Source organism: Geotrypetes seraphini, chromosome 1, assembly GCF_902459505.1.
Source record: "Geotrypetes seraphini chromosome 1, aGeoSer1.1, whole genome shotgun sequence".
Taxonomy (NCBI): domain Eukaryota; kingdom Metazoa; phylum Chordata; class Amphibia; order Gymnophiona; family Dermophiidae; genus Geotrypetes; species Geotrypetes seraphini.
Window position 1 is genome coordinate 512424075 of NC_047084.1, and position 121896 is coordinate 512545970.

The 121896-nt window shown below is 43.4% G+C and overlaps 1 protein-coding gene across 1 annotated transcript; it reads right to left on the bottom strand.

Annotated features, from left to right (window-relative positions):
* Positions 1 to 18929: 18929 nt before the first annotated feature.
* On the bottom strand, positions 18930 to 121374 carry LOC117352249 (hippocampus abundant transcript-like protein 1). Its single transcript, XM_033928591.1, has 12 exons — positions 121075 to 121374; positions 111677 to 111772; positions 94236 to 94298; positions 88650 to 88777; positions 81806 to 81920; positions 79050 to 79268; positions 75842 to 75955; positions 68095 to 68166; positions 50878 to 50990; positions 36646 to 36743; positions 23594 to 23751; positions 18930 to 21340 (listed from the first exon to the last, which is right to left on the bottom strand). Exons 1-12 carry the CDS (start codon positions 121090 to 121092, stop codon positions 21125 to 21127), a joined length of 1410 nt encoding a protein of 469 aa, XP_033784482.1. The 5' UTR covers positions 121093 to 121374; the 3' UTR covers positions 18930 to 21124.
* Between the last annotated feature and the right edge of the window lie 522 nt (positions 121375 to 121896).

Consider the following 121896-nt stretch of genomic DNA (forward strand, 5'->3'; position numbering starts at 1 on the left):
TAGTAAAAATGAGCACAGGGCAAGTAACAGTGAAGTAATATTTCAGAAAATCCGCAGATAGAAATAACTCAAGTCACAGAATGTAGTTTTACACAGCTCCAATGCATATGAAAACAGATATTCTGTTTTCCAACATGTAATAAAAAGAAAGCACCTGCAAACCCAAGAATTGCAGAGCAGTTCCTTTGGAAAGCTTTTGTTCCTACTCTTTACACCTCACATGCCTTTGTTATACCACCCAAGCGCCTGAATACTAAAATATTCAATACTTCCCAGACCCATGGAAATCCAATTTCTTTTCCATTTTTATAATCAAAGGTCTCAAGTTAAGCAGTAATATACGATGCAATGAAACTGCTGTCATACTGTTCATCTGTCTAACACTGCCAGCTAGTGGTGAGCTGACAGTAAAACACCCAAGTAGCAAATCAAACACTTTTTTTTCAAATGTAATAACATTTTTAAAAAATAGTACAAACATTTCCATTCAATCTTTCAATAAGAGCAAATAGGTAAGCTCTAAAAACAATCCCTGTTATAGCTTAATAGATATATTATTTATTTTCATAAAGTAGCTATGATGTTGGAAATAGCACTTTAAGATATATGCAGTCATATTGCTTAACATATCAAGATCACTATTTTAATTTGTTTTTGAAGAAAGTTATAGGGCTTCTTTTACGAAGATGTGCTAACGTTTTTAGCAAATGCACAAAAATAGCATGCGTTATAGCGTGCGCTAGCTGAAAAACTACTGCCTGCTTAAAAGGAGGTGGTAGCGGCTAGTGCGCACTAAAACCACTAGCGCATCTTTGTAAAAGGAGCCCATAGTATCTCAACAATGTGTTTTGTGCAAATTGGGGGTTTTTTCTTTAAATATTTTTAAAATCTTTTTGAATATCATAGTTATATATTTCTAGAAATAATCGTTACACACCACATAGTGCATAAAAGGGGACGAGCCAACGGCGCGCAGCCATTCGGCGAGCGGCGAAGGCGAGCGGCAAAGGCACTCGCCTTAGCGAGAGCACCTTTGCAAAGAGCCTTAAGAAGAGCCAAACTACATAAGACAACGATACCTTAGGGCAACAAGCGGACCTCTCAAACACACTATCCCTTCACCCTAATCGTACAGGTTCTCATACTCACAGACAGCAACCCTCTCAGACATCTCAAACTTTCAGTCTCTCAGACACCCTTATCTTTCAAGCACTAGATACCCCAATCTTCCAACTCTGACACCCTAACTTTCAAAATCTCACACCTGCTCACAGACAGATTTTTCTAATTTTCCTAATTCTCTTCCTTACTGACAGGCAGACCTCAATTACAACTCAGCAATGGCAGGGAGGACAAGAAGCGCGAAGTCTACAATCAAGACCAGTATTCCAGTCGCTATGGGGATACAGGAAGCGACCACGGACTGCGTGCAGAAGGAGGAAGACCCAGGACGGTGGACAGAGGACTCTGTGCAGATCGAGACCATCCCCCAGCGCTACACTACAGTCTCTACACAGACAGAGGAGGCTGCGCAGCTGGATGGAGATCTCATGCAGGAACTAAGGAGCCTCAGGGAGGAGGTAATACGCCTGAGAAGCATCCGAGAGGAAGGAGCCGTCCAGGAGCTGTTCCAAATCACCGAGCAGGCCCATGACAAGTCCATCCTCGAGACACCCAAATCATCAGCTTTGAAACCAACAATTGGGATACAGGAAATGGCTAGCGGCACTGACTCCTGGCAGCTGGTGACCTCCTCCACGGGCAAACATAGGAGACCCCCCCCCTTTTTCAATCTCTTCATCTTCTCCTTCTTCTTACAAACAGGGCAGCTATACATCAACCCCTCAACTCGCCCTACGGAACAGATTCCAGATTCTTCAGGAAGGAACTGCCGATGAGGAACAGGAGCAGGCCCAACACACAGCTCCATCTCCAGGGACAACTGACTGGCTCCCCCCAAAGAAGAGCAGAGTAATAGTCATCGGGGATTCCATGCTGAGGGGCACCGAGGGACCAATTTGCAGACCGGATATGCAATCTAGGGAGGTCTGCTGTCTGCCTGGAGCCAGGATATGAGATGTCACCGCCAGTCTGGATAGACTACTCACGCCCCGAGACCACTTTCCTATGCTTCGACACTGGAACTTTCCTATGCTTCGAACCAACGACACTGCCAGGAACACACCAGAGACCATCACCAGAGACTTTGGAGCACTGGGTGAGAGGCTGAAGCGGACAGGAGCGCAGGTGGTTTTCTCATTGATCCTCCCAGTTAGAGGCAAGGGAAGAGCCAGAGATGAACGTATCCTGAAGACGAACGAGTGGCTACAGGGATGGTGCCGGGATATGAACTTCGGATTCCTAAACCATGGGGAAGCGCTACAAGGACTTCAGGGACCAGACGGACTCCATCTGACCAGTAGGGGTAAGAACGTCTTCGGACACCGACTAGCCCGCCTGCTTCACAGGGCTTTAAACTAGGTAAGTCGGGGGAGGGTACCCATTCACATATTAGTGCAGAAAGGAATTATCCTGATGAGGTGAGTCGAAACTCCGCTTCCATGTCCAAGGTAAGTACCCACATTGCAAACAGTTCTTTGGGAGTCACACCGACTCGGGTAGGATACGCCTCACAGGGACTTAGCAAACACAAGATATGGAGGGCCATGTATGTCAATGCACACAGTTTAGGTAACAAAATTCTAGAATTGGAGGCTGAAATAAGGAATGCCGACCTAGATGTGGTGGCAATATCTGAAACTTGGTTCACGGACTCACATGGGTGGGATATGGCTATACCGAGCTACAATCTACTTTGTCAGGACAGAGAGGGCAGGTTAGGAGGGGGGGTAGCTCTATACATTAAAGAGGACATCAAAACCACTAGGATCACAGATGTCAAGTACACCGGGGAGTCCCTCTGGGTAAACCTGGTAAGAGGCAGAGAAAAATGCCTGTATCTAGGTGTGGTATACAGACCCCCAAGACAACTGGAAGACATGGACGCAGAATTAATTGAAGACATAGAGAATATCACTCTACGAGGAGAAGCTGTACTGCTAGGGGACTTCAATATGCCTGATGCAGACTGGAACTCATTTTCAGCGACAACCAGCGGTAGCAGGAGGCTCTTAACCTCCATAAAGGGAGCACGTTTCAAACAAATGGTAACGGAGCCCACTAGGGCACAGGCGATCCTCGACCTGGTACTCACCAACGGGGAAAGCGTCTCAGAGGTCTCAGTAGGAGATACGCTAGCCTCCAGCGACCACAACATAGTATGGTTCAACCTTAGGAAAGGCTTCCCTAGATCAAACACAAAAACAAAGGTACTCAATTTCCAGGGCACAGACTTCGCACGCATAGGAGATTTCGTCCATCAGACGCTGCAGGACCAAGCGGAGACTGATGATGTAGAAGCTAAGTGGTTAACACTGAAATCAACCATACATGAAGCAACTAGCCGCTTCATATAATCAGTAAATAAACGACAAAGAAACAATAAACCCCAATGGTTCACCGCGGAGATCTCGCACCTCATTAAGGAGAAGAAAAAAGCGTTTCTCTCCTACAAGCGCACGGAGAAAAGAGAGGCAAAAGTAGAATATAGGACCAGGTCTACAGTGGTCAAAATGGCAGTTAGGGAGGCAAAACTTCGAGTGGAAGAAATTCTGGCAAAAAACATTAAAAAGGGGGACAAATCCTTCTTCAGGTATATTAGTGACAGAAAAAGGAACACAGGCGGGATAATACGCCTTAGAAGACCGGACGGAAGTTACGTGGAAGCAGATTCCGATAAAGCCGAACTACTGAATGAATACTTCTGCTCAGTCTTCACCTGTGAGGCACCGGGACACGGTCCCCAGTTGAAGGCAACACAAAGCACAGAAGACCCGTTTCAGAATTTTGAGTTCACACCAGGTGAAGTTTACAGTGAACTGGCAAGACTCAAGGTGAACAAAGCCATGGGACCAGACAATTTGCACCCAAGAATGCTCAGAGAATTGAGCGATGTCCTGGCGAAAACGTTGGCTGAGCTATTCAATCTCTCCCTAAGTAAGGGGAAAGTTCCCCTGGACTGGAAATTAGCTAATGTCGTGCATAAAAAGGGTTGCATAAAAAGGGTTGCAGGGCAGAGGCTGCGAATTATAGACCGGTGAGTCTCACATCAATAGTGTGCAAACTCATGGAAACACTAATTAAAAGCAAATTGGACACGATCTTGAATGAAGGGAATCTTCGGGATCCCAGTCAGCATGGATTCACCAAGGGTAGGTCCTGCCAATCCAATCTCATCAGCTTCTTTGACTGGGTAACAAGAAAGTTGGACTTGGGAGAGTCTTTGGACGTCGTGTACCTGGACTTCAGTAAAGCTTTTGACAGTGTCCCACACCGCAGGCTGCTAAGCAAGATGGAATCGATGGGGTTAGGAGAGACACTAACTGCATGGGTCAATGATTGGCTGAGTGGCAGACTTCAGAGGGTGGTGGTTAATGGTACCCTCTCTAAAACATCGGAGGTGACCAGTGGAGTGCCGCAGGGCTCGGTCCTGGGTCCACTCCTTTTCAACATATTCATAGGGGATCTGACTCAAGGGCTTCAAGGTAAAATAACACTATTCGCCGATGACGCCAAACTATGTAATATAGTAAGTGAATGCAGTTTACAGAATTATATGGCGCAGGACCTGCTTACATTGGAAAGTTGGTCCTCAACCTGGCAGCTAGGCTTCAATGCTAAGAAATGTAAGGTCATGCACCTCGGAAGCGGAAATCCATGCAGGACGTATTTCTTGAACGGAGAAACTTTAACTAGGACTTCAGCAGAACGAGATTTAGGAGTAATCATCAGTGCAGACATGAAAACTGCCAATCAAGTGGAGAAGGCTTCATCTAAGGCAAGGCAGATATTGGGTTATATCAATAGAAGTTTTGTCAGCCGAAAGCCTGAAGTCATAATGCCGTTGTACAGGGCCATGGTGAGACCTCATCTGGAGTACTGTGTGCAATTCTGGAGGCCACATTACAGTAAAGATGTGCGCAGAATTGAATCGGTTCAACGGACAGCCACCAGGATGATCTCGGGGCTCAAGAGTCTCTCGTACGAAGAGAGACTGAACAAATTGCAGCTCTACACTCTTGAGGAACGTAGAGAGAGGGGAGACATGATCGAAACATTTAAGTACCTCACGGGACGTGTCGAAGTGGAAGATGATATTTTCTTTCTCAAGGGACCCTCGGCCACAAGAGGGCACCCGCTCAAACTCAGGGGCGGAAAATTTCATGGCGACACCAGAAAATATTTCTTCACAGAGAGAGTGGTTGATCATTGGAACAAGCTTCCAGTGCAGGTGATCGAGGCAGACAGCGTGCCAGACTTTAAGAATAAATGGGATACCCATGTGGGATCCCTACGAGGATCAAGATAAAGAAATTGGGTCATTAGGGCATAGACAGGGGGTGGGTAAGCAGAGTGGGCAGACTTGATGGGCTGTAGCCCTTTTCTGCCGTCATCTTCTATGTTTCATCTTCTATGTTTCTATATAATATCCACTTCCATACTTAAGAACATAAGAATAGCCTTACTGGGTCAGACCAATGGTCCATCAAGCCCAGTAGCCCATTCTCATGGTGGCCAATTCAGGTCCCTAGTACCTGGCTAAAACCCAAGTAGTAGCAACATTCCATTCAACCGATCCAGGGCAAGCAGTGGCTACCCCATGTCTTTCTCAACAACAGACTATGGACTTTTCCTCCAGTAAATTGTCCAAACCTTTCTTAAAACCAGCTAAGCTATCTGCTCTTGCCACAACCTCTGGCAATTTGATCCAGAGCTTAACTATTCTCCGAGTGAAAAAACTTTTCCTCCTATAGGTTTTAAAAGTATTTCCCTGTAGCTTCCCCTAGTCTTTGTAATTTTTGACAGAGTGAAAAATCGATCCACTTGTACTAATTCTACTCTACTCAGGATTTTGTGGACTTCAATCTAATATGTGGCCTCTCAGCCATCTCTTTTCCAAGGTCTCCGCTCAAAAGGCATATCCTCTATAATAAAACCCTAAGAGTGCATGCGCACTTAGGGTTTTGTGATCCCTGCCATCGTGCTGTGTCCGTCCTTTCCGAATTCAATTTCTGGCATGTGGGATGGCTTGCAGCGTGTGGGGAGGCTTGCGATGGCTTGCGGCACGACGTAGAGGGAGGGAGGCAACAAAAACCCATCAACACCAGAGATGCAAGAAAGGGGGAAGAGATGGCAAATCGCTCCAGCTGCGAAGACACCGCTTCATGCAGCTGCGCTGCCACTCCGTGGACATGGTTTCATCGCTCCTCTGGCACTGGAACAGAAGCCGGAGGAATAAGGGAAGCCGCAAGGAGCCGGGGATCCATGGGCAACCAGCTAACCAATAACCCAGCAGGTTGTTCCGAAGTCCCTCTCTCCGGTGGTTTACTCATGATCACTTGGTGCTGTTGCTGCTTCCGAGTCCCAATGGACTCCCACGTCCTGATCACCGACCGCTCAGAGCTCCATGATTGCTTTATTATCACCACTGCTCCTGTCCTCGCTCTCCCCCTCCTCCCCCCATTGCTGGTGCCCGACTGCCCAGAGGTCTGAGCTACAGATGTTTGCCTCTGAGTAGCGCGGGGACAACGGGACAGGCGATCACTTCCTGTCCCTCCCTGTAGTGCAAAAAACAAAAAAATGCCACCCTCCAGTGCCCGATTTATTAAAAACCTGGCCCGCCGCCGCTGCTTACCTCCCTGATGCTGCTGCTAATCGCGGCCCAGAAGCCTTCTTCTCGATATCAATTCTGACGTCAGAGAGGACGTTCCGGGCCAGCCAGGCAGCGATTGGCTGGCCCGGAATGTCCTCTCCGACGTCAGAATTGACGTCAGGAAGAAGGCTTTTGGGCCGCGATTAGCAGCAGCATCAGGGAAGTAAGCAGCGGCAGCGGACCAGGGTTTTTTTGGGTTTTTTAATGACAAGAGCTTTTTATTTAGTAAATTGTATACAGAAAAATAATTAATTGCATTTATCAGTGCTTTGATACTTGCTATAATGCCATAACCCCATATCAGGCAGAGTTGGCATACTGTACAGAATTTTTACAGTACTATTTCATTAGAAAAAAGATTTTAAAAAAAGTAAAGCCTTGGATAAGAGAAGCAAACAAAAATAGGCATTTTTCCAGTTGTGCAACTTTTCTACCATGCAATTCTCCATTCTGCAGAACAGAAATTCTTTCAAAGTGCAAAGATAAAGTTTCTGGCAATCACTAGAGAAACAACAGCAGCAAAGGTGAATACAGACTCTGGCTAGCAGCAGATTTATGCATTCATATTGCAATCAAATGGACCAAATTCCTTTAAAAAGCATCTTCACACAGCTTCAAAGTAATGGAAACTTGAATACTGCACGAGAAAGTAAGTATACCAAAATCTGCATGTGCGATATGCTTCTGCAGTTTTTTTTTTAAATCGGGCACTGGAGGGAGGCTTTTTTTTTGCGTTGCAGGAAGGGAAGGAGGTAGGCAGGCAGGCAGGCATCAGGGATGGGGGTGGGACAAAGTTTGGAAGGCAGTGAGGGGGACATGGGAAGGAGGCACTGGGGGCACTAAGGACACAGGAAGGGGCACTAAGGACATAGGAAGGAGGCACTGAGGGCACTAAGGACATAAAAGGAAGGAGGGAGAAAATAGAAAGGGATAGTTGTTGGGCCTGACTGCAGAAAGAAAGGATACACTGTCAGAAGGAAATGCATACATAAGAACATAAGAACTGCCATCTCCGGATCAGACCTTCGGTCCATCAAGTCTGGCGATCCGCACACGAGGAGGCCCAGCCAGGTGTACACCTGGCGTAATTTTAGTCACACATATCCCTCTATGCCTCTCATAAGGAGATGTGCATCTAGTTTGCTTTTAAATCCTAGAACGGTGAATTCCACAATAACCTCTGGGAGAGTATTCCAGGTGTCCACCACTCGTTGCGTGAAGCAGAACTTCCTGATATTTGTCCTGGACTTGTCCCCCCTTAGTTTCAGTCCATGTCCTCTTGTCCGTGTCACATTGGACATTATAAATTATTTTTTTTTTCCTGCTCTATTTGGCCAATTCCTTTCAGTATTTTGAAAGTCTCGATCATATCCCCTCGCAGTCTCCTTTTCTCAAGGGAGAACAATCCCAGTCTCTTAAGTCGTTCCTTGTATTCCAAGTTCTCCTATTATTAGCTTCGTTGCTCATCTCTGCACCCTCTCCAGTAGTTTTATATTCTTCTTTAGGTTGGGAGACCAATGTTGGACACAGTATTCCAAGTGTGGTCTGACCAGTGCCCTATAAAGCGGCATTATAACTTTCTCCGATCTACTGCAACCAGAGACTCATGAAATCACTAGACAGCAAAGGTAGGAAAAATGATTTTATTTTCAATTTAGTGATCAAAATGTGTCAGTTTTGAGAATTTATAAATGCTGTCTATATTTTGCATCCTCCCTCCTCTAATCCCTCTATCTTGGAACTCCCCGAGTCCCGACAATACCAAGCCCACCCAAAAACTTAAACTTTCCTTCCCATCACTAAAAGGTATGCTCTATGCGGGAAAATTGGGAAAAACTCTCTTTTTCAGAATTACAGGGCTTTGGAATAACCTTACTACCCCACTGCGGACTCAGGTCTCCTTCCAACTATTCCGTAAGCATCTGAAAACCAGTCTTTTCACAAAAACATAACGCTCTCCTTCCCCCTTTTCTCAATCCACCAAACTCAATGTGCTATTCTCTTCCTTTATTAAACTTTTGTAAACCTTGCCGAGCTCTATATTCATGGAGAGGATGCAGTATATAAACTTAAGGTTTAGTTTAGGGAGTGGAAAATGGGATAAGTACTAGAAATGTGGGGTGCTTTACTTATTTCTTTGCCCTCAATGATGTGGGTTTTGAATCCAGGTCTTCTTGGGGGGTGGTGGGGAGAGATTATGGGGGGGGGGGGTAAGGGAGGGTGTGTTTTGTTTGAATTGTTAGACATATATATGTTAAAGGGAGTATTTTTCTTCAGATTATTGTATTGAGATTTAATTTTTTGGAAATGTTATAACTGGCATGCACCTAACATTTTATTTTGATATGGGATGACCATTGCTGTATGTTATGTTCAAAATAAACAATTAAAAAAAAGAAACAAATTACCGAGCTCCCTCTGGAAGAACTTATTGAGTTTGTACCTGAAAGTATGCACTGGTACCGATGGCTCAACAGCCGGTACCAACGCAGCAGCAGGTTGTCTCAGAGTGAGTGACCTCAATGAGGATGCACACCGTGAAGGACAATCTTCAAAGCTGGAGAACAATGATGTCGCTTTTGGCCTGCATCAAGGGACTCGATGTTGTTGAGACCTGCAATGGTTGCAGGCGGCACACTGCACCGATGGCATCGAGGCATTCATCATGAGACTCAATGCAAGAATGCCCATGACGCTCAATTTCGATGAGAGAAGTTGATGTCAATGCACCAGTACCGCTAGTAAGCAGTACCAACGAAATCCAACTGACTGGGTACCTGACTCCAGGCCTAATATCTTCCTACAGAAATAAAATGCAGGAACAAAAACAATAAAAACATTTGTTTGGTAAGGCATTTATTCTTCTTGTTCAGCTGTTGGTTGTTGTTGTTTTTTTATTTTTATATATTTATATATAGTACTGGAAAATTGATGAGATCCAGCAGGCAAGACTAACAGTATGGGTCGAGTGATAAGAAGACTGAAAAGCCGTCGACACCTTAGCTTCAGTCCATGTCCTCTTGTCCGTGTCACAAAAACACCTAAAGGCTCTGAAAATGAAGAAATTTACTTGAAATCATAAAGATGAAAAACAAGTAACAGAATTATGAAATTAAGGAAAAATATGAAGCAGGAAGGCAAACTTGACTAGACAATGTTTATATACATGTTCTTCACTCTGTGGAAAATGAAACACTGATGACTTTAGGAGCCAGCATCGGGCAAGAAGGCACTTACGCATGCGCAGTGCAAGCAGTCTTAAAGCTTTTAAAGCTTAAAGTAACAGTACACTTTTACACTGTCCATACCAAGCTCCGTGGATAACATCACCCACAAGTGAGAATATGTTGCCTGCTTGTCCTGGTATAATGGTATAAAACAAACTAAGGCCGGTACCAGGCATCCCATATATGGTGATTTGGTTTAGTATGAGCTGGGGAGGGCTTTGATAGAAGCTCTAGTGACCGGATGGTTAGGATAGGCTGGAGTGGGCTTCAATGGCAAATCCAGCAGTGGGATCCTAAAGGCAGTACCAGGCAGACTTCTATGGTCTAGTGCCCAGAAATATTAAAGAAAAGACAATTTAAACATGAATGTATAATGAGTATGCATAATGGGCAGACTAGATGGACCATTTACAATGTTACTTACCTGTTTCTCATGTATTAGGTGATGTCACCTACGGAGCCCAGTACAGATAGTGCAAAAGTGTACTGTCACATTTAAAAATCTCAAACTGCCCGTACCATGCTGGCTTGCAGGACCATCAGTTCTGTTATAAAGCTAAGCTAAACAGGGGAGTTGTGAGAATATCTGCACGTTGTCCTCAGACAACACCCGCTACAAGTAAGTAACCTCGCTTTATCCAAGGACAAGCAGGCAACATATTAACACTAGAGCTGCCTTGATTCTCGATTCAGATTGATTCACCACTTCACTCAGGCTTTGATCTTAAAAAAAATCCCAAAAAAACCCAGCCTCATCAATTCAGTGGTCAGATCTCAGCCCCGGCTCTCCCACAGCAGCAACAGTGCAGAGGAGGTAGATGTAAGAGCAGAGCTTCCTCCTGTTAGAGAGCCACAGGAGCCACTTCGAGCGGCCGATCGCTAGCTCCTACAGTTGATGCCTCACTAATCTGAGGCGAGTGATTATGAGCTGCACCACAGAGACAAGGCCCAGGCAGAGCTGCACAAGCATAGCACAAGGGGGCCTGCAGCTGCACGCACAGGTATTGGAACAGGAGGTCATGGTCCCACCCAAAGTTGTGTCCTTCAGTCTCTCCTCCTTCCCTCCCCATGACCCCCCCTCCTGCACTCCTATCTTCCCAGCCAGCAGTGCTTTGCCTTACATGCTAACACTGCCAGTTGGCCATTTCAAGTCTCCTCCCTATGGCAGACTGCTATAAAGCCAGCTGTGCTAGAATGTAAAGGCAAAGCACTGTCAACTGGGAAGGTAGGAGTGTGTGTGTGTGGGGGGGGGGGGGGGGCACAGGAGGGAAGATAGGAGAGAAAAGAGAGACTCCACAAAGGAGGGAGAGAGACTCACAGAGAGGGAGGGAGGAAGACCCAACCAAGGAGGGAAGGAGGCAGAGACCCATATGGAGAGAGGGATAGACAGACTCATGGAGCAAAAGGGAGGAAGACTGATGTTAGACAGTGGAAAAAAATAGAAATGTTGGATTTAGCAGTGGAAGGGATGGTACAGAGATGAAAGTTGGATGGTGAGTACAGAGAAAGAAAATGTCAAATGGGCAGAAGAACCTGGCAAGTGAGTTAACGGAAGCTAAATAAAAACTAGAGCCTGAGACCAACATGATTTGAATAATAAGACCAGACAACAAAAGGTAGAAAACAATTTTAATTTATATTTTGTTATTACTATATGTCAGATTTGAAATGTGTGTCCTGCCAGAGCAGGTGTTAGACAGCGAGCATGAGCTAGGACTTAACAGAGGAAAAGACTTTGTATACACCATAGCACTGGTAAGGGATTGGAGAGGCTACAAAATAAATCTGCCAGGACATCTGAAACAAACAAACAAAAAAAAAGCCCGAATAGGCAGGAAAAGCAAATTGAATCAAAAATTTTATTCAATAGGCCAAAAAACAACAGGGTCTGAGGGAAGTTGACTTCTACAAGGGCCGCTAAAAAGTTCTCAGCCCAACCATGAAGAGAATATAGTACAATAGTGTACTATATACCACAATTCTCTACAAGGAATTTATGCAGTTTACAATAAGAATTAAATCAATTTCTTGACATTACATTTTTAAGCCCAATTTTGTGGTTGATAGAGGAAAGAGGTAAAGGATAGGAGGTTGGCAATAGAGAGGAGAGAGATGTCTTAAGTTCCTTGGTATTCGAAGGTAGCCTCAAACATCGTCTGTCGCTGAACTTGTTGAGGTGATGGGAAGGATTGTTTGAAGCGGAGTGTGGGACTTTAATATCAGAAGTTAGTCCATCTGAGTTTTCTCCATTGATCGCTTTGTGAACCATACAGTTGTTCTATTAGTGGACTTGCCCTCTTGTACAAATTCATTTTGAAAATTAGGCTGGCGGCAGTGTTTTGTAGTAGTAAAAGTCTCTTGAGTTTTCTCTGTAATGCAACAATATAATGAGTTATAATAGTCCAGGTATGTATTAGGACAGACAGCGATACTGACCTGGGTTAGGGCTAGTTTTATTGTCCTCAGTTGTCTCAAATTATCTTAAAGAATAATTTTTTCCACTAGAAAGGTGATGTGTATTAAAGGCTAAGTTTGAGTCTAGTGCAACTCCCAGTACTTTGGAGGAATTTTCTATCTTTAGTTTCTCACCTATGGACAGTTCTAGTTCTGTGCTAAGTACAGAGTTATAGTCTCCAAACCACAATATTCTTGTCTATTATTTGTTTAGCTTGATGAATCTTCTCATTGTCCAGGCACTTATGTCGTCAATATCGTAAATTACTTGAAAAATACTATCAAAAGAGTCTTTGGATATACACAGAATGAAGATATCATTTGAGTAAGAGAGGATGTGATCCTAGGTTGAGGGCAGATTATTTCCCAGAGCTCTCAGGTGATAGTGGAGAGCCTTGTGGTCCATTGCATCAAAAGTTGCTGAGATGTCAAATTGTAGTAGTATAGATTGCTTGCCTTTGCTGAGTTATTTACTTTAGATGTTTGTTCAATAGAGATTCTGTGCTGTACCATGGCCTGAAGCCATGTTGTGATTTTTGGAATCCATCCGTTTAGTCTATGAATTTAGATAGTTACGTACTAACAGAATTCTAGTAGGTTGGCTAGGACGCACTGGAAGATAGCGCAGGAGAAGCACACTGAAAAGCCGTATTGAAAGGCCACACAACCCAGACTCGGTGATTTTGAGTAGTTTACTACCATACCTTATCTCTCTCAGTGTACAATGGGGAAGAGGAGAGGAAAAGTGCAGGAGCCTCCCCCGGTGGCACCTTCCAATCCAGGAATGAGACAGATGACTCTCAATTCTTTCCGAGCTCTGGTGGCTTCCTCTTCTTCAGTTTTGCCTGGAACTTTTTATCTCAGGCAGCAGTTTGAATGGGGCGTCTTTGAGCCCCGTGGAATGACCTCCAGAGGTCCAGTCCTCGACAGGGGAATCCGAGCAGGAAGATATCCCCTGCGAGCAAGGGGGGCAGACCTCTGGAAGTTTGTAGTTTTCTCCAAAAGAAGATCTTTAGATACAAGCTGCTTCCAATTCCTGGGTCAGGAAACAGTAATCTTTTGAAAACTATGACATGAGGAAATCTTGATTTAGAGCAGCAAGAAATGATAAGACCTGCCGTTGTGACATTAGATTCACTATGGGAAGCCATTAATGGCATAAAATCCTCGCTAATAAAAGAAGTAAAACAAAATACATTGGATTTGAAAAATATTTCCCATGCAGTCTTGACTCAAGCTCAGGTCACTAATCAGCAAGTTCAAGAAGTCGACTCATTAAAGTCCAGAGTCCAGGCAGTAGAATCTATTGAAGCCTTGATGATGAAAAATTATATTGCAAGGAGATTCGAATACCTTGAAAATCAATCAAGGCGTCTTAATTTACGAGTTCTGAATTTTCCTAAGTCCCCACTGACTTCAGCTGTAGACATGTTCAAGAAATATCTGGTGGAGTTTGAAGATGCCATCAGGGGCACTGCTGCCTATTACCCACACACAATATCTCCAGACTCGGAGTACTTCAGCTAATCTGGAGCCCACAGCTGAAAAAGAACAACTCCTGGGACATGCAGCCTAGTTGGAGGATTACCACTAAAACCACATTAGTGACTTTTGTGTTCGAACTTGACCGCATAAATGCACTAAAGCTTTCATTTAGAAACTTGGACTCACAGTTTCTAGGATCTAAAATTAGTTTGCACAGGACAGACAGAAAAAGCGTAAAAGCCTTACTGGCCTTTTGGGGTTGGGTTCAGGCAATATCTGCTAATTTTTTGTTAAAAATTTCCTTATGATTGCTATATAGTTCTTGAGAGTAAACAATATCAATTCTTTGAACCTAGGCAACTTGAGGAATGTTTATTTGCTAAGGATGGAATCAATGTCCTAATGTAAATCCTGTATGTTCGCTGCTGGGACTGGCAGGGAGGGAGGTCTCGGTGCGTCATTTCAAACTGAGTCCTTTAAATATTATTGAGATCTATTTTCTTTTTCCTAAATGTTGGATCATAATTACTTTGATATTGTGGACGTAAATATAGAAATGTTTTTTTGGATTGTTTGATTGATGTTTAAGATATTGCTGTAATTTCTGTTAAATCTCCATTGTTTTTGGTGATATAAATTTGAAAATTAATAAAGTAAGTTTTAAAAAAATTAGATCTCTTGTGTGTTGACTGAGGTGAGTTTTTACCAGCATCTGTCAGCTGGAATCTCTTCATTCTCGTTATATTCGGCAGGATATAGATCTGCATTATCTTCTGGGTTGTGTGTGAATGATGCTCAAGGTTCTGATTTTTTCTTGAAAGTAATGTGACAAATTGTCTGCATCTGGTGGTTATGAGGTTGGACCTACTCTTAAATCCTTGGTGGAGATCAGTAAATTGTAAATGCTAAAGAGATATTTGGAGGAGTTTTTAGAGCAGGTATCAATAGTATGATTTTTTTTTTTTTTTTTGCTTCTGTTACTGCTAGTTTGTATTATTTTATTTCTTTCCTCCAGTTAATATAGTATTCTACATTTCCTTCAGATAATGTAATGTTCTAGTCTTTGTTCTTTTCTCCATATCCTTTCTGCTCTCCTTACTTCTTTCATTGTGGCATTTAGCTGTTCTGTGAACCATGGGTTATTTTGATGCTTCAGCTTTCTTGTTTTTATTGGTGTACAGTGGTGCCTCGCATAACGGACGCCTCGCACAGCGAACGCTGCGCACAACGAACTTTATGTCTTGATCCGTACAACGAACTTCGTTTCACACAACGAAGTCGCCCGAGCTGCATCCTTCCGCGCAGGCACTGCGCTTAACTGCCCTCTCTCCGCCTGGTTCCCTCTTGCCCCCCCCCGACTCCCCGACACGATCGGGGCAAAAAGGAGCCCAAGCCCTCTTGCCCCGCCGATTCCCCAACTCCCCACACAATATCGGGCCAGGAGGGAGCCCAAGTCCTCTTGGCCACGGCGACCCCCTAACCCCACCCTGCACTACATTACGGGCAGGAGGGATCCCAGGCCCTCCTGCCCTCGACGCAAACCCCCCCTCCCCCCAACGACCGCCCCCCCCAAGAACCTCCGACCGCCCCCCCAGCCGACCCGCGACCCCCCTGGCCGACCCCCACAACCCCCTTCCCCGTACCTTTCTGTAGTTGGCCGGACAGATGGGAGCCAAACCCGCCTGTCCGGCAGGCAGCCAACGACGGAATGAGGCCGGATTGGCCCATCCGTCCCAAAGCTCCGCCTACTGGTGGGGCCTAAGGCGCCTGGGCCAATCAGAATAGGCCCGGGAGCCTTAGGTCCCTCCTGGGGGCAGGGCCTGAGGCACATGGTCGGGTTGGGCCCATGTGCCTCAGGCCCCGCCCCCAGGAGGGACCTAAGGCTCCCGGGCCTATTCTGATTGGCCCAGGCGCCTTAGGCCCCACCAGTAGGCGGAGCTTTGGGACGGATGGGCCAATCCGGCCTCATTCCGTCGATGGCTGCCTGCCGGACAGGCGGGTTTGGCTCCCGTCTGTCCGGCCAACTACAGAAAGGTACGGGGAAGGGGGTTGGGGGTGTCGTGGGGGTCGGCCAGGGGGGTCACGGGTCGGCTGGGGGGGCGGTCGGAGGTTCTTGGGGGGGGCGGTCGTTGGGGGGAGGGGGGGTTTGCGTCGAGGGCAGGAGGGCCTGGGATCCCTCCTGCCCGTAATGTAGTGCAGGGTGGGGTTAGGGGGTCGCCGTGGCCAGGAGGACTTGGGCTCCCTCCTGGCCCGATATTGTCGGGGAGTTGGGGAATCGGCGGGGCAAGAGGGCTTGGGCTCCCTTTTGCCCCGATCGTGTCGGGGAGTCGGGGGGGGCAAGAGGGCTTGAGCTCCCTTTTGCCCCGATCGTGTCGGGGGTGCCAGGGACCACACGGAGTCACCCACCGTACCACCCGATTCGGGTAAGCGCAGGTATCGGTGGGTGGCTTATTTGCGGGGGGGTGCCTTATTTTACATTTTTTTCTAAAAAGGGGGGGCTGTCTTATTTGATGGCCCTGCCTTATCATCGGGGAAACACGGTAGAAAAAAAAAAAAAATGAACAGTTAAGTCCCAGTTTTTGCCGCTGAGACTCTGCCCTCTCACTGTAAAATTAGACTCTACTTAGTCTGTCTTTAAATTTAAAAAATGTGTGTTGTTTTAAAAAACAATTATGTTTTTAGATGTATCTAAATAAAAATAATAACCAAAAATTTATCTTTTTTTATGTCATCTTAGCATATTTTATGCTACAGAACGAATTATTTTTTTTAACATGTATTGTTATGGGAAAACGCGTTTCACACAACGAACGTTTCACATAACAAACTTGCTCCTGGAACGGATTAAGTTCGTTGTGTGAGGCACCACTGTAATTCTATCTTGAACCGTTTGCTAGATTTTGCCTGGTTGTAATGCCTTCATCTAAATCTTTGTTCATTGGCTCTAGTTTTTTAGTAATTTCTTTCCAGAATTCCTCTGTGGGAATTTTACTACATTTTAAAATATATTTTGTTTCTTTTGTTGTCTGTACTGTTGTTCTGGGTACTTTTAAATAATAGTTCAGGAGATGATGATCTGACCAGATAACTGACTCCCACTCTATGTGGTTAATCAGCTTGTAATTTGGTCTATTTGTTGAGTGTGAGATAAAATCTAGACTGTCTGCCTTTATAAGTAGAGACTTGTGGGGAACTGGTGAGTTCTAGTTGTTCCATTAAGCTTTGAAAGGTATATACTTTTGGATCATCTTGTACTTCCAAATGAAGGTTTAGGTCTCCTATGATTAGCAGATTAGGGTTGTTAGTGGCGTAAAGAGAGATCAGACTAGTGATTTTATCTTCTACCATCTTCTACCTGGTGGTCTATATATTAATAGCAGTTTTATGTCTTTCCCTCCTTCTTGGTTTTTTAGGTTGCAGACCATCTATTCCAGTCCTTGGTTGTTGCAGTTGTCTAGTTTTTGTAAAGAAAAAAATGATTTGTGCATTAGGAGGCAGCCCACTCCTCTTCTGTTTTTTTTTGTTCTGGGTGATTGGATTATTTTGTAACCTGGCAGGCAAAGATCAGCTAATACTGGGGAGTCGTCGTCCTATATCCACATCTCTACTATACATATTATCCCCACTTGGCTATTTTGTCATCAGGTCCTGTATTATTAAGGTTTTGTTGCAAACTGAGTATACCTTCATATACTCTATTGGTACACAGTCTTCTTCTGGTAATGATTCTGTAGTATAGAATTTGTTTTAGGTTCTTACAATCTCTGCTCTTGTATTGGTGGAGAATTTTACATTTAGGATCCCTAGTGCAGTGTTTCCCCAACTCCGTCCTGGAGTACCCCCCTTGTCAGTCAGGTTTTCAAGATATTCACAATGAATATGTATGAAAGACATTTGCATATAATGGAGTACATGCAAATAAAGTTTATGCAAATTCAATGTGGATATCCTGAAAACCTGACTGGCAAGGAGGTACTCCAGGATCGAGTTGAGAAACACTGCCCTAGTGTACCTATTCCTGATGGTATCAATATAGCTGGGTTTCTTGACTCAAATGGGTGCTGTTTGTTTTTAAAATTGGTGTGCTTTATTGAACGGTATTTTATTGCCTGTGAAATGGCATAAGTCAGGTTGTAGTTCTTTTGGTAGGCCCTATCAGTTAGTCCTACTTTAAGATTATGCTTACTAGTGTCAGGCTTCCTATCTGTATCCAGCTCATCTTAAATCTTTTTCCATGGGCTATGACTGTATGATTAAAGGCTTTAAATGAACATAATTCTGACAAACATCTCTAGCATGCACAGCATCTTTAGGATAAGGCCTTTAAGTCAACATACTTCTGATAATGCTTCTAGTATATACAATAATATCTCTATCACACTTTAAAACTTTAAAGTTAAAGCTTTTAAATCAGCATGTTTCTAGTAACTGTTTTAGTAAATGAACTACAAGATTAGTCTTTAAAACAGAATACTTCAATGAATCATCTTTAATATACTCTACTGTGATATTGTTTTGAATCAGCATTTCATGTCTTTTTCTTTTACTTACTGTCCTCTTGGTCAACATGAAGGGCCACAGAAAGGCCCCTTTGGTGTGGCCCATCTGCGGGGCCCTCCAGTAGACTGGCCTATCTGTCAACTGGCCCTTTAAAGGGCCATTGAGGAGGCCCAAAGATGATAGGCAGGGCCTCAACTCAGGCCGCGTGGTGTCCTGTTCCAGTGGGGAGAGGATCCCAAAGATCCCCCACACTTAGATGTACTATTTCGATAGCACTATATAGTTCAGAAAAGGCTCCATATTTACCAAGTCTTGCTGAAAATACAAGGGGGCTTTTTTAAATGAACTGATCTAAATACCTACACTCTTATCTAGACATCCCATACAAAGTTATCATCAATATGTGCTGAAAAACAGAACATTCACCTCTGCATTTCAAAGAGGAAATGACACTATTAGTGATTTTTACAAACACACAGTCCACACGCAGACTGAGAAGGAATAATTTGCCAGTTTTATTATGTATCATGAAGCTTGTTAACTTAAAAAAATTAACAGCATTTATAAAAGGTGGTTCTCACTGTTATGAATAGAATGTTTCAAAATATATATATATATATAATATATATGTTAAAAAAACATTTTGGTCAATTCGTAATTCTTTATAAAAGATTATATTTCTCTCTGAGAATAATTTCATACATAAATACAAAATTTACATAGTACTCCTAGGTATTATATATAAATGTATATCTGTATATTATAGAATACATATCACAATGGCAGAGCATATTTATTTTAGAGAAAGAGAATGTGAAACTATAACAAAGACTGGCTTGCATTTTTCTATATTAAAAACGCTCTCTGAATTCACATCTTTACATATATAGAAAAATATAGCTAACTACTGGCCCAAGACTAAGCAAAAAAAAAAAAAAAAAAAGGTCAATCTGCTTTTTCCATGTCTTAATATGCCATATCATCTTTCTTGGCGAGAGGGGTTCATGCTTCTCTATCTAATTTGACTGCAAACACATACATGCTCTTATAAAGAAAACATCAAAACATTATAGTTTGAAATATATCACTAGGTAGGAAAATAAACAGTAAAACATTTTTGTTTTAATGTTGTCCGTTTATGAGCATGATCTAGTTTTATTTTTACTTTCTATTGCTTAGTGGTATATGTATATGAAAATATGTCTTCTGATGTATATATTAAATATATCCAGGCTTCTCCCCAATTTGATCACAGGAGAAAGCACTTTCACATTATTAGTATCATTTATACACATATATACAAACCCAATCATTGTTAGGGAATATTTTGATAAGCTGCATTCCTCATGGCACAAAAATAAAATGCTTCTATACTACATAGTTTCTAGGTATTTGGTTTATAGAAAAGTAGCAACCATTTACAAATATCTGGATCTAATCCTTTCCCAAATTAACTTGACATAGTGACTTCAGAGAGAGGTAATGAGGCTTGAGCTATGGTATATAGCATTAATCAAATCCACAGTGATTCAGTTTTGGATAAATGGATATCATCTGAGGTCACGTGTCTTAAAATACCTTTCTGAAAATAATTTAGAGAGAGCCTATGAAACCAAGAAAAGTGCAGCTCATTTATATTTTTCTTGGGAGTTGTATTTTTTTCTAATGGTTCATGGATGTTGTAGCTAATTTGACATTTACAGCACATTTTAAAAATTCTGGATTAGGAAAATATCTTCAAGATATGTTCACAAAATATTTTCTTAAATTGGAATTCAGCACATCAGGATGCACCACCTGATATACAAACTAATTAAGATTTCTGAATTTCTAAACTGAAGGTAGGGCCGATGTGCAACAACTGAGGTGATAAGGCATTTCAAGTATAAGAAAAGTACTAGACGATAAGAGTGCAAATCTGAATGTGATTATTTAGTCCACAGTAATTAGAGATGTCTCTAATTACTCAAGTATGTAGGCTCTTCACTCCTTCAAAATTTACGTTTATTCCTAGAAAATAACCAAACTAGTTACTATCTGTGGTGCCTACTGATTTACCACTTCAGAGCAGAAACTATTTAAGAAGTTCGTTGACCATCATTCTCTGGTACAGCTTCTGCATAGACTCAAAAGTTATAGTAAAGTCCTTGGTTATCTACCAGACTTCAGTTTCTAATGGCCAGAATCTGGATGCAAATATGGATCTAGGATTTCTATGTACCCTACAACACTCGGACATTGTCATTAAACTATGTGTAACCCAGTCTAAAATCAGACGTATAAGAGATATACATCTAACCAAACTAAATGAAAACAATGCAATCCCCAAAATCTAAAAATATCCAATGACAATACAATAGCTCCTCACCTAACGATCCACTATGTAGTTTACATTAACATGTGGAGTTGAAACGGTCTCCTTTGGGAACTGCAAGAGTGGTGTATTATGAATATTTTACTGCTGGTACTTCAATATCAAAACTTGAGATAGCATTTGAAACTGTATCCCAGTTAAAAGTTAAACTCAAGCCTTAAAACTCTAAATGTACCAAAACTCTAAGAGAAAAAAGTAACAGATCTATAGATTATGCTCGAGTTTCTGCTAGCCATTAATCCATTAAACTCTTTCTGTTCTGCTTTGTTTCCTCTGCACAATGTGCGAACAGTCATTTGGAAGCACTAGTCCTCACACACTGCTGTCCTGCAGCAGTGGTTCTGTATCTTCACCATTGCTTCGATCCAGATTGTCATCTGGGGTACTGATGACCACGTCAAAATGCTGTCCTGTACTGCTACTCTTTGATAAGGTGCCTCTGCGTTCAGGGATAAATAAAGCAACCAGGAAAGCAAAGAGAACTGCACATGCTCCAAACAGGAATGGTGGTCCAGGAATAACAGCTTTCTGCAAATCAATACAAGTATAAAGAAATTACAAACTGTTTTTACCACACACAATTGATGAAATTATAAAATCCAATTTGACTTTTTGAAGTACAGCAGTAAATTTCAATTGTCATATCATTGTGCTGACTGGAGCACTTGTGATATTAATGATCCTTTATCTATTAGGAACCAGAACCTCATACAGTGAATATACGACAATCAAGCTATTCAAATATTTTTAAAATTCAGTTCTACCCCTTTTACTCTCTAAAAGCATAAAGACTGTTTAAAAAACAACTGTCATCAATTATAAACTGCTTGCACCTTTTGGTAGCATGCCACAGGTAAGGGGTGTGTGGCACAGTAGTTAGAGCTACAGCCTCAACACCCTGAAGTTGTGGGTTAAAATCCCATGCTGCTCCTTGTGACCCTGGGCAAGTCACTTAATCCCCCATTGCCCCAGGTACATTAGGCAGAGTGTGAACCCACTAGGACAGATAGGGAAAAATGCTCGAGTACCTGAATGTAAACCACTTAGGCTTTAAGTGGTATATAAATTCTAAAAATAAATAAATAAGCAAACATCTTTTGAAGTAAGATCTAGGAAAGGGGGTGGGGTGCCACTAGACCGCCAGTGAATTATAAGGTTTTTTTAAGTTTAGGGAGGGGGTGGGAATGCTAGGTTTCTATGGATTTTTTTTTTTTGAGCTGGAGGAAGGGAAGGAGGATCACATCAAGTAGTGGTGGGAGGAGCCGATTAACACCAATAATTATTGATTTGGCTAAGGGAGCAAGGATGGGAGTGGTGCTGCTGGATATCAGGGAGCTTTTTTCCTTCCCCCCACCCCAAGGAGCAGGATGAGGGGTAGGGTGGTTGGGTCAAAGAACCAATGTGGAAAGCTATCAGGACACAGTGGTCAGATCGGACTATGCTTCCAGGACCAAAAAATTCTCAAATCTGCATCAACAGTTTCCTTTTCTGCATCGCCACAGAATGCTCTATGATGCCACCATATGCATTCATTTTAATATAATGAACAGTCATGTATTCCCCACAAGTTAACACTTGCTCTCAATTTTTTTTCTATGTTGCTCAGAATGAACAACTCACATACATTAAAACCTTGGATTGCAAGTGTTTTCCAAGACAAGCAAAACATTTGATTAAATTTTAACTTGATATATAAGCAACGTCTTGCAATACAAGTACATAAAGTATACACACATCTGAGCCAATGGTTCTTCTCTCTCTGATACTGCAGGAGTGTAATGACTGTTCTAAATGAGCGAGGTCTTGCAATACAAGTACGTATAGTATTTTGTATTAAAGTTTTTGGGTTGTGGAACGAATCATCTGAGTTTCCATTATTTCCTAAAGGGAAATTCGCTTTGATATACGAGTGTTTTGGATTACAAGCATGCTTCTGAACAAATTATGCTCGCAAACCAAGGTTTTACTGTATAAGCCAATGATAACCACCTGCTTAGACTCACAATATCTTTCTGAATCAACCCTTGAGTCAATCCCCATAAGAAAGCAGTAGGCAGAAGTAACCCATATGTGCAGTGGGGCTTCTGAAACTGGTGAAGCTGTTCCTGCACAAGAATATAATCGGTGACATCACCATCTGTGAAGATTTGCTATCCTGTTGTCCTCAAAGAAAGCATGATACAATTTGCAAACACAATTATATGCATCATTTGATATGTTGATACAAAAACACATTTAGGAAATAATTCACAGCTCGGAACAATGGCTCCTTGAGGCAGGGATTTAATGTACCTAAAAAAAAAAATCTAATAATGCATTGAACTACAGTGAGCATCATTTTGAAAGATACTAAAAATAAGAAATCATTTAATTTTATCCTTTCTTTTCACGTGTCCTTAAATTGGTAAATCTAAGCAGGACATAGATATTTACCTTTTGGACTAGTATATTTGGTTGCAGATGACATGCATGAAAATATTTTGCAGTGCTGTTTTTAATTTATGCCTTTTTAGTAGTAAATCAAAGTGAGTTAATTCAGATATAGAAGGTACTGTAATAGTTTCTATGTGTGTGTGTCAAATACTGTACATTAAGAAAAAAATTCCCCAATTATTTTCCCTGTATTAATCTCCCTGACTAGTTTGATTTTAAATCATTCCTCCTCTACAACTTATCCAAATAGTTAGATTTATTAGACTAAACCAATCCAATTCAATACAGTTTTGCCACAAGAACTGAATGGAAAACCTAAAGTTATTTCCTATATTTTTTTTCATTTACCGCATATATTGGATCATGTATGGTGGTGCTATCAGAGTTCGAGTCTGGTGGCAGTCCATCGAGTTCCATGTGAAACAGAAAGAAAACAAATCCATACAGAGCAGGCCCCAGACCGTTGCACAAGCCTCTAATTCCAGTTATCATTCCCTGTACAACGCCTGTATGAAAAAAAAATCCACACACATTGTTTTCTGACTTATTCATTTGAAAATACTACTTAAGAAATTACATTTATATTAAATATTTTCATGAATGGAATTGGATTAAGTGGGGTAGATGTGCTGTGAAATGTACTTTTTTGTCTAACAGATCTCTAAGTGTTGTAACAGAAGACTTCTTTACTGTCAGAACCATTTCAGTGTAGAACATCTCACAAAGGTTTGTGAGATGTTCTTGAATCTTTTTCAGTCTTTATTTTCATCCACTTCTGGATTTAATTCATAATTATCTTTTGCTATGCTTTTATACAGTTATATTAGACAATCATACATACTGGGTATAAAGTTACAACTCACTGACATCAGAGAACTTAAGCAATATCTCAACAATGATCCAACCAAAGCTTCCATTTGTCAGCTTTACATTACTATGTAAAGGTGACACCAATAAGGCTCAAATGGAAGCTTGGCTTGACCCAACCAAATGAGTTGGCAATCTCACCAAGTAGACATTACACCCACAGTTTTTCTGTTTAGCATAGACAAGTGTCGCAACAATTTTTATTCACAACTAAGACACTTATCTTCAAGAAACGCTTGAAACAGCCTAATATTTAGCTATCAGGATGTCTGCGAATGATTTAGCACTGGGTTCCCCACAAATGTGCAGTGCAATAAAGGAGAGAGGTGGCTCCCTTCTGTCTGCACTCCAGTCCTGAGATGTGTGACTCTGCTCATCTGCCATAAATCCCTGGCCAGCCCTTGTTGAAGTCCTCCGACATCAGCGAGTTGTAATTTTATAGCCAGTGTATATGATTGTCTAATATAGGTTTGGAATTTGGATGGGCATACATGTGGGGTTTAATGCTTAAGCAGAGAATATTCAGCTTTGTGCATTAGCAGTTTTTAAAGTGGGATTAATGTCTAATTGAACTGCACTCTTAACCGCCGGACATGCTAGCCGCTACCGCCTCCTCTTGAGCAGGGGGTAGTTTATTGGCTAGCGTGGGGGTTAGCACGTGATGAAAAGTTGCGCGCACTGAAGCCGCTACTGCAGCATCGTAAAAGGAGCCCTTAGTCCATTTTTTGTCAGTTTTGCGTAATATAATTAATTGTGTTCATCAAGGTAAGATTCATTTACTTTAATTTATTTCTCTGCTTTTATTGGCTCTGTTGGCTGTTCTATGTTACTGCGGAGGCTGAAATCCTCTCTCTTCCATTCCAAAACTCACTAAGTCCATCATATTGTATTGATTTTGTGTTGAATACTCTATGCAAAACTCATTCAGTCCAAAAGCCGCTACAGTGGTACCTTGGATTACGAGCATAATCCGTTCCAGGAGCATGCTCGTAATCCAAAATGCTCGTTTATCAAAGCGAGTTTCTCCATAGGAAATAATGGAAACTCACTTTGATAGGTTCCCACCCTCCACCCCCTCCCCCGAGGCCAGCAGTGCTGCTCCCCCCCACGAGAACCGGCATTGCTCTCTCGAAGGCCCCCCCCGCGAACCGGCACCCTCCCCCCGCAATCCGGCACCCCCCCGCCGCGACCTGAGGTCCCCCAACCCACCCGAACCCTCTTCTTACTTCAGTGTAGCCTCCACACCGGCACCGGCACCAGCATGTCCTGCCGGTGCCAGTTGATCTGCTTCCTGTGCTGGGCCTTGAGCATGTGCGCATGCTCAAGGCCTGAGAGTTCACGTTCTCTCGAGGGAACGTGAACTCTCTGGCCTTGAGCATGCGCACATGCTCAAGGCCCAGCACAGGAAGCAGATCTTCGGGCACCGGTAGGACATGCTGGTGCCGGTGTAGAGGCTACACTGAAGTAAGAAGAGGGTTCGGATGGGTTGGGGGGACCTCAAGTCGCGGCGGGGGGGGGGGGGGTGCCCGATGGCGGTGGGGGGGGGTGCTGGATTGCCGGCGGGGGGGGGGGGGGGTGCCGGATTGCGGGTGGGGGAATGCTCGCAAATCGAGGCGCGCTAGGTTTCCGAGGTGCCGATTTTGCGAATGTTTTGCTCGTCTTGCAAAACACTTGCAAACCGGTGCACTCGTAAACCGAGGTACCGCTGTACCTATTTTTTTTTTTTCAAAACTGCTGTTGATGGACTGAATTTTGGAAAAGTACTCTTCCAGTAAATTAGACTACATTGTCTTTACGAAATTTGTTGCTGTCCAGCCAAATCAGTTCCTCTGGATTAGTATAAGAGAAAGCTCAAACAATCACACCTGAATTTCTAGAAATAAAGAATACTGAAACACGTTCAAGCATTAGTTGTCATCATTTTAGATTCTTCCCTCTTATGACATTCATATTTTAATTATAGCTAAATTCAGCTGCTCCTTGACCTGAAGAGGTGCTAAGTGCAGACCTACTGCAGGGAAGAAAAGCTTCATTGAAATATCTTATCTGTTGGCATTCAGACTTGGGAAAAGATAAACTTGGGCTTCAGTAGATTACATCTTTTTCCTTTTTTAGTCAATTGCATTGCTTTTTTTTTTTAGTCAAGTCAGTTTAGACAATAGTGTAGCTTTTAAAGTCTCTGTTAGGGTTTTATATAAAAAGTGTTTCAGTCATTATTATAAATATAATAAATTAAATCCAATCCAATTTGGCTGCATTTCAGAGCATAAGATAATATCACTTTAGAGCACAGATAGTAGTTGAGAAAAGTCTTTGTTTAGTGTTCAATTCTCTCCCTTCCACCCCTAGGCTGATCTTTTGATATATACAGTAGTTTCTAAATTTAATTGTTTCTTGTTATACTGTTCATCACGAGTATCTAGACGGTTTACAATTTAAATACAGTAAAAGTTAAAAGAAAAAAACAATTTAAAATATTTAAGGGGAGATAACAGACTTGACAGACAAACATATAAGGAAAGAGGGGAAGTAAGTTACAAATAAATAAATAAGAGGAATCGAGGGGTGAAAGGAGTCTCATCAAGATTTTTCATAAGGAGTTAACCTTCACAGAATGCATCTTGAAATAAGAAGGTCTTGAGTTTGGAGTTGAATAAAGATAAGGATACTACTTGTCTGAGTTTGGTTGGCATTGCATTCCATAGTGCTGGAGCCTAACAGAGAACATTGATTTACGTGTGGTGTCATAAAAGATTTCGCAGATGGAAGGGGTTGGAAGAAGATTTTGAGAGTTAGATTGCAAATTTCTAGAGGAGGAATAAAGAATTATAATAATAATAACTTTATTTTTCTATACCGCCATAGTCAAACTGACTTCTAGGCGGTTCACATAGAAAGAAGGCTGGACAATCAGCAAATTACACAATGTAAGAAGAAGGAAGTTACATAATAATTAGGGAAGCATAGGGAAGGAATACATGAGAGAAAGAAATTACATAATACATTGGGGTTATAAGGGGAAAGAATATCTGAGAGAGGTCATCTGATTAGGCAAGGAATTTGTCAAATAAAGTGGTTTTAATTGATTTTCGGAATGTGTTATAGGTCTGTCTGGCTTTATTTATGTGGTTTCCCAGCCAGGATTGCTGTCTGTTTGCTTGGAACATGAAGGTTCTGTCTAGGAAGGATTTGTATTTGCAGCCTGTGATTTTTGGGTATGCAAAGATGTTTTTGTTTCTGGCTGTACGTGTGGGGTTGTGTAGAGTGAAGTGTGTTTGCAGGTAGGAAGGTGCTAGGCCCCCATACTTGTTTGTAACAGATGCATGCAAATTTGAACAGTAGCCGCGCCTCCATTGATAGCCAGTGTAATTTTTTGTAATAGGGGCTGATGTGGTCTTTTTTCTTCAGTCCGAAGATCAAGCGAACTGCAGTGTTTTGCACTAATCTTAATTTTTGTACTGTTTTTTTGGGGATACCCAGGTAGGCGATGTTGCAGTAATCTAGGGTAGATAGGATCAGCGATTGCACCAGTAATCTAAAGGATGTTGTGTCAAAGTATTTTTGATAGTCCTTAGCTTCCACATCGTGTAAAAGCATTTCTTCACCAGTAGGTTTGTGTGGTCAGCCATGGTTAGGTGAGTATCTAGAGTGATACCCAGTATTTTTATGGTTTTGGAGATTGGGCATTCATGGTCGTTTATTTTTAACGATGTTTTCGTTATTTTGTCTTTGGGGCTTGCCAAGAAGATTTTTGTTTTCTCTGGGTTTAGTTTTAGTTTGAAGCTGGTGGTCCATTTTTCGATTTCTATCATAGTATGTGAGAGTTTATCTATAGTTTCATTTGTGATGTCAGTTATGGGGATTAGGATGGTTATATCGTCTGCATATATGTAGTGCTTTAAGTTTAGTTTTTGTAGTAGGTGACCTAAGGATGCGAGGTAGATGTTGAATAATGTGGGTGATAGAGGGGAGCCTTGAGGTACCCCTGAAGGGTTTTTCCATGAGTTGGAGTAATTTCCGTTGCTAGTTACTTGGTAGGATCTGTTTGTTAGGAATTATTGGAACCATTTCATTACCTTTCCCGAGATTCCTATTGCGTCAAGGCACAGTAGCATGATTTTGTGGTCTACTAGGTCGAACGCACTGCTAAGGTCTAGTTGCAGAATCAGTGCGCTCTTGCCTTTGCTGAAAAGATCATAGAGGTGGTTTAATATGGAAGCTATGACAGTTTCTGTACTGTATCTTTTCCTGAAGCCTGATTGGTGTTCACTGAGAGTGTTAAATTTGTCTATGTAGTCTGTTAGTTGTAGGTTGACCAATCCTTCCTGTAGCTTTGTGAAAAGGGGAATGCTTGCTATGGGTCTGTTAGTGCTGTTGAGGCTTTTTGATTTTTGGGGATAGGAGTAATCAGTATGTGTCCCATATCCTTCTTTAAGGTTCTGTTTGTAAGGGCAGTTGTTAACCAATTGAATAGTTCCATTTTGAATTCAGGGGGGGCAACTGTCATGAGTTTAGGGGAACATTCGTCGAGTAGGCAGTTAGATTTGGTATATTTGCTGAATAAACTTAGGAACTGGTGCCAGTTTGGGAGTTAAAAGTGATCCCAATTCATGTTTGCTCTGGGAACCTGATTATGGGGTTCTAGGTATTGAAGTGTATTGGTTGTGGGTGTGGGTAGAGTAGTTCTTAGGTCAGTGATTTTATTTTAAAAAAAAAAAAAAGTTAGCTAGGATTTGAGCGGATGGGGGGCTCTCATTGTCCTTTTTCAGGATTCGTGTTGTGTCTGTTAACGTTTTTACCAGTTTGAATAATTCTTTACTGTTTATTTTTTTTTAACCAATTTTTTGTGCATAGTGCATTGTGCGTTTTTCTTTGATCAGAGTTTGTCGATGAAAGTCAGAGAATGTGCAAGTTTTGTTTTAAAGGTAAGGAGAAGCAATTTGTAGATGATCCGATGAGAGATGGATAACCAGTGTGCTTTTCAGAGTAGAGGGGTCACATGGTCTTTTTTTTTGCTTTATGGATTAGCTTAATGGCCTTGTTTTGGAGAATTTGAAGTTTGCAGATTTCTTTTTGTGTTGAACCTTGGTATAGGGAGTTGCAGTAGTCTGTGAAATAACAAGGGAATGAAGAAGGATGTTTAGAGAAGGGGCGTCTAGAAGCATGGATATAGAGCGGATCATTAAGTTTATAGAAGGATTTCTTGACAAAAGAACTGATCTGGTTGTGATAAGAAAGTTTATTGTCAAGAATGACTCAGAGTAGTTTTATGTTAGAATCCATTTTGATAGGTTTGTTCTTAATGCAGATTGGAGAGGTAAGATCTTCCTTGTCGGTACAGGGGAACAGAACGACTGGTTTTTTTCAATATTTAGTGCGAGCATATTTTGACTTAATCATTGACTGATTTTGTTGAGTTTACTATTTAAATCTTGGATCCCCCCTGGGTTTTCTAGATTCAGAGGGTGCAATATAGGCTCTTCAGTCAATTAGTAAGAGGACATTGCTTTGATAGGGCTTTTTCTGCTTTCTCTTCTCTTTTCTTTCATTAGGTGCAAGAACTTCTGCAACCACAGAATGACTGGGAAACACTGTAACCAAAGCTGTTGTCCAGGTTACACTTTCTGTCTCTGTGCAGCCAGAAAATGCACCCAAGGAGAAGGGATGGTTCCATATGCAAGATGTCTTCAGCTTGAATCACTCATGAAGTAAAAGAACTAAGAGTGGAGGTGGCAAGACTGAAGCATCCACTTCAAAGATTTCATTCAATGGGGAAGAAGAGTCTGTGCTAATAGAGGACAGCTGGATTCAGATTATGGGACCCTGCAGGACTGATACTGTGGACTCCATCTGTCAGTATACAGCCCTGGAAGTGAATGACATGAGCATGCCAGGGAGAGGAAGAACTACAGTTTTAAGTCTATTAAAAATTTGGATGAATCGTGCGAGAATCCGCCCACGACACAGCCATACTTCCAGTCGAGTGGGCATTAAGCAAAATCAGTGGCTGCATGCCACAGGCGATGTAAGTTGTGAAAATGGCCATTCAAATCCATTGAGCAATCGATGCCTTGGCCACCGGCCGACCACAGCGAGGCGCAGCAGTCAGAACAAATAGGCAAAGATACAGCCAAAAATCATTAGTCTTCTCCAAACAGTGGAGCAAGACACTCCTGACAGGCAACTTGCACAAGATCCAATCTTTCACTCTAAGCCTGTGGAAGGAAAAGCAGACAAACAAGACAATGGCAACCAGAAAGACAGTCTTGACTGTCAGATCCAGAAGAGAAGCATTCTTCAGTGGTTTGAATGGGGCCTCTTCAAGGCCTTGCAGGACGATGTTAAGATTCCATGAAAGGAAAAGAAGACGCAAGGAAGGTCATAAACAAAGTGCCCCTCCCAGAAACCTGGACACAGCTGGATGAGCAGTTAGCGAATTACCGCCTCTGCGCGCTTTAAAACATGAAAGTCCTGCAACCCGAATTTTAAGGAAGGCCACTGCTAAACCTGTTTCTAGGCCTGCCTGAAGAAAAACAAAGGACCACCGAAAATAATTCTTAGCACACCACTGTTGGAAAGCCTTCCAGGCTTTGGCATAAGACGCCATAATAGAGGGTTTTATCAAGCACAAAAAAGTCGAGATAATTACATACGAAAAACCATGCTTCATCAAAGCTGAGCGCTCAAGAGCCATGCCGTAAGACCAAAACACCGTGGGTTCTTCATGGCCGTTGGCCCCTGACTTAGAAGATATCAAAGAAGAAGGAGCCTGAGTTTCTCACCCCATGGAAGGAGGACAAAATCCGCATACCATGGGCAACGAGGCCAATCTAAAGCTACTAGAATCACCAGGTCTAGATGTGTTGCTATCCAGCGGAGGACCCAACCGATCAGAGGTCATGGAGGGATCATCATACAGGAGCTCATGAGCTGGCCAGGGGTGAATCAAGGCATCCAGCCCTAGCTTCCTCACCGTTTGTTGACTGAAGAAGCACCTGGTCGAGTTCTCTGCTGAAGCCAACAAGTCCATCTGGAGCTGACTCCAGCACTGTATGATCAGACGGAACGCCTCCTGCGAGAGGGATCATGCTTGGGTCCAGGATCTATCGACCGAGGATGTCTGTCTGAACGTCAACTCTGGCCAAATGGCCCACTGAGGAAGACAGAAGATGAGCTTCTGCCCAGCGGAACCACATGCGAGCCTCCTGGTCCAAGAAAGTGCTTCTCGGACCCCCTTGATGAAGTACGTATGCCTCTGCTATGTCTTTTTCGGAGAAACTCAAACCACTGTCCTTTCAGAAGGGGCTGGAGAGCGAGTAGCGCCAAATTGCCCGAAGCTCCAGACGATTGATCAACCAACATTTCAGATGAGGAGTCCATTGCCCCTGAATGGAGCGGTCCCTGCAGTGAGCCCCCAACCCAACAAGTTGGTATCCGTCATAAGGAGTCATTCACTCTGAAATCCAAAGGGGCCAGCCCAGCCCCTGAAGTCACCAGCTCAAGCTACTGCTGGCTGGCACCATCCAGAGGAGCAGCATCTGAAGAGGAAAACGCCGTGGAGACCACCGAGAGAGGGACTGCTGTAAAGGGTGCATGTGCACTCTGACCTAGGGGACTGCCTCCAAGGAGGCTGACAGAGACCCCAGAACCTGCAGATAATGCTAGGCCGAGGGAGCCGGATGGTCTAGGAGAATTCTGATCTATTGTTGAAGTTTCTGTCTGCATGCCTCGGGAAGAAATATACAACCCTGTCTGGAGACGAAGAGAAGGACCAGATACTCCATGGACTGGGAGGACATCTAGTGGCTCTTCCTGTACTTGACAATGCCTTCAGCATAGACACTACTTTCTCCACTGCACTTTCACACTCCTGACGAGACAGAGCCCGGATCAACCAGTTGCCCAAGGAAGGATGGATTTGGACTCCCTGCTGGCGGAAAGCCACCAGAACTACCACCTTGGCAAAAGTGTGGGGCGCCATCGCGAGGCCAAAGGGCAGAGCTGCAAACAGGAAATGCTGTTGCAGAACATGAAAATGCAGAAACTGACGATGCTCCAGGTAGATCAAAATATGTAGGTAAGCGAGATCCACAGACACCAGAAACTCTCCAGGAGAGACAGCAGCTATCACCATGCACTCTGATTCCATCCCAAAAAGAGGAATCCGCAAGTAGCGGTTGATCGACTTAGATTCAGAAAGAGTCTCCAATCCTCCGAGACTTTCTGTGGCACGATGAAGTATAAGGAGTATCTGCCTATGCCCGATTTGTGTTCTGGAACAGGTTACAGAGCCCAGATGTCTAAGAGGCGTTGCAGAGTTTTGCGAACCCTGGACTCCATTCTGGTCGACTTGTCGGAGTCCAGAAACAAATTCAGAGGCAGGCAAAGGAGGTCTAACTTGTGCCCCTTCTGAATGATGGCCAGCACCCATCGATCCACAGAAAATCAAGTCCACTCCTGATAAAACTGAAAAAAGTCAGCCTCCAATATGAGGAAACCACTTCTGGTGGCATGACTTCTGGTGTCATTAGGGCTTTTTAGGCGCAGCCACAGCATAGGAACCTGAGGTCATCTGGAATTGGGACTGGGAAGAAGAACCTGTGGATCCCTGATGAGACCTGTGGGAGGAATGAAGAGCACTATGATCCCTTCCTGACGTCCAGCGAAACTTGTTAACAGGAGTAGACTTAGGGCGGCGCTTGGCAACACCTGTGTAGAGGCCATCCAGATCTGTACCAACAAGAAGCTGGCCCTTGAAAGGATGTCCGCTTAAGGAGGTCATTGAGGCAGCGTCCCCATCCCAAACATGGATCCAAAGAGTCTGATGCACAGACACCGCACAAACAGGGAATGTATCAAGAACTCAAATGATCATAAAGGGCATCCTACATATAATACACACTAACCATCACCAGCAGAGCACAGGCATGCACCTCAACAGAGGAAGCACTGCGCAGGCTGGAATGACAGACATGTGCCATAAAGTAAGCAGCCGCTTGGATACCTAAAGATGAAACTCTAACATAATATCCACCCTGCGATCCTGAGAGTCCGTAAACCTCACTCCCCTATCACTAGGGAAGGCTGTGAACTGATTAATCTGCACCACTACATCAAGCTATTCAAAAACCTGCTGAAAATCAGGATCCATTGGATAAAGCTTAGGCATAGCATTAGAAGGTGGGAAAGAGCTTTCTGTGGTATCATTGTTCTGAAACCAGTCCAGGAAGCTGTGGATGGAATGGAAAAAAGGCACAGGAAAATGGTCCATGATATAAGCCTGAGAAGTGGAAGGTGGCGAATCCAAATGGAGCTCTTTCAGAGCAGCAACAGTAAAAAGGCAGACAAAAGCCCACTGAAAATCTGCGACAGAAGAGTCATCACCCAAATCTGGATGCTCAGGGCGGCTGAGGTGACCAGTCCCAACAAGGGTATCAGCCAGATCCAATACAGAAGCAGTGTCAGCAGATAGAAGAGTCATGATATCTACATGGCAGCTACTGCAATTGAGGTCTGCTACAACCAGACGAGAGGGTTCCCGAACAGGAAGCTCCACTTCAGGTGCAACAGACTGAGACAAAATGAGCAGGGTCTTAATAATACACCTTTCAGAGAAACCGAATAAAATCCAGAGAAAAGGCCCTTCCAACAACCATGGCAGGGCTCTTTTGAGGTACATGTGCAGCACCAAAGAAGTCCCCAGACTCATAATGCAGGCGTTTTGCGCCAGACATCAGGACGGCTTCTAGGTGAGATTTTCTGCCAGAGGCATGGACCCAGGCTGGCTCCCCAGCCCGAGTACTTGGAGGAGAAGCTCCTTCCCCCAGCATGCTAGGGCACATGGTACATGGTCGCTGCTTCAGCGCAATCAATGTCCACATTCAACAGATTAGGGGCTGGGAAGTCCTCAGAAACTTCTTCAAATGACCAGAGTGGAAGATCTTTGGACTGCCAGCCGGCCAGACAAAGACTACGAACGCCGCCCCCACACATCCTCGCCACGCAGTCGGGGGCAGGAAAAGGCAGCATGCACCTTGAAACCCAGGTGGGTTTCTCTCCAGATGCATACAGCCTGTATTTGAAACCCATGACAAAGTCAGCGGGCAAGCAAACGCCCAGGGAAATGAACCCTGAGTTTAGGAATGGTAACACACAGCAGGCTGGCTCCACAGATCACCAAAATTTCACTTTGAAGCAGCAGTCCTGCACTGCAGGACTACGTCCTTTCCTCCGACAGGGGACCACCGGGAAGGCCACTGAAGCCACTAAGAAAATGAACCTTATGTGAAAAAATAAAAGCAGAGCAACTGCAAAAGACTTCTGCACGGATTGCTTGCAGAAATTGTAACTGGACATGTTTGCTAACTTTCAGGCTAGTGTTGAATTTCTACAACTCCTGGATTGCGGGTTGAGACTAAACATATGGAATCCAGAAGGGACATAATAAAATGAGATGTTGAAGAAATATATCACTGATTCTGTGACTGATCCCTTCTCTTCATCCAGTCATTTCTATAGCTTTTTATATAGGTAGCTTGCTTAAAAGGCTGTGACTGATCCCTTCTCTTCATCCAGTCATTTCTATAGCTTTTTATATAGTTAGCTTGCTTAAAAGGCTAAGACCAAAGAAGGATGAGAAACAATATGAAACTTCAACAGAAGAACTGTTATGTTAACCTTAGATCATCTTTAAATTTTCATTTGGCCTAAGTTATATATTTTTCCTGATGTATCAACTTGAACACAACAGATTAGGCATAAGTTTCTTCACTTCCTTGCAGGGAAGTTACACTAGGTATGGCTTTATTCTTGAAATTTCCAAGGAAATGTTTTCTTAAGCATAAAATAAGGAATTGTGATGGTGAATCTGAACACCCAGAAGATTTTGTTGAGATTCAAGAGTAGAATTTAGATGTGGGTCAAGGGTAAGATATACTGGAAGATCAATCTGTTGATTGAGTGGAGTGTATTAAGAGTACAGGCTAGTAAACATTGTTTATCTTTTTCCTAGTGAGAAGGGGGAGGGGAAAGTCCTGTAAGCTCAGGTGAAGACCCCCGAGAATTTCCCTGTCACAGTAGTAGCAGGCCAAATCAAGGCCAGTACAGCTAAGACCTAAAATGGTTGCTGAAAAAGCAAATAGGCTCTCTGACTAGAAATTGTCAACTCTGAGAGCAGCCATGAACTCTGAAAGACATTTCTGCTTTTTCCTAAAAAACAAAAGATGTGGTTATAAAGAAAAATAATTCTGATGAAAAACATAAGCAACATAACTTTCACTAGAGGAAACATTCGCAACATGATAACTTTCACCAGAGGAAAGACGAACCACGGACATAAGTATACAAAAAGGCTAACCACAGAGCTGGAAAACCGTTAGGCCCAGGTGCTCAAAAGAGGAACTTGGTATATTAACGGGACATTTACGGGGAAATGAGGGAGAAGCACATGGAAAAAGGCGTGACACAGAATCACTCAATTTATGTTAACCAACCCATAGCTTTAAATATGAGATAATGAATATGATTAACCAATGAAAATGTGAAATGTAACATGCACCAATGTGGGCCAGAGCTGCCAGAATCATACAAAAGAAAGCTCCCTGAACCATGGTTTCAGAACTCGTCGGAGGTTCTCCATCGGCATGGCCAGCCTGATGTATGCTCTATCACTCTGTATGCTGTGTGTGATTTGTTCCTGTAAGCTATTACTATTTGATTATTAAACCTCATATTATTTGTATCAGCATAAGGAGAGTTGAGTGGTCTATCTGTGAAGGCCTAGGGTCTTCACTAGGGAGCCAGCAGAAACGACAGCAAGTGAATAAAGACTATTGCTCCCGAACGGCCTTAGGTTGTATTGCCACTGCAGCTGATGGTCTGGTGTTTTTAAAAAATATTTGTAAAATGAACTGGAATTGAATGTATACAAGTGGTAAGTGGCATGCATAAGGAAAAATAATCCCATTTGTGGCTACCAGCTAAGATTCTTTATTAGCAATCATTACCCAGGTAAAGGATGTAGGCACCATCTTTGACAATACACTTCTTCCTCCAAATCCACGGTTCCAGTATCCGTGGATTCGGTTATTCGCGATTTTTTTGGGGGAAAAGAAACGCTGCATCCCGGACCTCCCTGGATCTTACCTGGAGGTCTAGCAGGCTTTCAGGGCAGGAGCGATCTTCCTACGCTCCTGCCCCATGTAGATCACTCATACAAAATGGCTGCGGGGAGTTCCTGTCGTAGTCTCGAGAGGCTACGGGAACTCATGGCAGCCATTTTGTATGAGTGATCTGCACGGGGCAGGAGCGTAGGAAGATCGCTCCTGCCCCAAAAGCCCACTAGACCACCAGGTAAGGTCTATGATGCCGGGAGGAAGGCGGGGGTGGGTCAGAGCCGGCCCAAAAGTTATTTGCAAATTTTCAATATTCGCGAGCCGGCTCTGCCCCTAACCTCCTATTGAGGGAGGAGTGTACGTTGAAATCATTGGTCCCATGCATATAGCTAGCTAGCAAGCAAGAAAACTTGTACTTACCCTGCTGATCTGCCTCAGCATTGTGTGAAATAAGAACACTGATTGCTGGAAATGTAATACTGGACATAGCTGCCACAGCTCCTGCTGCCCACATCATCCTATAAAACAAGCATCAATCCTCCTTAATTAGAATCAAAACTGAAATATGCATATGAAGTTTTAGCTGATTTAGCTTTAGAGACAACCAGAAAATTAGTTGCAATAGTTAGTACTATAACAAAAACATCTCAGAACTGACAGCAACCATTCAGGGAGTGGCGCAGTATCGTGAAAAGCTCGCTCCTTGTGCACCACTCTGCCACAACAAATGAGGACTCGGAGGTAGCGCAGAAAGCTCCTGCCGATACAGCGCTGGCCCGCCGGAATTTTTAAAAAAAGTACCCGGGGGGAGTGAGGGGGGCTGCCTGCCAGCCACTAGGCCTGCCTGCCCTGTCCCAGCCTGCCACTAGACCTGCCCTGTCCTACCACTAGACCACCAGAAGGGGGACAGGGTACAAGGCAGGGCAGTGGGACAAGGTACACCATTTGGTTCAGAATTTTTTTTCTTTGTTTTTCCTTTTCTAGAGCAGGGATAGGGAACTCCGGTCCTTGAGAGCCGTATTCCAGTCGGGTTTTCAGGATTTCCCCAATGAATATGCATGAGATGTATTTGCATGCACTGCTTTCAATGCATATTCATTGGGGAAATCCTGAAAACCCGACTGGGATACGGCTCTTGAGGACCGGAGTTCCCTACTCCTGCTCTAGAGATAGGTGCGTCTTATTGTCGGGTACGTCTTATAGAGTGAAAAATACGGTATATATAGCAATGTTACTTACCGTAACAGTTGTTATCCAGGGACAGCAGGCAGCTATTCTCACTAGTGGGTGATGTCATCAGACAGAGCCCCGGTACGGACGTCTCACAAGCACGTGTTGCTTGTAGAAACTTAAAGTTTCTAGATGCCCGCACCGCGCATGCGCCGGTGCCTTCCTACCCGGAGATCCGGGCGTGTCTCCTCAGTTCAGGTAGCTAGCCTGAGAAGCCAACCCAGGGGAGGTGGGTGGGACGTGAGAATAGCTGCCTGCTGTCCCTGGATAACAACTGTTACGGTAAGTAACATTGCTTTATCCCAGGACAAGCAGGCAGGTATTCTCACTAGTGGGTGACCTCCAAGCTAACCTCAGTGGGATGGAGGGGGAGTTGGCGACTTAAGAGAATAAATTTTTCAATACTGTTTGGCCAAACTGTCCATCCCGTCTGGAGAGGGTATCCAGACAATAATGTGAGGTGAATGTGTGAACCGAGGACCAGGTGGCAGCCTTGCAAATTTCCTCGATTGGTGTTGATCTGAGGAATGCTACTGAGGCTGCTATTGCTCTGACCTTATGGGCTGTGACCTTACAAGGGAGTGATAATCCAGCCTGGGCATAGCAGAAAGAGATACAAGCCGCCATCCAGTTAGAGATGGTGCGCTTTGATACGGGTCTTCCCAACTTGTTAGGATCGAAGGAGACAAAAAGTTGAGGAGTGGTTCTGTGTGGCTTGGTGCGATCCAGGTAGAAAGCCAAGGCACGTTTACAGTCTAGAGTGTGAAGGGCCGATTCTCCGTGGTGAGAATGAGGCTTAGGGAAGAATACTGGAAGTACAATGGATTGGTTGAGATGAAATTCGGAGACCACCTTAGGCAGGAATTTCGGGTGAGTGCGGAGGACCACCTTGTCATGGTGGAATACTGTGAATGGTGGGTCCGCCATCAATGCCTGGAGTTCGCTGACTCTGCGAGCGGACGTAAGGGCTACAAGGAAAAGCACTTTCCAGGTGAGATACTTCAGAGGGGCCCTGTTGAGTGGTTCAAACGGGGGCTTCATGAGGTGGGAAAGGACTACATTGAGGTCCCAAACCACTGGGGGTGGTTTGAGAGGAGGGTTAACATGGAAGAGTCCTTTCATAAATCTGGCGACCACCGGATGGGCCGAGAGGGGTTTCCCTTGTAGAGGCTGGTGGAACGCCGCAATAGCGCTCAGGTGGACTCGTATGGATGTGGACTTGAGCCCAGATTGAGATAGGTGCAGGAGATAGTCCAGCACGGAGGATAAGGAAGCTCGCTGAGGTTCCTTTGACTTAGAAACGCACCATGAGGAGAATCTGGTCCATTTCTGGGAGTAGCATTGTCGAGTGGCGGGCTTCCTGGAAGCTTCCAAGACTTCCCTCACTTCTTGTGAGAATTGGTGAGGGGTTACGTTGAGAGGAACCAAGCTGTCAGGTGGAGAGACTGCAGGTTGGGATGAAGTAGTGATCCTTGATGTTGAGTAAGTAGTGAAGGAAACACTGGAAGTGGTACTGGTTCCCTGCTGCTGAGTTGAAGTAGGAGGGAGAACCAAGGTTGTCTGGGCCACCGAGGGGCTATTAGAATCATGGTGGCCCGTTCGAGTTTCAGCTTGACCAGAGTCTTCTGGATCAGCGGGAATGGTGGGAACGCATATAGAAATCGTTTCCCCCAGTTCAGTAGAAAAGCATCTGCCTCGAGGCGATGAGGAGTGTAGATCCTGGAGCAAAACTGAGGCAGTTTGGCGTTGTGGGGAGCCGCAAAGAGGTCTATCTGAGGCGTCCCCCATTGCGTGAAGATTTGGTGAAGGGGGTTGGAATGGAGAGTCCATTCGTGCGGTTGTAGCAGACGGCTTAGTTTGTCTGCTAGGACGTTGTTCTCCCCCTGGATGTATACTGCTCTGAGTAGGGCGTTGTGGCGCACCGCCCAGTCCCAGACTCGTAGAGCTTCCTGGCAAAGGAGGGACGAGCCCGTGCCCCCTTGCTTGTTGATGTAATACATGGCAGCCTGATTGTCTGTGCGAATGAGGATTACCATGTCGTGAAGTAGATGTTGGAAAGCTTGGAGCGCATTGAAGATGGCTCTGAGTTCCAATAGATTGATTTGGTGTAGTCTTTCCGCACTGGTCCAGAATCCTTGGGTGCGGAGACCCTCCAGGTGGGCCCCCCATGCGTAATTCGACGAATCGGTTGTGAGAACTTTCTGATGGGGGGGAGAGTGCATCAGCAAACCTCTGGATAGATTCGAAGAGGTCATCCACCAAAGTAGAGACTGCCGAAGAGCAGGTGTGACTACGATGCGTTTGGATAGTGGATCGGATGTCTGATTCCACTGTGATGCCAGGGTCCACTGGGGGATCCTGAGGTGGAGTCTGGCAAAGGGTGTCACGTGTACTGTGGAGGCCATATGGCCCAGGAGCACCATCAGTTGTCTCGCCGGTATGGTTTGGTGAGTGATCACCGACTGGCAGAGATGAAGAAGAGACTCCATGCGTTGCCGGGGCAGGAATGCTCGGAGTCGGGTGGTGTCCAGGACCGCTCCGATGAAGGGGAGGGACTGGGTGGGTTGTAGATGGGACTTGGAGAAGTTGATCTCGAAGCCCAAATTCTGGAGGAAGTAGGTTGTAGCCAAGGCCGCCGAAGTGACCTCTGGGGCTGACGGGGCCTTGATGAGCCAGTCGTCGAGGTATGGAAAGACCTGTAGACCCCTGTCCCTGAGTGCTGCGGCCACTACCACCAGGCACTTTGTGAAGACTCTGGGGGACGAAGATAGGCCGAATGGTAGCACTCGATACTGTAGGTGCAGATTTCCCACCCGAAATCTGAGGAACTTTCGGGAGGCCGGGTGAATGGGGATGTGAGTGTAGGCCTCTTTGAGATCCAGGGAGCATAACCAGTCGTTCTGCTCGAGGAGGGGGTATAGAGAAGCCAAAGTCAACATGCGAAACTTCTCTTTGACCAGGAACTTGTTGAGGGCCCGAAGGTCTAAAATGGGTCGCAGGTCGCCCGTTTTTTTCGGGACGAGGAAGTACCGGGAGTAAAACCCTCGGTTCAATTGGTCTGCCGGGACCGTCTCGACCGCCTGAAGCTGAAGTAAGTTTTGGACTTCCTGAAGAAGAAGGGCGGTCTGCGTCGAGCTTGAAGGATACTCTCTTGAAGGATGGTCCGGGGGGACCCGGTGGAATTGAAGAGAGTATCCTTCTCTTATGATGGAGAGGACCCATAGGTCCGTGGTTATGGCCTCCCATCTGTGGTAAAAAAGATGGAGGCGGCCCCCTATGGGAGAGGCCGAGGTTATGCTCCCGGGAGGGGCGTCAAAAGGGCTGGGGAGCCTTAGGTACAGCGGGTGGCTGGACTTTTTGCTGAGACTTCTGGGGGGGTTGTCTCTTCGCAGGCTGTCTCGCCGCGGGCGTTTGTCTGGGCATGTAACGCCGCTGGTAAATCAGGGGTGGCCTGGAAGGTCGAGACTGTTGAGGTTTGGGTTTGGGCCGTAGGATGGATTGAAAGGATTTTTCATGATCCGACAGCTTCTTGGTAACAGTTTCGATAGACTCATCGAACAGGTCGGCTCCAGCACATGGTACGTTGGCGAGTCTGTCCTGTAGGTTGGGATCCATATCGATAGTACGGAGCCATGCCAGGCGACGCATAGCTACCGCGCTTGCGGCGGCGCGTGCCGAGAGTTCGAATGCATCGAAGGAGGATTGCATCAGCTGGAGTCGTAATTGGGAGAGGGAGGCTACCACTTCCTCGAACTCGAATCGAGCTTGGTTGTCTATGAACGGAGTGAACTTGCGGAGTACCGGCAAGAAGAACTCCAGATAGGAAGAGAAAAAGAAGTTGTAGTTTAGCACCCGTGACGCCATCATGGAGTTTTGGTAGAATTTTCTACCAAATTTGTCCATCGTTCTTCCCTCTCGGCCCGGCGGTACAGAAGCGTAGACCTGGGAGGGATGAGAGCGTTTGAGGGAGGACTCGACCAGTAGGGATTGGTGGGAGAGTTGGGGGCCCTCGAACCCTTTATGGTGCACGATGCGGTATCGAGCATCGAGTTTGCTGGGGATCGCCGGTATGGAATACGGCGTTTCGAAGCACTGCATGAAGGTCTGGTCCAGTAATTTATGCAAGGGGAGCCGAAGCGACTCCGTTGGAGGGTTAGGTAAGTGCATGGTGTCCAGATACTCTTTGGAGTATCTGGAGCCCGTGTCAAGGGTCACATCCAGATCATCCGCCATTTGTCGGAGGAATGATGAGAAGGACAATTGTTCCGCCAGCGTCGGTCTGTGGGACGGGCTGGAGGAGGATGAGGCCTCCAGGTCTGTGGACATCGGGGAGTGACAAGGAGAATCGGGTACCGGTGTCTCCTCGTACTCCGGGCCCCTCGGAGGGGACACCTCTGTTGAGGAGTATCCCCTACGTTGCAGTTTTTTCTGCGGTGACACCTCCGAATGGCGTGAGGAGTGCCAGGATGAGTGTCTCGATCGGTGCCCGTCTCGGTGGCGGGACGGGGATCGGGATCGTCTGTGCATCGCATGGTCTCCCGAGGCCCCCAAGTGGATAGGGCTGGAAGCGGTGGATCGCAACTGGGTTTGCGATGCGGGTTCTTGCGATGCTACCCAAGTCTGGTAAGGAGTGCGGAAGAACTCTTCCTGACTATGCCCAGGGCTTCGAGTATCGAGCGGGGGTCTGGTCCCATGTTGGCGCGGAGGCGTAATGGGTTCTAATGGCGGCATATCGGTAAGCGAGGCTTGCCGCGTGGGCATCGCCGCCCTCCCCCGTTCGTCCTCGTCGGTTGTCGAGGTCGAACGGTGTGGGGGAGGGGGAGGGGGCGGACCGCCCCTTTGGATCGGTACCGGGAGGTCACCCTGTATGGCAGCGATGAGCCCGGGTCCGATGGTCTGCATGAGCTCAACGAATTGAGCTTCCAGCACGGACCGTAGCGAAGCCGATAGGGAGGGATCCGCACCGAAAGGGGGTCCTCCTGCACGGACATCGCGCTCCTTCGAGGTCGAGTGCTTCTGCTTAGTAGCTTTCGGCACTTTGATGACCATTGGTGGCACTGTGGAAGGAAGAGGTACCTGAACCGAGGAGACCGGGGCAGGCACCGACGTCGAGCTCGTGGATGGTGTCGGTGCGAGCGATGCCGGTTTCACCACACTCGATGCAGGGGTGGTCGATGCCGGTTTCGCCCGAACCGGGGAGGTATCAGATGAAGTGGAGGCTGTGGGATCCTTAGCTGCGTCCATCTTGAACATCGATTCCCACAATAGGCAACGCCGCTTGAATGAGCGTGCCGTAAGGGTAGAGCAAGGCCCGCACGATTTCGGGATGTGGTCAGGGCCCAAACACTGCAAACAGCGCCAGTGAGGGTCCGTGAGTGAAATCGCGCGTTGGCACTTGCTGCACTTTTTAAACCCGGTGATTGGCCGGGACATAGGCCGGAAAATCTCCGCCGCGAGGTCGAAGCCAGTGGGCCTGAGCCACGTGGCCGGCCCGTTCGACCCGCCGGAGGAAATAATCTTCTTCTTTTTTTTTTTTTTTTACGAAAATAAAAGAACTGTTAACTGTAATTAAAAGAAAAGCGAAAACGCGGACAAGGAAGGCAAATTTAACTGAATTCAGCTAGCGCATGATGAAGTTGAACTTCTCAGCTCCGCGGAAAAGAAAGAACTGAGGAGACACGCCCGGATCTCCGGGTAGGAAGGCACCGGCGCATGCGCGGTGCGGGCATCTAGAAACTTTAAGTTTCTACAAGCAACACGTGCTTGTGAGACGTCCGTACCGGGGCTCTGTCTGATGACATCACCCACTAGTGAGAATACCTGCCTGCTTGTCCTGGGATAAAATATCAATTTGTATTTAGAAAATATAAAACCAAGGAAAATATATAAATGGAGATAAAAAATGAATTCAGATAAAAAGGCAAAAGTAAATGAAAACTAGCCGACACAGGCAGACGTGTGTAGATGATGTCATGCTGTCAGTGAAAAAAAATGTTAAAACAATAAAGTAAATTAGAGGATAATGTGCACAAGAAAAACCGCACAGATGGGAATGAAAAAAATGAACAAACAGGTGGGGAAAAAAAAGAAAAGGGTGAACAAAGGCAAAGGTAAGGGCAAACAAGTAAGGACAAGACTAGCAAATGGTAAGGTTGAGCATATGAAACACAAAAATAAAAGGCTAAACAAGAGATTTAAAATTGGAGGAAGCAAGGAGAATAAGGAACAAGCATGGGAATAACACACTTTGTTTGGTATGATATATACGGACTTATGATCTAATTAGAAGACAAAATATAAAAATAGGGTAAGCATGAAAATGCAATGGTCACTTATGTGCAAAAACAGTCATTTCTTGTATACAACCTCATGATTATTGCTTGGATTGCGCGGCAATACAACTACTGTATAATAAAACGTGCTTATACAAAACACCTTACAGGCATCCAGTATAAAGGCACATTGAAGTATTTTGTTTTATTAATTTTTTTTTTCATATAACAAGTGTATCATAAAAATTCATACAATTATCTTAAGTATACACTTAATATCTCCATAACATACTGTACATACAACATATCTTATATAATTCTTACTACAATTTTAGACATCATATAAAATTTAATAATTTTATCAACTATTATTCAATTATGATCCCTTTCCCTCCCCTTATTTTGTTAGTTGCACACAATATAACAACTATTATGATAATTTATTTATATTTTATGATAAAGAGAATAAACCTACCCCCCCTCCTTTATCAAGTATCTTATTATGGGAAAAAATTATATCAATCATTACAAAAATCTGTTAATGGTCCCCAAATCTTAACTTATCGATATATCCTTTTTGTGTTGCAAATGTAAGCTCCATCTTATGTATATGGCAAACTGAATTCCACCAAAAGTTGTAATTTAATCTGTCATAATTCTTCCAATTGTATGTTATTTGTTGAACTGCTACTCCAGTCAATATAAATAAAAGTTTGTTATTATTTGACGAGATTTGACTCCGAGTTCTCATTGCAGTACCAAACAAAATCGTATCATATGTCAAGGCTATCGGATTTTCCAACATCCTATTTATTTGAGGCCACATTGATTTCCAAAATAGTAATATGAATGGACAATAAAATAAAAGATGATCTAATGTCCCAACTTCTAGATGACAGTGCCAGTATCTATTAGACTTAGAGCTATCAATTCTATGTAAACGAACAGGGGTCCAAAAGGCTCTATGTAAAAGAAAAAACCATGTTTGTCTCATAGATGCTGATATTGTACACCTTAACCTCCAAGACCAAAGTCGTGGCCATTGAGATGCATTAATCTGATGCTTAATCTCAATGCTCCAAATGTCTCTTAGACCATTTTTTTTTTTTTATTTACAAATCCAGATATCAATTTATACCACATTGCGGCCTGGTGACCCATGGAATCTATCTGAAAACATAAAAATTCCATCCTATGATAATTATTAAGGTTTTTCCATTCAGGGAACCCCACCTGAATGGCCTGCTTCAATTGCAACCATCTGAAATATTGTGATTTATTTAAACCAAATCTTAACTAGATATATTACTTGCCCTCCATGGAACCAAAATCTTATATTAAAAAGCGATCTGTGATTTCAAAAGTACTCTAAATAAAAAGTTATTTAGAATGATCTTTTGAAATCACAGATCGCTTTTTAATATAAGATTTTGGTTCCATGGAGGGCAAGTAATATATCTAGTTAAGATTCTGACACACTTTACATGTTATGTGCAGCAATTGAGTATTGAACAAACAGTTTGACTTACCAGCACATTGCAATTTAATAGTTAACCAGTTGGCCAGTCAGTGCTTCTTGTAGTTATTTCAACTTTAAATATTATTACAAAGATTTGTCTAGTAAAACATTGATATAATGTTCTTTTTTCTTCTTTCATTTAAGAGCAATGAGCACAATGAGCAATTTTGAATTTCTACTGGTGAATTATTAAGCTCTATCATCACCCTTGAAGAAGCCTCACGGTGCGAAACGGACCTGGCCTTTGTCGGGTTATTAAGATAAGTGCTTATTGATATTCCTTGGATAAGCCAGTTAAAAAATTTCGAATATATAATTGCTGGTTTTTTGAATGCTCATTGGCAAGAAGAAAGTAGACAAACATTTAATTGTAACAATAGAGAGTAGACAGAATAAACAGTTAATTATGAAAATAATATAAAACAAACACATAAAATTAAGATTATAAATTAAACATTCAAGGGTTTTTGACCTATGATGATACCCAACCCCAATATGATTGTGACTTATTGATTGCATTCGTGGGGTATTTTGAGGTCTTTTCTCCCTTGATTTAAATTACATTATATACACTATTGGTGTTCCACTTTAATTTTGAAGTCTCTAGGTTTGGCCACCACTATTGTGGAAAATAGCTTTAAAGTTCTACTGCAATGTCATTATACCCCCAGTTCGATTCGCACAGTGAGGCTGGGGGGATGGCCTGTGTTAGAGGGGCTATGAGGAGCAGGCGACATACTTTCATATGTGGTGGACCTGTCCTGTTATCCAGCGGTATTGGCATAAGATCTTTTATTTATTGCCTTTAATTTTGGGGAAATTGGTGATATTTCAACCTGCCTTGGCCCTTTTGCACCACTATCCTTCCACTTTTATGGAGGAAGAGATTGCATTTTGTAAACTCTGGTTTACGGCGGGTAGACTGGTGCTGGCCTCTTTGTGGAGGCTTCCCCAGACTCCAGACTGTACTAGAGTGGTAGCAAAGATGGACGATTGGTATGTTCTGTATCAACTAACTTCTCGCAAATGTCACCACAATTTGCCTGCTTATGGCATTGTTATGAGACTTGGAAACGCAAATCTGGTCTCTGATGGGCTGGAACAGTTTTTCTGTTTTGGGGGCGGGGGAATGAGGAGGGATATACTTGTTTACTGTAGCGATTGTTTTTCTCATTTGTACTTGTGGCGGGGAGTGCTGAAGAGAAACTGCACTCCTATATTGTTGTTTGTTCTGCTTTTCTTTTAAAAAAAAAATCTTAAAAAAAAAAAAAATCTAACAACTACAACTCCAGAGGGAAGGCTTCCAGGTTAGCAGCAGGCCGAATGCAGGAGCCGTTGCTTGCAGCTGTGCAAAGAGATGTGCGGCTGGGAGGGGGAAGCCGACCAGCGGAGGTAAACAGCAGCGGGAGGCACAAATTTGGGAAGCAGAATGGAGGGAAGGATAACAAGAGGTGCGTTAGAACATGGAAGGTAGGAGGAGGGTCACATTTAGACAGAAAGGAAGCGGCAGCACATTAGCACAGGAAGGGAGAGGCAGAACCCTGGTTCATAAGTATGAGCCCGGCGTAAGTCGGCCATTCTTAACCCGGGGACTACTTGTATATCTACTAAAAAATATTTTAAAATAGTGTGGACCAGGTGCTGAACTTGACCCAAATGGGGAAGAGAAAGGGTGCAACCCGGCCAACACCTCCGGCGACTGGAACCGCCAAGGCTCTAGTGCAGACGACGCTGGATGGAAAACTTGCTCCCCAGCTGGAGACGCCCCAACTCTGGGAGGAGCGCCGACTTTGGCGAACCTCAGTGATAATCAGGTTTCCCTTAGCCCGATCAAGGGGCGAAGTCCTGCCTAACCCGAAGAAGCCCTGCAGAGAATGTGGCTAATCAGCTTATCCAGGAAGGTGGTTTGCTTTCTAGCTCCAGAGGAACAGTAGGAGGAGGAGTGGTGGAAGAATACCCCACTGGAGCCCAGACATCGGCTTTCGAAACAGAGGCACTGGAGCCCAGACATCGGCTTTCGAAACAGAGGCAGGAAAAAATTCAACTTCTGTGAGTAACATTCAGTTGGACAGTTGACAAAGCCAGCAGTAGTGAATTTAGATGAACTGTGGAGGGCTATTGAAATCATGTACTCTAACCTCCAAAAGGTGATGACTAAGGTACAGGCGGATTGTGTCTCTGTCAGTTCTCAGGTAGGGGCCCATGAGAAAATGTTAAAAGAACAGGGAGATGAATTAAAAAAATCATGAAGAATTAATTGTTCAAATAAAAAAAGGTAGGAATGGAGATTATTAAAGAAAGATCTTTTATTTTAAAAAACTTGAACATATGGAAAACAAACAGAGAAGAAACAACTTAAGATTATTAAATTTTCCTAAATCTCCAGCATTATCTCCACTTGAGATGGTGCAAATCTCCAGTATTATCACCACTTGAGATGGTGTAGATTTACAAGAAGATTAGCAGAGGTAAGAACCTAATCTTTCGTTCTTGTACAATGCCACTTTATTCAAGGGCCAGTGGTATGTAACGGAGAAGTCCCAAAAATTCAGGGTGGGACTGATACTTGAGGGATATCTTAATGATTTAGGAAGATAAATTACCACCTATCACCGCGGCTCAATCTATATCTTCAGGGAAGAAACAGGACAGTTCAACTCCTGTTGATACGGAAAGAATGAACTTAACAGACTTTTTGGAGAATTCCCTGGAAGTAGTCACATAAAGGATTACTCTCTTGGTGACATTTGCCTTGGAGCATGACAGAGATTTAGTTTTTAGACTTTACTTCAGACATATGAATGATATGTTCCTTGGCTCGGCAATTCGGGTTTTTCCAGATATTGTTCAAGTGACACAGAAGAGGCAAAAATAATTTTTGCTTTACAAGCCCAGAGCTTTGGCCCTGGGTGTATGTTTTATATTGAAACTAGTCTTATAGCCCGTTACTTTAACGGGTGCTAGATTATATGTGTATGTGTCTGTCTTTATTTTTTTTTTTCTCTCTGCTTAGCCGCTTTCTGTATTTCTGTCTTTCTTTCTTTTTTTTTCCCCTTGGCTATCCACCAGCACCCCTTGCCTGCTCCCCTGTCCATTCTCCCATCCTTTTACCTCCCCTGTGTCCTCCACCACCCCATCACTGCTCACCTTATCCAGCAGCAGCCCTTCTCCCTTTGTTTTACCTCCCCCCTGTCCATCTTCACCTCCTTCCTGCTCCCCTTGTCCAGCAGTAGGCCTGCCTTCATTTTTCTGCCCCCTGTCCATCAGCACCTCTTCCCCTGTCCATCAACCCCTTTTTCATGCTCCCCCTGCCCAGCAGTACGCCTCCGTTCCTTTTTCTACCCCTCCATTTCCCTGTGCTGCAGCATTTCCCTCCCACCCCACCTCCCTTTGACTAAGAAGGTAAGGGGGAAAAGAAAGAGACACCCTGGACCATGTGTGCGTGAGGTTTATGTGTGTGTATGTGCGTATGTCTGTGTGTGTGTTGGATATTATTAGGCTTTGCGGAAGAGCTTTTCAGTGTAATGTAAAAAAAAAAAAAAAAGTCGGATAAGTCAGTCTTTGTATAAACAGAAGGTGGTGAAAGGAAGCTTGTGTGCTGGGGCCTTGGGATCGACCCTCTGGCTCCACTTGCAGCCGCCGACAGCCGCCGCAGCTGACAACCGCCTTGGGCTGCCTATAGCCGCCGCAGCCGACATCCACCTCGGGGGGGGGGGGGGGGAGAGAGTGGGAGAGAGTGAGAGGAAGAGAGAGCGGCGGCCTGCAACCGCCGACAGCCGCTGCGGCCGACAACCGCCTCGGGCGGCCGACAGCCGCCGCGGCTGACATCCGCCTCGGGGGGGGAGGGAGAGAGAGAGCGTGAGCTTCGCGCGCATGCGCACTCCTACCTGAGGTGCCCTACATCTCACGGAAAACGGACGCACACAGTGGGAGTGCGCATGTGCGGCTTAGCATTTTATTATATTAGATTTCTGGCCAAATGTGTTTTACTTCAAGGGAAAAACTTTCTATTTTTCGAACCAAAGCAATTGTTGGAATTTATATTGTCCAAGGAAGGGGAAGAGGGGAGTGGTGATTGGTCCGATATCTCTTCCTGCAGTTTAAAGTACAGGCTGTTGGGGGTTTTACATCATCTCCTGGGCTGTTCGTATAATTGATATATTTCTTTATACTTATTCAAATGCTTGGATCTTTATTTCTTAGGGCTCCTTTTACAAAGCTGTGCTACAAGCAAACACCTCCACAGAGCTGGCGTTAGTATTTTCCATGTAGCGTAGGAATTAGCACGCGCTAATCTTCACCACACGCTAAAAATGCCAGCGCACCTTAGTAAAAGGAGCCCTTAATTTTGTGGACTAAATAACATATATTCCTTTTGTTTTTTTCCTTACATTACTGCTGTGAGTAGTGTAAGGTTAATTTTCTTGGAATTATTGCAAATCTGTATTCAAGTATTAATGTGCCTGTTTAAAATTTTGAAAGTAAATAAAAAAATAGTGTTTTTTTTAAAGTTTAATATGTTTATTAATGTTTTCAACAAAATATAATATCCAATACAGCATTCAAGCAGATTTATATTCAGTAATGAGAAACAGTTGTTGAGCAGATACAAGCAATTATAACAAAGCAACATATAACAATATAGTATATATGAATACAGGCTGTTGTCTGTTGTGTTTTCTTCTTGTTATATGTTGCTTTGTTATAATTGCTTGTATCTGCTCAAAAAAAATTATCCCCAACATGGATTCTTTCTCAATTTGGGGGGAGCTGTTAGAAACATGACGGCAGATAAAGGCCAAATGGCACATCTAGTCTGCCCATCCATAGTAACCATTATCTCTTTCTCTCTCTGAGAGATCCCACGTGCCATACATCTATCACCCTTTCCATAAAAAAGTATTTCCACAGATTACTCCGGAGCCTATCACCTCTTAACCTCATCATATGCCCTCTCATTGCAGAGTTTCCTTTCAAATTAAAGAGACTTGACTCATGCACATTTATATTACGTAGATATTTAAAAGATTATTATATCTCCCCTCTCCCGCTTTTCCTCCAAAAACAAAAGCACAATCCAAATATGGCTGCAGCAAAGCACAATCGACACAAACAAAGAACAAACTGCTTACCACAGAAGACAGACTTACCGGCCTGTAATTCCCTACTTCTTCCTTACTTCCACTTTTGTGCAGAGGGACCACATCCGCCCTTCTCCAGTCCTCTGGTACCACTCCCAACTCTAGAGACTCATTGAAAAGCTCAATCAGCGGAGCTACCAGAACTTCCCTAAGTTCCTTCAGCACCCTCGGATGTACACCATCCAGCCCCATCGCTTTGTCAACCTTTATTTTAGCTAGCTCCTCAAGAACACAACCCTCTGAAAATCAATCAGGGTCTATTACTCCACCATCCCTATTCATGTTTGTCTTCTGCGGTCCCCTCTCCTGGCACTTCAGCCATGAACACAGAACAGAAATATTTGTTAAGCTTTTGTTGTTAATGAGCTTCTCTGATGAAGAAAAATTATAGAATTTGTCCTACACTGCAACAGGGTGTCTAAAATTTTACTGGGTAGGAAGAAACAAATGCTGTTTTATTCTTTTTTAAAGTCAAATTAAATGTACTTACCAAGCCTGAGAACCAAAGCCATACCAAGCCAGTTGGAACATCTGGAAACCAAGGCCAAGAAGGACGGTATTTTTACTCCCTATTGACCTCATGAGGATACTGAGAAATAAAGTCTGCAAGGATGAAAAACACACACAACCAGTCCAGCTACAATGGTTAAGAACATGTTTCTGCTCCTGTTAAAATACAGGTCTTTTGTGAAGTTATACAAAAAACATTCTCTCATTTCTTACCTATCCAACTACAAACTGTAATATTTTTACTATTTTCCTACACATGATCAAGTGGATTTGGATTTAGTTGCCTTTTCAAATCTAAGTTCAATGGTCCAAAGGTCAAATGATGCAAAATTTACACCTTAACCTTATATGTGTATTACTGTAACACTTTGTTTCACATACATAAAATATGCCAGATTTAACAGGTCATTACATTCAAAATGGCAAGCAGTAAAACAAATCAAAATGTTTCCTGCCTCACATACAGGAGTGAAAACTAGCCCAACATTTTTCAAGTATTTTCAGTGGTATTATTCAGTATTAAAGTAAAAGTTCACAAAGAAAGATTAGGTTCTTACCTCTGCTAATCTTCTTTCTTGTAAATTCACACTTTATTCCAGGACTAGTGGATTATTTCCCTCCACCCGCCAGGGTATGTAGGAAGCCTCAAAACTTCAGAGGCTTTTTCCCCCTCCCTTACATACCTCATCTGAGGCATGCTCACCAGTCAGTTTGAAAGCAGCCAGGAACGTCTGTAGAGGATAAGAACAAGAGAGAGGGATACGGGAACACTCCCCAACAAGTAAGTATATTCTGCTCACAATTATAAATGCAATACAGCAACAAGGGAACATAATCAAATCAAGATAAACATCAATAACCTGAATAGCAGTGCTACCGTAGAAGTAGAAACAAAATGCACTGACAGAAGAGAGCGCCCTCACTGGGGACCCGCCAAACTGAGTGCTAACCCCATTTCGATGGCACTTTAATAAAAACTGGACAGACGTGCAACTTACTAGTATTTGTAAAGGCAGACAATCGGCGAATCAGCAAGTATAGGGCAGGTTCCCGAAATAAAGTGTGGATTTAGCAGAGGTAAGAACCTAATCTTTCGTTTTTGTACAATGCCACTTTATTCAAGGGCCAGTGGTATGTAACGGAGCAGTCCCAAAAATTCAGGGTGGGACTGATGAGCCTGCTGCCAACACAGAGGCACCAAAAGCAGCATCCTGATTGGCGACCGCATCGATCCTGTAAAATTTGGTGAATGTATGGAAGGAGGACCGGGTAACGGCTCTTCAAATCTCATCCAGATAAACAGCAGACGACTCTGCCCAAGAGGAGGAAAACCCCTCTGGTTGAAGGAGTCTGGACACCAAGGGGGGGCCTCTTTCCGACCACCGCAGAAATGGCCATGTGAATCCACCTGGAAATGGTATCCATAGAAGCTGGCTTTCCTCTATGGGCAAGACCCACCCAGATAAGACAAACAGGTGGTCAGAGAGGCAAAACTTGTTGGTGACCTCCAGATTCTGCAATAAACTTCTGCACATGTCCAAGGACCGCAACACCTAGTCCTGCTCCCGCAAAACAGAGGAAGCAAAAGTGGGAAGCTGGACTTCCTGATTCACATGGAAAGCAGAGACCACTTTCGGAAGAAAGGAAGGAACAGTAAGCGGCATCACCACATAATCCACAATCCGCAGAAAAGGAACCCTGCAGGAGAGGGCCTGCCACTCCAAAACCTTGCAGCCTGAGGTAACAGCCACCAAGAAGACAGTCTTGAGCATGAGATCCATCAGACACACCTGCTCTAGAGGCACATATGGAGGGAGAGCAAAAGAGTGAAGAACCAGATTAAGGTTCCAGGTTGGACAGGGAAGGTGCAAGGGAGGCCTGCTTTCTGTGAAATAATGTGGCGATCACTGCTGAAGAATAGCCTCGGCTAGTCAGGGCCGCACACTCAAGAGCCATGCTGTAAGACCAAAGCGGTCCAGATCTTGCATTGCAATCGGACCCTGTTTGAGAATGCGAGAATGACAAGGGAGCCTAAGCCCCCAAACCTGCTAGAGCCAAACCAAGTCGGCATACCACAGCCGCCTCGGATAATCGGGTGCCACCAGTATCACCAGACCCTGGTGGGACGCTATGTATCTCAACAGATGCCCTATCATGGGCCATGGAGGGAAGACATAAAGACCCTCCCGGGGCAAGTGCTGAACCAGAGCATCCAGGCCTTCGCTTCCAACCTCTCAATGACTGAAGAAATGATTGGCTTTCTTGTTGGCCGCTGTTGCCATGAGATTGAACGTGGGACACCCTCAATGATCCACTATGCAAACGAATGCTCTTTGAGAGATTGACCACTCTCCGGGATCCAGTGTCTGACGAATGAGAAATTCTACTTGGACGTTGTCCACTCCTGCCATGTGCACCGCAGACAGCGCCACAAGGAGCCTCTCTGCTCAGAGAGAGACCCTTCGTGCCCCCCTGACGATTGACATAAGCCACCACCATGGCAATGTCCGAGAACACATGGACGGCTCGATGATGGAGATGACTCTTGAAGAGAAGGGCCAGCCAAATCGCCCACAGCTCCAGGCAATTGATCGACCACTTGCGCTCTGAGGGGGCCCACTGGCCCTGAACAGGGACAGACATGCATACTGCTCCCCATCCTTTGAGACTTGCATCTGTCGACAAGATCACCTAGTCTGAGACCCAGAGTGGAAGACACTGGGACAATGAGAGAGGACACAACCACCATGCTAGGCTGTTGTGCGCCTCCGTCATCCAGGGCAGGGGTGCATATAACAGGTCCCGTTGTGGATTCCAGCACGAAAGAAGTGCATCCTGCAGTGGACCCAGGTGCGCTCTGGCCCAAGATACCACATAGATTGATGCACCATGGTCCCCAGAACCTGGAGATACTGCCAAGCCGTTGGGACCGGAGTGGCCAGAAGGTCCCTGATAACCTGCTGTGGCCTCTCCTGATGGGACATGGGCAGATACACTTTGTTCTGACTCGTGTGAAACCAAACTCCCAGGTACTCCAAATCCTGGATGGGCTCAAGGTGACTCTTTCTGAAGTTGAACACCCAACCCGGATGTTGCAGCAACTGTACTACCTGATGGACATCCTGATGCCCCTTGAACAGGGAGAGCACTCTGATCAACCAGTCGTCCAGATACCGGTGATCCAGGACACCCATGGAATGCAGATTGGCCGTCACCACCATCATCACTTTGGTGAATGTCCGGGAAGATGTCGCCAACCCAAAGGCAGTGCCGCAAACTAGAAATGTCGCCCCAGAATATGGAATCGCAGGTACTTCCAGTGGTCTGGGAAAATGGGAATGTGGAGATCCACCTTGTCAGATCCAAGGATGCTTGAAACTCCCCTGGCGCCACTGATGCGATCACCGAGCACACCATCTCCATGCAGAATCGAGGGACTTTCAGGGCTGCATTGACTGCCTTGAGGTCCAGAATTGGTCTCCAATCATTGGATCCTTTCTTTGTAACAATAAAGTATATAGAATATCTCCCAGACCCCGAGTCTTGCTCCGGCATGGGCTCATATGGCCACAATATCCAAAAGTCTGCAGACTGTGGCCTGCACCCGAACCACCTTCTTGGGGAGGCTGGCAGGGGAATCCAGAAAATACTTGGTCAGAGGACAGAGAAACTCCAACTTGTAACCATCTCGGAGAACCTTCAGAACCCAGCGTTCGGAGATGATGGCCTCCCATTCTGTCAAAAAGGCTAATAATTGGCCATCGATGCGAGAAGAAGGAGACAGAGGCCTGGCATTGGAACTGTTTCTTGGTGGCAACCGCCGGTTGACTTGCCGCAGACTGCTGATGGCGAGATCCGCCAAAGTGCAGTCTGGCAGACAATGAAGCACAATGAGGTATTGATGGTAAAACCTCATTTAGAATATTGTGTACAATTCTGGAGACCGCACCTTCAAAATGATATAAAAAGGATGGAGTTGGTCCAGAGGAAGGCTACTAAAATGGTGCCTGGTCTTTGTCATAAGGCATATCGGGACAGAGTTAAAGATCTCAATCTGCATACTTTGGATGCAAGGTGGGAGAGGGAAGATATGATAGACACATTTAAATACCTATGTAATGTAAATGCGCACGAGTCGAGTCTCTTTCATTTGAAAGGAAACTCTGCAATGGATGGCACAGGATGAAGTTAAGTGGTGATAGGCTCTGGAGTATTCTAAGGAAATACTTTTTTTTACAGAAAGGGTGGTATATGCGTGGAACAGTCTCCCCGAAGAGGTGGTAGAGACAGACTGTGTCTGAATTCAAGAGGACATGGGATCTCAGAGAGAGAAAGAGATAATGGTTATTTCGGATGGGCAGACTAAATGAGCCATATGGCCTTTATCTGCCATCATGTTTCTATGATGCCGTCATGTTTCTATGATGTGTAAGTGCCCGAGTACAGTCGAGAACGCCAAAAGGGATGAAAATTAGAACACCCAGAAGGGTGGGACCTGCTCCCAGGCAATGCCTTGTGTTTACGATCCTAAACACTGGCCATGTCACCAAGACCCTGACCAAACAGGAGCTGATCTTTGAAGGGAGGGCCAGGGATAGGCACATGGGTATCTCTCAGAGAGAGAAAGAGATAATGGTTACTGTGGATGGGCTGACTAGATGGGCCATTTAGCCTTTATCTGCTGTCATGTTTCTATGATGACCTGTGGAAGGGCCCAAGTACGGGCGAGAACGCTGAAAGAGACAAAAATTAGAACGCCCACAAGGGTGGGACCTGCTCCCAGGTAATGCTTTGTGTTTACGATCCTGAACACTGGCCATAAGGTGACCCAGACCCTGACCGAACAGGAGCTGATCCTTGAAGGGCAACTAGCTCAATGTAGTTTTAGAAGATGAATCACCAAATTGTTGCCGGATCCAGAGCATCCTATAAACCGAAACAGAATAGGCGCCAAGCTTGGAGAAAATGTTCAAGATGTTGTACAGGGCATCAGCCATATAATCTACTCCAGAGATGAGAAATTCTAAATCCCGAAGCATCAGTTTCAGAATCATGGCGCAGATTGGAGTGGCATGCCCGAGCAATGAAAGAGACCATCGCCACTTTGACCCCAGCCGCAGCCAAATCACACAGACACTTAAGGATAAAATCCACGCATTGGTCCTAGACATCCTTCAGGACCAGGCCACCACCCCCCCACCCCCATAGAGATGTGCGCTTGATGATATGTGCCACCAAAGAATCCACCTTCAGAGAAGTAAAGCGCTCGTTAAAGCCATCTGCCATGGGATAAAGCCGTGCCAAGGCTCAAGGACATTTCAAGGGACCCTCATAAGTTTCTCAGATATCTGTAAGAATCCAGACATCATGATGATCAGGAAAAGCAGTAGATTGTGGCCTCTGGTCACTCATAAGGGAACATTTAGCAGACTGGCTGTTCCGTCTGTAGAGTCAATTCCTGAAGAGAATCAGAGATTAAATCCACAAGGTGTGTGGGTTTGAAGAACATGCACACAGTGTGGTCCTCCTCCAAATCACAGGCTCTACACCAGTCCGGATCCTGGAGATCTGCCAGATTCACCATGTCCATGGCTACTGCAGAGCTGCCCTGTGAAAGCAGAAGAATGGAAAGTGTGTTTGGCACAACTGCGGACACAGTCAACTTACTCCCCAGTACACTCGCAGGAATATGAGAAGAAAGACTCTGATCCCTTGGAGCAGGGGTTCCTGTGACTGGCACAGAAGTCGGTGGAAGGAAAATAGGCAGAGACTTTTTGACTAAATATGCCTAATAAAGCATGTGCACAAATTCCAGGGGAAACCCATTCTCTGCAGTGGGAGCCGACCTCTGCACCTCAGATTTGGAATGTTTGAAAGATTTATGAGGTTTTTCACTGGAGCCACACTTAAGGTTCATTGAAATGCTGCCAGCGCACTCCCCAGGGCCCGACACCAATTTTGCTGGAGTTAGGGCATAAGGCACTTGAAGATCCTCCCCGGAGGTCAAAGGTACCACATTTGACCAAATCTCGCCCCCCTCGTGGGCCGCAGCACAAGTGGAACACGGCTGCGTAACCGACAGCTATCCACCTAAAATGAGGCATGAATCCATCCCATCCTGCCCTGGGAAGGTCATCTATGTGGTTTTCTTTCAAAAATGAAGCTGGCAAGTATAAAAAATAACTTTAAAATTAAATCTGGAAAAATTAAAAATGGTCACTGAGGCCCCGTTTTGATTTAAAAGAGCCCAGGAAAACCACTGAGAACCCTCAAAAACCCATTTTTAAAAGACTCCTTCCCCCCCCAAAAAAAAAAAAATCTCTGATTTAAGCTGTTAGCTTGTTCTCACATAACCATGTGCTCACAGGAAAAACAAACATTTTATTCATTGTGCTGAATGAGAGAAACTGCATGCAGCCTAACACAGCTTGCAGTGAGATCCTTTGCCTCAGTGAACTGGAACTCTGGATTTCAAGTTTTCTGACTGCCCCACTGGCCTGATCACCACAGCTGGAGCTCTACACCACCTGTGGACATGCTGTGCAAATGCCTGGCAGAGAGACATAGTCTGGCTCCGACCCCGGTCACGCCTCCATGGAACCGTCTCAGCCTGTGCTATACCCACTAGCGGACGAACCTGGGATGAGCTAGCTCCCAAGGGAAAGTTCCCGGAGCCCTGATCTGATGTGCAGGCTGTCCAGGGGACTTACTGCTGAGCAGGGAACCACCCAGAAGCAGGCATTCTTCAACAGTCTGCAATCTCCCATAGTCAAGGATGGCCCCGCAGGGAACCTCCACAGCACAAGGGCGAAAACTGCAAACAAAAAATACTGAAAGATCACAAAATAAAACACAAGCAGAAAAGATGAGCTTCAACAGCCTGGCTTTGTAGGAAGAAAAGACTGGTGAGCTTGTTCAGAGAGGAGGTATGTAAGGGAGGGGGGAAAAAGCCTCTGAAGTTTTGAGGCTTCCTATAGACACTGGCGGGTAGAGGGAAATAACCCACTGGTCCCGGAATAAAGTGGGATTGTACAAGAACTATGTATACACATCTCATCATTGTCTCCTGATCAAGCACAGATGCCAGTGCATCTACTACTCCTATTGCAGGACCACAAATTTCTTTTCATAGTACTGGGTTAATCAACTTCATCCAGATTATTCCTTGACAAAACAGCCATATCAGGTCTTAAATATTGAATTAGGGTGGCTATTTGCTTATTAAACTTTTACAATAAAATTGGTTTATGTATTGCTTACTTATCTATTTTAATTTTTGTCCTATGAAGTTTAATTGTGTTTTGCCAATTTAGGTTCACTGTATGCCTTCTGTTTTTGTTGTTTAGACTTGTGTATCATCAGAGGCTAGCCTTATTAGACACTTTTCACTTAATTGAGTGCACCTATTGGAGAGGGTCCATATGCACCTGTCTGCATGTGTTAATAGATGCACAAGACTCTACTATACCTCCAACAGCAGTACAAAAATCACCAGGTCCTACTGGCAGAAAGGAATAGGATAAGGGGAGAGTGTGGCGCAGTGGTTAAAGCTACAGCCTCAGCACCCTGAGGTTGTGGGTTCAAACCCACGCTGCTCCTTGTGACCCTGGGCAAGTCATTTAATCCCCCCATTGCCCCAGGTACGTTAGATAGATTGTGAGCCTGCCGGGACAGAGAGGGAAAACTGCTTGAGTGCCTGAATAAATGCATGTAAAACCGTTCTGAGCTCCAATGGGAGGACGGTATAGAAAATTGAATAAATAAATAAAAGGCAGCGTTAGCAGGGAGGAAAAAAAAGAAAAGTGGAGTCTATGGGAAGGTGTTGAGTTAGGATGAATGGAGAAGGGCAAAACATAAGAAGAAAAAGGGTTAGAGAATGAACAGTGAAAAAGAAGGAAGTAAGAAAGGAAAAAGTCAGGGGGAAGGAAAAGAGCACAAGGTTGGGTAACAAGGGAAGGAGAAGAGTAAGAGTGAAAGAGATAGAAGGGCAAGGGCTGATTAAAGAACAAGAAAATATTCAAGGGAGAAAAATTCAACCCATGCACACACCAAGTCCTCTTGTACACTAACTTATTATTCCCCCACTGACTGACCACCTACCCTCTGCAGATAAAAGAGCTGAACTTTACCCATATAAAGATATGTACATCACAGCACTGATTTCACAAATATGCACACAACGCTAATATACTAATCATTCATTAAGCATACTATATCCAACCACCCAGATACCCCATCATACATCTCCTGTTACCCCACCAAGACACACTATCATGGATGTTTCAACAAACATTCTCAAAAAGATGTGCCTTGTGACAAATCTAGCGCTATCCCTAGCTTTGACACAGTGGTGAAGAAGGTAGGTAGTCCCCGAGGCAGGAGAGCTGGTCAGGTTGGCCCTGCAGAATATGAAAAGCTGACTTCACTTGGACTATCCCAGGAGCTAAGAAACTACAGCTCCCAGAAGGCCAGTCTCAGCACGGAAAGCTGTGACTGAGACAGGCACAGCTGCAGAGAGTTTTCTCTCCCTTCTCACTCTGCAGCAGGGAGGGGCGAATTAGAGGGGGTTAAAACAGAGCAGCTTAAAACAGAGCAGCTGAGAGAGAGTCAGGGAGGAGGAGGAGCCGAGGAGGCTTCCGGGGGGAAGCAGCCTGGAGGCAAACGGGAGAGATTCATCCACAGCCCGAGGAGGCTGGAGACTGGCAAATGGTGGACGCAGAAGAGCTTACTGCTGACCCAGGGAGTGAGGAAGGAACCCCAGGGGAACCCATGGAAATCCAAGAGAGTCTGGTAGGACCGGAGGAGGTGTCCATGGACATTGATAAGCAGTAAGAGAATGTGAATTGCCTGTGTCCACAGTAGTGAAGCTACCAATTATGCCAGTGATAGTTTGAAGGGGAGTTATATTTCTCCCTGCTGATAAGGAACTGGGAATTGCTGCTTGAAAGCTTTAGGTACAAAGCTAGCAAGTGTTGTGGCATTTTTTTTGTTCTCTCTGCTAGCAGCCAAGCTGAGCCGAGAGCGTTCTTCCTCACAGCTGTGCATAATTAATTACTTGCAAGTCACAGCAGGGAGCTGTGCTGAGAGCCTGCACGGACCTTGTGAATTCTGTGCTAAAGAAGAGAATACGTTTTACAGAGCTACAGTATGTGATAAGCCACGTTAGGCTGTGAAAACCAGGTGACATGCTGGCCAGGTTTCTTGTTGCACAGTTATGGTTTAAAGTTTGTTTCTGTTCTGAATGTTTCACGCCTGTGAAATGACCCAGCTGCTGGAGCTGAAGCAGCTTAGTGAAAGTTACTAAGTCCAAACTACTCTGGTGAACAGGACTGTTTATAGATGTGCTAACAAAGTCCAGAGGCTGTGGAACGATAGGTTAAGATGAGACACACCCAAAAACCTGGACACTGGATTTATTTGAAAGTTTTGCTCTGTTTGAACAGCTTGTGTTTTGCTTCATAGTTTTGAGTGCTTGTTTTGAGGTCTGCTAAGCTGAAGCATTTTTCCTTTTGTTCAATGCAACCAGTTAACATAATAAAACCTTTGTTTGATTATTCTACTATACTGGATTTTGAGGTGTGTGAGTTTCTTTTCCCTTGCCTGTTTTTCTTTTGGTAATGTCAGGGAATCTGATATTATACCTTAGGCAGACGCCTAAGAAGGCCTGAAGGGTACCCTGGTTAAAGGGTACACGTATGGACAGGAACAGTCACAGTGTTCCAGCTCGCTGCCGTGAACAGGAGCTGGGCAGGTGTGACAGCCTTAACCTACAAATGGAGAAAAGGGGACATGTGCTCCCCTTTTCTCCATGTGTACTTTTCAAAAACTTATGTTCTATATTTATTTGAAAATTTAAACAAATCAGTCAGAGCAGGATCATTTAGCAGAAAATATCAAAAAAGGAGCAACAAACAGCTGTGGTTTAAGAAAGATTAATTTCTTACCTTAATAATCTTCTTTCCTATAAGGAGCAGAGATCCTGAACTAATGGGTAATCACCACAAAACTGAGTTTCCTTGCAGAAGCTGTAATCCTTGCAGAAGCTGTAATCATCTTCTTGTAAGGCCCCCATTGGAGGAAAATGTGGCACAGTGGTTAGAACTAAGAGGGGTGTTCAATAGCAAGCATGTTGAAACAAGACTGTGCATGTTGTGACATTTCTCAAGGTTACTCATGCACAGCTGTGGCTCAGTGTGAGTCTAACATTCCAAGAGACAGGTTGTCAAACGAATCCTCAAGTTAAGAAACTGCTAGATTTGGAGCATCATTTGGTGATAAAATTTCTCACAAAAAAGGGAAAAAGCCAAAGGAGATCCATGGACACATGACTGCAGTTTAGGGTGAAACTGCACCATAATTCTACAAAGTAAAATTTTGGAGAAAGCAGTTTATATAGGGTAGAGAGTCCATTGAAGATGACTCTCAAACTGGATGGTCTGTGGAAGCAACTTCCACATAAATATACAAGAAAAGTCAATGATTTAACTTTGGCAGACAAATTAAGGTTTCCTGAATAGCTGAAGAAATGGGCATATCGTCAAGTACAGTTTGGAAAATAATTCATGAAAAGTTGGGCATGTCCAAGGTTAGTGCAAGATGGGTTCCAAGAATGCTGATGCCATGTCAGAAGACCATGAGGCTCCAGTGCTGTCACATGAACTTGGAGATGCTCTATGAAAAATAAGTACACTTTTTTCATTGTTTGGTGACTGGAGATGAGACTTAGGTCTATCACAGAGATCCTGAGTCCAAAATAGGAGTCAATGCAGTGAAAGCACAAGTCATCTCTCAACCCAAAAAAGTTCAAGGCAGAAAAATCTGCAGGCAAAGTCATGGCAATTGTCTTCTGGGATGATGGACTTTTGCTTCTGGCGTTCATGGCACAGAAGACAAGTATAACTAGGGAGAATTATGCCAACACAATGATCGTTTTGCAGAAGTCAAATCACGGGGAAAAAGCAAGGAAAATTCACGGCAGGTGTGCTGCTTCTTCATGACAATATGCTGGTGCACATGTCACGACAATCACAGGCTGCCATACTAGAATGTAGGTTTTAGCAGCTGAATCCTACACTTTACAGTCCTGACCTGGTTCCCTCAGATTATTTCTGTTCCGAGTTTTGAAGAAATCACTCCATGGACAGTAGTTTTCACATGATGAAGACATCAAGGAAGCTGTAACATCCTGGTTTGAAGGTCAAACAGAAGAATTTGTTTCAAAGTTGTTAAGTCATCATAGGAAAAGTGGATGAAGTGTATGGAGCTATCTGGGGACTATACTGAAAAATAAAAAAAATTTTTTGAAAACTTGTCTTTCCTACTGAGGTACATAAATTATTGAATGCCCCTCATACAGCCTCAATACCCTGAGGTTGTGGGTTCAAACCCCATGCTGCTCCTTATGACTCTGGACAATTCACTTAGCCCTCCACTGCCCAAAGTACATTAGATAGATTGTGAGCCCACAGGGATAGATAGGGAAAATGCTTGAAGTAACTGTATGTAAACCGCTTTGAGTGTGGTTGTAAAAAGGCAGTTTACAAGTCCCAATACCTTTCCCTCTCCTCACAGAGGGCTGTGCTGCAGCCCCTTAATCTGTCCCAAAGCAATGGAGGTAACAAATAACACACAAAGGAGGGGTATGGGGAAACTCCCTGCATAACAGTTATACAGTAACTCTGTTCTGCTATGTAACTTGCATAAACCACATAATATAAACACAAAACAAGATGGAATAATAGTCATCTACCTGAGTGCAACCTGTACTAACAGTTAAGGAGTTTCATATCAATGTTAGATAGGCTCTTAGACTTCAGAAGCCTCAGTCATCAGGAATTCAAACAGCTGTTAATACATAGTTATCTGAGGCAGATAATTCAGTCTAATCACAGTACTATTTAAAAACAGGAAGCAGGCAACAGTAACATCTAAGAAAAGAGAACCAGGTTAAGATTCCAAGTCGGACAGGGAAGGTGCAACAAAGGCCGAAGCTGCAGAACGCCCAACAGAAAAAGGGCCATGTCTGGATGAGCTGCCAATGAGCCCCTCAGAGAAAGAGAGCCTTTAAACAAAAGACCGGCAATCTGCACCCAGAGAGAAGCTACCAATAGGCCCTTCTTCAGGCCATCTTGCAGGAACTCCAGGATCCGCGGGACTGACAGAACAGACAGGTCCACCTATCGCAGGCCGCACTAGGCCTGAAAACATCTCCAAGCCTTTGCATAGGCAGCCACTATGGATTTCCTTTTGCTGGCCAGAATCGGTCTCCAATCGTGAAAGCCTTTCCTTGGAACAATGAAGTATATCGAGTATCTCACAGAGCCCGAGTCTCTTTCTGGAACAGGTTCTAAGGCTGCAATTTAGAGCAATCTGCAGACTCTGGCCTGCACGCAAACTATCTTCTAGGGGCGGCCCGCTGGGGAATCCAGAAAATACTCGGTCAGAGGACAGAGAAGCTACAGTTTGTAGCCATCCCTGCAAAACCTCCAAGACCTCCAAGGGGGTAATGGTCTGCCATTCCGCCAGAAAAGCCAGAACCACTCCCCTATGCGCGGGGAGGGGGGGGGGGGGAGGAATAGACACCAGCCTGGTGTCGGAACTGCTTTTGCTTTTTGGCATGAGACACAGAATGACTCCCCGTAGACAGCTGACATCAAGAACTGCTGAAACGCTGTCTGGCAGATGAAGAGAACATCTGGCCTGCAGAAGAGCCTGAGTATGGACGAGAGTGCCTGAAGGGACGAAAATTAGGACACCCCGAAACTCTGGAAGGATGGGATCTATTTACGGGCAGCGACTTGAGCCTGCAATCCTGCACACTGGCCATCAGATCATCCAGATCCTGGCCGAACAACAACTGTCCCTTAAAGGGCAACTGGCTCAAGGTTGCTTTAGAAGACGAATTGCCAGACCACTGCCGGATCCAGAACATCCTGCGAGCAGAAACAGAATAGGCGGAAAGCTTGGCAAAACCATACAATCCACTCGTTAGATTATAAAATCTAAGTCACAAAGCAATACAGTGTCATGATCATGGTGCAGCTTGGAATGGCATGCCCTTGCCACAAAAGAAGAGATTGCTGCCGCCTTAACACCAGCGGCCACCGAATCAAACTTGAGGACAAAATCCACCTGTCAGTCCTGAACATCCTTCAGGACTACACATTGTCACTGGGGAGAGAAGTGAACTTGGTGATCTCCTGTGCTTCAAGGAAGCAAAGCGCTTATGAAAAGCATCCACCATGGGATAAAGCTGTGCCATGGTTTGAGCATATTTCAAGGGTCCCTCAGGAGTCTCCCAAATATCTGTAAGAATCCAAACGAGGTCAGGATGATCAGGAAGAAAGGCAGATTGTGGCCTCTTGTCACTCATGTGGGAACATTTTGCAGTGACAGGCTGCTCAGACTGCAGCTTTAATTCCTAGAGAGATTCAGAGATCAAAACCACAATATTCATGTGCTTAAAAATTCTGCGCAGAGGGACCCTCCCCAAAACAGGGGCTCCATATCTATATGGATCCTGGAGATCCGCCAGATCTGCGGCCTCTGCGGTGCTCCCCTGCGAAAGCAGAAGCATGGAAAGAGTATCAAGTGCAACCGCAGGCATGACTGGCTTACCTGCAGGTACCCCCAAGGGGAGGCAGGAGGGAAGACCCTGGCCCACCTGAGGAGAGGGTCCCCATTACTAGCATGAAGTCTGCCAGAAGAGAAACAGACAGAGACTTTCTAACCAAATATACCTAATAAAGCATAACAACAAAATTCAGGGGAAACCCATCCTCCGCGGCGGAAGCCGACCCCTACACACCAGGTTTGGACTGTTTAGAGGATTTACAGGGTTTATTCTTCTGCAACACGTTTGCGTTTCACCAAAATGTCACCTGCGCACTTCTAAGGGCCCCCGACGCCATTTTCGCAGGAGTTGGGACAGAAGGTGCTAGAAGACTCTCCTAGGAGGTCAAGGGCATCGAATCCGGGCAAGCCTCACACCCCTCGAGGGCTGCATCGCACGTGGAAAATGGCTGTACATCCAACAGCCATCCACTGCAAATGAGGAATGAATCCATAACATCCTGCTCTGGGGAGCTCATCTATACGGGTTTCTTTCAAAAATGAAGCTGGCAATTATAAAAAATAGCTTTAAAAACAAATCTGGAAAAATTCAAGATGGGCACTGAAGACATATTTTGACTAAAAACAACACAGGAAAACCACAGAGAATCCTCAAAAATGGCAATTTTAGGATTTTAGGGGTGGGGTAGGGCATGCAGGGAAACAACCTAAAACCCCCTTTTTAAAGGCTCTCTCCCACCCCCCCCAAAAAAAATAATAATAAATTCTGATACAATCTGTCAGCTGGTACTCACAGAAACACTTGCTGACAGGAAAACACTGCAGACAGAGCTGAAACAGCTCGCAGGGAGATCCTCTGCCTTAACTTACTGGAAAGCTGAACTTTGAATCTTCTGACTGCCCCACTGCCCTTATGTCCACAGCTGGTCACCTCCATCACCCCTTAGACACGCTGCGCAGCACGCCTGGTAGAAGAGCGCAGTCTGGCCCCGATCCTGGGCATGCCTCCATGGAACCACAGAGCCTACGCTAGTGCGCTCGACCCACTAGTGGATGAACTTGTGGTGAGCTAGATCCCAAGGGAACGGTCCCTGAGCCTTTGTTAGGTTAGTCCATGTCCGATCTTGTTCATGTTTTAATACTATGTCCTCGCTTTTTATTATGTACACCGCTTAGAAATATTATAAGCGATAGTATCAATTTTAAATAAACCTGAAACCTGAACCTGTAGCTTTTATTAGCCAAACATCCAGATACAGGAATACCTGCAATCTGTGAATACAAAGATTTGCTGCTACCACTACCAGGCATTTGGTAAACACTCTTAGAGAAGATGCTAGGAACTTTCTGTGAGCAGGATGGATATGTGTTTGCAAGCCTTTTTGAGGTCTAGAGAGTATAACCATTTGTTTCGTTCTAGAAGGGAATATAGAATTCCCAGGGATAGCATGCAAAATTTTTAACTAGATATTTGTTCAAGTTGCGGAGGTCAAGTATTGGACGAAGATCTCCCATATTCTTTGGAATTAGGAAATACCTGGAGTAGAACTCCTGATTTTTTTCTGATAAGGAATAACTGCTTCTATTGCATTTAGCTGAAGCCATGTTTCGATTTCCTAAAGAAGGGACATCTTTTGTGAATTGAAAGAAAACTCTCTTGGAGGGTGATTTGGAGGTATTAATTTGAAATGAAGAGGGTAACCCTCCGTGATGACTGATGACCCAAGCATCTGTTGTTATGAGAGCCCAGCATTGATGGTATAATTGCAGTCGAGGAAGAGGCCGAGAAGGCAGAATATTGGCCATGCTCTCTAGAAGCATGTCAAAAAGACTGTGCTGATTTTTGAGGGGCTGACGACGGAAACTTTTGAGGACGTTGTTGTTTTTGTCTCTTCTGTGGTGGTGGTTTAGAAGAGGATGTCACAGGGTATTGTCAATTATATAAGTCGGTCATTGATCTCGGAGTTGCTTTAGATGGATGTGATTTAGTCTTCGACCTGTTCAAAGAGCTCCAACTTTGCTCATGTTGAGTGAGCTTCTGGGTAGCTACCTGTATCCTATCCCCCAAAACTCTTCCCCTAAACATGGAATATTGTCAAGATGATCCTGGAGATTAATATCCATGTCCAAAACACGTAGCCAAGCTAGGCGTCTCATAGCCACCGACATAGCAGATGCTCTAGATGTCATTTCAAAAGCATCAAACGCCATTCTAGCCATATACTTTCTAGTCTGGAAAAGACTATGAATAGCATGCTGATAGTCCTCAAGATGTTCTGGGGGAATATATTGTTCAAACTCTGCCAACTTTTTTTTTTTTTTTTTTACCAGATGTTTAAAATAAAAGGACATATAGAAATTATAATTCTGATCAACATGGAATTCTGATATAGGCAACGTCCAAATTTGTTCATAATACAACCCTCTCGTCCTGGTGGCACAGACGCATAGACCCTGGTACTAGATGAGCAGCGATTGGTGTTGAAGCTGCAGTTTGTCAAAACCCGGACAGGAAATAATTCTATATAGATAGTCAATTTTCTCAGACAGGAAATAATGGGGCTGCAGTGACTGATAGTGGATTCTCCCAAAAGCGAAAAAGAGCCTCCTTGAGCAGATTATGCAATGGCAGTTTAAGAAGCTCCTTAGGTGGCTCGTCATAGTCAAGACGTTTAGAGGCTCTGCTCTGAGCTCAGTATCCGTCTCTAGCTTGGCTAGGAGGTCCTTCCTCAACTGTGATTGCCAGTTCATTTTACTGTTCGAGTTTGTATTCTCTGTATTTGGACCTGGTGTCTTTGTACTGCTAGATATCTGTATCATCTGTGTTGCAGTTGCTAATAAAAATTATTTCACAAAAAAAAAAAAAAAAAGAAGAAGAAACAGGAAGTCTGACAATTAGATGAGGAACTAACCCATGAAGAAAATGGTGACAATTCTGAGGAACTGAAACAAATCCCAGTGAATCTGCAACAGACAAACTCACCAAATCTCCTAAATGATCATGGAGTACGTAATAGACTCTTGGGCATTCTAACGAAAGCAATTTCTCAAGCCTATTTTTATACAATGGCCTTCTTTCCCAGTATTTTATTGGTAAACTGCTCTGCTATGTTCTCAGGAAAACAGCACATTAATATTAACATATAAACTACAATATATACCCAAGAGAGCAAAAAAAACACACAAAAAAAACAAAAAACCTAAAAAGTGAAATTACAGATCTACTATTTAGATAATATGTAACCTATCATTAAAGTACAAATAATGCCTGAAGATTAGAGGGTAGCCAATCTAACACCTATTTTTAAAATGGGCTCTAGGAATGATCCAGTAATCCCGAGGTCAGTGTTGAGCAAAATGGTTGAAACTATTATAAAGAACAAATATTACTCAACACAGATAGACATGGTTTAATAGGACAAAGTCAACATGGATTTAGCCAAAGGAAGTTTTGTTGTACCAGTCTGCTACATTTTTGAAGTCATGAACATATGGATAAAGATGTGCAATTCTTATGTTCAGAGATCAATGAAAAGAGGTATGATAAAACAAAATACAGTATAGCACAATTTTACTTGATCTTATCTATTCCATGGTTTTTATAAATGATATAATTGGCACTTACCTGAGCTATTATGGACAGAATTCCTACCACAGCTATGAAAGCTGCAATACTGATAGAATTAAAACCGATAACCTGCAGGGAAATTTTTTAATCTCATTAGTAACAAAAATAGTTTTAAAATATTAACTAGAACTGTTACATCAAGGTTTTCCACCATCACCAGCTATACAATGCTAGCCAAAAGCCTGATAGCATGATTAAACCATTTTACACAGGAAATTAACATATAATACCACAATCCTGAACCTAAAATGGTATCTTATGAACAACAGTTGGTGCTACTACAAAACACAGGGGGTTGCTTTGTTCTGGCAGTTTCTTTCTATTTTAAATTGCCATGGAAATGTATAATTATTTCCATCTTCTAAATCTGTATTTTGGGACCCTTCTCATTTATCTTCCTTTTTGAATACTAGGAGAATCTCTGGGATACCTTTCCTTGGGGCACAAATGGGGTTGGGTAGTTACATTTCTCCCCTTAATTAGTCTGTGGTCTTGTTTTTCATTTTTTTTGTTGTTGTTATATTTACTGTTTCCTTGACTCTCCTATGATATTGGACCTCCTAATATTGGGAATTTAAACAATGTTGATATATACATGAATACTTTCTTATCTGATATTTTCTTATGCATTCCTTTTCTTTGTAGCTATTATTGATAGCTATTGAAAGATTATTGAAGGAGATCCAAAATAGTCCCCCTCCTCACAAAAAGTGATACAATGCCTGAGGATATCTCCCTTAGTTCCATTATGGAGGAGGTTCACCAGATGGGTGGAAGTGTTAGTGTCTGGGCCTAAGGCAGGGGTGTCCAAAGTCCCTCCTCGAGGGCTGAATCCAGTCGGGTTTTCGGGATTTCCCCCAATGAATATGCATGAGATCTATGTGCATGTACTGCTTTCAATGCATATTCATTGGGGAAATCCCAAAAACCCGACTGGATTCGGCCCTCGAGGAGGGACTTTGGACACCTCTGGCCTAAGGGGATGTGGGTCATCTGGGGGCCATTTATTTCACGACTTGCAAAATTTTTTAACCAGAAAATGAGAGAAAGAGGCAAGATTTTTCTGAGACTAACAGAACGAGGATTATAGTGGGAGTGATTGTTTATACTGCTGTTATTGTAAAAGTTGTGTGGTTTTGTGCTAATACTAATATTTAAAGTTAAATACTATGGCAAGGATGTATAGTCTTTGTAGACTCTCACACCAGGATCACCCAAATTTCAAATCTCGGCTTATATTAGAGTCAACATTTTTTTTATTTTTTTTTTTTTCCTACTTTTTGAAGGGGAAAAAGTCACCTCGGTTTATATTTGAATTGGTTTATATTCAAGTATATACAGTACACCTAATGATATTGTTTAAATAGGAATAATTGTCAATACTAAGGTAAAAATGAGCATCTTGTGGAGTGCAGGGATGGTCCACAGAAAATTAGGTGCCAAGATGGAGTTCCAATTAAATTAACTGACGGTAAGTAATAGTCATGAAAAATCATCCCTGAATGTCAAAGGATTTAACATGCCTAAAACACAGATCAACACATCATTTTCATCAGAGTTAATGTTGGGTGGGTTTTGTAGCATTTTTCATGCTGATTTGAAATCTGTATTTAGTTTTTCACTAGCATGTCACATTTTTGTAATGAGGCTCATTATATATAATTATAAACGTTAATTGGGCGTTATATCATGCGTTTATAGGATAAATGTATAAGGAGGGTTAACGGCAGTTGTCTTTGTTTTTTTATGCTACAGACGGTAATATCTGTCTTTATCATGCCAAAACATTGTACTAATCATCCAGATAGTTTCTGTTACATCTGTGGTTCACTCATGACAAAAGCACGTCGCCCAATTACCATATATCTGAAGAAGGTATACAAATTGTACTTTGGCTGTCCACTGGGTGACCAGGATAAGTCTAGGGCTCCAAATATCATCTGTACCAGTTGTTCCAACGGACTTTGTGACTGGTTCAATCAATGAAAGGCAGCGATGTCATTTGCAATTCCAATGATATGGAGGGAACCACAAGACCATATTAAAGATTGCTACTTTTGCCTTGTGAACACAAGTGGATTCTCAAGCTAAAACTAAGCACAAATTATATATCTTACTCTGGATTCTGCTATTAGGCCTGTTCCTCATGATGACTCACTGCCTGTCCATGTACCTCCACAAGATGGACTTGCTTCTGTGGAACATGAGGAATGTGATGATGCAGCAGCTGGTCACAATCCAGAATTATCTGATCCTGATTATGTAAATCATGAAGATTCAGAACCAGATACATTTACACAAGCTGAGCTCAATGATCTTATTCATGATCTAAATCTTTCAAAAGAAAAAGTAGAACTTCTTGCTTTAAGGCTTAAGCAAAAGCACTTGCTTGCAAAAGATGCTAATATAATTCATTATAGAAAAAGGAGTCATAACATTCTTCACTATAAATGGCTCATCGTGCTTTTGTCATGACATCAATGGGCTCTTCAACAGTTTGTCACAAGTGCATTCTCCAGATGAATGGTGTCTCTTCATTGATTCTTCATAGAGAAGCTTGAAGGCAGCGTTACTGCACAACGGAAATTCCAAACCAAGTATACTAATTGCCTATTCTGCACATCTAAAGGAGTCTTATGGGAATATGAAGAATTTACTAGAAGCAATCGGTTATAAAACACACCAGTGGAACATCTGTGGTGATCTGAAGGTCATTGGCATGCTAATGGGAATGCAAGGAGGATTCACTAAATACTAATGTTTCCTGTGCTTGTGGGATAGCAGATCTATAGTTGAAAATTATGTCAAGCATGTCTGGTAGCTGAGGGATACCTATAACCCAGGGACAAGCAGAGTGAAATTTATGCTATTGGTGGATCCTCATAAAATATTTTTCCACTTTTTCATATCAAGCTGGGGTTGATGAAGAATCTGGTAAAGGCCATGGGTAAAGCAAACTCACGAGGTTTTCAATATCTTGTTAAGAAATTTCCAAAAAATCAGCACTACAAAAATAAAGGAAGGGATATTTTATAGGCTCACAAATCAAGTCCATTATGCAGGATGAAGATTTTAAGCAATCACTTTCAGCAGCTGAGCTTTAAGCTTGGGAGACATTCAAGTGGTTAGTCTCCTTCATACAAGGAAGGAGTTCAGAATCTCCTCGACTCATATCAGAAACTTGGCTGTCACATGTCATTAAAAATACACTTTTTGAACTCATATCTTGACTTTTTTTCCAGAAAATCTTGGTTTGGTGAGTGATGAGCAAGGAGAACGTGTTCATCAGGACATTCAGTTAATGGAGCATCGCTACCTAGGTTTCTGGAATGAGAGTATGATGGCCGACTACTGCTGGATGTTGTGCTGTGACAATCCAGACAACTCACAAAAAAAAAAAAAATACTCCTAAGCATTTTTGAAGAAATATTGGTTGCTAAGTGACACAGTCCAATATAATTATGCTATGCTGTGTGCTTATTTGACTTTGGACCGAAGATACTGCAACATTTCTTTAAGTTGATACTGTAATTCTTAAAACCCTTGACTTGTGTAATTAAAAAGTTAGTAGAAACAGAAAAATGAAGACAGACAAAGACCATATGGCCTATCTAGTCTACCTATCCATTCCATCTACTATTCCTTCCTCTCTCAAGCATTCTTGAAGTCAGATTTTTTTTTTCTCCATCACCTTCACCAGGAAGCTGATCCACATAGAAACATAGAAAGATGACGGCAGATAAGGGCCATATAGCCCATCAAGTCTGCCCACACTATTTACCCACCCTCTTAAGTCTTCTGACCCCTTAAGTATAATTGTAATTATACTGTCACTCTACTGACCCGCTCATTTAAGTCCTAGTGACCCTATCCCTTGGCATGACCTCGTAGGGATCCCACATGGGTATCCCATTTGTTCTTGAAGTCTGGGATGCTGCGTGCCTCGACCACCTGCACTGGAAGCTTGTTCCAATGCTCGATCACTCTCTCCGTGAAGAAGTACTTCCTGGCGTCTCCACGAAACTTCCCTCCCCTGAGTTTGAGCGGATGTCCTCTTGTGGTCGAGGGTCCCCTGAGAAGAAAGATATCATCTTCCACCTCGACCCGTCCCGTGATGTACTTAAATGTCTCAATCATGTCTCCCTCAGTCTTTCCTCGTACGGGAGACCCTTTAGCCCCGAGACCATCCTGGTGGCCATCCGCTGAACCGACTCAATTCTGAGCACATCCTTACGGTAATGTGGCCCCCAGAATTGCACACAGTACTCCAGATGAGGTCTCACCATGGCTCTGTACAATGGCATCATGACTTCAGGTTTCCTGTTGACGAAGCTTCTCTTGATACAACCTATCATCTGCCGTGCTTTAGATGAAGCCTTCTCCACTTGAGTGGCTGCTTTCATGTCAGCACTGATGATTACTCCTAAGTCTCGTTCTGCCGTAGTCCTGGTTAAAGTTTCTCCATTCAGGGTGTAAGTTCTGCAAGGATTTCCGTTACCGAGATGCATGACCTTACATTTCTTGGCGTTAAAGCCCAGCTGCCATATCAAGGACCAACTTTCTAAAGTACGCAGGTCTTGCTCCATAGCATCCTGTAGATTATAGCCGTTTACTATATTGCATAGTTTGGCGTCATCAGCGAATAAGGTTACTTTGCCTTGAAGCCCTTGAGTCAGATCCCCAATGAATATGTTGAAGAGGAGTGGGCCCAGGACCGAACCCTGTGGCACTCCGCTAGTCACCTCCGACATTTTAGAGAGGGTACCGTTAACTACCACCCTCTGAAGTCTGCCATTAAGCCAATCTTTAACCCATGCAGTTAGAGTCTCTCCTAATCCCATCGATTTCATCTTGTTCAGCAGCCTGCGGTGTGGGACGCTGTCGAACGCTTTGCTGAAGTCCAGGTACACGACGTCCAAGGACTCTCCCGAGTCCAGTCTTCTTGTTACCAAGTCAAAGAAGTTGATTAGATTTGACTGGCATGACCTACCCTTGGTGAATCCATGTTGGCTGGGATCCCGGAGATTTCCCTCGTTCAGGATCGTATCTAATTTATACTTAATTAGTGTTTCCATGAGTTTACACACTATTGAGGTGAGGCTTACCGGTCTATAGTTTGCAGCCTCAGCCTTGCAACCCTTTTTATGTAGAGGAACGACGTTCACCACTGGAATATATCAGTCTGGAAATAGTTGCAAAGTCATTTCTAAAGCTATGTGACTCCACCAAACAACAGTGAGAGCCATTATCTCCAAATGGGGAAAAAAAAAAAACCCGAACAGTGGTGAATCTTCCCAGGAGTGACCGGCTTGCCAAATTTACTCCAAGTCTGCAGTGATAACATCCAGAAAGTCTCAAAATATCCATTAACATCCAAAGAACTTCTGGCTTCCCTAGCCTCAGCAAAGGTCAGTGTTCATGATTCCATAGTGAGCGAGACTGGGCATAAATGGGATTCATCAGCGAGTAGCATGGCGGAAACTACTAGTAGCCAAGAGTAATATCAGTGCTTATCTTGCATTTACAAAAACACATCTGCATGATTCCAAAGTCTTTTGGGATAATGTTCTAAGGAAAGATGAGTCAAAAGTGAAACTCTTTAGATATCATAAGTCCCATATCAGGCATAATACAAACACAGCATTCCATGGTCCAATATGGTGGTAGCGTGATGTGGGGATTTTTTGCTGCATCAGGACCTGGAAAAAATTTGCTTTTATTGGAGGAACCATAAATTCTGCACTGTACCAGAAGTTTAAAGAGAATGTTTGGTCATCTCCCATGAGCTGAAGGGTAACTGAGTTAGGCAGCAAGATATTAATCCAAAATACAAAAGCAAGTCAACATCTAAATGGCTGAAGAGAAACAAAATTAAAATTTTGATTTACCTAGTCAAAGTCCTGACTTCAATATAATAGAGATGATCTTCAGTGGTTCCCTATTAAGCAGGAGATTGATTTTAGAAAATAATTACCATACTGGGTCTGACCAAAGGTCCATCTAGCTCAGTGGCCAAGTCAGGTCAAAAGAACCTGGCAGAATATCAAAAAATAGCAAGATCTCACACTACTAAACACCAGGGACAAAAAGTAGCTTTCCCAGGATCTATCAGATTATGCATTTTAACGCTCTCATGATTGTTTTCCAGTGTTATTTTAAAGAGTCATCATATTTAGCAACTCAAAAAAATTATGGTCCACTTGAAGACTGAACTACTAGGTTAAATTATTGTTGCTTGTATACTCATTGGAAGAGGTCAGACATACTTCTACTTGAAACTGAGCTTCTTGTTATTATGATTATGTACTATGGAAAGACATCATGCTTGGCAAAGTTGAAGGTCAACTCAAAAGAAAAGACCAACAATATGATGGATCAATACAACAGCAACAGCTATGGATACCACACTATCAATGATTAGCTGCTTGACTGAAGACCAGACATAGTTCAGGAAACCTATCCACAGGGCTGCCATGAGTTAACACTGACTCTACAGGCTTAACTGTACAACTCTTCCTCTAAATTACAGATGAAAAAGAAATATTTGTTGTTTAGGAAGAAAGTACAAGCTTGACTTTTTCTAAAAGCATATGAATAAGCCAATTAAGCCTTTGAGCTGGTTTAGTTACTTTATTCTACTGGAGACAGGGATGAAATGTGAGGTTATCAAATTTGCAGATGACACCAAACTCTGCAGCAGGGTTAGAACCACGGAAGACTGTGAAAGCCTGCAAAGGGACCTAACGAAGCTGGAAGAGTGGGCCAAAAAGTGGCAGATGCGTTTTAATATAGAGAAATGCAAGGTCATGCATGTTGGGAAAAAGAACCCGATGTTCAGCTATACAATGGGGGGAACATTGCTAGATGTGAGTACCCTTGAAAGAGACCTGGGTGTGCTGGTGGATACAACAATGAAAGCATCAGCACAATGCGCGACAGCCTCAAAGAAAGCAAACAGAATGCTGGGTATCATCAAGAAGGGTATCACGACCAGGACAAAGGAAGTCATCATGCCACTGTACCGTGCAATGGTGCGCCCGCATTTGGAGTACTGTGTCCAGTATTGGTCGCCGTACCTCAAGAAGGACATGGCATTGCTTGAGGGGGTCCAGAGAAGAGCGACGAAAATGGTAAGAGGTATGGAAAACCTTTCATATGCCGACAGGCTAGAACAGCTGGGGCTGTTCTCCCTGGAAAAGAGGAGACTTAGAGGAGACATGATACAAACTTTCAAGATCCTGAAAGGCATAGATAAGGTAGACAGGGACAGATTCTTCAGACTGTGGGGAACAACAAGTACAAGGGGGCACTCGGAGAAACTGAAAGGGGATAGGTTTAGAACCAATGCCAGGAAGTTCTTCTTCACCCAGAGAGTGGTGGACACATGGAACGCACTCCCGGAGGTAGTGGTGGGGCAGAAGACACTACAGGGATTCAAAGAAGGTTTGGATAAATTCTTGAAGGAAAAGGGGATTGAGGGATACAGATAGAAGTAAGGATAGGTTTTTTTTAGGGCAGGGAACACTTGACAGGTCATGGACCTGATGGGCCGCCGCGGGTGCGGACCGCTGGGTGCGATGGACCTCTGGTCTGATCCCGGTGGAGGCAACTTCTTATGTTCTTATGTACTTTCATATAGGTTTAAAAATGCATTAAATCATATTATGAAATTTATTGTAATCCACCTATACATGAAAAAATGTTAGGTTGACAAGCAAAAATAAGTAATTCATCAGCTACTCACCTGTCCTAAATACAGGAAAAAACTAGAATACTGGCCAGCCTCAGGCAGGTAAGAGAGAAACACCGTGATACAGATTAACAGGACTGTGGAATCTTTCCCAACTTTTTTCAAAGACTATCAAAAGAAATGGATGGGAAAAAACCCCAAAATAAGTAAATAAGAATCATACCAATAGCTTTCATACATTTTTTCATAACTAATCATAGCATTCATACAATAAAAGAGTAATTAATTAAATACACAAAATATGAGGAAGAGCTCTTATGAAACACAAGCATTTGCATGTTACACTGTACAGGCATGTGCCTTTCCATATTGCCGTTGCACAGGACCTAGCCAGTCAAGTATCTAGCTCAGTGTTTCTCAAACTGCATACCCTAAAGAGATTCCTGGTGTGCCATTAGAGATTCCAGAATTTTACTTTATTTTAAAAAAATTAACTTTATAAGTATGCACGAGAACAGACGACATGTATGTCATGTGCGCAAGAGTCTGTCAATAGTATGAGCATCCATGTGCGTAAGGATACAATCGCCCAAACAAGCATCATTCTTTGACATGATTGGTCCTTGAAAATTAATGGCAAGTAGTTTTAGTTTTTATGCAGTAGTTATCCTAACTTCGGCAACAAAGCAATTGAGACTTTGTTACCGTTTGATCTCATCTTTGTGAACTTGGATTTAGAGAATGATTCAGGGAAAAAAATTTGTCTCTGTCCCCCCGAAATCGGTCCCCATCCCCACAAGCTTGGTTCCTATCCCCACAAACCATCTGATCCCATCTGCATAAGCCTCAAATACTTTTATACTGAACTTATTTTATTAAAAGTATAAAAAGCAGTGTTCTCCCTAGAGACATTTAGCCGGGCGCTCTGTCTGGCTAATATAAGTAAGCGCCCGGCTGTGAATTTCAGACAGATAGTCTGGAAAGGCACTTGTTAAAATAGTGACATCACAACTACCCTTCAAAATCTAGTTGACGGGACAGTACTGGCTACAATGGTTCTCATTACAGGAGCTCACGAATCTCTCCGTCCAACTCAAACTGCCCTTCGTATTTCCGGTAACGTCTCCTTTCTGCTTCTCTCCAATCAAATCAAGAAGCACTTGTCAGGCATGCGTGGCGGAAAGCCACTCAAATCAAAAAGAAGTTGGACACTATGGCGCGGGAGTCTGTTAGTTTTGCATGGGAGTTAAGAGCTCAGAGGAGCGTCTGTTGCTTAGTATAGGGTGGTGTTGTGGTACGATTAATTATGTTTCCGCGCTTGGGAAGAGTTTCAAAAAGAAGGATGTGAGCGAGTTGGGTTGGGGGGGGGGCTATTGTTGATATTACAGGGGAAAGGGCATAAGAATTAGTTGGCAACTTTTTAAAAAAAACTTTAAAAAAACTTTTCAGAGACGCTGGATCTGGACATGGGGGGGAGAGGAGAGATAGACAGAAAAGGACCTTGAGGAGGGGTGGGAAAGCAGACTTGAACCAAAAGGGAGGGGGAAAACAAAGCAGATGCTGGACTAGAGGGGTATAGAGGGAGAGAAAGAATCTGCAGAGAGGGGAAACACCCTGAACCGAGAAGAGAGAGATGTCAGGCCCTGGGGAGATGGAAGACAAAGAGAATGAGAGAGACAGAAAGACCTGGAACAAAGGTAGGAAGACTCAAAATGTTAGCAGAAGGAAGATAGAGGGAGAAACCTGAAACAAAGGGAGGCAGAAAAGAGGGGGGCATAGAGGGAAGAGAGAGAAAGACTGCAGAGAAGTGGGAAGATTCTGGACCAAGGAGGGAGGGAGGACAGAAGGAAGGAGAGAGGCAGAGAAAGACCTAGAAGAAAGGAGAACAAATGCTGGACATGGGGAGGGGAGTGGGGTTTGTAAGCAGAAGACAGACAGAGAAACAGAGGCCTGGACCAAAAGGGCAGACTGGATGGATCATTTGGTCTTTATCTGCCATCATCTTTCTATACAAGCAAAAACCAGCTCTACATTAAACTCCAAAAGTAATAGAACAAGAGCCTTGCAGGTTAAATCTTGTAGACCTCAGCGGTACTACCTGTATGCATATAAAGTTTCAAGTTTATTAAAAGATTTTTTAAACCGCTTAATCAGGTTTCTAAGCGGTGTACAATATAAAATTTACATAAAAACATATTAAAATAGGGGATACTAGATAAAATCTAAGTGTCATAATAAAGCACTGATAAGACGTATAGACCTACTTCAGACAATGGGAAAAAGGGGAAGAACTACAATCGTAAAAGAAAAGTGCAACAAATGGGATTTACTGGGGAGGGTACCAAGTGACACAAAAAGTCTCCTCCTGTGTGTTGATTCAAGAAAATGCATACAAGGTGTTGTCCAGATGGTACTATCTGATCTGTGCTGGAGGTGTAGGTGACAGGTGGGCATATTTTTACATATATAGCGGTCCTGTTCCTTTTTGGAAGAGGGTGGTAGCATTTTTGGAGAAGCGGTTGAATTGTATAGTGGCACTGACTCAGACTGCTTATTGGATCTGAAATCTTAAACCTTATTGGTGGCAGAGACGCCTACTACGAACACGACTTGCTGCTGCATGGTGTCTCATTGCCTCTAGATGGAAGTGTGCTATGATGTTCCTACTTTGGAGGATTGGAGTACTCAAGTGAGCTCTGATTTACATATGGAACAGGTAGTGGCCAGATGTCAAGACCATTCTTGAGTGTCAAAGAGACTGGCAAGTGATCCTGAACTGGACTGAAGCTTAAGTGATTGAGATAGGTTGGGGGAGGGGTTTATAGAGGGGAAGGAGATCTTACACTGAGACATTGTATAGCTGCAGTTTTTGAGGTTTATCTGTGTCTCCTCTGTGGGATGGGAGGGGGGAAGTTGAGACGTAAATGCTTAGGTTGAGGGAGAGGGGGAGGTTGAGATGTAACTGCATTATTTGGGGTGGGCTTGTTGTGTTGTGCTGGTTTAGTGTTTATATATATATATTTTGTCATATGCAACATTGTTGTATAGGGTGGGTCTTTGATCTCTGTTGGGTTTTAGTACCTGGCAGTACCAGATGTTGAAGTTGCTGAGTGTTTTTATTCTTGTACACATCCTTGGCCACTTGCTATATTTTCAATAAAAAAAATTAATGAATAATTAAAAGAAAAAAGAAAGCATGAATACCATGTAAAAATAATTTTGCAGATGTAGCAAGAGTAAGATTAACAATGTTATGGCTTACTGCAAAAGGGTCTGCTTGCTCCCAAGAGATTGGTGCTCCCCACGAAGCAGGTCTCACTTTCTCAGGGAGTGATTCAGGAACAACTAGTAAAATGAAGCAGATGTCCAAGATAGCAACAACTGTGGCCACAAGTACAACCAGGTTGTCATTATAGGTAACAGACAAGTAAGCTCCAATGGCAGGACTAGTTACTAAACTTGCAGCAAATGTGGCAGACACCTTAAATAAAACACAAATGTTAACTGAATTAGACTCAAATAAGAAAGGCATTAAAGGTTAAGAAACAAGCAATCCTATATAGAACACAAGAATCTTAGTATCCAAATATAAAGAGATTATGTTTTTACCTTGATAATATATTTTCCAGTAGATAGGTGTGGCATTCTGGACAAGTGGGTTATCTCCGCAAGGCCATGAGCCATATGCAGAAGCAATCCACTCCGGATTTTTTCTGTAACCCTCTTACTTCACTGGGAGCTCTACTGCCACCTGCAATTAGTATCTAAGCATGCAAGAGATCCATTGAAATTATGTAAAGGGGAAATGGAAAACTTTGCAAACCAATAAGCTGTTCTGCTCGAACATAATAATATTTTATCAATCAATGAACAACTAACAGCCAACAGAAGCTTCAAATGAGCTCAGGTACTGCCCCTGGTGGACAGAGACCAACTTAAAATAGGCGGTGTATAGAGTGGTCATCACCAGACTCAGGGCTCCCCAAGGCATTTTGCTGAACTGTTCCCCAAAGGGAATCGGTGTCATCCAGGGTGGAAACAGTGTACAAGGTATCAGCATGCCCACCAAGGCCATAAAAATCCACAGGGCATTGGCCTGAAAGCTAACAGTGCACCCACAGGTTGCGCCGCGTGAGCCAGGTCTGAGATATGCTCTCCACATGAGCTGGATGAATTCCAGGGAAAAGCCACACATCTGGGCCAAGACTGGGTCCCAACGACACTCAAACAAGGCTTGCAAGGAGTCCCAGACTTGGCATGCTTGCATTTTGTGCCATCGCCAAAAACTGGCACTGGAAAGGAATTTTTCCCAATTCATGGATCCACATCAGCTCCTCAGCCCTTATGAACCCAGAGGAGGCAAAGCCTGAAGATACTTCACCCTCCCCTTACATGCCACGGATGCTCCTCCACCAGAAATCTGGCACAATCCAAACATTAAATCACCAGATTAGAAGATGAAAAGTCTAATCTTAATGATTTTTTACAAAATTGAGGGGGTTATAAGGTAGAAATAGATCAACAAAAGCCAAGATGGCCGCTACTAAATTTGCGCTACCAGTTGGACGAACCCGACAAACCTCCATCCCCTCGCTACACGACTGGGGGTAGGAAAACAGCCTACACTCTGATACCCAGAGGACTCTAACTCAGGGCGCATACAGCCTGTGCTTTAGCCTGACAAGGTCAGGAGGCAAGCTTGCTCCCAGGGAAACGGATCCCAGACAAGAGGTGGTACACAGCAGGCTGGCTCTACATGTCCACCTGAAGTTTGCCCTATAAAACTTCAGTACAATTCAATAGAAACTTCTTCCTTTTCCAGGCAGAGATCCCTTCAAAGAGGGATCTCAAGGAACTAAAGCCACCGAAAAAGGGTGAACTTAAGCAAAAAAAATAAAATAAGCAGAGCAGATCAGAAGCACTTCTGCACAGTTCTCTTGAAGAATTAAAAACTGTAGGGGATTCCATTTGCCCCCCCCCCCCAAAAAAAAAAAAAAAAAAATATCCCTCCTCAATTTCTCCAGGTCCTCTCCAAAAAGTAAGCATCATTGAAATGGCAACTGACTGAATACTCTTGACACCTATCACCCAATGAGGGAGCCATAGCCAGCATCAACCCACCAAAGTGGACATTTGCCTTAGAAGCTGCTGCAGCCAGACAAACATGGCATGAGCCACCATAAATAGCAGCCTGAATACCAGAATCCACCACAGATAGCAGTCTGAATACCAGAAGTTCTGATGAAAAAGGCTAAAATATATCTGTTGCTCCACCCACTTGGTATGGAGAACATACTGAATCTTTCCAGGAAGCACCACCAGCTAATCCCAGTAAACTCATGTAGAATTCAGGTTTTGTCTACTTCCATCTGTTGGTGGGAGGGGATGATACTCACTAGTGCATAACAGTATAGCTTGATGTTAAGAAACATAATTATTAAACTCAAACTAGCGAGAAAGAGAAATTAGTTCAATGTCTGAAAACATTGACCTTGAAAATGGAGAAAGTTTAGGACAGATTTGTTGTTTTTTTAATGTTTTTTTTTGTTTGTTTGTTTGTTTGTTAGAGAGTCTATTAAAACAAACATGTACAAATCTTACCTTCTATTCTCTGCCAGAGTATCTCCTCTGTCAAACACAGAAACGCAGAGCCAACTATTTTTTTTTTAAAGAGAAAGGGAAGGGATGTCAAAGCTTACATTCAAAGCAGTGGGCACTGGAGGATTAAGTGACTTGCCCAGGGTCACAAGGAGCAGCACTGGGATTTGATCTCACAACCTCTTGGGTGAAATAAGAATACACAAACATATGGTTCAAGATTTTCATTCACATATAATGAAGGGATTCATGTGGTCTTATGTGCAACACCATAAACCAATATAAGAATAATCCAGTTTCTCAATTTCAAAATATTCAAAACACAATCTGATTCTCTGTAGGACCAATACAGCTACCATAGATCTGTACAACAAATGCAGATGCCATACAAGTTCTACTTCTGTTTTACAAAGAACTTACCAGTCCATAAGCAGTACTTCTTTCATGCTCTTGTGTTATATCAGCCACATAAGCAAATATTACAGAGAAGGTAACGGAAAAAATCCCAGAGACTGATATCATAGCAAAATACCACCTATAAAATTGAATGAGGAAATTACAAGGGTTATTACTTTAGAAATAACATTTTTAGCAGCAAATTTTCACTTAAGTATAGCCAATTAGTATTACAATGCAGTCAAAACATAATGCAGGCCAACAAAAAAAAATTTCTTGGTGCCCTGGTTTTTTTTACCTGTTTCTGGAGTTATTTGGGACGCTGATTCAGAAAACTGCATTGGATAGACCACATCAGCTCTAGTTTCTCAGATGTGGTTGAATTTATTAAATTTTGTTACCGCTATTTAAAAGATCTCTTCTGCAGAATTGGGATGTCATAACAAGTTTTCTTTTTCAAATGGGAAATTTATGTATTTAAATTACTCACTTTTTGTGTATAATGACCTTTGTTTTACAACTATTCATCTACTTCATTTCCTATACACTGGCATTAAAATGTTAAGCTCAAATTTAAATGGAAAACATGGTTTCCTTAGACTACATAAATCTGTATTTCAAAGATTTCTCAACCTGATCTGTTTAAAACAGTTGCACATAGATTTAAATTCTAACGGTTTTACAACTTTGTCTTCTGTTACCTGGTTTGAGTTTTTGCATACAAGTCAACAGATAAAGTTAGTGTTTACATATTTCAATTGTAGTTTTACATCCAACACATTGGATTGTAAGAGGTAAATAACTTAACTGTATAATAGTTACGATCATATAGCATTTCATTTTTGCAAATCGAACACCATAAAGGATATGGCCACTTCAAGATGGACATATTTTGCTATATTAGTGGAGAGCACACATTGAAAGCAAGTAGGAAAACTGTAACTCAAAAACTAGAGCTGATAGGAAAAAATTGGTTAACCATTTTTTTTAATCAGCAGGTCAAATATACTCAAACAGTAGATCGATTTTTCACTCCGTCAAAAATTACAAAGACTATGGGACACTCGTTGAAGTTACAGGGAAATATTTTTAAAACCAATAGAGGGAAATTTTTTTTCACTCATATAGTTAAGCTCTGGAATGCACTGCCAGAGGTTGTGTTAAGAGCGGATATCATAGATGGTTTTATGAAAGGTTTGGACAAGTTCCTGAAGGAAAAGTCCATAGTGTGTTACTGAGAAAAACACGGGGGAAGCCACTGCTTGCCCTGAATCGGTAGCATAGAATATTGCTACTCCTTGGATTTTGGCCAGGTACAAGTGACCTGGATTGGCCACTGTGAGAACAGGCTACTAGGCTTGATGGACCATTGGTCTGACCCAGTAAGACCAATGTTCTTATGTTTTTAACAGGTCTAACTTTTAAGGCACCAAAATGAGTGTTGGCCAGTGATCATTCCTGGTATTCATTGGTGTTATACTTTCTCCAATAAATAACTAAAAACAGGCTCACTACACAGAATGAAAATAGCAAAAAGACAACTGAAGTATGAATAATGCAAGAAGCTACAGAGTTCACACAATGCAGAGTAGGTGAAAGTGGATTGATTTATTCCATCAAAAATTACAACTAGGTGACATGTGATAAAGTTACAAGGAAATTCAGTGCCTTTAAAACAAATACGAGAAAATATATTTTCACTGAAATAATAATTAATCTCCGAAACTCATTGCCAGAGGATGCTATAACAGCAGCTAGTATAGCTGGATTTTAAAAAGGTTTGGACAAATTTCTGGAGAAAAAGTCCAGTCTGTGTCATATTTATGAAATGTTTATGGAAAAGTATTGTGATGAATAGACATAAACTCTTTTCTTTTCCTTTTCTTACTCTTTTTTAGATTATTTAGCACACTCAAGTGGGGTGGGTGGATTTGGAGTGAAATTAAAAGTTATGTTATGATAAATTGCATAATATAGTATGCTTGTTGGGAAATTTTTTTTTTTTTTTTTTTTTTCCTGAGATGGACTTTATTAATATTAAAATAATATTAAAACTTGGCAAACCACATAAAAACCTCTAGGACACAGTACGCTGAAAAGCTATGGACCCTGGATCCAACACGGTCCTTTTTTTTTTTTTTTCCATTATTTTTTATTTTCAAATTTTACATAAAGTGTACATAATATTTAAAATACAATTGATAATTGCATAGTATCACTTTTATATCTAGTACATTATATATCTAAATTTGATTTTCCCCCTCACCCTCCCCCCACCCTTTTATTACTTAAATATAATATTTCAGAATTTTATCAAAATTATACAACATATTAGAATACAATTGATGGATATTCAATAACATTTTAAATATCTAATACAATATGTTCTACATCAATTTTATCTCTTTTCCCTCCCCCCACCCTTCTATTAGTTTTCATTCATATATTACATTTTATATAATATATTATAATATATTATGTATAAATTATTTTCCTTACCCCCCCTTTATGTGTGTCATAAAAAAAAAATCCTTAAAAGAAGAAAAGAAGAAGAAATATTCTATTATTTATTCATTACAGTATTTTGCCAATGGCCCCCATATTTTTGTGAATTTAGTATATGTCCCCCTTTGTATTGCTATTGTTCTTTCCATTTTAAATATGTGACATGTTGTATTCCACCAAAATGTATAATTTAGGTTTTTGTAATTCTTCCAGTTGTTAGTTATATGTTGAATGGCAACCCCTGTCATAATTAATAAAAGCTTGTTATTTTCTGGTGAAATTTGACTTTTTTTTCTCATCATTGTTCCAAATAAAATTGTATCATATGATATTGCAATATAATTTTCCATCAATTTATTAATTTGTGGCCAAATTGAATTCCAAAAATTTTTTATATAGGGACAATGATATAATAAATGATCTAATGTCCCTGGTTTTAGATTACAGTGCCAGCATTTATTGGATTTAGAACTGTCTAATTTTTGCAAACGTGTAGGGGTCCAAAAAGCTCTATGTAATAAAAAAAACCAAGTTTGTCTCATAGATGCTGACACTGTACATCCCATTCTCCAAGACCAAATTAGTGGCCATTGAGATGCATTAATCTGATGTCCAATCTCAATGCTCCAAATGTCTCTTAGTCCATTTTTTGGTTTTTTATTCAAATATCCAGATATTAATTTATACCACAATGCGGCTTGATGTCCTAGGAAGTCTGCTTTAAAGCATAAGAACTTTAAACTATATTGATTGTTCAATGTTTTCCATTCAGGGAACCCAACCTGAATGGCCTGCTTCAATTGCAACCATTTAAAACTTTGTGTTTTATTAAGACCAAATCTATGTTGCAATTGTGAAAAATCCAGCAGTTTACCTTCTGAGATAATATCGTCTAGAGATCTAATGCTTGTTGGGAATTTGCATAATATAGTATGCTTGTTGGGAAATTGATGGATGGGTGGGGATTTTTATACTATTAGATTTTATGTGTTAGAGATTACAGTGCTATATTGGAATTATTTATGATATATTTTTGTGCATTGGCTATTTGATTTAAAAATGAATAAAGATATTAAAAAAAAAAAGAAAAGAAAAGTTCCCCTTTCTTTTAAAATTAAGGTACAATTTTAGTATTGTAAACCGACCAGATGCTCGCTGATGGTCGGTATATCAAATATAGAATAAACTTGGAAACCACTGCTTGTTCTGGGATCAGTAGCATGCACTGTTGCTACTATTTGAGTTTCTGCCAGGTACTTGTGACCTGCATTGGCCAATATGAAAACAGGATACCAGGCTAGATGGATTATTGGTCTGACCAGTTTGGCTGTTCTAGACCAGGAATGGAGTTGTTACATTTTAAAACTACTTATGTAAAAAGTGAAAATATTGGCTTCAGAAGTAGTGAAGTTAAAGTAGAAAGTCTTGGCAAAAAAAAAACCACCCCTCAAGTAATAAAGTATAGCTTCTTAAATTACATTTTTTTAATTACAAAAGGAAAAGTATCTATAGGGATTACTTCTCTCAACAACTCATGATGTCAATCAACTATGCCTTTCATCTGGTGGCCTCAACAAAACTATCTTTAATGACCATCCAAATCAATATGTTTCTTTTCTTATAAAGGCAGAGTTTGTGATACTCTATAGCAGTGATTCCCAACCCTGTCCTGGAGGAACACCAGGCCAATCAGGTTTTCAGGCTAGCCCTAATGAATATGCATGAAGCAAATTTGCATGCCTATCACTTCCATCATATGCAAATCTCTCTCATGCATATTCATTAGGGCTAGCCTGAAAACCCGATTGGCCTGGTGTTCCTCCAGGACAGGGTTGGGAACCACTGCTCTATAGGTCAGTCCAACTTCTATAAAGACTCTTACGTACTACTCCAGCTTCTGAAGCTTCAGTGCCAAATGATTTTATGGAACCAAGTCAGAATTTAAATTAACAGGGGCCAAACACTTGATCATGTAACACCCCTTTTAAGAAAAGCACAGTGGCTATCAGTTTCATTTAGAATTGCATCCAAGTTACTTATAAGCCATAGATGTTATTATTCAAGATTGCCAGCCTTCCTTTCAAACCTGCTCATCCCACATACCCCTTACAGGATCACTTCACTCATCCAAGCAAAACCTTAAGGTGATTCCATTACCATTACATGCAAGTATAGGCAACCAGATGAAATATATTTGCTATAGTGGTCTATCAATTATGGAACAAGCCAGAATATTCCTAAGTAAGTTCTAAGGTAATACTGTGGATCATAGGAAGAACAGTGGACAATTAATTTCAAACAAACTCAATATGGAAAAGACCAAACTTTTCTTGGCTAATCCCAACAACATAAACTCATTACTTCATCTTAATGGTCATGACTACCCGATTATTAAATCTATCAAAATTCTGGGAGTCACACTAGACCGACATTTAACACTAGCAGAACATTTTGCCACTGCTGGGTCAGGCCAGTGGTCCATCGTGCCCAACAGTCCGCTCACGCGGCGGCCCCCAAGTCAAAGACCAGTGCCCTAACCAAGACCAGTCTCACCTGCACACATTCCGGTTCAGCAGAAACTTGACTAGCCTTGTCTTGAATCCCTGGAGGGTGTTTTCCTCTATAACAGGGGAAAACACCCTCCAGGGACACGAACTTAGACTTAGTGGTACAAAAATACTTTTACACACTGTGGAAATTAAAACCATAAAAAAATATTTTGATCCTTTGTCGTTCAGACTATTGGTGCAGGCATTAGGTTTATCTATTTTAGACTACTATCATCTATTTAAGAGCACCCAAAAAAATTCTAAGAAAATTAAGGATAATTCAGAATACAGCTGTTCGATTGATTTTTGGTTTAAAAAAGAACGACCATATTAATCCATATTACATTACATTACATTAGGGATTTCTATTCCGCCTGTGCCTTGCGGTTCTAGGCGGATTACAATAAAGATGATATCTGGGCATTTCCAGTAGAATTACATTACAGGAGAAGAGTAGATTACAAGTAACAGTGAAGAGTTACAATACATTCAATATCACAGAAGATGTAACATAGCAACGGATTACAATAAAGAAGATATCTGGGCATTTCCAGTAGAATTACATTACAGGAGAAGAGTTAATTACAGGTAATAGTGAAGAATTACAATACATTCAATATCACAGAAGATGTTACATAGCAACTGAGTCAATTTACAACTGGTGGAGAATAAAGAATTACAATATATTCTAGATTACAAAAGATGTTACATGAGCTGAATCAAGTTTCTTCGGGTGGAGAGTAGCATCATATGCCTATAAGCGGAGGTGTATTTATTGTTTTGATGATTGCATGATGTTGGTTAATTAATGTTGATGATATGGACAGTAGGAGTGTTTAGTTTGGGTTGGATAAAGAGATTCTATTCCCAAAGGAATTGATTGGGAACTCATTAGATGGCAGTTTAGATTGATGGGAGATATTTTTTGAACAGTAGTGTTTTTATTTCTTTTCGCCTATTGTTTACTTCATTGGCTGCCTTTGGAGGCAAGAGTATTATTCAAATTTTCCTGTATCTGCTTTAAGCTGATATCGGGATTGTCTCCAGCTTACCTTTTTCCTCATTTTGTATTGCATAGACCAGGGGTGTCAAAGTCCCTCCTTGAGGGCCGTAAGCCAGTCGGGTTTTCAGGATTTCCCCAATGAATATGCATTGAAAGCAGTGCATGCACATAGATCTCATGCATATTCATTGGGGAAATCCTGAAAACCCGACTGGATTCCGGCCCTCGAGGACCGACTTTGACACCTGTGGCATAGACCATCAAGAGAAACTAGAAATTTCTACTTATTTGCTTATCCAAAAATTAATGAGTGTAGATATAAGACCTTCTTAGATAGGACCCTAGCATTTCAAGCTGATAGGCAACAATCTTGGTTAGGTAAATGTATTCAGCAAGATATGTTATCCTATTGCTGTTTTTTGGAAATTAAATAAGACCACTTTGTTCTATAAGTTTATTATTTAATGAGAGTTTTATTATTGAAATTCTATTTTACAAATATTTGTATTTTTTACTGTATTATTGCATTTCGTTGATTGTCCAGCTCATTTTAGTGTAAACCGCCTAGACCTTTTGGTTATGGTAGTATAAAAGAATAAAGTTATTATTATTATTACTTTCCTTCAAATTGCAAGTTTATGAAGGAGGAAAACACAACCTTAGATAATTTCTTTAAAAATGCACTAAAAACCAAATGCCCATGTGTGATGAATATTTAAAAGCATCTCAGTCTTAACAATGCCTTTTATCTTCTTTTATCTTACATCAACATAGAAACATTTCAGCCAAAAATATTCTCATCACCGCTTACCATGGACTTATCTTCATCAGTGGAATTGGAAAACAAGTGAAGAAAACTGTTACTAGAAGAAAAGATTTTCTACCCCACACATCAGACAGAGCACCTATCAGTGGAGCACTCATAAATGACAGAAAGCCCTAGAGGGGAAAGAAAAATGTAGCTTGATAAATTGAAATATTCATGGAAATCACTTGAAATAAAATTTGTACATGTTTTACCAAATATTGCACTGCCAAAGACTCAAAGCCCTAAATGCACTTGAAGTAAAGTTTTTTCTAACTATATAAATGACAATATAGGCATTTAGAACAATAAGTAACTGCCTGCTAGATTTGCAATTACAGTGATACCTTGATTTGCAAGCATAATTTGTTCCACAAGCATGCTCGTTAACCAAAGCGCTCGTATATCAAAGCGAGTTTCCCCAGTTAAGGGAAACTTGGATGATTCGTTCCACATCCCAAAAAGACACCCCCCCCCCCATGCCGGGAACTGGCTTCTCTCCCCCTGCGGCCCACCCTCAAACCTTTACCTGCAGCGCACAACAGCACACGCCAACCCACAGGACACAGGCTCAGGAGCCTCAGACTCCTCCTCCTCTCTTGGGAGGGGCCTGTGGCACCTGAGCCAATCAGGGACTTCCTTAGGGCTGAGCCTAAGGAAGTCCTTGATTGGCTCAAGCGCCACAGGCCCCTCCCAAGGGAGGAGGAGTCTGAGGTGCCTGAGCCAATCAGGGCCTTTGGCTCCTCCCCGTACATCACATGATGCACCGGGACAGGGCCTAAGGCCCACATTTGCGGTGCATCATCTAGGAGCAGGAGGACTTTGCAGTTTCTCCTGCTCTGGAAGACAGCGCTGGAGGGAGGCATAAGGAGGAGGGACTCGGTACCCCTCCTTCTCCAAACTTTTAGGTACAGGGGAGGTGTCGGCTGGGTTGGGCCAGACCCGACCAGGGGTGGGCCAGTCCGGTTGGGTGGGGGTGGCGCGGAGGGCTGGTTGCAGTCATTTGCATGGCAGGAGGGAGCTGGCATCCATCCTGCCTTTTGTGGAGCATCGGTGGAGGGGAGGGGGAATTTTTTTAGGGGATTGGGAGGGAGGAGGCACTTCAGGAGAGGGGCTTTTTTATTTTTTTAACCGAGCAGTTATTTTGCGTGTGTAATACATGCAAACTATCTGTCTGATTACAATAAAAAATAAAAAAAGCCGGCAGAAGCCCTGACAGCAGTGACAGGAGGCTGCTTCTCCTGTCACTACTGTCAGGGTTGCGCATGCTCCAGGATCACTCTCTATTGATCCAGGCCATGGGTAGGGGGGCGTGTTAACGATCACCCCCATTTGCATACAGGCCTTTTGTGAATTTGTCGGTCTGCATGCAATCGGGAATGGATTGGACACAGAATCGGAGGTTAGAGAATCTAGCCCTAAGTATCTTAATTAAAAGTTTGCCCCCCGACTTAATATAGGCTAGAACAGGGGTGCCCAAAAAGTCGATCGCGATCGACCAGTCGATTGCAGAGCCCATCCCAGGCTCCGCGATTTGACTCGCGTTGCCTTTGCATTCTCTCTGTTCCCCGATGCCACAACAGACCAGCAGCAACTATGGAAGTGCCAGGCAAGCCAGCCTCCACCCCCACCTCTCCCAGGTACTTGTGGAGCCGTTCGCGACGGACCACGGAAAAGAGGCCCCACCCGGAGCCCAGCCTACCACATGTCTCGAGCAGCCAACTGCCGACTCTAAGGCTCCGTTGAGGAGCTGGGCTAAGAAAGGTTTTGCGGGAGGAAGAGTGCCCCAGCCCCACACCTGGCAGTGGAAGAGATGAAGGTCAGAGCAGCACGTAGAGAAGGAAGCAAATGCAAGTAGCCAGCCCGAGGTGCGGTGTTCTGTTTGCCTGTGCAAGGGTTGCAGGAGCAGCCGGAGGCATCCAGTCCGGAAGAAAGGGACAATTTGGCATTTTCAGAGTGCAGCTGACTATTTAGCATCTACTGGTGTATGCCAATATATGTTCTGCATATTCAGAAAACCAGAGTGCTTGGGAGTCTCTAAGACAGGTTAGAGAAGCCCTGCAAAACCAATGTGTCCTTTCAGGCTCTGATCTAGGAAGCATCAGACTAGGGCCTAATATTTTGCTGCTCCTACAGAGGACACCCCACCGTTTCTCACTGCTGGGTTGTGAACAGCCAAGGCAATCTACCAGAATAAGTGCTTCTGTTGGACTAGTTAGTAAATAATCTACCTATGCTTGCTTTCTATTAGTCAATATATTTGTCTCTGCCCAAAGTGAGAAACCTGCCAAGATGGGTGAAGTAGCTTTAAGAAGAGTGGATGCCTTTGAAAAGTGAATCTTTACTTTTCCTTTGGATCATCTTCCATGCAAAACTATTTTCCTTCAGCTGCACCTTTACTGCCAAAATCCAGTCTAAAATGTCAGTATTGCATGCACAGTCAGAAAAAGAAAGTGCAACCAGAGACTCATGAAATCACCAAACAAAGGTAGGAGAAATGATTTTATTTTAAATTTAGTGATCAAAATGTGCCCATTTTGAGAATTTATATCTGCTGCCTATATATTGCACTATGACACTCTTTTACTAAACCGCAGTAGCGGATTTTAGCACAGGGAACCTATGAGCATCAAGAGCAGGGCATTCAGCGCAGCTTCCTGCGCTAAAAAGTGTGGGCACCCCTGGGCTAGAACTTTAAAGTGCAAGTGTGTGTGAGAGTGAGTGTGTGTGTGAGTGTGTGGTCACTAAGCTGGAGTGACAATCTAGTTACTTTAGGTCTATCTTCAAGGCTCACTTTGTGAAATCAACTATGATTGAGTATCCATAAGACAGAGAAGATGAAAATACCAAACTAACGATATCAAAATCCTCCTCCAGCATAGACAGATATAAATTTGGCATGCAGTCCAAATTATATATATATATATATATATAGCTTTTTTTTCTCCACAATTTATATATATGAATTGTGGAGAAACCTCAATAAAAAACATTAAGTTTATACTTAAAACATCAGGGGAAAAAAACCACAAACTATCATTAGTCCCACAACTCCAGAAGCAATCAAACAGCCAAAATACAAGAGTCTTCAAACAGTTCTTCAAAACTTCTACCATCCAAATATATTAAATGAACAAACTTCAATTATGTTGTCAGAGAGCATTGGCAAAAAACGAACAGTAGACTCTCAGTTAACTGGCACCCATGGGGATTGATAGATGCCGGATAAATGTAGTTTCTGTTTGCTTGAGAGTTACTATTAAAAATAGGTCTAACTCAGGGGTGGGCAACTCTGGTACTCAAAGGCCGGAATCCAGTCAGGTTTTCAGGATTTCCCCAATGAATATGCATGAGAGCTATTTGCATGCACTGCTTTCAATGCATATTCATTGGGGAAATCCTGAAAACTCGACTAGATTCCGGCCCTCGAGGACCGGAGTTGCCCACCCCTGGTCTAATACTATACCCCATACTATGCCATACCATAAACTGTTCCAGACAAACTACCAGACATGTGGTAGGCAAAACGTGGATGTACTCAGGTGTGGCGGGCCAAGTTTACACTTAAATTTCTGCCAGAAATTGATTTTATTTTCATTTTTATTTAAAGTATTACAGTATTTCTTTGATTTTTTTTTTTTTTTGCTGATTGAGAGTTCTAGTTGCTTGAGCTCCGGTTAACAGAGTCTACTAATGTATACTTGTACAGGCAGTCCCCAGGTTAAGAAAAAGTTACGTTTTTAAAGCTGTTCTTAAGTTGGATTTATATGTAACTCAGAACTTGTAGATTTTAAGATTCTTGTTGCTTACCTCTGCTCCCAGCTGACAAAAGGGCTAACTGTTCCTAATCAGTGTTCCCTCTAAGGTACAGCATGAACAACTACACTCTGTTCTTAATGTGGCCATGCATCATTCTTGAATCTGCTACAGGAGAAGTGTAGGAGTCTATGCCATTGGAAATACTGCTCAATGAAACAAATGAAGCTGCAATTGCATTAAGTACAAGTTGTACTTAAGTCAGGCGAAACTCAGGAACTGGCTATATGCCAATGTTTTAATAAAAGACTAAAATTAAAGGATTGTATAGCATGTCATCTCAAACAGCTGTAGTAATCATAGTCCTATTTTTCTTAAGTGTTGATGCCAATGGTACCCAACACCCTCCTGAGAATTATAAAAGCAGACTCTCTTAGTGTTTTGCCATGTTGCCACCAAGTTGGTCCACTATTTGTACCTGTAATTATGTATTTTTAACTATGACCTAACTGTATTAATAGTTGTACTGATCTACCTGTATCAGCAACTCTACTGAATGGCTGGGTCAAACTGTCCATTTTAACTTCCTGGGTAACCCACTCAACCTTTTGTTATGTAATCCGACCTTGAACTGAATAGGTAAAGGCGGACTAGAAAACCTGATTAACATACCATCATCACCACCACCTGGAATGCCCAAGTATTCAATTCCCATTTGCCTAATCTTACATATTATGGCTGAGGAAATCCACTTGTATATTTACTACCAATACTGTCAAAAGATGGAACTCCACCCACTAGCATTAATATTCTGACCGTTTCATTCCTGCTTGATTTATTAGTCTATTGTTACTCATCTTTTGTCTTTTTGATTATGTATTAGTATTTATTACCCTATTTTATTTTTGTAAACCGCCTTGTATTCTGATTTGGCGGTATATCAAATTTTAATAAAACTTGAAACATGATACACTACTGCTTCACTCTAGATATCCTCTGCTTGTTGACTTAAGTGACTGTTGTATCATTTTCAGATCTTATTCATTAGTTGAGTGTGTTAACTTAAACAGTGCTAGACACAGAGTCCTGGCCTCCAGTTTGTTGATGAACCATGAGAACAAAAGAAACTGCATCATCTGATCTTGGTAGAGAACTTCTCAACCCAAACTATCATTTGTAGTCACTACAATCCAAAGAGGTAACTTGAGGTCCTTCTTTTCAGATGGTGGTGGGGATTTCATCACAAAGATAGCAACTTCTTGACTGTTTTTGGAAAGGGCAATCAGATGTACTCTTGGAGAACAGAAACGCCAAATGGAAAGCAGAGACCACTGTAGGGGCCACATGTGACCATCCCCAAATAAAGTAGCAGAAACCTGTTTAGTCTACATCATCCTGTCTCCTCCCCATCCCCTTTAAGCTGGCTCTTCCCCCCCTATCCTTTCCAGTTTTTAATAGACCCTATATTTTATCTGAAGGCTTGTTTCCGATGCCAACTTTCAAATAGCTATTTATTTTAAATTCCAGCAACCTACAGCTCACATTAAGTTTGAGCTGCATAATGCTCTCTGTTTTATCAGAACAGATTGAATTCTTCAGCAGTGCATAACTCAAACTCACCAAGAGCTCTGTAGTACAGACATTAAAAAGAATAACTGTTATAAAGATATGTCAGCAGCAAGTCTGAATTAAAGGTGGGGAAAGTCAGAAACCACACTTAAGATCAATGGAGAGACTACCAGTGGCCCCCACTGATGAAAGACAGTATCACAGAATGTAAGCCATTTCAACTATTACAGTACTGCAATGAATCTATAAAAAGGTGTTTCCTCTTACCTTAACACCCTGTATAAGTCCATTCATAAGAAATGTGTGAGAAAAAAATGTTTCGTGTAAAACCTAGAGAAAAAAACAAACATTTTTTAAAATTTTTCTATAAGATACTGAGTACATTCTGCATGATTTCTTTCTAGCTTTGTCTTTTTAATTTGTGAAAGAACACCAAAAGGTCAACTTCAAAAATTCAATAAGATCTGAAGACCAAGAAAAACCTGACAGAATTTCCCAAACTAATCAGACCTACAAAACAAAAATCCACAGAACACTGCAAACAATGTGATGAAAACGAAAAGGTTTAGCTGACACTGGAGTAGCTGATTACAAAGAAAGATTAGGTTCCAAAGAAAGATTAGGTTCTTACCTCAATAAACTTCTTTTTTTTTAATGTGTGTAGTAGTCATGAACGCTAGGGTTATGCCCCTGAACCCGCAAGTTGATTGAAGAAAGGAAGTCACACATCTTTCAACTTTGCTTCCATGCCCCTTCAGTTTGTACCAAATCAGTTAAGAACTACTATAATAGGAAACATAAGAAGGGGTACAGGGAATCTCTCCAACAAACTTCTGTTCTGCTCTGTAGGAACTGACCAAGGGCTGCTCAACCATAGGACAGGAGGACAATTTCCAGGGTGATCCTCCTCTTCTAAGGGAAAGGACTCTCAGCCTGCAGCTTCAAATTAGACACAACCATAACATAATGATTCAATATTTGATTTTTTTTACATATATAATTCTTTATTAATTTTCAAATCAAGTACTAAGAGCAAAGGATATACAATCAATTAATGATCACGTGATGCAGTAGGCTGAGGCAGACATGTGCTGCCTGAGCTCCCGGGCCCCGAGTTGCCAATCACGCTGAAATTGCCTGAATCGCGCAAGAGCTCTCTGGCAAGTATTTTCTTATATACACAGCGCATAGACACATTTTTAACCCCGCTAGCGCTACAGCCTGGTATTGACCGCCTGTCCAAACAACTTTCAAGGCTGGAAAACATGATAGCTGACACCAATCGCTGCACTACAGAGTTAAAATCTCGTGTCTCCAAGCTGGATGATAATCAGGGGGCCCAAGATAAACCCTCCAGGCCCTGTGGGATCTTACTCAGGCCCAAGCTGTTCGGATTGAAGACCTGGAAAATCGTTCCAGCAGGTCCAATCTTCGCTTTCTGGGTATCCCGGAGACGGTGTCAGGGTCGGTGCTTTTATAGGCCATGGAAACGTGGCTTGCGGAGACCTTTCCCATGCGGGAAGGACTGGGCCCCATATGTCTGGAACGGGCGCATCGTTTGGGCAGGGAGCAGACACGAGAGGCGTGCCCGAGGATGGTCATTGCCAAACTTCTCAATTATAACCATAAAAGTTGAAATTCTTTGGAAATACAAGCAACTACGGGACTCTTTGAAATAAGAAGAATCAGAAGTGCAAATTTTTCAGGATTATTCTATGGCGTTGACCGAGAAAAGATAATTGTTTTACCTACTTTGCTCCACCTTGGTGGAAAAAAAGCTGTGGTTTATGTTTATTTATCCTGCCATTTTGCATATACATCATCAGGGCCATTGGCATACTTTTGACTCTTCGTTGGAAGTAACTAATTACTTGAACACTCATGTACTCGACGCCCAGGACTCCAATTGATTGAGCTTGATAACATAGCCTGTTGCTATTTCTTGCTGTTACTTAATCGCAGCATCAGTTGAAATGCAGCTTCATGGTTCCCTCATTCTGAGGGGACAACAGCAACCCAGATTTCTCTGCTGCATGTATTAATGGCTTTGGGCTATGCTAGTTATATTTAGTCATGATGGTAACAATACTGTACTTATTCTATTCTTGTTTAGGCAGTTTAGATAGTGCGCACTGTAAAGATTAATGAGTTAGTAGACTTATGGATGTTTTTTTACTGGAAATAGCGGGGACTCAGGGCGGCAACTCCTTGTGATCCTTCGCACCTTTAGAACCACCTTGGTGTGGGTCTATAGCTGTGATAGACTGGGAATGAGGGTTGGGGAAGAGGGAGGAAGGGAGTGGGGGTTGGGATTAGGTTCCTGGATATTACGGTGGCATGTGAACATCCTCTGGATAAATGGGCTATTGGGTCCGGATAGAAATGTTTGGGTGTCTATACATATACTATTAGGGGCTGAGATTGTGGACAGGGCCCCACCTTCCCTTATTGACGGGACCCTTGGATCCACTTTACCACTGGCCAGATCACTTACACTTTGGCTAGCCCCGATTCTATTTTTGCTTGTCGTGGGTTAGGCTGGGAACCCGGGATGGCTTGACATTCTTACAATTTGTTGTTGTTGTTTATCATGTCTTTCCCCACTCTCATTAGGATGACTACTACTTTGAGAATTATATCTTGGAATGTTTCAGGTATTACTTCCCCTATCAAAAGAACGAAAATTCTAAATCAGTTGAAACGTCATAAGGCTGATATAGTTTGCATGCAAGAGACCCGTTCGACTGCTTTGGAACATTCTAAATTGAAGAGATCCTGGGTGGGAGCAGTTTATGCAGCTTCTTTCCCCCAGAAACAAGCGGGGGTAGCGATATTAATTCGTAAATCTTTGCCCTATACAGCCCAAGTTGTTGACAGTGACCCACAGGGAAGATATTTGTTGCTTAAATTGACGGTGGGTACATACTCATTTTATATTTTCAAAATGTATGCTCCCAATATTTATGACCACTCCTTTTTTGAACGCATTACAGCCTTGTTGTTAGTGCGGGTGTCCGACCCAATGTTTCTATTCTAGAAAGAGTTCCATGGGCACGTGATCTATGTGTATAGTCCCTTCTGTAGTGTGTAGTAGATGCCATGGATCTACCATATCCAGTGAGCACAAAGATAGGGAATACCATGTGTCTGCACCCCCCCCCCCCGGGGCAGGCCATAGGGGGGGAGGGAATGCAGACACGTGGTATTCCCTATCTTTGTGCTACACTGGATATGGCAGATCCATGGCGTCTACTACACACCGTTTTTGGATGATCATTTTAAAACATACTTGACAACTAAATGGGAAGAGTTTTTAGAGTTCAATGGTCATCACCGTCATGATCCTGCTTTGTTCCGGAGTACGGCCAAGGTGGTCCTTAGAGGGGATTGTATAGCGTATATTATAGCCCAAAATAGATGCTTGTCCAAGGGAATAGTTCGCCTAGAACGGGAGTTAGCGGAAGCTAAAAGACAGTACACTCAACAACTCTCGAGAACTAATAAGGAGCATTTAATTTCAGTGGAGACTGCTCTGAATTCGTATATACATGAGAGGACATTCAAGATGCTGTTTTATCAGAGGTTCCAATACCATCATTATGGGAATCGCTCAGGAAAATTATTAGCACGTTTAACCAAACAGGCAAGGGGACAGCGCTTTGTGTCAGGTCTTAGAGACGGTAGAGGCCAGATACAGCATACTACTGCTCAGATAGCACAGATTTTCCGTGATTATTTTCAAGGAATTTATGGTCAGCGGGACTCGGGGGATCAACCTCTTATTCGGGATTATTTGGAAGATTCAGGCCTCCCTAAACTGTGGGATCGGGATGTGGAATCTTTAAACGAACCTATTACTGCCAAAGAATTGCAGCGGGCAATCCGGATTCAGCAAAATTACTCTGCTCTGGGACCAGATGGCTTTACAGCCGAATTCTATAAGCTGTTATCTATTCAGACTGATCCCTCTTTCAAGTATTATACTCAGGCCATAGATGGCGAGAGGTTCCCGGTAGGTGCCAACGAAGCCCTGATTACTTTGATTTTAAAGCCGGGGAAGGAGAGGGGTCGCCCCCGAGTCCTACCGTGTTTCCCCCATTATAGGACCTCCTCCTTTAGTAAGACACCCCCCTTTTTTTCCCCACCTGGGAAATATAAGGCCCCCTCCCCCCCGAAAATAAGGCACTATTTGGCAAGCATGTCTTTGCGATCCAGAGTACTGGTACAGTACCGTATGCGTGGTCACACAACTTCCTGCTTCCGCTGTCCAGGAAAACAAGCCCAGGAACAGCTTCTGTACACCGAGGCCCTGATTCTCCAAAAGTGCGTCCCGATTTTAGGCAGCTGTAGACGTCCTACAGCTGTCTAATCAGCCAATCGGGATGCACGTTTTTAATTAAAAAAATGCTCCCCAGGCAGGCCGCCCGGGAGAGGCGTCCTATACTAAACGCCGATTCTGTAACCGGCGTCTTTAGAGAATCGGGTTAAATTAGACGCGGCCGCTATACTTATGGCAGCAAGGGATCTCCCTGCTGCAATATGTATAGCGGCCGCGGTTGTTGCGGCCGCCTGTCCCATCACCGACAGGAGAATGCCTAACTCCTCATGTCGGAACCCCGAGCCCCCTCCCCCCCAAACTCGTAATCGCCGACAGGAGGATGCCCAACTCCTCCTGTCGGAACCCCGGACCCCCCTCTCCCCCCCAAACTCGTAATCGCCAACAGGAGGATGCCCAACTCCTCCTGTCGGAACCCCGGACCCCCTCCCCCCAAACTCGTAATCGCCGACAGGAGGATGCCCAACTCCTCCTGTCGGAACCCCGGAACCCCCTCCCCTCCAAACTCGTAATCGCCGACAGGAGGATGCCCAACTCCTCCTGCCGGAAAGCCCAATAACCCCCCGCCTCAACTAATCTCCCTCCCCAAACTAACCTTTCAATGTTGGTCAGCTGGACGGGTCTTGCTGCCGTCCAGCCGACGGGTCTGCCTCGTGGAAATGAGACGGCACGCCCCTACCCGGCCCATCCCCGCTAAATCTAAGGCTTGATTGGCCCAGGCTGTAGAAGCCTGGACCAATCAGGCCTTAGGCATAGCGGGTCCGCCCATCCCCACTAATCCTAAGGCCTGATTGGCCAAGGTGCCTAGCCTGGGCCAATCAGGCCTTAGATTTAGCGGGGATGGGCCGGGAAGGGGCGTGCCGTCTCATTTCCACGAGGCAGACCCGTCGGCTGGATGGCAGCAAGACCCGTCCAGCTGACCAACATTGAAAGGTTAGTTGGGGGAGGGAGATTAGTTGGGGCGGGGGGTCGTTGGGCTTTCCGGCAGGAGGAGTTGGGCATCCTCCTGTCGGCGATTACGAGTTTGGGGGAGGGTCCAGGGTTCCGACAGGAGGAGTTGGGCATCCTCCTGTCGGCGATTACGAATTTGGGGGGAGGGGGTTCCGGGGTTCCGACAGGAGGAGTTGGGCATCCTCCTGTCGGCGATTACGAGTTTGGGGGGGGAGGGGGGTCCGGGGTTCCGACAGGAGGAGTTGGGCATCCTCCTGTCGGCGATTACGAGTTTGGGGGGGAGGGAGCTCGGGGTTCCGACAGGAGGAGTTAGGCATTCTCCTGTCGGTGATGGGACAGGCGGCCGCAACAACCGCGGCCGCTATACATATTGCAGCAGGGAGATCCCTTGCTGCCATATGTATAGCGGCTGCGTCTAATTTAACCCGATTCTCTAAAGACGCCGGTTACAGAATCGGCATTTAGTATAGGACGCCTCTCCCGGGCGGCCTGCCTGGGGAGCATTTTTTTTTTTAAAACGTGCATCCCGATTGGCTGATTAGACAGCTGTAGAACGTCTACAGCTGCCTAAAATCGGGACGCACTTTTGGAGAATCAGGGCCTTAAATGTTTTTCTGGTTTGTGATACAGTTTTTTCTGGTTTGTGATACAGCTTTTCTGGTTTGTGATGACCTGTACCATATACAGGTAATAAATGTCTTTTTTTCAGCAATAAATGTGTACTGTATTCTTCTTCATGGAAAAATAAGACATCCCCCTGAAAATAAGACCTTGTGCATATTTTGGAGTTTTTAAAAATATAAGACAGTGTCATATATTCGGGGAAACAGGGTACCGACCCATCTCCCTCTTAAATGTAGACATTAAAATCCTGTCCAAAATACTAGCTGTTCGACTTGCCCTCTTCCTTCCCAACCTTATCACACCGGATCAAGTGGGCTTTGAGAGGTAGACAGGCAGTACATAATGTCCATAAGGCGATATTAACATTGGCACATACACAATCTCGAAATATACCTATGTTGTTGCACAGTTTAGATGCAGCACAAGCTTTTGATCAAGTGAATTGGACATACCTATTTGAGGTGCTTGATTATATGGGAATTACTGGCTGGGATTCGCAAGTACTGCGGACATTGTATATGTCTCCAATGGCACGTCTCATGGTTAATGATGTAATCACCGATCCCATTTTGATAGAAAGGGGCACTAGGCAGGGCTGTCCCCTGTCCCAACTACTTTTTTTGATTTATTTGGAACCCTTTCCTAGAACAGTGTCTCAGGATAGGGATATAATTGGGGTGGACTTTGCTGAACATTCCATTAAAGTTTTAGCCTTTGCAGATGATTTATTATTCACTTTAACTCGTCCTAATCATTCTATTCCCCATTTACTACAATCCCTAGACAAATTCCGATTCTATTTGGGATTTTCCCTTAATTATCGAAAATCTATAGCCTTGGCTAGCCCGACTGCATTGCAGCAGTCCTGGGAGGGAGAATTTCCTTTTTCTTGGGCTTTTGCTTCCATTAAATATTTGGGGGTTTGGATTCCTAGAGATATTATGTCTCTTTATAAAAGCAATATCTTCTCCATTGTTGCATGATGCTTTACAAAGGCTACAAATTTGGTCGACATTTCCCTTCTCAGTGATGGGATGTATCGCATTATACAACATGGTACTTTTCCCCAAATGGTTGTATCTATTTCAGGTACTCCCCTTGCTACTATCACATACCCACAATATTCAACTTACCAGGGGCTTACAATGTTTTTTTATGGGGGGGGGGAACAAACGTCCGCGTGTGACACTTCCTCGAATGTGTCTGCCTAGGGAGAGGGGTGGATATGGATTGCTGAATATTCACTGGTATGCCTTGGCATGCCAGATGAGACATTAATGATTGGTTTAGAGGTACTTCTTATTTCACAGCCACTTCACTAGAATTATCATTGTTGGCTCCTTATCACATTAATTATTTGTTGCATGTCTCGGACCCGACTCTCCACCCAGTGGTGGCACATTACCCTATTTTTGCCCCTGTTCGGCGGACATGGCAGTGGCTTTGTAAATCTGCCAAGCTCTCCTCTGAGATTTCTATGTATCTGCCCATTCAGGGCAATTGTTCATTTCTGCCTGGACTATAACATGTTTCTTTTAAACGATGGGCCGAGAACAGATTACAATATTTATTTCAATTGTTTTCAGATGATGGACAATTGGCCTCCTTTGCCACTCTGTGTCATACGTTTGACTTGCCAGCCACAGATGTTTTTGCATATTATCAGGTACGGCATTATGTCCATTCTTTATCAGCTAGATATTTAACAGAGGACAGCCGCGAAGCACTTTCGGAACTTTTCAGTCTTTCAACTCAGCAAATGATACCCCTTCGATTTCACCTACTGAGCCTCCGGGATTGTCAACCAGGGCCTAATTTGGACATTTTGGCATTCTCCTGGGCAGAAGATCTGCATTGCTGCTCAGTGACTGCCCAACAAGTGCAACAAGTTCTAAAAAACATCAGGAAGGCGTTTTCCAACGTTCTCCACTGGAAATTACAATTTAAGATTGTACTGCGACTTCACATCTCCCCCGAGCAAGCAGCTCGGATGGGGATTACTCCTAACCATAATTGCCCAAAGTGTGCTCAGGCCCACGCTTGTTTGGGACATATGCTTTGGACATGTCCCCGCATTCTACAGTTTTGGCATGGTCTTGGACATTATACTACATCTCTCTGGGGAAGGCGATGGTCTCCCACGCCAAGAGCACTCTTCGGATATTATACTATCACAACGCCGAAACCTAAAGGGATGACAGCCTTTGTGACTAGTGTTGCTCATGGGCAAAAAAGCGATATTGGCCAACTGGCTGTCTCAGGACCCTCCATACTATAGCCAATGGAGATCCTTGATGATCGTCCACGTCTCTTTGGAGCGGAGACAGGTTGGGATCTTGACCGAGGCCCAGGTCGTTGCTTTTGTCAGATTTGGAAACACTTCTGGATGGACCTTACTCCTCATGGTCACGGTAGATTACTGAACTTATGAGGATGAACACATGCTAACTGAGTTGTTGTTGTTGGACTTTAATCCTAGACATGGGGGGAGGTGGGGTAGGAGGGGATTGGTTTGTGCACATATGAAAGAATTTGGTTCATGTTTGTGACTGCTTTTCATGCACTTTCTTGAAACTTTAATAAAAAATATTTCAACATACACTCAATTAATACATCAAACAGCACTTGCATTCCAACAGATAATAATACAAAGTGCATACCCTCCCCCCTCCCCCCCCCCGAGGGTGCTGAAGGAACTTAGGAAAGTTCTGGTAGCTCTGCTGAATGACCTTTCCAATGAGTCTCTAGAGTCAGGAGTGGTACTGGAGGACTGGAGAAGGGCAGATGTGGTCCCTTCTCCACAAAAGTGGAAATAAGGAATAAGTAGGAAATTACAGGCCGGTAAGTCTGACTTTTGTGGTAAGCAAATTAATGGAAACGCTTTTAAAACAGAGAATGGTCAAGTTTCTGGAATCCTGTGGATTACAGGACTGGAGGCAACATGGATTCACTAGAGGTAGGCCTTGTCAGACAAATCTGATCAATTTCTTTGACTAGGTGACCAGAGAATTGGATAGAGGATGTACGCTAGATGTAATGCATTTAGATTTTAGCAAAGCCTTTAACAAGTGTTCTACACAGACATCTAATAAATAAACTGTCTCACTTCCGGCTCACCACACAATTGTTTCCCACGTACTCACCTTTATAGGACCCCCCAGAGACCTCTGAAGATGACTTTTTGTCGAAACGCGGACCGTGTTGGGTCCTGTATCCCTAGCGGACTAGGTCCTTTAAGGCTCTTATGTGGATGATTTACTTTTATGTGGATGGAATTATTTTATGTGGATGATTTTAGTGTACCTTTGGAACTTTGATACTTTCAAATAAAGTCCATTTGGGAACATCGTCACTCCAGAGTTTTTTTGGTTTTCTCTGGATTTTTTTCTTTGTGGATATTTTGGGGTCAATTCCTTTTGTTTTTTGCATATTACATTATATTACATTACTGACTTCTATTCTGCCTGTACCTTGCAGTTCAAGGCGGATTACATCAAAAGATGACTGGACATTTCCAGGAAAAATTACAATTTAAGGAGTTGGTTACATAGTAGAGTCGAGGAGGGATTTAAAGATAGGTAGAAGAATAAGGATTACGTTTCAGAGAAGTTACGTAGTGGATGCTGGAAGCTTTGATGAGTTATAGGGGAATATACTGTCCTAGCAACCTGCAAGGAATGCTCTGTAACTAAGTAATGTCAGGATGTGATGGAGAAAATGCAGTCTGAAGCTTAGAGCCACTCATAAGAGAGCACAGTGAAGCCGATGTCTGTGCAGCTTCCAGCCTTAATTCCCACAGGGAATCCATTAACTCCAGCAATGCTGTTGGCTTGAACAGGCAGCATATCGACAGGTTCTCCCCTTGATCAAGGGCCACCACCATCTCTTGACAAGCGGCCTCTGCTTGAGACGCCAAATCTCCTAAAAACAAAGATTCACTCTGGGAGGCCAGATTCTCTAGCACAGCCACAGGTGCAAACAGACCCCAACTTAATAAGTTTTCCACAAGACTCACAAAATCAGGGGTAACGCCCTGCGTAGGAAGCCCAGAGGATCCCTTCATGGACTCACCTTGTTTTCTCTTGGACTCTCCAACATCCATTCATTTGTGCCTCACCAAATTGCTCTCCAAGGGCTCCGGAAAAGATTTCTTCTCTGACAAACAAGCTCCCTGTGATTCCTCAGCCCTAAAGATACCAGAGGGGGCTAACTAAACACAAAGCCCCTGCCCTCCCCTCACATGTGCCACGGCATGTGGCACATGGACACCCCTCAGCCGACCATCCAGTGCAACCAGGCATGATAAACAGGGGTAGAAAGGTCTGAGGCATCCATAATAAATTATTTTAATTAAAATTGAAGTGTTTGAGTCAGATAAAGACTTTTTGAACAAAATCAAGACCTCCAAGATGGCCACCATAGCAGCATTTTGGTGTTAAGAAATGGCCCAGGAAAGCTAAAGCAAGTTACAAAAAATTCAGGGAAGGGGGTTTTGGAGGTGGGGGACCCTATATCTAGCCCCAGAAACCACCAAACCTGCAATTTGGAGACACCTCTCCTGAATTCCCCATAAGCTTTCATGGCTTTTACTCACTGTGCTGTGTTGTACTGGTGCTATAGCCTGCTTCAGCTCTCACTGCAACTGGATAGGGGAGAAGACCTTTACCTCAAACAAGTAGATCCTCAGTCCCTTTAATCTTTGGGCTGCCAATTGGACCAACACCAGACTGAAACCTGACTCCCATCGATCTGTGTGCTGCTACATGGGGAAGAAAAACGTAGCTAGCATCCATCAAAACCCTCCCAGACTATCACGGGGCCAAAAGCCTGCACTCAAGCACCTGATAAATCAAGGGTGAGCTTTGCTCCCAAGGGAATGATCCCTAAGCTCCTTAACCGTTAGTGCAGGCTAGCTAGATAGGTTCCTTTATGGTTGCCCTGCCAGAAGCAGACAGCTGGCAGAGGCTGTGCATCCTCTCCCAGGTAGAGCTGCTGCAGGGCCACTGGATACTTCTTGAGCACTGCAAACCTCAAAATCAGATTTTTAAAAACCCTGAAAATAATAAAAGCTTCTCAGAACAGATCAGAAAGACACCTTCCAGTCTGCATGCAGAAGGAAAATCTTAAGATAGTACAGTCCATCAAGGAAGGAGGCGGAGCTAAAGACAAATTGTATGATTCCTGCTGCAACAGCATGTGATTGGGGGAAATAAACCTACTCGTCAGGAATCAAATGCCCTTTGTACACATAAAACTAAAAGTTGACATCTGGTTGATAGATGTATTTACTTTCTGTAATTTTAAACAACTGTTTTGCCTTACTTTTCAGAAGAAACTACTTAATCATTCTCTGTTTTATATTTATTAATATATTATTGATAATTCAATGCTTGTAGTCATGTTATATGATCCTTTTAATTAGTTATATAAACTCAGCAGAATCCCAAGTGTTAACAGTCATAATATTTTTCTTTTCAATATTAACTATATATATTGCTCAATTTTAAAATCACATGTGAAATACTGTATTTTTTTTATTTTTTTTTTACTACATGTATAGTTTCATGGTATTTTTTGTTTGCGTTTCAGAATAACTTTGACCCCCAAGGCAGGTGGTTTTTCCGTCAAAACCTGGCCCCATGTTGTAGAAAAATTATATACATGTTGCCATCACCACAATGCGTTGTAGGGGTGTTTCCTTATTTGCACCTGAAGGTTAGGCCTCTCTGACATCATCAAGCCTGAACCATTGTCTGCAAGAAATCTTTCCAGCCTGAACCTAGCAAGAAGAGAAAGAACACATCTTTGAGGTTTCTGCCTGATGCATTCTGGATATGTACCAGAATTGTATTCTAGTCAAGGACATCCAGTTATGCCTATGTGATCTTTCCATGTGAATCTTGGGGGAGGCATATTCCTATGCTGTGCTTATCTATCGAAAGGCGCCTGTGTCTCCTAGCCTGTATGAGACTTTACACAGAAAGGCTATTCATCTAAGTTCTGTTTCTGGATTGGTCCGAGGAAGTCATCTGACGAGATCCAAGTGAAAAGGTGCTAATTATAATTAGTCTGTGTTAAGTTGTGGGTGAACTCACATCTCATCACAGGTGTTCTCCACGCACCTGTCTTTTATAATAATTAAGACCTGAACAGTTACCTCGTGTGACTCTGTCTGAGAGAGTGAATCGCATAGAACTTCATGGTAGTGCGGTATATAAACTGTTATTATTAATCGGACCTTAAACAGATCTGAATTCCATCACATCAAGGAAATCTTGCTGCCAACCTAAATTATAGCTGCACCAGTAGCTGATGAACTCTTGTTCCTGAAACCAAAGGATTTCTATATCTGCTAAGCTCAGGAGAAACGTCTTCCATTTCACCTAATTTTGTGCCACGGACTAATTGGATGGTGAGATAAGGAACTTACTATCTTATCAGCTGGGGTTAGATAAGTGCATCCGATTGTGATATAGGATAAGGCTTGTAAAGCTACTTTTGGTGATAACTGTAATAGATTGCTGCTAATCAAGGATTGTTATTATAAGGAATTGTTTAGTGTGTAAGAGTTAGTTTTACTTAGTTATCTAGCAAGTGTGTTGTGATAATTATGTACTGAGTTTCATATATGTAATCATATTTTGTGAACAATCTAATATAATAAAATGCTAGGCCGCGCATGCGCACTCAAAAGTCGTGTTTCCTGATCCGTCGCGGACATGAGAGTGCGCATGCGTGGCCCCGGCTCTCACTGTGCATACGGCTTTCAAATTTAAAAAAAAGTTACACATCTGCGGCGGCCTTCCTCACCCTCGGCTCTCACTGCATGGTACCGGCTCCTCTCTCGAACTGCACCAGGATTGAGAGAGGAGCTGCAGCGGCGGCTTTCAACTAAAAAAAATAAAAAAATACACAGCTGGGGGTCGCCGCTCTAACCCGGCTCTCACGGTGCGGCTGAGTGCTGGCGGCCGGCAAACCCTAATTGCGGCAGCGGCTTTCAACTACAAAAAAAATAAAAAATACAACAGCTGAGGGTAGCAGCTCTCACCCGGCTCTCACGATCTCTCACAAGCTCCCAGCGCTGCTTTCAACTCCTGCTGCATGCGGCTCACACCGAGCCATTACCATAAAATCTTCAGCTGCGAGCGGCGGCTTGCCGCATGCGCCCTGACCTCCAAACCCCCCTGCCAGCATGTATTTTTCCTCCTCCTCCTTCTCGCCTGCTCACAGCGTTTAACTGAAAAGCGCTGCGCTGTGCTGCCACTGGCCTCACAATCTTCTCTCCACTGCGGCCCGTCCTCTCACAACTTCCTGTTTCCGCTAGGGTTGGCCGCAGTGTAGAGAAGACACCGAGGCCAGCAACAGCGCGGTGCAGTGCTTTTCTGTGAGGCAAGTAGATTTCTGTGGGTCATATGCAAAGGGGGAGCAGGAAAGGAATGCTGCTGGATGGGGGGAGGGTAAAGGAAGGGAACAGGGGGAGCAGGCAAGGGGTGGGTGCACAGGGAAGGGGGGTATGCTGCTGCTGCACAGGGAAGTGGGGGGGGAATGCTGCTGTTACACAGGGAAAGGGGGAATGCTGCTGCTGTACAGGGAAGTGTGGGGGAATGCTGCTGTACAGCGAAGGGGGAATGCTGTTGCTGCTACACAGAGAAGGGGGGAATGCTGCTGTTGCTGCACAGGGAAGTGGGGGAGGGGGGAAAGGGAAAGGGGGCCAGGGAGCAATCTTGGTTTTCTTTGGGGGGAGACAAAAGGGGGCCATGGAGAGAGACAGAAAGATAGGCAGGCAGCGCACGAGAATGAAAAACAGACACACAGAAAGACAGCAGGCAGGAAGAGAGACAGAAAGAAAGAAACACAGACAGACAAAGGGGGCCAGGGAGAGAGAGAGACAGAAAGAAAGACAGACAGTGGGAGGGAGAGAGACGAAGAAAGAGACAGGGGCAGGGAGAGACACAGAAAGAAAGAAAGACAGATAGACATATTCTAGCACATAGAAACATAGAAAGATGACGGCAGATAAGGGCTATAGCCCATCAAGTCTGCCCACACTATTTACCCACCCTCTTAAGTCTTCTGACCCCCGTTAATGTAACGGGCTTAATGACTAGTATTTAGATATTGTTGTTGGCTTGTGAATTATATTTTTCTATTTTCATAATAAAAGTATTTCTTATTAGCCTTGATCTGGTCGTATAAATAGGCAAGATAGCTGAATCTGGATGAGATATTATGGTCTTCCCTAGAAACTAACCGGCACGTATTTGTTTATGTAACTGATTAGTGGACCGTAAATCTTTCTACAATGTGCACATCAAACTCACATTTTTAATGTATTTATTGATTCAAATTTCAGAGTTTTTTTAGATTCTTGATTCTGCTATATGCTATTCTAGGGCTCCTTTTACAAAACCACAGTAGAGGTTTCTACCATGGGCCGGCAAGGTAAATGCTCCGATTCTCATAGGAATTCACCGGCCCATGGTAAAAACCTCTACCACTGCTTTTTAAAAGCTGGTGTTTATTACATTCTTTTAAACCATGTCTGTATGATTTTATTTTTTCATGTAAACATGAATGCAAATATTTTATATGTTTTCATCACAGACCCTTGAAGCAAGCATACTGCTAAAACATGGCCTGTGTTGGGTCCTTCACACCATTTCTTGAAGCTCACTATGCTATTTCCTGTTGTTCTTTGCTCACTGTGCTCCCGATTTCCTCTTTCTTGTTCCTACTATTTGATTTTGTATGATGTAGACCAGTGTATCTCAAACTGTGTGCCAAGGCACACTAGTGTGCCTCCTGAGATTCCAAGTGTGCCATGGCACACTGAGTAGGAAGAGAGGCGCCTGCCAGCTGATTTCCCTTCGCGGTACAGCGCCAGCGCTGCCTGATTCGCCAAAGGCCTGCATGTTTCCTCCCCGGCCTCCTGGTTTCACCTTTAAAGCTAATTACAGTAGCTTGCAGAGGATCACCAATAGGTAAAATGATTTTATTTTCAATATAATGATTGGAATGTGCCAGTTTTGAGAATTTATATCTGCTGTGTTTATGAAAAATGAATGGAAAAAATTGCATTACAATTAGTAAAGGGGATGGGATCTGGGGCAGAGCTTGGGTGGGACTAGGGAGGTCTGTGGTTGTGGTGCTCAGTTGATATTTGTTAGACTTAGGGTACTTAGCTTGAAGTAGTTGAGAAACACTGCTGTAGGCAATCAGCTGGCACCAGTGCCTCTCCTTCTCTCCAGCCCTCTTCCCTGCTTGCACCCCCCACTGATGTCTCAGGGCCCATCTGGAGGGCCTCTGCACATGCGGACATCAATGTGATGATGTCATGCATGTGTGTGATGTCATCATGGCGACGTCCGTGCACTTCTGGGTGCCTCACGTGGCCACTACCTTTAGTATGCCCCGGCTCGAGAAAGTTTGAGACACTGCTCAATTGGAGATTTATTTAAATTTACAATTTGCCAAACTGCCTTAACATTTGTGCACAACAAAGTTTACTGTTCTACCTAATTAGAGATTTGTGTCTTGGGGAAAAGTGAGAGATACAATTATCTCAAAGAGGAACACTGATGGGATTAGCTAGCTGGATGTACAAAACAAGAAAAGCATGCAGTATACTGCTTCAATATCTCTCAGGCTTGCAGAGGTACATAAGACACTAACATAAGCATCACAGACAATACTGAAAATTGACAAAAGTGGGTTAAACAAGAGTTATTAAGGGAGGTGGTGTCCAAATCGTGGCCTGAACTATATGCACTTGCTATAAGAATGCTACAAACAGGCAGCCAGGGTAAGAGTAGTAAACAAAGCTTAAAAGTCTCAGAGGATGCTCTAACCATGTGTGGAAGTTCACACTTCAGCATCACCACATGGGACCACTTCAGTTCAGTAAAAAGCTAGTACAAGGAGAAACCAATTCACATGGGGGGGAAAAGGTTGGTGAAGACATATATTCTGCTGCCCTTCAATAACAACAGTTACAGACAATAATCATGAGCTGCAGGCTGCCTTTAACATAAAAGGGAAAATAGAAACACACTCAAAATGGGAAAACTAACATGACTGGTCTATTTTAAGAATTTATAATCCACAAATGCAGCAAAGCTCTCTGTACAGAGTCTAATGCATCAGTAATTCTAAATAATGCAAAGCACTGTAATTACACAAACATCTGCCACATCTAAGAATTTATATTAAAGAAACTGTGTCACCAATAGTAACAGAATGTGATAGGCCCCTAAATATAAGCAACAGTGTGTGTTGGTATGGTTCTCAAGTGTCTTGAGGTTATACAGGGTCAGCGGTTTACATTAAACCTTAGCCTTTTCAACAGACTGGGTCTTGCCCTAATAGTCATTAGAGCTACTGGTGTGATAGATGCTACCAGTCAAATCCAGAAGCCTTTTATAATCTATAGAGTATACATGAGTCTGCTTTTTTTTTTTTTTTTAATCTCTTGTTCAGAGAGACGACAAGAAATTTCTTAAATGTTATTTAAGGAAAACTGGAATAAACGATGAACATTGGGAAACAAATAAAAATTCTCTCAAAATATACTGAGCACGGTTTTTTTCTGCAACTATTCAGAATAGTGGTGGGGGAGAGAACCAAGGAGGTTGCTGTGAGCAAAGGACTTTGTTTTTTCCAAGATGGCAGCTGGTTAGGCAGTGAGTTGTGGTGCCTACCGCCGTTTCTGTTTGTTTCATTTTTTTTTCTTTTTGTTGTTTCTTCTCCTGTGTGGTTTATTACTTTTGTTTTTGACCAATTCATTGTTTTTATTTAGGTTTTTTTTCTGGTCATCAATCCCACGTCTGGCCGTTAACAGCTGAATTCTGCCTGGTGGCTGCATAGATGGATAGCGCCGGGAGCCAATGGCTTAGAAGCACATGAGGAGGTACTGGCGCAGCGAGGCGATGGAAAAGGAGTAGCGCCAAGTCTGGAGACAGCAATGCTGCAGACACGGAGTTCTGGGAGCAGCAGCCCAGGAAGCGCAGGGCGAGACCAGCTGAGCGGAGGGCGGCCTTTGACTGCGACAGAAGAAGTCCAGCAGCGGAGAGGGGAGAGGAACAGCCCGATGGGGCCAAAAGTAGTGCAACAGAGGTCCTTGGCCAGGAAAGCACATGATCAGAGATCCCGGCTGTTGGGAGCAGCTGACCGTTGAGCCCTGCAGCTGTTCTTCTACCGGCTTATCGGTGCTTGGTGCGGCCCAATGGTGATGTGGACTGGAGCTGATGTTTGTTGCCGAGGATTGCTCCCTGTAGTTGGAGATCTTGATGTTGCTGGCTGGACTTCACCTCATCTGTCTTGCATGGACTGCTTTGAGACTTTGAGGGTTTTTCTGTTTTACTTTAAATTTTATTCTTTTTAAATTATAATTGTGAACACTGTTGTTGCCAGGAAGCAGTTCTTTATGCCGGCACCAGCCCTCTGAGAGTCATCGAAGCAACCCCTCATGGGCTGCACCTGGGATGGACCCCCCACTCCCCCAATCCCTTCTGGTACGCCACTGTCTAGGTGCTCTCAATAAATCAGTCAAGTCTATAAAAGATGCCATCAGCCTTTTTTCTGATCTCTATTAAGAGCTGCAACTTTTATTAAAATGAAACCCGTGGTCAATTCTTGTTCTGTTCACTGCTACAGCTGTCAGAAACTAGTAGGTTATTACAGGTCAAGCACTGTTTAGACCAGCAGCAGTTTTGCAAGCTCAATTTACCAAATCACATGAAGTTTATTCATGCAGAGTTATATGATCTATGGAATGTAAATATGAAAAATAAATACTTACTGTTAGCATGGGAGTTGCCAAGAGGCCCCAGGCAAAAAATTCTAGGAAGATGACAACCATAGCATGGTACACACTAGGTCGACCAATACCTCGTTGCTAAAGAAAAAATAAAGACAAGAAGTGAGAACATAACATTTCTTTCACCGATATAAAATCTGCATGCTGACAAAGATCTTCATTTACATGTTCATGCATGCTAATTTGAGTTAAACCCAGTGCTAATAAAAAGTGCAAATCATATTATTCTTAATGTGACCTATTTCTATACATTAAGTCACATTAAATACATCAGTACAGTTTAGTAAACAAGAACCAAAGTTTGTGTGATGTCTGTACTAGTGCTGCCCACTCTTTGCAGCGTCCTACGGCTTCCCCCCCCCCCCGGCTTCCCGCTCTTACCTTCAGATAATTACCGCAACCTGCAGAGAGATTCATCAGTGCTGTAGCGATCCTTGCAGGCTGCCTTCGTTCTCAGTAGCATGTTCCCTCTGCCGCGATCCTGATGTCAGAAGAGAGGCAGGACCGCGGCAGAGGGAATGTGCTGCGGAGGCCAATGGCAGCTTGCAAGGAACGTTACAGCACCGGTGATCTTCTCTGCAGGCTGCGGTAATTAGCTGAAACTAAGACCGGGAGGCCAGGGGGGACGCTGGAGGACGCTGCAAAGAAGGGAGGAACATGCAGGCCTTGAGGGGGGGGGGAAGATTTATAAATTAAAGAGTTTTACCTCATGCAAAATTGTCATTTCTTTAATAAGACATTAACTATTTTTTCTGTGGCCCTCCAAGTACCTACAAATTCAAAATGTGGCCCTGCAAAGGGTTTGAGTTTGAGACCACTGATCTAGAGCTATGCTTCACATTCAGCTAAGTAGATGTAGCATCTACCTAGTCATAGCTGTAGTCTACCTTTCACAAAGGTATTGAGCCTAACAGGCTGTGGGCATCCTGGACGGCATCTGGAGATGGAGCTGCTGCAAATAGGCATGAGGTGCTACACTCTAATCCCAGAAATGGTGAGAACTAAAGGAAGAGTTGGGGCACCGGCTGAAAGCACCCCACACTACATTCAGAAATGGAGCAGAACCATCAATAGAACTGTTGGGAGGGAAGAGGTATCTCCTCCAAAATCCTCGGTAGAATGTAGCTTAAAACGGATGCTCAAGAAAAAGGACGGAGGCGCTACCTGTATGAATGGAACAGGGTCCAAAACGGGTCCAGGTCGAACAGACAGAAGTAATCTCACCCACGCTCCCAAAATGGGTGGTGCCATTGAAGGAGTGAAGCCTCAAACACATAGGAGCCACATGCTGACTAAGAAGGGAAACAGGACACTAAGCCGAGCAGGCAAAATGCTCTAAGCACTGCGATGTACTGCAGCAGATAAGGAGACTGCCAAATGGAGGGAAATAGAACCTGGAACCACAGATGTGTTAAGCTAGTAAGGAGGCGAAGCCAGAAGCAGCACCTAGCCAAACTGCAACTAAAGAGCAAGCACATCATATCTGAAATAATAGAGTATGGGAAGCGGAGTCATACAAGCAACCACTAGTCACGATATAGGACCATTAGGTTGGCATACGCGAACCAGACAGCACTCTTTTGGATAAGATGCAAAATGACCCGAGACTCGATGCCAACCCTGGAGCTGGAAGGAAAACCCCTACGCCTTAACAGGCAAGGAAAACGAGAGAGAGGGGTAAAGTCACCACTCAGAAGAGACAAAATTCACCAAAGGCATGGTAGAACTGCAATGTAAAGTGAGAGATTGGATCAAAATGAAAAATAAGAGGCAGAAGTCAAGCTCCGACAGATTGCTTCCCTGGTGTTGCCTCGAGAACTGCAGATATGCACTAAGAAGCTGTGGGCAGCTGGAAGCAAAGTAGGAATGACAGACTGGACACCCAGAAACCCTGGGTGCCTGTCCTTGTTTTGACCAGAATTACTAAACAAGACCTTTTTTTTTTTGTATGGCTAAGCAGGGACAGATAAATGTAGTCATGTCCTATACAAAAGCAAATATGACAGTCAAAGCAAACTAATCTCTGCAAATTATTGCCAGAAGAGGGGACAGCAGGAAAATGGCTGGGCCTGCAGGACATCAGATGCCAGGATTAGCTGTGACCAGAATCCTGACCACCCCAGAGGAGCCTAGGCAGAGAGAACTAGACGTGCGACTCTCTCTTCAACTTTTGCGCCTTAACCAGAAACCTACCCTCTCCTATAATACCATTCTCTCCTCTGCTCTAGATCCCTTGCTTTTCCCATTTTACATTACATTAGGGATTTCTATTCCGCCTGTGCCTTGCGGTTCTAGGCGGATTACAATATAGAAAATATCTGGGACATTCCAGTAGAGTTACATTTCAGGATAAGAGTAAGTTACAGGAACAGTAATGAGTTATGATACTACAATTTCACAGAAGATAATACTTATTACAGAAGATAATATTTTATACCCTGTTAGGCATGCCAAACCCCAACCCTGGCCAACACCACACACACACACCCGTCCACTACCTGCGCTCCTGTGTCTGTTCTGCTGAACATCTCTGGGTTAAATCTCATGTGCATGCTGACTTCATACACTTCAAATTCATGCCGACACCGCTCCAGTCAGTCCTCTCACTAGCCGAATACTATACCCACTTAACCACACTAAACTCCCTACTCAAAGCAGCCTCACCTTCTAACTCCCCTTCAATTTCTTCCAAAACTATGGCAGAGTTCTTCTACAATAAGAGCCAAAAGATTCACCTTGAGATTTTAAGCAGGCTGCCTCCCCCTCCCCTCCCTCCACCTGTCCCTTCTGCTAACCTTCCCTCAAAACCTGCCACCCTCTCCTCTCTCTCCGAAATCACAGAGGTCAAAATCACACATCTCATCCTCCAAAACAACTACCTTCTCCTCCGATCTGATACCCACTCACCTACTCAGTACTCTCACCCACTGTCAACCCTCCTGTCACATCCTCAACCTATTGCTCTCCACTGCAACTGTCCCTGATGCCTTCAAACATGCCATTGTCATACCCCTCCTCAAAAAACCTTCATTAGACCTCACGTGCCTCTCCAGCTATCGTACCATCTCCCTCCTCTTCTTATCCAAGTTATCTGAACATGCTGCTCACCACCACTGCTTGGACTTCCTCTCATCCCAAGCTACTCTTGATCTGCTTCAGTCAGGCTTTTTGCCCATTCCACAGAAACTACCCTTACTAAAGTTTCCAATTACATGTTTCTGGCCAAATCCAAAAGCCTCTACTCTATCCTCCTCGATCTTTCTGCCACCTTTGATATTGTTGATCATCGCCTGTCCTCAATGGGATTACAGGGTTCTGCTCTCTTCTGCTTTACTTCTATTTTTCCCATAGCACCTTCAATGTATGTAACGGTGGTTCCTCCTCTACAACCATCCCACTATCAATTGGTGTACCTTAATGCTCTCAACCATCCCACTATCAATTTGTGTACCTTAAGGCTCTGTCCTGGGACCACTCCTATTCTCAATATAAACCTGATCACTAGGAGCATTGATCTCCATCCATGGCCTCCAGTATCACGACACTATGCTGACAACTCCCAGATCTACCTCTCCACACCAGATATCTTCACTGAAACCCAGATCCGAGTCTCAGCCTGCCTGTCCAATAGCGCCATATGGCTGTCTCATCACCATCTAAAACTGAATATGGCTAAAATGGTGCTGCTCATCTTCCTGCCAAAACCTACCTCCCCATTTCCCCTGTTCTCTGTTTCTGTGGACAACACTCTCATCCTCACTGTTCTGTCTGCTCGCAATCTCAGGGTCATATTTGACTCCTCTCTCTCCTTCTCCGTCCAGATACAACTTATTGCTAAAACCCTTCCTCTCCAAGCACACTACCAAAACCCTTATCCATGCCCTCATCACCTTGCACTTAGATTACTACAACTCTCTACTCAGCAGAGACAGAACGAGGCTACTTGCAAGCAACATCAAGAGAGAAGTGGATAAGTTTTTAAACTAGGAAGAAGGGAAAAGCCGACAGTTGACAGAGAGAGAGAGAGTCGATGGTTCGGGAACCGGTATACCCAGAGGATACCGTGCAAGAAGAGGGAAAGACTCACCAGATTACAGGCAAGAGAGATCGAAAAGGACACAAGAGGGAAGAAAATGCAAGAAAGGAAAAAGCTGCAAACTCAAGTGTATGTACACAAACGCAAGGAGCCTTACAAATAAGATGGGTGGAATTAGAAGCCATAGCACAAAAAGATAACGTTGACATCATAGGCATCACGGAAACAAGGTGGACTGAGGAAAACGTCTGGGACTACCGGGATACAAACTATACCGCAGAGACAGAGTGGCTTAAAAAGGTGGGGGCGTTGCCATATACGTCAAAGAGGAAATTGAATCTGCTGGAGAGAATACATCACAACTGACGGATAAGTTAGAGTCTCTATGGGTCAAAATTCCAGGAACAAATGGCCTGGAAACGAAGATCGGCATCTACTACCGACCCCCAGGGCAGTCCAAAGAAATTGATGGAGAAATGACAGACGAGATTAAACGCAACTGCAAGAGAGGCAACACAGTTATCATGGCTGACTTCAACTATCCGGGAATAGACTGGAACCTAGGCATCTCCGGCTGCATTAGAGAGACCAAGTTCTTGGATGCTGTAGGCGATTGCTTCCTGGAACAACTTGTCAAGGAAAATACTAGAGGAAATGCAATTCTGGACTTAATTCTAAATGGCCTGCGAGGACCAGCACAATATGTAGAAGTTGAAGGGACGCTAGCAGTGATCACAATATGATCCGCTTTGATTTGGACGCAGGGGAGAAACATCGGTCCAAAACGACAGCCAAGGCACTGAACTTCCGAAAAGGGAATTACGAAGGGATGAGACTCATGGTAGGGAAGAAGAGGATAAGCACTGTAAAAACGCTAGAGCAAGCTTGGTCCCTTTTTAAGGACACAGTCATCGAGGCTCAAAATATATATATACCACGTATCAACAAGGGATCCAAGTGGAAAAAGAACAAAGAACTGGCGTGGCTCACTGTAGAGGTGAAGGAAGCGATCAGAGACAAGAAAACTTCATTTAAGGAATGGAAAAGGTCAAAAACGGTTGAAAACTGGAATAAGCACAAACAACATCAACGCAGGTGCCATAAGGCGGTAAAAGGGGCCAAAAGAGACTACGAGGAAAAAATAGCCAAGGAGGCGAAGAACTTCAAGTCGTTCTTTCGATATATTAAGGGAAAACGACCTGCAAAGGAAGTGGTGGGACCGTTGGATGACCATGGAATAAAGGGAGCACTAAAGGAAGACAAAGCAATCGCTGACAAACTGAACACATTTTTTGCATCTGTATTTACCGAAGAAGATGTACACAGCATACCTATAGCATCAGGCTATATGCTGGAAATGAAGACGGAAAGCTGACAGGATTGACGGTCAGTCTAGAGGAGGTATGTAGGCAGATTAATAGGCTTAAGAGCGATAAATCCCCGGGACCAGACAGATGGCATCCATCCGAGGGTCATCAAGGAACTGAAAGGGACCATAGCTGAACCGCTTCAAGTTTCAAGTTTATTAAAAATTTGATTAATCGCTTAATCCACATTCTAAGCGATGTACATATTACTAAAATTACAATAAAAGGGGAATACACTGAATAAAACTGAACATATTATTGACAAAAAATACTTTTGACAAAAACGAAACAAAACAAAACAAAACATGATACATGAGGAAAAGCATGGGTAAAAGTTACAATATATTTTAAAGATAGAAGAACAAGTAGGGACAATACATAAGGAAAAGGAAAAGGCTGAATATTTCAGTAAAGGATTAGAGGTAAAATAATTATTATTAATTCGTGTAGAAATGATTAAGTAGAAAAGGCATCTTTAAAGAGAAAACTCTTCAGCTTACCTTTGAATCTATGTTTGTTTCTTCCCTTAGATAGATAGGGAGAGAATTCCAGATATGGGGCGCTGAAACAGAAAAGATAACTTGTCGACGAGTATTTATGAATTTAAGAGAGGGGACCGATAGCAGATGTTGTTCTGTAGATCTTAATATTCGATTAGTAGTATATGGAATCAAATATTTATGAATGAATGCTGGGGTTTTGAAAAGAAGAGTTTTATATGTAAGCAGGCATATTTTATAAGTTACACGATGTGTGACTGGTAGCCAATGGGCTTCCCTAAGAAGAGGTGTCACATGGTCGAATTTCCTTGCTTTAGTGATCAATTTTATAGATGTGTTTTGAATAATCTGAAGCGGCTGAAAGGTCTAGTGAAATTAATAAAACTGACTGGTGGTGATCTAAGAAATAGTGTATGGATGTGATCATACCTAGTAATGAGTATTCTGTTGAGTGGTGTTGCCTAAAGCCTGTCTGATTAGGGTGTAAAATATTGGTTTTTTCAATGAAATCTGATAACTGATTAAAAACTATCTTCTCTGTTAATTTTGATAGAAAAGAAATGTTAGCTATTGGTCTATAGTTTGACATGTCATTAATACTAGTTTTTTGATCTTTAATGATAGGGCGAATAATTGATTTTTTCCAACTAATAGCCAATTTGTCGATCAAATCGGGAAAGATTCCGGAAGACTGGAAGGTAGCGAATGTTAAACCTATCTTCAAGAAAGGTTCGAGGTGAGATCCGGGAAACTACAGACCGGTGAGTCTGACCTCTGTACCGGGAAAGATGGTAGAGTCACTGATAAAGGACAGCATCACCGATCACCTTGACTGAAACGGGCTGAGGACCAGTCAGCACGGTTTTAGCAAAGGCAGATCGTGTTTGACGAACTTGCTGCACTTCTTTGAGGGAGTAAACAGACAGACAGACAAGGGCGATCCAGTCGACATTGTATATCTGGATTTTCAGAAGGCGTTCGACAAGGTTCCGCATGAACAACTACTTCGGAAAATTACAAGCCATGGAATGGAGGGTGAAATACTCACGTGGATTAAAAACTGGCTGAAGCATAGGAAACAGAGAGTGGGGGTAAATGGACAATACTCGCACTGGAAGAGTATCACCAGTGGGGTGCCGCAGGGCTCGGTGCTTGGACCTGTGCTCTTTAACATCTTTATAAATGATCTGGACATAGGTACGACGAGCGAGGTGATTAAATTTGCGGTTGATACGAAGTTATTCAGAGTAGTAAAGACGCAGGGGGATTGCGAAGATCTGCAAAGTGACATAATCAAGCTCGAGGAATGGGCATCGACATGGCAGATGAGGTTCAACATGGATAAGTGTAAAGTGATGCATGTCAGTAACAAAAATCTCATGCACGAATACAGGATGTCCGGGGCGGTACTTGGAGAGACCTCCCAGGAAAGGGACTTGGGAGTTCTGATTGACAAGTCGATGAAGCCGTCCACACAATGTGCGGCAGCAGCAAAAAGGTAAACAGAATGCTAGGAATGATAAAGAAGGGGATCATGAACAAATCAGAGGTTATCATGCCGCTGTACCGGGCCATGGTGCGCCCTCACCTGGAGTACTGTGTCCAGCACTGGTCGCCGTACCTGAAGAAGGACACGGTACTACTCGAAAGGGTCCAGAGAAGAGCGACTAAGATGGTTAAGGGGCTGGAGGAGCTGCCGTACAGCAAAAGATTAGAGAAAATGGGCCTCTTCTCTCTCGAACAGAGGAGATTAAGAGGGGACATGATCGAAACATTCAAGGTACTGAAGGGGATAGACTTAGTAGATAAGGACAGGTTGTTCACCCTCTCCAAGGTAGGGAGAACAAGAGGGCACTCTCTAAAGTTGAAAGGGGATAGATTCCGTACAAACGTAAGGAAGTTTTTTTTCACCCAGAGAGTGATAGAAAGCTGGAACACCCTTCCAGAGGCTGTTATAGGGGAAAACACCCTCCAAGGATTCAAGACAAAGTTAGACAAGTTTCTGTTGAACAAGAACGTGCGCTAGTAGGGCTAGTCTCAGTTAGGGTGCTGGTCTTAGACCAGAGGGCCGCCACGTGAGCGGACTGCTGGGCATGATGGACCACTGGTCTGACTCAGCAGTGGCAATTCTTATGTTCTCTCAGGTCTTCTGCTCAGCCATCTTCCCCACCCCCCTGTCTGAATTCAAGAAAGCCTAGGATAGGCACATGGGATCTCTTAGAGAGAGAAAGAGATAATGGTTACTGCGGATGAGCAGACTAGATGGGCCATTTGGCTTTTATCTACCATCATGGTTCTATGTTTCAGTCTGTCTAGAATTTGGCTGCATGACTCATATTCCGTGAGAGTCGATATATTCATGTTACCCCAGTTCCTAAAGTCACTTCATTGGCTTCCCATCTGTTTCCAAATACAGTTCAAATTCCTCTTGCTGACCTACAGATGCATTCATTCAGTTGCCCCTCACTATCTCTCTTCATTTAATGTTCCACCCCCCCCCCCAGCTCCACTCAGCTGATGGATCCCTCCTGTCTGTGCCCTTCTTATCCTCTGCCAAACTCCAGACTCTGTCCCTTCTATCTTGCTGCAGCATAAGCTTGAAAAAACTACCTGAATTCCTACAGCAGGCTCTGTCTGTGGCAGTTTTCAAGTCCAAGTTAAAAGTTCACCTCTTCGAGACTGCTTTCAAATCCCAGGTCCTCTCACCTTGGGTTCTGTATCCCCAACCCTATGTCATATCTGTCCCAGTTAGATTGCAAGCTCTTCTGAGCAGGGATCATCCCTTGCTGCAGTGCACCTGGTAATTCTATAGAAATAATAAAATTGTTGTTTTGGATTCATCCACTGCTGACGACGAGGAACGTATGAAATGAAACCAAAACAAAGCTCGCTCCTAGTAAAGCAGCTCAACTGGTGGCTCTATCACAACTGCAAACTACTGTATTCAAAATGGAAACAAGAAGAACAAAGTCCATTGATATGAACGTGATTCTTTGGATGGCAACGGATGAATTGCCCTGCAATGTAGCCTTGGGGGAAAGAAAGATAGATGAGGCCTCTGCATCCCCCCCCAAAGCCCTAAACTTCGACCACAAACTTGCCAACCCCAGCTTAGCTTTCGCTAAATCCGCTACCGCGTTGAGCTCAACAGGCCGTATATTCACGTGAGATTCCTGGATGTTCAGAGAGAAACGAGAGATTCAGCATCCTTCTCTTCCGTTTGTGTCACAGTACCAACTACCCGGGATGAAGTACAGCAGTTTCCCCTGAAATAAACCGGGTTGCTAAAACTAAGCCTGCTTCAGCACCGTGGGATACGTCAACTCCTCATTTAAGAGTTTTAAGCTCCGTTTGACTCCCTCTAACAGCTGCAAGCACCCCCCCCCCCCCCCCGCGCTAAGAGCTTCCGGCCCGGCAGTTCCTCCTCTGCACCAGCCGCAAACAAGCAAAGCTCCCCATTCCGACACAGCCACTTACCATGCCTCCATCCTTCATCGTATTCTTGTGGTCCACCGTGGCAGGCGAAGGGCACAGGACCCTCCGTTCCCACCAAGCAACTCACGGCGCTGCCATCGCTGCACTTCGCGTCCTGCACCAAAGGAAGCCGAAACCACCCGGGCTACAGCAAGGCTCTTGCACGTCACAACCAAAGCTCCACCCACCCAACGCCAACCGCGAGAACTACAACTACGTACGCATGCGCATCAATATCTAGACGTCGCGTAAGAAATCGAACACAGCCAATAGATAAATGAATAGAAAGCGAGCGGGGCCTGGGTAGTAGGTTCAGTTTCCGAGGTTACAGTGGCAACCTCGGCCTGGTAGCGACTGACCGCGCAGCATGTTACCGGAAATTGCGTCACAGCCACAGGGCATGACCTGCAGTCTCTTAGCAACCGTTGTACCGGTCGGGTTCATACAAATGGTCACAACCTCAATATTAAATTATATGTTTGTGTTTCAGTTTGTAATCTGATTTCTATGTTTAAAAAAAAAAAGTTTTATGATTTGCAACGTATGACGTGTTAGGGGGAATTGTATAAAATGAGTTCTAGTGCAATGTGTATCTAGTAGTTTTGAAGACTAGAGTTATGAATCTGAACCGCAAGTTGCTTGTAGAATGTAATGTAATGTAATGTAATTTATTTCTTATATACCGCTTATATACAGAATGCTGTCAATTATCTTTGAACTCAACTCCTTCCCAGGCAGATGCCTCTGCCTCCTCAGTTTGTTTTTTTTTCTGCAAACAAGTTGCTCAGAATTGTTTCTGCTATGCTGTTTTATTATTTTTAGGTA

Excerpts from the sequence above, each read along its gene's own strand:
- LOC117352249 (XM_033928591.1), bottom strand. Across the intron at positions 88,778-94,235 it reads GACTTATACAGGGTGTTAAG|GGCTTTCTGTCATTTATGAG; the intron begins GTAAGAGGAAAC and ends TTTCCCCTCTAG. Across the intron at positions 50,991-68,094 it reads TTCTGTCCATAATAGCTCAG|ACTTTATTTCTCAGTATCCT; the intron begins GTAAGTGCCAAT and ends TCATCCTTGCAG.